Source organism: Schistocerca americana, chromosome 1 (assembly GCF_021461395.2).
Source record: "Schistocerca americana isolate TAMUIC-IGC-003095 chromosome 1, iqSchAmer2.1, whole genome shotgun sequence".
In the NCBI taxonomy this organism is placed as follows: domain Eukaryota; kingdom Metazoa; phylum Arthropoda; class Insecta; order Orthoptera; family Acrididae; genus Schistocerca; species Schistocerca americana.
The window spans coordinates 1,250,274,376-1,250,396,271 of record NC_060119.1 but is presented as its reverse complement, the minus strand read 5'-3'; the positions used below and the strand labels follow the sequence as shown (position 1 = coordinate 1,250,396,271).

Below are 121,896 nucleotides of genomic sequence, written 5' to 3'. Positions count from 1 at the left end.
TTGTGGCATAGATTGTGTTCCTTTATCTGCACTAGGGCCGTGACCATCACTGATAAACGCTGCGCGCTGCAATTAGGACTCGGGCTGTTGTTTTTCTCGTCGATCGACATGGTACGTACCAGCCTCCATATCGCTCGCAGATAACATGTGACAGTTGGGCTGAGAGATAGGAAGGATAGAGGCTGAGGCTGATTTGTGACTCGGAAGCAACACGTGGTGGTTGCCTGCTTCACAACCATGTGGCCTCAGCCGACGCTGCAGTTCAACTACGTGTAACTGCAACGCTAAGTGAGGTAAACAAACAGACTAGTGAAATACCTTAGTTTCCGATTCGTCAGTTATTCTTTAAAGCGAGATAGTAACCTATTCGCGTTTATTTCAGTTTGTAAGTTGCTGTGTGTTATTACTTTTAGTACTGATCGATCTTTTATCGGCAGCGTTATCGTTAGGAAAAAAGACGTAATTCAGCTAGCGTAGAAATGTTGTTGGGTTTTGTAATGATACTGTTGTTGTTGTTGTAGTCTTCAGTCCTGAGACTGGTTTGATGCAGCTCTCCAAGCTACTCTATCCTGTGCAAGCTTCTTCATCTCCCAGTACCTACTGCAGCCTACATCCATCTGAATCTGTTTACTGTATTCATTCATCTCTTGGTCTCCCTCTACGATTTTTACCCTCCACGCTGCCCTCCAATACTAAATTAGTGATCCCTTGATGCCTCAGAACATGTCCTACCAACCGATCCCTTCTTCTAGTCACGTTGTGCCACAAACTTCTCTTCTCCCCAATCCTATTCAATACCTCCTCATTAGTTATGTGATCTACCCATCTAATCTTCATCATTCTTCTGTAGCACCACATTTCGAAACCTTCTATTCTCTTCTTGTCTAAACTATTTATCGTCCATCTTTCACTTCCATACGTGGCTACACTCATACAAATACTTTCAGAAACGATTTCCTAACACTTAAATCAATACTCGGTGTTAACAAATTTCTCTTCTTCAGAAACGCTTTCCTTGTCATTGCCAGTCTACATTTTATATCCTCTCTACTTCGACCATCATCGGTTATTTTACTCCCTAAATAGCAAAACTCCTTTACTACTTTAAGTGTCTCATTTCCTAATCTAATTACCTCAGCATCACCTGACGTTATTCGACTACATTCCATTATCCTCGTTTTCCTTTTGTTGATGTTCATCTTATACCCTCCTTTCAAGGCACTGTCCATTCCGTTCAACTGCTCTTCCAAGTCCTTTGCTATCTCTGACAGAATTACAATGTCATCGGCGAACCTTAAAGTTTTTATTTCTTCTCCATGGATTTTAATACCTACTCCGAATTTTTCTTTTGTTTCCTTCACTGCTTGCTCAATATACAGATTGAATAACATCGGGGAGAGGCTACAACCCTGTCTCACTCCCTTCCCAACCACTGCTTCCCTTTCATGCCCCTCGACTCTTGTAACTAACATTTGGTTTCTGTACAAATTGTAAATAGGCTTTCGCTCCCTGCATTTTACCCCTGCCACCTTCAGAATTTGAAAGAGAGTATTCCAGTCAACATTGTCAAAAGCTTTCTGTATGGAAAAATATATTGGTAGCTAAAGCAGTAGTAAAATATTTCGGCTGCTGAATCCTTTTAGCCGTTAAGGATTGCGGTGCCTGTATTTAACATTTCTCATTGGTCTCCTGGGAAGGGCCTATTACTAGTGGTCATTTATTCCTTGCGATCTGAAAATGGAAGGAAGGAAAACTGGCTTTCAGCGTACCACTGACGACGAGTTTTTTTTAGCAACAGAGCACAAGCTTGGACTGGAAAGGAAATTGGCGGCGTCGTTTTCAAAGGGACCATTTCGAGATTTAGGGAAGCCAAAGGAGACTATCATCTGAAGGCAGTGTGGTACCACGGCTTCACCACGTTCAGTGATAAGGTGTTAGATGTGTTCATGTATGTGTAGCTCGTGCAGTTTAGTGCTGTATTAATGTTATGGATGACAGTTTGGAAATGAATAGAACAGAGACGTATAGTCAGCCTCAAGAGTATTCGTACCATCCGACGGACGGGTCAGTCGACTGTGTTTTATTGTTTTTCGCCGCTACGTAATTTAAGGCAATCTAGCTGAGTAATTTATAGCTGCTGCCTGGTCATGTCTTGGGCATTTGCACTCGACGGCATCTCAGTTCGTGTGTGGCTGTGATCGACAGCACCTCAAAAATCACCATCACCGTGTCCGGCCAGTGGTTCCATCTCATTGCAGTATTATACACTTATGGAAATCAAGAAAAAAGGAAGCGGAAGTTTCTAAAATTAACACTTTAATTTTTCCTCTCTGGTAAATTTATTTCAAAGCTTTTCTGCCCAATATCGGGTACCGTCCGGTGCTTCTATGTCAAGCCGTAGGTCGTCAAGGGCACGTCTCTTGCCGCAATTTGGACGTTGTAGAAGATGTTCAATTCCTTGGACTTCACCACAGTAGCATTTGTTGTCTGCTTCGTCTTTGAGACCCCTTTTATACAGATTTGTTTTGACTGGCGCTACACCCGCTCTTACGCGATTCAGCGTTCTCCAAACCTTCCAGCTTGATGTATTGCCGCTAGCCAGGAAAGTCCTTCGGGGTCACGTTTGGCTCAGTACTAAGGAATCTCTTGCGGGATTTACGTCTGCGAGGTCCGCATGAAGCACCTTGTAGGGGGTTACGCTCATCCAAAGCCTGTTAAGATCCCATTTCTCGGGAACTGGTAGGCGTATCATGTTCCGATTGACGTCAAATGCTAAGGGGTGCGATCCTTTGGCGAAGTACAACATTTAAGCTTCTAAGTCAATGCAACCTAAAGATACGCCCATTTATGTCACATATTTTGATACCTACACACTCACTCAGCAAAATCTGAAGGGTACTTCCCGTTGACGTTGAATCATGAAATTTGACAAGAAGCAAGGTTTCACAGTACAGATATAGGAAAATTAACACAACATTCATCACCTGTCGGAAGCATAATAGAAAAATATTACTGGAAGGAAACATAAAACGTAGGCTGTAATCATGTTTTAATAACTGCATAAAAATATTTTATTAAATCTTCTCTCTCTGACATATACAAACTGAAGGCTCTTGCTCGCTTCTTTTTGTACCCCCGCCCCATTCTCAGAAACTACTGTAGTAGTTTTGATACGTTCTCGAAATTCAAGAGACCTGCATTTTGCCATCATCGAATCGATAACAGCCAGGAATTGTGATTCTCGATTCCCTGTATAGATGAACTGTCTGTATACAATTCGCGAGTCCCACTCGCACCTGGCCAATATTTTTGTTATCTGGGATCTCCGTTCCACGTGGTCAGACTTGGTTTGCTTTGATTGATCCTTTGTTTATGTGGCTATTTTTTTCGGTACTCTAAATAAGAGTCGAGAGGCATGAAAGGGAAGCAGTGATTGAGAAGGGAGTAAGACAGGGTTGTAGCCTATCCCCGGTGTTATTTAATCTGTATATTGAGCAAGCGGCAAAGGAAGCAAAAGAAAAACTTGGAGTAGCAATTAAAATGCACGGAGAAGAAATAAAAACTTTGAGGTTTGCCGATGACATTGTAATTCTGTCAGAGACAGCAAAGGACTTGGAAGAGCAGTTGAATGGAATGGACAGTGTCTTGAAAGGAGGATATAAGATGAACATCAACAAAAGCAAAACGAGGATAATGGAATGTTGTCAAATTAAATCGGGTGATGCTGAGGGGGATTAGATTAGGAGCCGAGACACTTAAAGTAGTAAATGAGTTTTGGTATTTGGGGAGCAAAAGAACTGATGAAGGCCGAAGTAGAGAGGATATAAAATATAGACTGCCTACGGCAAGGAAAGCGTTTCCGAAGAAGAGAAGTTTGTTAACATCAAGTATAGATTTAAGTGTCAGGAAGTCTTTTCTGAAAGTATTTGTACGGAGTGTAGCCATGTTTGGAAGAGAAACATGGACGATAAATAGTGTTGACAAGAAGAGAACAGAAGCTTTCGAAATGTGGTGCTACAGAAGAATGATGAAGATTAGATGGGTAGATGGCGTAACTAATGAGGAGGTACTGAACAGAATTGGGGAAAAGAGTAATTTGTGGCACAACTTGACTAGAAGAAGGGATCGGTTGGTAGGACATTTCCTGAGGCATCGGGGGGCACCAATTTCGTATTGGAGGGAAGTGTGGAGGGTAAAAATCGTAAAGGGAGACCAAGAGACGAATACACTAAGCAGATTCAGAGGGATGTACTGGCATAACATGTTAACAACGATTATTTGAAGACTCGCTAGCTATAGCTTATATGTTATGCAAGATACATGTTTATGCATAGGCATCAGTTGTCGAGAACTGCTCATCCCTCACCTTCACAACCGAGCCCCCACCACTAATTTGCCTCCTCTCCTATCGCGCCGTCTGCGCAGGTGCGTATCCTAAAATAAGTTATTCCCCTCAGTCGTCAGTTGATCGTAATTGCTGCCTACGCCGTAGTCTTCTTATACTGCTCTGCTACCGGTGTCTGTCGTATTAGTGTCATCTATGAAGTCTGTTGTGCTCTGAGCATATTGTGGCCTGCATCCTTGTGTTTGTCGATATTCGTCATGTGTGGCTTTATATATTTTGTCTACGATTTCATTTGTGATGTTGTATGACAAACGGTCGATACACATTCTGTGCTCAGGGGCTCGACTTTCGGTACATGAATAGCTCTCTGGTTTCTTTATTGGCAGTACGTGTATGCTCGTCGTGAATTCATGCAAATGGTGGTAACTCACAGGGTTTTCTCATAGTCCTCTTTTAGTGTGTCATATATTTCAGTACACACAATTTGTACGGCATTTGAAAGGGGAAAAGATCTAAATGCACGTTTGTACGATTCAACAAGTCTCTCCTTGCAGAGGCCCTATACAGTATTCCCACATATGCCACATTCAACATTCATTGTAATATTCGGAGTGTTCACCAGTCGACAAGACCCGTGATCAGAGTCCTGTACTGTACTCTGTTAAAAGTGCAAAGCTGCCCTGATCCAGAAGATTGGTTTGGACATAGCGGTGCTTTTCAAGACATGGTCCTACTGGAGGTGCGACCTTTGAACTGGATCGTCCACCCAGTTAACAGTGGGACTTGGAGTTCAACGTGGACTCACATCCGCGGTCCAGTCTGGTATTTGTGACATACGCTGCCTCACTATACATGCTCGACATTCCCTGCTAATTCAATTTGTTATGAATCTCATGCACGTTAGCAATACTCGAAAATAGCTTGCTTAAGCAGCCAATTTCGTAGGCAGACTATTGTTTCCTAACAGCTTACTAATCATCAAAGCCTTCTGTGTTCCGCTCCACTTCAGTTGCCGCGCATTCTATCTTCTGCGTAATATATTTGTATGGAATTTGGAATTTGTACCGCGCTCTTGAATCCTGTTGTGAAGACAACATGTTTGTGTGGCAAATAGCATAAATTATTTTTTTTTACATAATGGCGGGAGTAATGATCACACCGCCAACCTTCAAGTCAGAGCGAAATCATGTGAAGAACTAATGAGATTTTTTTGCAGATTTCTTCCGATAACAGTCGAAGAGAGCCGCGTCACCTGCGAAAAATCTGAGATTGCAGCCAACGTCATTCACCACGTGTACGGCCCAGTGGGAATAACAACGATGTTATCACTCATCTCTGAGGCACACCCAGTATCACATTTTTGTCAGTTGATGAGTCTCCACCAAGTTAATGAACCTGTCAAGTTGGCCGCATTACAGCCATAAACCAGGCAACTTATCACTCTCGACCTAGTCACTGAACTTAAAGCTTTTCTAAAAAGGGAAATGTAGCAGTTTATCTCGATCTGTGAGTGAGAGTAATATTTGTGAAAAGCACCAGTTTCTTATAATCGGAAACAGTAGCGGTTCTAGGACATTTTTCGACATCAGAGCCATATCATTCGCTCCCCACCCTCCCTCGTTGTCCCGCACACATTAGTTGCTTTTCCTTAAAAATAAATATAAATCTAGTGATCATAGAAATGTTTTTTTCTTTTAATATGAGTTCAAAGTAGACATTCCTTTGTGTCACAGATAAATCTCTTCATCTTATTCCACTGCTTAAATATTAAAAAAGAAGAAACAATTCATTCCCATTTTGAGTAATCCGACAGCTCTACAAAAGCTTTTAGTGAAAGCAGAAAGCAACTGTATTGGTCTAGCTCTAATAAAAATGTGCTGTGTATTAAACTGAGAGGAGAAAATGAGAATATAAAATCCTATTTATTTCTTAGTTTGGCAACAGAACATTTTAATTCTATAACGTACAATTTATTTTACTTTCACCAAAGAGGGACAAAAAGTACGTAAATATATCTAGGTGCTTCGTAAAAATATCGCAGAGTTGTAGCGGCAGAGTCAGACGCAACACGCTATAGTTCCTAACAGACAGAACGCGCAATGTCATTCTAACGGAGAGAAAACTACAGACGGAAAAGTAATTTCCGGAGCACCCCAGGGAAGTGTTAGAGGGCCATTACTGTTCACAATATATATAAATATCTTGGCGAATAACGAAGGAAGTTCGAAAAGTTGAGAAAGAATGTGTTTACTTTGTGTAGGAACTTAAGTGGAGTCAGAACAAGTGTTCACTACGAACTAAGGAATCGAAGGTCTTCCATTGTGACTGAAGATGAAGACCGCCAATTGACAGTGGATGAAATTTCTGTGATTTTTCCACAATCTCCAGAACTCTCTTTTACGAGACACTCACAGAACCGCTAGGATAACGGAAACTGCGCGCACGATGGATCCCAAAACAGCTCACAGGGCAGCACAAGAAAAATCGAGTCAGTAGCGCCCGCGAATTTCTTGAGCGACTTGAACTGGAAGGCGAGGATTTTCTGAGCTCTGTTGTGACTGGAAATGGACGTGGGTGGCTTATTACACACCTGAGACAAAAAGACAGTACTCGCAGTGGCGTCACACCAATTCCCCATCAGCCAAAAAATTCAAAGCCGTAATTTCGCGCAAAAAATCTTGACCACAGTGTTTTGGGACCGAAAAGGTATCATTTTGGCCGAATTTCTGCTTCAGGGGAAGGCCATCAATGCACAACGATTCTGTAAAACCCTAAAAAAACTGAAAAGCGGCTTTCAATACAAAAGGAGGGAAACGCTGTCGGGAGCAGTGTGCTTGTTGCACAGCAACGGCCGTCCTCACACAGCCGTAGCCACTAAGCTCTTTGGCTCATTTGGTTGGGATGTTCTGAGCCACTCTCCTATTCCCCTGATTTGGCGTCTTCGGATTATCGTCTTTTCACTTCCCTGTGTGGAATTAAATTTCCAGCCACCGAGCAGATGCACAAAGATGTTCTGAGTTGGGAAGGGGCTGACAGGAGAGTTGTTCGAGGAGAGCATAAAAAAGGTTGTGCCATGGCCCACCACATGCACTGAACGCGATGGGATTGTGTGGAAAAATAGTCAGCAAGTGTGTCAACAATATCCTGTATTTTTTCAACTACACATTTTTTTCAAAAAATGTAAAAACCTAGTACACCTACTTTGTGAACGTGTCTCGTATTGTTATACAGTTACGTCATAGCAGTAGAAAATTTTAGCAAAATGCAAGAAGACCTGCAGAGGAACGGCGCTTGGTGCAACGCAAACAAATTTAGCATATTGCGTATATAGCTGGAAAGACTCGTTACGAGTTGTCCAAAAATCACTGGAAGCAGCCACATACATCTGGGAGTACGCGTACGGAGCGATTGAAAGTGGAACGAGTAGATAGAAATTAGTCGTAGGAAAGGCAGATGCCAGCCTGAGATTCATCGGACGAATCGTAGTTCGCCCAAAAAGGAGGCAGCTTATGAACCTTTGTTCGATTCCTGCTCGAATATTGCTTATTAGTATGGGATCCTGACCAGTCAGAATTAATAGAGGAAACGGAGAAGATCCAAAGAAGAACAGCGCATTTCGTCACAAGGTTCGATTAGTAAGCGTGAAAGCGTCACGGACATGCTCAGCCAGCTCCAGTAGCGGATTCTACAAAAGAAGCGTTGTGCATCACGGAGTAATTTACTTTTAAAATGTCGAGGTCGTACCTTCCTACAAGCGTCAGTCAATGTACTGCTTGCCCCTATGGTTATACCGCGGACAGACCGTGACGGTAGAATCAGAGGAATTTGACGTCACACGGAGGCCTACCAACAATCATTTAGCTGCGCAAAATTCGCAATTGGAACGGGAAATGAGGAAAATCACCACTTTAGCCAGTTTAAACAAATAAGTCCTAAATGACACCATAAGTTTCATTTATGCATAATTTTGAACCATTGGAGGAAAGCTTTGATAGTAAACAGATTTCGGTGATTATAACAGGAAACCCTCTTTGGAAACAAATGTTACAGATATCCAACCATACGCATTCTACGTGTTTAATGACCATGTGTCAGCCGGGTGCTAGAAAATTAAACATTTGGAATCACAGATATTTCAGAGGTGCTCTGAACTGTTCTATGACCCAACACAATCCGAAAGTGAAACGGAAGGCGACATGTAGTAGTCGTTGTCTTAAGTCCGAAGACTGGTTTGATGCCGCTCTCATGCTAATCTATCCTGTATTTACTTCTTCACCTCTGCATAAGTCCCACAACCTATATTATTTCGAACTTTCCAACCGTATTCGAGCGTTGGCTTCCCTCTACAATGTTTACCCCCTCCGTTCACATTTCCTTCCTTCCAAACTGACAATTTCTAGATCTCTCAAGATGTGTCATATCACGACCCATCCCATCGTTATTCAGGGTGTGCCATAAATTACTCTTTTCGCCCAGTTCGATTCAGTACCACCTCGTTGGTTACTCCACCTACCCATCTAATCTCTAGCATTCTTCTAGAGCACCACATTTTAAAAGCTTCTGTTGTCTGAAATGCTTATCGTCCATGTTCCACTTTCGTACAAGACTACGCTCCAAACAAATACATTTAGAAAAGAGCTCCTAACTTTTAAATTGATATTGAATGTTAAACTCCTCTTTTTCAGAAACTTTTTTCTTGCTATTGCAAGTCGGCATTTTATGTCCTCTCGACGTCGACCATCATCAAATGGTTCAAATGGCTGTAAGCGCTATGGGACTTAACATCTGAGGTCATCAGTCCCCTAAACTTAGAACTACTTAAACCTAACTAACCTAAGGACATCACACACATCCATGACCGAGGCAGGATTCTAACCTGCGATCGTAGCCCAGAACTACTTAAACCTAACTAACCTAAGGACATCACACACATCCATGCCCGAGACAGGAATCGAACCTGCGACCGTAGCAGCAGCGCTGTTCCGGACTGAAGCACCTAGGACCGCTCGGCTACAACGGCCGGCTTTCTACCATCATCAATTATTTTGTTGCCCAAATAGCAAGACTTTTAGTGTGCCGTTTTCTAATCTGATCCCAACAACATCGCGTGGTTTACTTCGAGGAGCAGACGTAACTAAAAACTATCAGAAGCTACGTAATTGATACAAACTGTTCGAGTGGGCTGCATTGCCTCCCGCTGGTCGAACCATGTACTGATGTTCCTTTGGATCGTAATCGTGAGCCTCTGGGAGTTCATTTTGTCGCTGAAAATAAACTTTCTTTTAAACGACACATCATCCAACTTGCAACTATCTTGAGAAACACACACGTCAGTGAAAGTCCAATAACGAGCAGGAGCTATTAAGTCCAGACCTCCAGAGAGGTAAAACACAGGACATAGAAACTATAACCAGTGAACAGACTAATACCGATCAATAGCAAACGACTGAAAATTTTTTAAAAAAAGCGTCGGATCCAATATTTGGATAATGAAACGACTGAATACGCGGTAAAGTATGTAATTAAAGTTGCAACAGTGTCGGGTTAGAGTTTCAGTAAATATACAAATTCGTGTCGTTCGAATTGTCACAGTCTTGCTTGCCTCACGAGGATGAATAAAGGAGCTCACTCTAGACCAGTGGTTACCAACCCGAGGGGTGATTACCCCCTGTGGGGTAAAATGAAATTTTCTGAGGGGTGAGAACGAAAAGATTCGGAAAATTTAGAAATTTGTGGCAAGGTCTTATGAGACCAAACTGCCGAGGTCATCGGTCCCTAAGCCTACATATTACTTAATGTAACTTCAACTAACTTACGCTAAGGACAACATACACACTCCCATGCCCGGACGAGGGGAGCCGCAAGAAACCGTGACAGTGCGCCTCGGACCACGCGGCTAAACGATTCGGCTCTGTTTCAGACACGAGCCGAAATTATTTTCGAAACATCATTACTATTGTCATAATTTTGTAAGACTCTAATATTGATTGTATAAGTTATCAATAATCACTTTTTCTCAATTAGAAGCATTACTGTGATGGAGGTTATTGGTTCCTCACATCGTCTGCCCACTACACGCATACGTTGTGCTTTGTCCCGAACATCGCTGATGATAAATGTGAGACATATGTGTAACAACTACTAAATATCTAACGAAAATATCTTTTCCAAGTTGTAATAGTACCTGCAGTAGTCCAGAAATTGCTTGATTACTCGCTCCGAAATCCGAAACAGGAAAATGAATTAATGGCAGCACGTCACAGCAGCAAATACTGTACATCAGTGCTACTATAGTGGTGTATACATTATTGTTATTATTACCATACTGTTAGTGGCTGTAGTCAGACAGAAAGCATTAACAGCCGGAAGTCTTCAAATTTCTGCCAGTTCAGAAGCAAAGACTGCAGCAACCAAGTGATATACGAACAGCAGGTATGGTGCACATATTTCAAATTGTTTGACTTTAAATGGGGTTGCAGCGTGCGTGTCAAGCAAGTGCCGCAGTAGAGAGGAGTAATGCAGGGGAAGCGTTTCATAACAGGGGTCTACTCTAGAATTCTTATCTGAGAAGGAGTTGTGAGTAGCACTTGCGATTCACGACCAATTTCTTCGCATTCTTATCTGAGAAGGAGTTGTGAGTAGCACTTGCGATGCACCATGAATTCCTTCGTCATTCATTCTGACACACACACACAAAATATCATTCATCTTTCATCATTTTAAAAATAAGCTTTCCAAGGAAAGTCTTTCACTCTACAGTGTAGTTAGGTGCGAGAGTGGGGGAGGGGCTGGCAACAGCCAGCAGGGGGAATGGGGGGGGGGGGATGCAGCTAATGTCTGATTGCACCCAGAGGTAATGATCTAACAAAGGTTGGGAATTACTGCTCTACACCCTAGAAAGAACAGTGGTCGTCGAAGTGCGATTCGCGGGTCGTATGCGGCCCGAATCAAAATGTGCGTGCAGCCCACTATTGTCAGCCGTTGTTTATAATAATATATTTCTAGCAAGTAACAGCGGAATCTGGACACTTGAACTAAAATTAAGAGCTTCTTAATAGTGTATTTTTCTCGCTCAATAACAAATAAAGCTAATCAGAGAGACATAATAAAATACTACTGGTATTGCTTAGTTGTAATCGACGTTGCTGAATTCGGCCGTGGGCTGAGCCAAGTTCGCCGCTCACTTCAGGGCCAAAGTGATATGCAGCGCGGCCACTGCGGGTTCAGTTGAAGTGAGGGAGTGAATGTTTTGTTGTTTGTCTTACACCGCTGATAACTCATGAGCGTGTTCATCTAGCACCGATCAGCTGCTGCACTACAAATGTCAGAAGGAAGTAATTGGGCTTCGTGAATGCGCATTACAGAGACGGTCATCTTCTGATGTGGTACATGTTTTTACCAAGTAAGATATCAAGTCAAGGCTGTTATCATACAGCGCACGAGTAAAAGAAATACGAAATTCGAAACATTTAGTAAACATTTGCGACCGTGTCTCATACTGCAGTTGCTGTTACTAATTCATATACCTTACTGATTTGTGTAGGTTACCAATTAATAGTGAAATCAGTAGGGTAAGATGTGGTAAACTGGCCAGGACGGGAAAAGTGACCATGGCATGTTTTTTTCCCGTGAACAGCACTGCTGCCTCCCGAAGAATGGTCGGACTGGTTCTAAGTATCTCTCCACTGTTCTCAGAGAGATAGAGGAAGCATATTCCGTTAGTTTTAGTAAAAAGTTTTTTTCATTTTTTTGAGTCATTTGATCTTAGCTAAGTCATTTATCTTATTCTTGTTAACCTCACTTGTATGGAGAGTAATTTTTTATAATGTAGATGTTTAAATAACGTCTTTTGACCTACAAATGTAGATGAGTATTTATTTCAGTTTGATAGTTTCTTCTGTGGATCACTAACGCCGACGTGGCGTCCGGCAGGGAAGAGTGGCCAAGTTGGTCATCCCAATAAGAGTTAGTTACTTAGAAAAACTACGCGTAACACAACAGATAAAACCAACTTCTAAACCCTTTTATATACAAAGCTGTGACCGCCATTCTACCCCTTTGTGACAATTCTGAATTAATTAAGTTATTTAAAACCGTCTCTGTGCTTTGCGACAATTTAGAATTAATTAAGCTGTGTTATGTAAAACCGGCTCTGTTCCATTTGACCCAATACGAAAGTCCGATTGATAACAGTATGCTGCCGCCGCCGCTTGGAAATATTTCAGATATTAGGGCGTGAAGATGCCTAGAAAAAGTGCCTGGAAATCAGAAAAGCAAACGCGATGACGGTGACCACAGTACCCGCTTAGGTACGGGAAAATGGTCACTATGTAAGCTTCCAGAAAAGTGCATTTAGTTCCAATAAATCATTTTCTTTTTCACTTAAAACATTTGTGTGATACCGTATGATATTCAAAATGTGTGTGTGGTAAGCCGTCAATAGCCACGGTTTCGTGAAAATTGAATTTCTCTTTGAGTGGCCACTTTAACCCCACTCCCCCCCCCCCCCCCTTCCTATGTAAATTAAACTAAATACCTTGGAATCACAACTACGAACAACTTAATTGGAAAGAAAACATCGAAAATGTGGTGGGGATGGCAAACGGAAGACTGCGTTTATTGGCAGAACGCTTTTGTCTACACTACGCTTGTCCGTTCTCTTTCGGAGTACTGCTGCGCGGTTCTCACCAAATTTCAATCACCAATTTTCTCCTCCGAATGCGAAAATATTTTGTTGATGCCGACCTACGTAGGCAGAAACGAGCATCATAATAAAATAAGGGAAATCAGAGCTCGCACGGAAAGGTATAGGTGTGCTGTTCGAGAGTAGAATAATAGTGAATTATTATGAAGATGGCTCGATGAACCCTCTGCCAAGCACTTGCGTCTGATTCGCAGAGTATCGATGTAGATGCTGATCTAGGTGTTGCCCTACAGTGACAGTGTTGGCCCTTTAGCAAAAAGTTTGACGACCACTGTTCGCCGGGATGGTTCTTTTGAAGGGCGTGGCCGAGCTCCGATTTCCTACCCCATCCTCGACACAGCTTGAGCTTTTGCTCCGCCTCCAGTGACCAAGATCTCGACAGGACGTTAAACCCTAAGCTTCTTTCCTTCTTTCAAAGCGATGTGCGGGAATATTCTTCTGTCCCCAAATATCACTCCATAAAGACTGTGAAGAAATCAGACTAGTAACATCTACAAAGCGGCATTCGTGTAAGCAATAATTCTTTCCTGCCCTATCCGTGAACTGCACGGAGCACATCACAATGCCCCGTTTTTTAATAAAAAGAAAATGTACTGCCATGTACTACATAGTGATCGCTTGCGTGTGCATGCACACGTATTATTATCGAAGGTAACGTCGAAGGCTTTGGCACCGGGGCAACATAAATTGAGGAGCGCCGGAACAAAAACGGATAAATCCGCATTTGCTGTTAATACAGAAAGTAACAAATAGTGATCTCTAAATGGCTCCACAAGCTATAAAAATAAGAAACACACCATAAAACACTTGCGTTGTGCTGAAAATTATTTTGTGGCAGCATGTATTACTCTCGTATCTCCCCCCTACAGCTCAGACACGTGAATACAGCAAAAGTGGATATATCGAGTTTTGTTACGGCGCTCCTCAATTATTTGCTCTGTCTAAAGCAGGACCTGTTGTTTTCTTGTCTTGTGTGGGTGGTTGCATTACGTCCTTGTTTCCCACGTTTAACTGCGCCTGACACGAATATTTCAATAAACTTACTTCGTTTGAGAATTTTAGCCAGTGAGACCAACGTTTGACAATGGTTACTATGTGCATCGTCAGTTTGTGAAATGTGGAAGCGTCACGTCAGTTAAGAGCCGGTTAATTCCAGGTCCGTTAAATACTTCTCACTTCCAGAACTGACAATTGGCATTGGCTGCCCAGACAATGAGCACTTTATGTAGTCACCAGTCGCATACGGTATATGCGTTTAGCTGAGGCAACGGGCGAGTGCGGTCGACTGGTGTTTGCCTGTTTACATCTGGCAGTGAGTAGAGTAAGGGTGTGCGAAGCGAACTGAATCACTGCAAGCTGTGCCATCAAATACTGGGCGTTAGGACGGATCAGAAAATGGCTTGTACATTGTCTTGGGTATGTATATACTGTTAGAATAATACGAAAAGTTGTGCCTGCTAGTAAAGTGTATTAAATTGTTGAGAAAACACAAAAACTATGTGATGTAGTCATTCCGTTTATGGCCGTTGAATTTGCGGTTGCATTTCGACATTTTGTCATTTTCAAACATGCTATAAGCAGACAAATTACAATAAATATTTCCACCCGCCGTATAATACGTAAAGGCTGTTGTGGATCCAGCACTCATCTAAATGTTGAATTCTGGTACAAGACGTTTTCGTCTGTGGCCTTTATTCGTTCGCATGAAGCGACAGTGATTAAATTAGCTAAATATAAATTTTTAGTCATGTAGGAAATAATGAATATTTCAGATCATATGCTAGACAAAAAAGGAAGAACATGAAAATATGAATTTTGTGAAACTGTAAACTCGACTGCAGAAGCCTGTGTAGAAGATCTTTGTAGCAGTGTTCAATTGACGAAAAGTCTGATTGCGTGATTAAGAAATTTGTAGAAGAGATTCTTCCGAATACGAGTTAAAAATGCATACAATGGCTGGGAACCGAACTATTTTTCTTTCAAAATCGGAAATTAATTTTACCTCAATTACGTACAAATTTAAAAGATTGTAATGTAGAAGAGACTCGTTAAATTACAAAATGTGTTAAAGTAATGCAGTTGAGACGCACTGAATTTGTGCGAAATCAGTTGCATAGTTCACACATACGTAACTCGAGATACCAAACTTAGTGATCATTCACAACCTCCAGCATTAAAAAGAGCAGCAAATTGTGCCGTGTTCAGCGCTGTCGTGTCAACCGCCCCACAAAAGTTGTTTTTTGACAGTGTGCGCGGTTTTAAATGCTGCTACAATATTCATAACATGGTGCAAGGCGGACGGAACGTTGACAAGAGTTTCTTGAGGAATTAAAAAAAACTGCAGATGTTTGTGAGGCGGTAGTAGTATAGCAATATAGATGCAAGAAATAAGCACTTTTTAATTTTTTTTAACGAATTTTTAATGGTTTTGTTTGGCGTACAGAGATAAGAAGTCCTTCGACCTTCTGTATTTGTTTTATTTCCATTTATCGGAAATTAAATCTGAAAACCGAAGTATCGACATTTAATGGAAGTTAATTCAGTGAACACACTTGCTTCATTGCTATTAGTGTTAAAAAATGTCCAATCTATATCTAAGCCCTCTGAAATGAAGAGCAAAGTGTAGGCTTTTTTTTACAGCTCTAACAGTTGCTGCGTGCTTCATTACTTATATATCTGTTGTATTTATTAGATGAGGTGCACCATGTTCTTTATTCTTCAAATTTTATGTGAATTTCTTAAGCTTACAGGCTATCTTTTATGCTACATAGATAAATTAATAATGTTTACGTTAACATCTTTTGCTATACCACGATGTTTTCCCTCAGTGTACTATACACCACGTTGAAGGTGCCTGGAACCATTTTAATTGATAATTATGGAGATACAACAGCACAGAATTTGAGGTCCTCTTAATTTCTGCCACTAACTAGAAATCGTAGTGTAGCTAATAGTCTCTCCTTGCAGCTTACAGCCTCTCGTGACTGTTTTCTTAATCTTGAGAATTGTTTGATGTTCAGCAATGTCAAAATGATTATTTCATCCATTCTTAGGTAATAACAGAAATCGGCTCCCAGCTATTTAAGTAACAGAACGTGGGTTAATTTCTTCTCTTGCTTTATCCACTTCTTTACCCACAGTTTACTCCTTTTTTTATCATGTTACCAGTAAGACAGCCAAGGCAAGCCCTCTTCTGTTTGTGTGTGGAATCTAAACAACAAACTTGCTAGTAACCAGATCACAAACGAACATGCTAGTCGGTATGTCGGGCGGGCAGGACCCCCCCCCCCCCCTACCTATATACACATTTATAGATGTCTCATGCTTTTTTTCTTTGGAAATTACATTTTGCACCTGTACATTTACCGTTTCCCAGAACTCTCGAATCAGATTATTAGTCTTGTAAGGTCACATTTTTTTCACATTCATCAATAAGCCCTGAGCGTGCTAGCTATGTAGTTTTGTTTGTCCAGTGGCAGCATTCACCGTAATGTTAAATTCAATAAGTAAATTGGCAGGCTGTTCTTGGGTGGTGACCATTTACTGCATATCTTCTCCAGCTGTTCTATTACATTGTCCAGGCTCTTCTTGTAGCGTGATCATAAGTTTTTGAATCACGTAGCACAGCTTCCACAACTAGTTTAAGTTAATCAAATTTTTTTATTCAGTAATGGACTTAGCTCCTTTATTTTTTTATTTTTGTCACTTTTTTTTAATGCTGAACGGTGTATACAGTTTTATTATTGCGCCCTAATTTTCTCCTTATTAAAATACAGTATTTTTTCCGGCAAATGTCTTTTCTATATAAGAAAGGTCATTCGGAGCGTTAAGATGACGTTTGGTGTATTAGCTTTAAATTTTGCTGGTGCAAGTTTAGGTAATTAAATTCATTTGCTGTGGCCGAGCTGTTCTAGGCGCTTCAGTCCGGAACCACGCGGCTGCTACGGTCGCAGGTTCGAATCCTGGCTCGGGCATGGATGTGTGTGATATCCTCAGGTTAGTGAGGTGTAAGTAGTTCTGAGTCTAGGGGACTGATGACCTCCGATGAGAAGTCCCATAGTGCTTAGGGCGATTTGAACTATTTTTGAAATTTCATTTCGCCATTCTGCTTATGGTTTGGGTTATATGTCCTGCAGTAACAGCAGCCGGTTTTACAGTTTTGTTACACTAACATATTTTGATCTATTTGATTTTTTTCCCTTCTCCATACGTCAAGGAAAGCTAAAAATGGTATGCCTTATCCCGGAATAAATATTATGAGACGTGGGACAATGTGACGGTTCTTGTATTCAGAGGTGTAACTGTAATTGAGTGCTGATTTTTACTGAGTAATAACCTTATCACTGTGCATGTTGTTACTAAATTCTGAAGAACCTTGAACTATGGCTCTTTGGCTTCATTTGCGCTGAAGTGCTAAACATTGGTCGTTTCATGATACCCATAAACTCTTTGCCGGTCAGGAACGGGGTAATGTATTACAGATTTCTTCGGAAAAAAAAATTAGCAGCCTTATGTCTAAAATATACCTATAAAATTCTTAAGCTTTTGAATTTATTGAAGATTCGGACTGGCTTTGATTTTTATTCCTCTACTAATAACATAATATGCGGCGCCTGAGCGTAGGACCATTCTGGAACCCTTAAGCACCGAAATTATAAACATATATGAAAAAGGAAAGGGGATGAAAAAAATTACGCCCAACGTGGGGCTCGAACCCACGACCCTGAGATTAAGAGTCTCATGCTCTACCGACTGAGCTAGCCGGGCGGTTGCATTATCTAGGTTACTGTTTGTAGTAAATCTACACAGAGGGTCCTTTGTTGGTCTTGGTTCCGTCAATGTTTCGGTGAAAGTATGCTGTGTAGCTGTCAAGTTTGCTTTGTACGCTACGAACTGTAGTAAAGACAGTGCGTAGTGGTTTTCAATGCAAACTCGGTAAATTTGGTATTTTATTTGGCCTCTTTCAAATACCCATTTTGGCACCATCTGGCGGTGCTAGTTGTAACGAACGTGCTACTTGCAAGTCTGCAAGACAATAACGTAGGTGTTTATTCCTAAAACTTAAATCTGTTAAATGACATGTGTTTATCTTGTTTGTTTTATAAGTGCCTTGTGCTTTTCCATGCGAACGAAAGTGTATTTAATATGGACAGTTTAATGAATGGCTAATTTTCATGACCTGCCTTTTTTGTATGTATGCAAGAGCAAGCGATTTCCGAGAAGACCGGTATATGCTAACTTTTTTTTACTTTTCAGATAATGGCTAGCACAGACACGACGGAAACCCCTTCTTCTGACGCGGGGGATGCTCAAGGATTGCGTTAGTAAGTACATTTATTGTTTTATCATCAGAGGTTGTGTCAGTAAGCACTTACCATTCCATTATATTAGGCAGTACTTTTTTCAGGGCAACACAAACATCATACACACAGTTTGTGTTATGAGCGCTAATTACTCGTGCATGGCATGTTGTGCAGCAGTCTTCGTTAAGAGTAAAGATAGGCTGACAGTAACAGTTCTAAAATCAACTCCCCCTCCTTCCTTTCACCTTATTGTTCCCTTTCTCCCTTTGCTATCTGCACTATTTCAGTCACTCCCCCCCCCCCCCCCCCCCCCCCCCCACACACACACACACCATAATTAAAAGTGGGAATCAAAAATTTGAAACAAATTGGTTATGTTACTTTAGCGTCTTTATCATCCTTTTGTAATGATTACAAAGATTAAGTGCTGAATAGTAGGATAGAGTGCAATATTTATTATGTAGTTAGACTTCCAACAAATGTAGTAATGAGTGTCATGAAAATGGTGCTATGAAACAGCAGCTACAATGTCCTTTGGTCAAGGGTGACACATCACAAATGAAACAAATAGCCATGTAGAAACAGGAGAGTGGCAGATCATAGCACACAAACCCTCACCAAATGACACCACAGCACTTGATAAATATTATTATTATTATTATTATTATTATTATTATTATTATTGTAAACACTACACTGCCATGTATGTATAGATCAGTCCATGCCAAATCAAGCAAAGGTTTGGACAACATGGTGTGTGATGTGTATTTGTTTAGTTGTATTTACTCATTGAATACACTAAAAGTACAAAATTTCATATGTTCTTGATGCATAGGAGTTGCTCGTTGTACTAAAACAGCCGTGTCTTTAACATCAGGACCATTGATACTAGGAAGCTGAAACTGATGACACAGTAAAAGTCTTGGTTTAAGCTGTACTTGATAAGGAACACAATGCTGTAACATTTGCTTGATTTTTCTAGAGAGAGAGAGAGTCAAAACTGAGTGCAGAGAGAATGAGAGTTCTGGAGATATAAAATGTAGAAAATTGTGTTACTAAAATCTGTGTTCTTCATTGTGACTGTGGCTTGATGCTTACTGAGAATTGAATTAAATCCTATAGTATGTTCCTGAGGGCTAAGACGAATATTCAGTACGAGTCATTGGCTTTGACCAGTGACATAATATGGGTGTTGTCATGTCACTTTGTGATGTGCGTTTTCACAGTCTGGTTATTAGTTGGCCAACTAATGTGAAAGCAAAAACCATGATTGTTGTGACACTGATTTGTAGGTTAGTCAGAGGTCCGAGTTAGGTTGGAAATCTGGATGTGAGTGGTGAAGCCAACAAAATGCAAAAGTAAAACATACGGTTGTAGTGACAGGCTGATCTGTAGCTTAGCTGGTTTGAAAAAAATCATCATTGATAATTACGTTGTAATCGCTACGGCATTTACGTGTATGTCCTGTATTTCCTTTGTCACTGGCCAAACCTGGTGAGTAGTGTAGAATATTCCTCTTTATCCGTACCTCATAAGTAATAAAAGCTTGTATAGAAACAACTGCTTAGGTGCGACTTTAATGAATGTTGTTCGCATTTTTATAATTTTGAGCAGTCATTTTGTGATAAAGAGGAGGGGAGGAGAAAGAAGCTGCATGAAGCACTAACTTAAGTTTAAGACTTATGGTTCATCCTTTCTTAGGATACATTCAACTACCACGTTTTAGATTTCAGGATTTAGATGATTAAAAAGTACAGTGAAGTGGAGATCACTTTTTTTGAATGGCTTGCAGTCATGGTACGCCACACGGTGTAATTTCAACCTGGAATTTAGACATTTGGAATCATTGTTTTCTGTATGATTTTTTAATTGTTCTGAATTGGGGTTATAACCTTACTTCATTTTGTTAGTGTTTATTTGTTGCACATAATTCAAAATGGATGCCAGTAATGGTTTATTGAATGAAACTGTAGTTGTCAAGACTTCATTTTCAAATGGCCTTTGTAAGTGTTGTCTAGCAGCAAGCCTCATAATGGGGCACCGCAAGTCCATTGCAAATGCATCTACTTTTTGCCATTCTGCACCAATATCATCATCTTATTAAGTGTGTGTTGAGAATTCTTTTTCAGCTGCCATCACAAAAGAACAACCTATTTTCAATGTCAGATAACTCGATCTTTGATATTGAGATCAGCTATGACTGGAAAAGCATTTAGTGCAACTACATAATCTTCCTAGCTCTGGAAAATCCAGGATATAAAAACAATAATATTATGAAAAGTAGAGTGCTACTCACCACATAGGTGGCACAATGAAAAGATTGGTAAATGATAAGCTTCTGGACAAGAGCCCGTATTTGGAAATAGAAATTCAGACATTAAGAGTTTTATTTTATCCTCATTGTAATACACTACAAAAGGATGCAATGAGACTTCACTGGTGTTAAATCCAGTCTAGTCGACAAGTATGGGGTCTCTAGGAAACCTGAGTTCTCAGACCACTGGACAACATTAAACCAAATCTTATTGAGAGTTTTATTACAAGAAAGTAAATGACAATACTTAACTTTTGACAGTTACACAGATGTGTCTCAAGCAAAGGGTGACATGCAAAATAAGTGATGTTATTCAGTATAAACAACTCCCAAGTCCATGTTGCATAGATGGTACAAGCAAAGTAAATAGTGTTGAAGGTTTTTTTCACATGTTGTTATTTCTACAGCTTCTTTAATTGTAGAGCCCCTGTACGTGGGAGCCTGGGACAAAAGTTTTGTTTCTCTAACAGTATTTTATGTTTGTGAGGCTTTGCTCAGCAACTGCGGATTTCTCCAGCTACCTTCAACCATGACCATAAACCATCCAGCGATGTGTGGAAGCGAGCTCTTGATGCAGAGAAGAGCTGTTGACATTCAGTGCAATATTTACGCGATGATGGGAATGGTGGCACCACCAGAAGAGACATTGACACTATCTGCAACAGCATGACATAACAACCAACCAATCAGAAGCCGTCCTTGAGCTATATAAGGCCACCACAGCAGCGATTTTGACAGTCAGTTGCTCCCGACGATGATGCTGGTGGAAATCGTCGAAAGCGTCAGGTTTTACCGTGTATTTACGCCGCAAGAAGTCCGAGAATATTTTATACAACCATTGTGAAAGACTTTAATCTTCTTCTGATAGGTTCTTTTAGGAGCAAGGAAAAACCACAGAACTACTCTGGTAATTTTTCATTACCTTGTTGCAATTACTTATCAAAAGAACTTATTGGTTCTTATCATGAAAGAGACAGATAATATGCACCAGATCTGATGGTAAATGTAAACATACTGTTTTATAAGACTTGGTAAAGAAATGTGATTTGTGAACATGTACTTCAACTTTTAATATTTTAGCAGTAGTAGTACAGATAACAAGTTGTGACACAAATCTTACTGGTTTAACTTACAAGGAGACCAAATGGCAATTGGATTTTTGTAATTTTTTGTATGTATTGTATATGAAGTTCAGAACTCAAATATCAGTGACACAAAGCAACCAGATGCAACTCCAAAAAATACTCAATAAAACCAACCAAAGTTTCGCGGGCAGCCTTAATTCACTAAAGTTTGGACAACTTTTAGGTGGGCTGCATGGCTCAGTCAGTAGCATTCAAAATTAGTTATCATTAGTACAAGTTTCATGGTGGTCATTTTTTTCATTTGTTTTGTTCAGTTTGAATACCTATGTCATTTAAGTATATAAGTCATCAAATATACGATAATTATCATTTTTATGAAAAATGCATGTCCTCTTATTTGTATTGCACAGCTACTCCCAAAAGTCAGCATACTGTAACTCTTCATAAAGTGAACAAGTAAAGGCAACTACCATCAACTAATAGTAACAGGACATACTGTAAATTTTGTAGAAGTGCTGTTGACTGCCTTCACACTTGGGCATTATAGTATCATGTTTCCCCTCAACTAATGTCCATTTTTCATGAAAAATAATTAATTAGCATATATTTGATGAATTTTGTATTTAAATGGTGTAGGTATTTGAACTGATGAAAAAAAAAATGATTACAATGATACCTGAATCAGTGAACCAGTAGTATTACCAGTCTCAAACACAACTGGCTGAGCATTGCGGCTCGTCGCAACTTCGTCCCAACTTTAGTGACTTAAGCCTGCTTGGAAAATTTAAAAGTCAATTTTCTCAAGAATTTTGTAGTTACACCGAACTGGTTTAGTGGATTATGTACCAAACAAACCTTAGTGAACCCTGCAGTGCTTTGCAGTTGCTAAATATGAGTAGTGTTCAATAAGTAATATATTCTTTTTTCTGAAAGCAAGTTAATTTTATTCAGGATTCTAATAAATCATATTATTTCCCACTCTGTTGGCTACTGGCTATAAAACCTTATGTTTCAACATAATCTCTGTTTAATGTGGCCGCCTTATACCACCTTACTGGGACATCCTGTATGCTTGCATGGTACCACTCTAATGGTCAGTGTTGGAGTCAGTGTCTTGCTGCATCAACAACCTCCCCACCCACATACTACTAACCTGTGGACTGCATCCTTCATTGGGCCAAGTGGACGGAAGTCAGATGAAGCGAGGTCCGGGCTGTAGAGTGGATGAGGAAGTACAGTCCAGTGAAGTTTTGTGATCTTCTCTCGGGTGCACAGACTTGAGTCAGACCTTGTGTTATCACGGAGAAGGAGAAGGTAATTTGCATTTTTATCGCAATAAAGAAACTGAAGTCATTTCTTTAAATTTCCTAGGGGTACCACAATACACTTAAGATTCTACCCTTGCACCATGAGGGAGGACTTCAAACAGAATGACCTCTTCAGAGTCGCAGAAGACTGTTGTCGTGGCTGTACCTGCTTAGGGTGCAGCTTTGAACATTTTCTTCAGTGGAGAGATGGTGTAGTGCCACTTAAAGGATTGCCGTTTTGTTTCCGGTTCAAAGCGATGTTTCATTGCCTGTGACGATGTTTGACCAAAAATTGTCACGATCAGCCTTGTAACATGCAAGCAATTGTGCGCAGATGGTCCTCTGTAACTCATAATGGTCTTCTGTTAGGCAACAAGGATCCCAGTGGACACGCACTTCTGGGTACCCCAGCTGGTGGAAGTGTATGTCAGCACTGATGAGAGAAAAGTCCAGTTGTGCAGCGAGAAGTTTGATTATAATTCGTTGATCATTTCAAGTGTCCACACAATCCAGCATTGCAGGATTCACAGCTGTGTGGGGTTGACTGGCACACGGGAGATCGAACAGGTTTGCACAACCTCGTTGCAATGACAGATGCCTCAACGAACAACACACCGTGCTTTTGTTCATTGCCGGGTCTCCGTAGACATCCTGCAAGCACCTGTGAATATCTGCGATGCTCTGATTTTTTGCCAAAAGAAACTCGGTGACAATTCTCAGGTGCTATTTTGATGGCTAAGTACAGCTCCACCACTTATTGAAGCTTCGTGAAACTAGAGAGTCTGAAGCAAGAACATTCCACCTTGTCCCACAATAAATTCCACATTTTTTTTCAATCAAAATTGGCTGGAAAAAATGTGTTGTTTTACTTCTTATATGCCCCTTGTATGTATGGGAATTGGATAGACTTCCTTCTGGCCCCTCTGTCCATCCCTCTTCCACCTCCCCCCTCCCCATCTTTCCACTTTCCTCCTCCTCCTCCCCCTCCACCCCCACTCGCTGTCTATCACCTCCTCCACATACCCTTGCTGGCCACCAACACCTCCAGGTCCCCCTTCCCTGTATATCACCACCTCGCTCATCTCTCTTTGACCTTACATTTATTGTTATTGCAAATTCAGATTTTGTAATAGTATTCTAATAACAAGCCAATGAGTCATAAACACAACTTTCTTGTTTTTTATGAAAACCAACTGTGAAGAAGAAAACGAAACAGCACATTGCTTTGTATACATTTTGTTTAAAATATATATGATGGGGGAGAGAATATTTGGGAGAACCAATTTGACTAATTGCTCTGTTATCATAGTTAAAACTGACTGCAAGAAAAGAAAAGAAAGAGAAGAAGAAGAAAATGAACTGCACGTTTTTGTAGCTGACTATAGCACAGGATTTTCTTTCTCAGTTAGTTTTAACCAAAAAAAAAAGTGTGTCGATTTCTGTCTGAACATTCTTTAGAATATCATGCAAAAATTGGAAGTTTATTGGTAAAGAACTTTGAGATTTTTCATGTACGTCTATGTCCACATGGCTACCCTGCAAATTGTACTGACCGAGGTGGACTGGACTGGATTCGTATGCGGGAGGATGAAAGTTCAAATTCGCATGTGGCCATCCTGATGTAGGTTTTTTGTGATTTCCCCTAAATTGCTTCAGGCCAAAGGCAGGATGGATCCTTTGAAAGGGCATGGTCGATTTCCTTCCCTAATCTGATGGGACCGATGACTTCGCTGTTTGGTCCCCTCCCCCAAATCAACCAACCAACCTACCGTGCGAATCAAACTTAAGCCCTGGCAGAGAAGTCCTGAACCACCTTCACAAAAATTATCTGTTATTCCACTCTCAAACAGTGCATGGAAAAAAAAACCTGTATCTTTCTGCGTGAGTTCTGATTTCCCTTATTTTATTACGATGATAGTTTTTCCGTATGTAGGTCGTCGTCAACAAAATATTTTCACATTCGGAGGAGAATGTTGGTGTTAAAATTTTGTTAGAAGGTCTTGCAAGAAAGGCAAGAAATGCCTTTGTTTTAATTATGTCCACCTCAAATCCTATATCATGTCCGTATACTCTCTCCCCTATTTCTGGATGATACAAAACGTGCTGCCCTTCTTTGAACTTTTTTGATGTACTCCGTTAACCCTCTCTGGTTAGGATCCACACTGCTCAGCAGTACTCAAAGTACTCCAGAAGAGTATGGGCAAGCATATTGTAGGCAGTCCTTTCAGTAAATCTGTTGTATCTTCTGAGTGTTCTGCCAGTAAAACAGTCTTTAGTTCTCCTTCCCAACAACATTTGCTGTGTGTATTTTCCCATTAAAGTTGTTCGTGATTGTAATTGCTAGCTATGTAGTAGAATTTACAGCCCTTGGGCTTGATTGATTTGTCGTGTAACCAAAGTTTAATGGATTCGTTTTAGCACTCATGTGGATGCTTCACACTTTCCCTTATTTTGGGTCAATTGCCAATTTTTGCACCATAGTGGTATTGTTTCTAAATCATTTTCCAATTTGTTTTAATCTTCTGATGACTTTACTAGATGATAAATGACAGCATCATCTGCAAACAGCCTAAGATGGCTGCTCAGATTGTCTCCCAAATCGTTTATATAGATAAGGAACAGCAAAGGCCCTTTAACGCTACCTTGTAGAATGCCAGAAATCGCTTCTGTTTTACTCGATGACTTTCCATCAATTGCTACAAACTGTGTCATCTTTGATAGTAAATCGTGAATCCAGTTACATAACTGAGATGATATTTCATAAGCATGCAATTTAATTACAAGCCACTTGTGAGGTACAGTGTCAAAAGCCTTCTGGAAATCCAGAAATACCTAATCAATTTGAAATCCATTGTCCATAGCACTCAACACTTCGTGTGAGTAAAGAGCTAGTTGTGTTTCACAAGAAAGATGTTTTCTAAATCTGTGTTGATTTCGAGGTAATTGATAATGTTCAAACACAACATACATTCCAAAATCCTGCTGCACATCGATGTCAATGATATGGGCCTTTAATTTAGAGGATCACTCCTGTTTGCTTTCTTAAATGTTGGTGTTACATTGTCAACTTTCCTGCCTTTGGGGACGGATCTTTTGTCGAGTGAACAGTTGTTACATGATTGTTAAGTATGGAGCTATTGCGTCAGCATACTCTGGAAGGAACCTAATTCATATACAGTCTGGATTGATAGACTCGCTTTTATTAAGAGATTTAAGTTTTTTCACTACTCTGAGGATATTTACTTCTAAGTTACTCAAGACACTTGTCGTTGTATAAAGTACTACAGATTACAAAAATCAGATTGCCGTGTGGTCTCCTTGTTAGCCCATATTTAGTGAAAACTGGTAATAACGATACAAAAATTTAAGTTGTGAACTGCACTAAAACCAAATAAATGGTCAACCATTGAAATTACTCTGGATCTTTGCGAAAGGCAAAGGTCCCGAGTTCGAGTCTCGGTCGGGCACACAGTTTTAATCTGCCAGGAAGTTTCATATCAGCGCACACTCCACTGCAGAGTGAAAATCTCATTCTGGAAACTCTGGATCTTGTCTAAAACAGTACTATATAAAATGTATTATGTTTTTCCACAAATTGTTGGCAACACACACACACACACACACACACACACACACACACACACACACACACATTACTCAAGAGCTTACGGTATTTATCTGACTGACATCTTTATTCCACCTTAACTGTATTTTGTTTTGCTGCCCATCATTGCTCTGTGTTTGTATCTGTTGGTGCTCCTTAACAATTATTTTGCAGTGCAGGGAGAAGTTCTTTGTTGTTAAACATATAATTAGCAATATTTTTTAAATCTTGTCATAACAAGTTGTGTACATTTTTTCGTGTTTAATGCTACTTTATTTTTCACAGCAATGGTTCTCCAGCATTATTTGCAAGAATGCCAGCAGAAATTGACGCAGTGTATTATAGCATGTCTCACAAGAAAAGAGGGCTTGCGGTGATTTTCAATCATGAAAATTTTGATATTCAAAGTTTGAAGGCACGTGCAGGAACCAAAGTAGACCGTAACAACCTCAGCGAGTCTCTCTCGAAACTTGGATTTGAGGTCAAAGTATATGATGATCTCACATACAAGTCTGTGAAAGAAATTGTTGAAGAAGGTGAGTTGAAATTGAATTTGTAAGATTGTGAATAATTAAGATTTTATGTTTTTGACATTGGTTGGTTCTCAGAAAAATGGTATCTTAAAATCTATCCCATTTATTTCAGCAGTAAAAGAAAATAGACGAGAACCCATTTCTTTACTAGCAGAATGAATTGTCTTACAAAGAAACATACAAAATAAATTAATTTTATTTATCTTACTGCTCCATGTTGTAGAGCTTTCTCATATTTCATTTATTTTGTGGCTGTCGGACTTAAGTATGGGAGCTATACAGAGAGAACATGCTTCTCTACTAAATGAACTGAAAGCTGATGGAGGCTCTGTAATTGTGCAGGGTGTGTGCAGTTGAGTGATATGGGACCCCTGATACGTCTAGGTATGGCCCCTGACAGGTGACACACAGGTGACACATATGTAAGCATCCTGTCTGATCACCAGCATCCATTAATGTCCATTGTGCATTCTGATGGACTTGGCAATTCCAACAGGACAACGTGTCACTCTGCATGTTCAGAATTTCTACAGAGTGGCTCCAGGAACATTCTTCAGAGTTTAAACACTTCCGCTGGCCATGAAACTCCCCTGACATGAACATTATTGAGCATATCTGGGAACCTTGGAATGTGCTGGTCAGAAGAGATCTACACACCCTCGTACTCTTAGGGATTTATGGACAGCTTTACAGGATTCTGGGTGTCAGTTTCCTCCAGCACTACTTCAGTCAATTTCATGCTACGTCATTTTGCGGCACTTTTGCATGTTCACGGAGGCCCTACATGATATTAGGCAGGTGTACCAGCTTTTTTTTTTCTTATGTGTAATTCTAAGTTGCATTCTTCTGGAAGAATAGGACACTCTGGCAGTCTGTTGATGGCCCCACAAGTATAATCTGTAACTACTGTGTACGTGGTACAATGCAAGGGTATATCTACCTACATCTACATGTATACTCCGCAAGCCACCCAACGGTGTGTGGCGGAGGGCACTTTACGTGCCACTGTCATTACCTCCCTTTTCTGTTCTGATATACTGTGTTGTCTTCATTTTCTCAAGTGGTATTAAACACTGGAAAGTTTTCCCAGATGTTCATTGTGTTCTTGCCAGGTGAGGTTGATGTCATTAAAAAGCAAGAAGGTTCACATCACCTACAGCATCCAATCACCCAGTTTCTGAGACTACGTATTATATACTATTTATTTTTATCTTGTTTATTGTGAAACACTTTGGTCTTTCGAACAATAAATTTGCCCTGTGAATTACTTGAGTAGCATCTTTTGTGCTAGATAATAAGTCAGTATCATCTGTGTTCTGTATGGTCCAAGCTCTCTAAAATCATGTGTAAATTGTTCTTCCATACATGTAGTGATTGCTTTTTCACCACCGGGCCAGCCCAGTCCAGGCACACAGCATTATCCGTGAGGCACTGCTATGGCTGCTGGCAGGCATGCGGCAGCAGGTGCAAGGCTCTGCTGTGGCAATCAGTGTGTTGGGCAATCAGTGTGTTGGGCAAGCACTGTAATGACAATCTACGCACACCCCAAGGGGTCTGCCGCCCTTTGGCAGGTTCGTGCTCGCCTACCAGGTGGCCCCAACCTTTTTGAAGCATCTTTTCCCACCCGTGCTGCATGTCTATCCTCTTGCTCTTCTTTTTCCCCTCACTTGGGGAACATGTCCAGGTGTTTTTGGAAATGTATTGTGCATTTTTGGTAGTCGGAATCAGAATACTCTCCACTGTTTCTCGTTCCTTTTTTCTTTGTTCACTTTCTCCTATCCTTCGTCCACTTTGATCGTTTGAGGTTCCTCTTTTCCTGTTTCCTCCCTGTGCGCTCCTGATGACCGGCTGACGTGTCTGATACACAACAGGTGACTGGGTAATGTGTAATTCCCAGCCCCATGTTGATAGGCAGGGTTTGCATGTACCCCTTGGTACAGGCCAGGCCCAAGGAGGGGGTGATTGCCTGAGCTGTTACCTTACCAATTTGCCATTTGGTCTCTGTGTCAGTCTGGAACCGCGCTGCTGCTATGGTCAGAGGTTCAAATCCTGCCTCGGGCATGGATGTGTGTGATGTCCTTAGGTTGGTTAGGTTTAAGTAGTTCTAAGTCTAGGGGACTGATGACCTCAGATGTTAAGTCCCATAGTGCTTAGAGCCATTTGAACCATTTGCACCTTAACACAGGAGCACCTACGTTCCTTTAGACTCCTTGCACATGCATTCCCATTTGGACTTATCCTTCTGCACTACCCAGCTTGCCCATCGTCTTGTAGGCCAACCTCCGACAGCTCTTTCGGACAAAGCTCCATTCCACAATTTCTGGCCTGACAGTAGCAGACGATGTCATCATGGACGCTACCGCTATCTCCATCTCCAACACCTTTGACCGTCATTTTGCGGAGATTTTGAGCTTCTCCCACTATCATAAATGAGCGGAGGAGGCTCGTGCAATACTCTTCTCATAATCATGAGTGCTATAATGCTGCCTGTACTATGAAGGAGCTAGATCGTGCTCTAACTTCATTTCGATCCTCCACCCAGGGGCCAGACAATGTTCACATTCAGATTTTGCAGCTCCTTTCTCTTGCGGGCAAGCACTTTCTGCTTCATACATACAACCGCATCTGGGCAGAGGGTGTTTTTCCAAGATGCTGGCGTGAAGCCACTGTCATACCCATACCTAAGCCCAGTAAGAACAAACAACTCCCTTCTAGCTGCCACCCCATTTCTCTCACCAGCCGTGTTTGCAAGGTGATGGAACATATGATTCATGCCTGGCAGGTATGGTGACTCTATAGTCTCAAAACTTACTAACCATTGCACAGTGTGGATTTTGAGTGTGCTGTTCTGCAGTTGACCATCTCGTGACTTTGTCCTCCTATGTCATGAGTGGTTTTCTGTGAAAATTCCAGACTGGCCGTGTTTTTCGATTTGGAGAAAGCCTACGACACCTGCTGGAGGACTAGTATCCTCTGTACTCTCTACATGTGGGACTTCTACAGCCACCTGCCCCATTTCCTTCAGGAATTTTTAAAACTCCGAGTTTTTTTGGTACGTGTGGGTTCTGTCGTGTTCAACACCTTTATCCACGAAAACAGTGTGCCTCAGGGTTCTGTCCTCAGCATTGTCCTCTCCTATTGCCATTAACCCACCAGGCCCCTACCCAGCCTCTCTGCTCAGGTGGGGCAACTGCCACTTACTATACAGTGCCAGCTTGTCATGGTGAGGGAGGCATGCAAGTTCCTCGCAGCTCTAGCTCCACTCGCACACCTTACTGTTGCTCATCCGCCTCTGGAGCACCTTTTTTCCAACTGCCCAGAAGCCACGATGCCTTTTTGTATCCACATGCAGCATGTCCTGGAGTCACTCAGTGTGAAGCCATCCAACTCCAAATCCAGGGTTTTAACCGTCTGCTGCCCTCGTTACTGTAATGACCCGGGAGTGATTGTAGGTTTGGTGCGGTACAGGAGAGACTGCACTCCTGCTTGCATTTTTAATGCAATATTTTGTGACATTTTATCTGAGCATCACAACTATGTATATGTTTTTACGGATGAGTCTAAGCAGGGGTCTCCAGTGGTTGCTCTGTCGTTTACCCGGATCATGTCCTCAAGGTCTTCCACGCAGAATTATATGCAATATTGCGGGCACTGGAACAGATGAGAAACTTTCACAGTGTTACGTTTCTCATCTGTTCAGATTCTCTGAGCCCCGTTTATACTCTCTCAACATTTGTACCCAGCAGATAAAGTAACCCAGAATACCCAGGATGTCCTCCTCCAACTACGACAACTGGGGAAGGAAATGTCTTTCTGCTGGTTACCTAGGCACATTGAAATTACGACGAATGAAAGGGCAGATCGAGCAGCCAAGGAGGCGTCTCATGATCCTCATATATTTCGGAGTGCTATCCCCCTGCATGTTCTCACCTCGCTGTTGAGGTACAAAGTGATGTGGCGATGGGAACACGAGTGGCTGGAAGTGAACGACAACAAGCTCTGTGTTGGACTATGGAAGCATAGTTTACTCTTCTGCTCGGCTGTCTATTCTTCGTCGTCTCGACTCTATCCACCACTGTGGATTACGTTTAGTGTCTGGAGCTTTTTTTCACCGGCCCTGTGGAAAGCCTTTATGCTGAGACTGCTGAACCTCCGCTGTCCAATCGGCGAGCAGTCCTTCTGAGTCGTTATGCTAGCCATCTGCCTTCCATGCCTGCTAATCCAGCCCATGACATTTTTTTCGACGCCTCCTTTGATGTAGGGTATGCAGGCCGCCCCTCCTCCCTACTACCACCGGGAGTCCGCTTTCGTCAACTGCTCCATTCTCTTTCCTTCCGCTTTCCTAAAACCTTCTTGACAACTTGGGGCACAGCACCACCTTGGCTCCGTCCCCAGACCTGCCTGCTCCGGGACCTTTGTCAATTTCCCAAGGATGGTACCCCTTCACTTGTTTATCGTCGGGCATTTGCTGCTCTGTGTGCACAAATGAAGGGAGCCACATTTATTTACACTGATGGCTCGAAAACATCGTTAGGTGTAGGGAGTGCCTATATTGTTGGCGACACCCCAAATCAATTTCGGCTTCCCGACCAGTGTTCGGTTTATACTGCGGAGCTTTACGCAGTTCTCCAGGCTGTCCACTACACTCGCCACCATCAGCGGATACAGTATGTTATCTGTTCAGATTCTCTCAGCTCTCTCTCCTCAGTCTCCAAGCTCTTTACCCTGTCCACCTTCTGGTCCACTGGATTCAGGACTGTCTGTGCTTGCTCCACCTGGGGGGCGTCTCGGTGGCGTTCCTCTGGCTCCCGGGACACGTTGGCATCTGTGGAAATGAGGCGGCCGATATAGCAGGGAAGGCTGAAGTCTCTCTTTTTCGGCCAGCTATTCAATCGATTCCCTTCACCGATCTATGGAGTGTTTTATGTCGTTGAGTTGTTCTTTCATGGCACGCACATTGGTCGACACTTCCCCATAATAAATTGCGGGACGTGAAAGCTCTTGCTTGTGCTTGGACCTCTTCCTCCTGAACGCGTCGTCGGGAGGAGGAAATTTTCACTAGACTCCGGATAGGGCACTGTCTTTTTAGCCATCGACATCTTTTAAGCGGCGATCCTCCCCCACTCTGTCCCCACTGCTCTCAGCTGTGGACGGTAAGACACCTTTTAATTGAGTGCCCCTATTTTTACCTCGTTACGCGCCCGTCTACAGCTGTCGCCTGATATATCGTCAATTTTAGCAGATGACACGCGCTCAGCCGATCGCGTTCTCGAGTTTATTAGTGCCAGCAAAATGACGTCAGTCATTTGAAGCTTTTTTTGGGGACCACTAACCCCTTTCTGTAGTGAATTTTTAAGCCTTCCTTCTGCTTTTAGTTTCTCCAATTTTTTGAGTTTCGTTCCCATTTCTGCTGCTTTCGATTTTTGGTTTTTACTGTTTCCTCAGTCGTGGACTGGGCGCTAATGACCATAGCAGTTTTGCACCCCCCCCAAAAAAAAAAAAAAAGCTCTGTGTCATCAAGCCCACAACTCAGCCATGGAATATTTCCTTCCACCCACGTCGACAGGGTGACGTCCTTACTCGTCTTTGCATAGGCCACAGCCCTATGACACATGGATTCTTACTCTAGCGACAGAATTCTCCAGTGTGTGGTACTTGGTGGCATGTAGATCGAGGTGCGCCGCATTTTATTGGATTGCATTTTATTTACCGACCAGTGGACTGCTGTGGATTTGCCAGCGGATCTGCCATCTATTTTAACCAATATTCAAATGACTGTGATTCAAGTTTAAAAGTTTTGTGAATTTTGACTGGCTTATCCTCGTATTTTGTAAATGGTCAGCCAAACAAATTTCCCTGTGCTTTTCTTTTAGCTCTTCTGTGTTTTGTTTTCTCTGTGTTTTAATTTCTTGATTAGCTGTCTTCTCTCCTAATTGGTTTTAGTGCATGTGACAGTGCATGCTTTTAGTTCCTCTCCACATTTATTTTAATAAGCCTAACGGTGCTGATGACATCGCTGTTGCCCCCCCCCCCCCCCCACACACACACACACACGTACGTATGCCATTAACCCTATAATGCCTGTCTACTGCTGGGCATCTCCAGCTCTATTTTCGTTAACGATTTTGCCGTCTATTGCAGTTCTCCACGGACTTGTGTCCTTGAGTAGTGTCTTCAGCAATGTCTCAATCGTCTTTACCTGTGGAGCATCTACATTCGCTTTCATTTATTTGAATTTCTGGTGGCGCAGTTGGTTTCTTCCACCATCATTACATCTTGAACCTGTTGCTCTTCCATTTGTTGGAACTATGAAATTCCTGGGGCTCATGCTCGATAGGAAACTTTCTTGGTCCTCCCATATGTCTTACCTGGCAGCCTGCTGTACGCGGTCCTTCAGTGTCCTACATGTCCTCGGTGTTACTTCCTGGGGAGCAGATCAAACCATCCTCCTCCGTTTGTATTGGTCCCTTGTCCGTTCGAAACTGGGCTATGGGTGTTCCGTTTGTGCATCTGCACGCCTGTCCCTCTTACTCCATCTCAATACTATCCACCATTGTTGCATCCATTTGGGCAATGGCGGCTTTTACACTTTTCTGTAAGCAGAAGCTGCTGAACTACCGCTATCCTAACTCTGTGACTTTCTCCTCAGCAGATATACATGCCATTTGTCTGTCATGCATGGCCACCCTTCCTATGCCTCCTTCTTTGATGACTCCTTTGATCGGCAGTATGGGGCGCGTCCCTCTTGTCTGTTATGTCTTGGAATTCGCTCGTGGCTCTTCCTTCGGAAACTTAACTTCTGCTACCTACAACTTTCCTGATGGGTGTAAACCCTTCACCACCTTGGCTTCATGTTGACATCCTGTGCTCACCTTGGCCTTCAGTCGCTTCCCAAGGACACTACTCCAGCGTCGCTCTATCACCTTTAGTTTCACAACCTTTGCACGGAACTTTGCAATAGTACCTCTGCATACGCTTATGGTTGTCGGATTGACTGTGGCGTTGGGTGTGCCTTCATCATTGGCAACAACGTTTTTCGGTGTCAGCTTCCGGAACATTTACAGCAGAGCTGTTTTTCCTGTTCAGGCCATGCAGTACGTCTGGCGACACAGGCTCTTCAATTTAATCATCTGCACCAACTCTCTGTATCCTTCAAAGCCTTGTGTGCTGTACACCATCCATCCCCTAATGCAACAGGTCCAGGGAAGCTGCCACTGTGATGTTTATGTGGGTTGATGGTCATGCCAGTCTGAAGGAAATGAGCCCGCTGATGCTGCTAAGGCTGCAGTCCTTGTACCTCAGCCCTCTAGTTCTTATGTTTACTCCAATGATCTCTGTGTTGCCACCTGTCTGCAGGTGGCGTCACTTTGGCATCAACACTGGTCGTCTCTTCGTGGTAACAAGCCCCTCCCAGCAGCTTGGATGACCTTCTCTGGGCCCTCTCACTGTAAGGAGATCATCTTAGCTAGGTTGTGTATTGGTCACTGTCTTTTTAACCATTGCCATTTGTTAAGTGGTGCTACCGGAGCACTTTCTACTCATTGCGCTCAACCTTTGATGGTTCACCATTTCCTGATGGAATGCCCTTTTTTTAACCACTTATGTTCTCGTTTGTGTTTGACGTCCGAGTTATTGGTTGTTACAGCGAATGACGAATGGGCTGTAGACCGCGTTTTACTTTTTATCAATCATAGCAATAAGGCGAAGACCATGTAGTTTTTAGTTAATGACCTTCTTTTCTCTATAGTGTATGTTATGGTCCTTTCTCAGAGTCCCTGTTTTTAGCTTTTTTTTCCTTCCGTCGATTCAGATTAACGTGTAGTTGTTTTTAATTCCTCTCTTTGTTTTCATGTTCTACAGTTTCTGACGTGGCTGCATAAGACCCTAGTTGTTTTTGCACTCTAAAACAAAACAGACACAGTCCACACAGATGGAGCCAACCATAGGGAATAAGTTGGTTGTGACTTTGGTTTCCCAGGCAACATCCTGAGCATTTGTGTACTGTCACAACCAGCACATTCAGTCAAAGTAACGTAAAATCCTGATGGCTCTCAAGCTGATGAGCCTATATACACTTATCTGGTCTGACTTGCAGAACCCTTTATGGAGTGTAAAGGGAAGGTACCCAGCAGAGAATGTTGTCTAAAGCATCCAGGATATCCTGTTCTCTCTCTAGAATCAAGGTACAGTGTGCGAAAAATGCCATGGCCAATAGTTGCCATGGTCAGCTGGGTAAGTGTGGGGAGAATGGCAGTGGTTGTGTTGGGGTGTGGAGTGGGGGTTGGGGGGGGGGGGTCGCTCAGAGCGCTGTAGTGGAAATGCCATCTCAAACTGAAGCCTACACTCATATTTTTACTAAATATTAAGTGGGTCCCTCCATGCCCACTTTTGCATGGTGACCATTCAAAAAGATTTGTCACATCTTCTTTGGTTAGTATCTAAAAGGAATTCTGCAGAAAATGCAGTGACTTATTTTTGTGTAGTTTATTAACCATTTGTAACTTTCAGAGGAAAGTCAAGAGTGGGGAATTTCGAGTAAAACCTACACATTTCTCTCGTTAAATGTTAAAATTTGCTTCTTTCGACAAAACTCAGCAGAATTTTAGACAGTCTCACCTCACTAACATGCTGTGCAGATGCAATTATGAGAGAATTCTGAAACTGTGGTTTATTAAGTGATGAAGTGAGGAAAAGTAAGGTCAGCATCTTACGAAAAAGCGCGTCCTCAGTACGAAATAAATGTATAATGACCTCACTTATGTTGTTCCAAAATCCATAGCATTTCTTTCACCAGCTGTTGATGTCCCTTAAAAATTACGTTCTTTTATTGGAAAGTCTGTAGTCTGTAATCAGTGGAATAACACGGTAGATAATGAGGTTTTACATAATAACTGCACAGCAAAAAACTCTCCTCTTTGTGTGCTGTCACTTGCCAAAATCTAATTTTGGTATTTCAACCATTTATGAAACATGGAGAATGTTACAGATATTTCGCTCTGGCCTTATCGCTGGCGCGGTGCGATCACAAATGAATTCACTATGTCAGATCAGTTTTCTCAAGATTGGTGACCGTTGGAGATGTCCAACCAAATCTAAAGAAAAATTCAATATGTTAGCTAAATTTCACATATTACATGTTATGTAATATGCACCAGAAGCAAACTCATAGTGACCCCTATTTTTCATTGCGAACATTTTCGAATTTTGTAAAATGTCTTACTTTCAAGTAAATATCCCAATAACTATGACCTGTCCTGTAAGCCAAGGCTTCCTCTTCCATTATGCTGCACTCCAAAATGCCATTATGACAATGTGCCATATTTAAACTAAATGTTGTCTTAGTGCAGATAAGAGGGCATTAAATGGTTTGCCTGGAGACATGCCATCTGCCTGAAGCAGAAATTGGATGAGAGTAGAAAGCGTCTTTTTATGGGGAATCAGAGTCAGAACTGTCACCGCGCGCGCGCGCCCACACACACACACACACACACACACACACACACACACACACACACACACACACTAGTAATAAATTTGCTAAGTTTTGGGATGGATGTTTTTAAAGATTACTACAGCAGAATTTTTACAGGCTGGTGAAAAACTGCTTTATTTAAAGTGAAAACATAAGGTTAATGTTAATAAAGTAAGTTAATATGTATTACAAAATAAAATATGATTATGTGTGTATTGTCTTATTCATAGCTGTCATTTTTCAGCAGCTGTAGTATATATTTAAAATAAAATTGTCTTCTAACGCACAGATAATTATTTTTTATTTCACTTTACCAGTTGCAAGAAATTAATTTGTGTTGGTTTAGCAGGTGTAATTACCTTCACAGAAACATAATTCCATAGCATTTCCAAAACTGTAAATATTGTGTGTGGTTATTGTAAGCGCAGATTGACAGATTGATAATTTACAGTAAATGAATTGCACCAGACGATCTGTGCTTACAGTAATCACATAGAATATGCGTGATTTTGGGCACATTGTGGCATTATGTTCCTGTGAGATGATATTGACATGTGATAAACCAATACTAATCTTCTGAAGATGATTAATTTGTTGAAACCAGTAAAGGGAAATAAAAATGTCAGCGCAACTGATGACAATCTTATTCTGAGATTATATGTTTACTGATTTTAATGAACTGAACACAAGCGTAACATGCGGCAGTGTACTGGTCAGTCACATACGAGGTCTGTCTAAAAAGTATCCGACCTTTGGCCAGAAAAAATATTTCGAATGCCTGACGAGATTGGGGTCCTACTCCCCTTCAAAGTAGGCCCCTTGTGCTTCCACACACTTAGCCCACCGATCCTTTCACTGCAGAAAACACCTCTGGAAGTCTTATTTTGGGATGATGTTCAGATCCATCATCGTGTTCCTCATTATCTCTTCTCTACTCTCAAAACGTGATCCTTTCAATGGCGTCTTCAATTTTGGAAACAACCAGAGGTCACAAGGAGCCATGTCTGGAGGTTAGGGAGGTTGGCGAACGGCTGTAATTCCATGTTTGGCCCAGAAATTTTGTATCAAGTGGGATGAGTGTGTGAGGGCATTGTCGTGATGTGGTTGCCAGTTTTTCGCTGCCCATGTGTCTGGTCTTTTGGGCCGAACTGCATCACAGAGTTGCCGGAGAACATCTTGTTAGTACTCCTTTGGTACTGTTTGTCCTTCTGGTGTGTATTCTTGATGCACAGTTCCATGGACATCAAAGAAGACAGTTAGCATGACCTTGATTTTGCTTGGCATCTGCCACACTTTCTTCGCCCTTGGAGGCTTGGGATGCTTCCATTGCAACGACTGTCTTTTTGTTTTTGGGTCATACCCGTACACCCATGACTTATCTCCAGTTATCAGTGTTCAGAAACCCAGGATCAGTGATGTTGGTGTCCAGAAGGACCTGTGCAATGTCAAAATGGAGGTCTTTTTGTTATGGCAACAACAACTTGGGCACGAATTTCGCAGCCACTCAGTGCATGTTCAAATCATCACGCAAAATTGTGTGTGCAGAATCTTTACTAACTCCGACCTCTTGGGCAATCTCTCGCACCGTCAAACGACAGCTGCACTCCGAGCAGTTTGGGGCCTGCCAGAACACTGATCACTCTCCGCTGATGTGTGACCATTTTTGAATAAGTTGAACCATTCCTTAATTTGTTTTACACCCATTGCAGCTTCTCCAAACATCTACTGAATCTTATGAATTGTTTCGCTTTGAGAATCACCAAGCTTTTGACAAAATTTGATGCAGAATCTTTGCTCAACACGTTCAGCGATCTTCAAAGAATCGGTTATCCGACGAACACATTGTGTAGCACCACACTCAGCGACCGACAGGCAGCGACTGACATGCTGGAAGGTGGGGACAAAATTCATGCATGCGCATAAAGGTCTCTTCTTTACTGTGAACCATAGTGCTGCGCTGTCTCTATTTTGTGCGGGAAAATCAAAGGTCGAATTCTACTTAGACTGACCTCATAAGTCTGGAGTTCCATTATAACATAACCTTATACTAGCACAGCAGTAAATCTTTTTAGATCAGTGTAATGAATTTTAGTTTTTAAATAGTTATAATTGCTAATAATGTCAAAATGTGACTGATTTTTGTTTCCATATCCAGCTGCACGCTATGACCATAATGAATGTGACTGCTTCGTCATGGCTGTGCTGTCACATGGAGAGATGGGCGTTTTGTATGCCAAGGACACAGCATACAAGCCTGAGTTTCTCTGGACACATTTCACTGCGGATAGGTGTCCCAGCTTAGCTGGAAAACCAAAATTATTCTTCATTCAGGTATGTCTTGACAAACAGGCATGTAATGTAGCTAGTACCAAATTATCAATACTATAGCCTAATAGTCCTGTCAACTGCTGTTTTTACCTGACTCTTGATGGGCACTTATCATTGGAGACTACAGTTTTGTCTTCAGTTCTATAGGCATAAGATTCTATATTTGTTCTGTGGACATCGGAGCTTGCTTCCAGCATTGTTGGTTACACTGCAAGTATTTGTATTGTGAGACAATTCTAATTGGTGTCAGATCAATATAATTGTCATATTTAAACTGGTGTGTACACCTCCATGTATTCCCTTCTGACTGAAAATCAGAGTTAGCATCCCTTGGTGGCACAAAAAATGGTGAGACCTCATTATCATGCACAACCAATCTTGGATGTATGATTCTCATGTGAAAAAATGTTACTGTGTATCGTATAGCAGAGATGTTGTCACCACATTATCCACCCCCTCCTCTGAGTTCTCTTATCTTAAATTGTGTAGTGTACATTATTTATGAAGTACACATTGACTGCTTTTTAAAATTAATGTATTTTAATTATCTTCCTTGGCAGATTGATGTACCATTTTAATTCCTGCCTCCCCCCCCCCCCCTCTCTCTCTCTCTCTCTCACACACACACACACACACACACACACACACACACACACACACACACACACAAGGACTCTTGTCATCTCTGGGTACTGAGACCTAACCTCTTTTAAATGTGCCTGTCTTGTGCTCAGCATGTCCTCTGTCATAAAATGATTAGATCTATACTTCAGAAAGCAGTACACTCTTGTATCTGTGACTGATAATAATTTAGGAAGTCTTGGTCAGTATAGTGTTTTTGTAAAGAACTGAGGTATTTAAGACTATGGGATGACTTTCTGGCACTGGCAGTTATACTTTTATTTCCCTTAGCTGCTGTTGCTGAAGTGAAGTGTTCACTTTTGGAAGTGTCTTACCTAGAAATTAATTCGAATAATGTGAAGAATTTAGAAAATTTGCTATGTATTATTTCCTACGTACATTACATCCATTAAAAAGTTAATATTTTTAGATCTAGAGAAGGTTCTTTTATAGGCCTGCAGTTTTGTAAGATTTCCAGCCTGCTTTTAATGTTGTGATTGCCAGTAATGATCTCAGAGTACAAATTCCATTACCATGATAAAGCTAACCTTTAATGGAACCCTACTCGTATTTAGTATACTGAGTGCACAACTTTAATCCTACTCATGGTTCAGTAGTATTGCAACAGCAGACTTAAGTTCTGTTGACAGGCACATGAATAAGACTGTAAACATTCACTAAGCTTTCGGACTATGTCCTGCTCCAGAGTTAGCTAGCACACATTGTATTAGTACTGCAACTCGACTGGAATGAGAGATTGTATTGGGTGTAATGGGTGAGGGGAGGGGAGGAGAGGGGAGGGGAGAGTGACTGATGGCCAGGAGGGTAGGGCATCAAGTGTGTGGGGATGGAATGGGACATTGATGAGTTTGCTTTGGTACAGGTTGGCGAAGTTGGGTGTGGTGCACAATTATGTGAAGTGATAGACTTGTATGGGGAGATGGAACCCAGGAGGACTTTGGATGCAGGATAAGTGAAGTGGGCATGGAGATTGGTTGGCGGGGATTTAGGTCAGGAAGATAGTGAGATTGAGAATTTGATGTGAAGGCAATGACAGACCATGTGGTTCAGAGAGGGGGAGAATCCAGATGGCACAGGTTGTGAAACAGCCGTTGAAGTAAAGCATGTTGTGCTAAGTAGCATATTTTGCCACTGGGTGGTTGAGTCTACTCTCAGGCACATCTAGTTGTTGGTCACATCCACAGAAAAGGCAACACACGACATGAGTGCTTTCACAGGGGGCCGTGGCTCTGACAATATTGAATATGCCTGTGATGGGACTGGAACAGTATGTGGGGTGGGGTGGGGGGGGGGGGGGGGTAATTGAAAAGATCTTGCACTTGTCTTCAAAGGGATATGACCTTCGTGGCAAGAGGTTTTAAGTAACTGTGGTATAAAAATATGTAGCGGTTCCACCTGGTTTTATTTCTTCGGTTGTTTTACTGTGTTGCTACACTGGCTGAAAAATGGGGTTTGTAATTTGGACACTAACTAAACTGTAAATAATGTAGCCGACAGGTACTTATTTGCGTTTCACTGTAGTTCACTTTCACTTCGTTCAACCCCTCAATAATACACAGGTATATGGCGAGTGCACTATTGTTTAAACTTTCCATAAGCCCCATTAATAGTTAGCAGGCGAACATCCACATACTGCTACAATATTTTTCTGTTGAACATCTATGAGCAGTAAAAACATAATCACGTAGTTCACAGACTTCAAATAAATTGAACAGTCACTGTCATTGCTTTAACACACGGCTTATTGGAGTAACACATATTTTACTGTTGTTGTGGTGGTGGTGGTGGTGGTGGTCTTCAGTACTGAGACTGGTTTGATGCAGCTCTCCATGCTACTCTATCCTGTGCAAGCTTATTCATCTCCCAGTACATACTGCAACCTACATCCTTCTGAATCTGCTTAGTGTATTCATGGTCTCCCTTTACAATTTGTGCCCTCCACGCTGCCCTCCAATACTAAATTGGTGATCCCTTGATGCTTCAGAACATGTCCTACCATTCGATCCCTTCTTCTAGTCAAAGTGTGCCACAAATTTCTCTTCTCTCTAGTTCTATTCAATACCTCCTCATTAGTTATGTGATCTACCTATCTAATCTTCAGCATTCTTCTGTAGCACAACATTTCAAAAGCTTCTATTCTCTTCTTTTCCAAACTGTTTATCGTCCATGTTTCACTTTCATACATGGCCACACTCCATACAAATACTTTCAGTAACGACTTCCTGACACTTAAATCTATACTCAATGTTAACAAATTTTTCTTCTTCAGAAAAGCTTTCCTTCCCATTGTCAGTCTACATTTTATATCTTCTCTACTTCGACCATCATCAGTTATTTTGCTCCCCAAATAGCAAAACTCCTTTATTACTTTAAGTGTCTCATTTCCTAATCTAATTCCCTCAGCATCACCCGACTTAACTTGACTACATTCCATTATCCTCATTTTGCTTTTGTTGATGTTCATTTTATATCCTCCTTTCAAGACACTATCCATTCCGTTCAACTGCTCTTCTAAGTCCTTTGCTGTCTCTGACTGAAATACAATGTCATCGGCGAACCTTAAAGTTTTTATTTCTTCTCCATGGATTTTAATACCTACTCCAAATTTTTCTTTTGTTTCCTTCACTGCTTGCTCAATATACAGATTGAATAACTCAGACTAAGAGCAGCCGACCAGTTGCAAAGGATAAAGTAATCTTTACCTAGGTTTCAATAGATATAAATCTATCTTCTTCAGAAGACGGCAGTATTATAACAACATGAAGTGATATGTCCTTATCGTTTAGGCAAACATCTGCATAGTTACATTAATCATGTAAAATATAGCCCTGAAAACAGGGTTTGTCAGACAAATAAAATAGGTACATAGAAGTTGCAGAGCGCTCTGCAACTTCTATGTACCTATTTTATTTGTCTGACAAACCCTGTTTTCAGGGCTATATTTTACATGATTAATGTAACTATGCAGATGTTTGCCTAAACGATAAGGACATATCACTTCATGTTGTTATAATACTGCCGTCTTCTGAAGAAGATAGATTTATATCTATTGAAACCTAGGTAAAGATTACTTTATCCTTTGCAACTGGTCGGCTGCTCTTAGTCTGATTTACGTGGAACCGTTGCTGTAGCGCAGCTATGTTTAAAGTACTTAAAGATTGAATAACATCGGGGAGAGGCTACAACCCTGTCTCACTCCCTTCCCAACCACTGCTTCCCTTTCATGCCCCTCAACTCTTATAACTGCCATTTGGTTTCTATACAAATTGTAAATAGCCTTTCGCTCTCTGTATTTTACCCCTGCCACCTTCAGAATTTGAAAGAGAGTATTCCAGTCAACATTGTCAAAAGCTTTCTCTAAGTCTACAAATGCTAGAAATGTAGGTTTACCTTTCCTTAATCTTCCTTCTAAGATAAGCCATAGGGTCAGTATTGCCTTACGTGTTCCAATATTTCTACGGAATCCAAACTGATCTTCCCCGAGGTCGGCTTCTACCAGTTTTTCATTTCGTCTGTAAGGAATTCGCGTGAGTAGTTTGTAGCCGTGACTTATTAAACTGATAGTTCGGTAATTTTCACATCTGTCAACACATGCTTTCTTTTGGATTGGAATTATTATATTTTTCTTGAAGTCTGAGGGTATTTCACCTGACTCATACATCTTGCTCACCAGATGGTAGAGTTTTGCCAGGACTGGCTCTTCCAAGGGAGCCGGCCGGAGTGGCCGTGAGGTTCTAGGCTCAACAGTCTGGAACCGGGCGACCGCTACGGTTGCGGGTTCGAATCCTGCCTCAGGCATGGATGTGTGTGATGTCCTTAGGTTAGTTAGGTTTAATTAGCTATAAGTTCTAGGCGACTGATGACCTCAGAATTTAAGTCGCATAGTGCTCAGAGCCATTTGAACCATTTTTTTTTTCTTCCAAGGCCATCAGTAGTTCTATTGGAATGTTGTCTACTCCCGGGGCCTTGTTTCGACTCAAGTCTTCCAGTGCTCTGTCAAACTCTTCACGCAGTATTGTATCTCCCATTTCATCTTCATCTACATCCTCTTCCATTTCCAAAATATTGTCCTCAAGTACATCGCCCTTGTATAGACCCTCTATATACTCCTTCCACCTTTCTGCTTTCCCTTCTTTGCTTAGAACTGGGTTTCCATCTGAGCTCTTGATATTCATACTACAAGTGGCTCTCTTTACTCCCAAGGTCTCTTTAATTTTCCTGTAGGAAGTATCTATCTTACCCCTAGTGAGATAAGCCTCAACGTCCTTACATTTTTCCTCTAGCCCTCCCTGCGTAGCCATTTTGCACTTCCTATCACTCTCACTTTTGAGATGTTTGTATTCCTTTTTTCCTGCTTCATTTACTGGATTTTTATATTTTCTCCTTTCATCAATTAAATTCAATATTTCTTCTGTTTCCCATGATTTCTACTAGCCCTCGTCTTTTTACCTACTTGATCCTCTGCTGCCTTCACTACTTCATCCCTCAGAGCTATCCATTCTTCTTCTTCTGTATTTCTTTCCCCCATTCCTGTCAATTGTTCCCTTATGCTCTCCCTGAAACTCTGTACAACCTCTGGTTTAGTCAGTTTATCCATGTGCCACCTCCTTAAATCCCCACCTGTTTGCAGTTTCTTCAGTTTTAATCTACAGTTCATAACCTATAGATTGTGGTCAGAGTCCACATCTGTCCCTGGAAATGTCTTAGAATTTAAAACCTGGTTCCAAAATTTCTGTCTTACCATTATATAATCTATCTGATACCTTCTAGTATCTCCAGCATTCTTCCATGTATACAACCTTCTTTTATGATTCTTGAACCAAGTGTTAGCTATGATTAAGTTATGCTCTGTGCAAAATTCTACCATGTGGCTTCCTCTTTCATTTCTTACCCCCAATCCATACTCACCTACTATGTTTCCTTCTCTCCCTTTTCCTACTCTTGAATTCCAGTCACCTATGACTATTAAATTTTCATCTCCCTTCACTACCTGAATAATTTCTTTTATCTCATCATACATTTCATCAATTTCTTCATCTGCAGAGCTAGTTGGCATATAAACTTGTACTACCGTAGTTGATGTGGGCTTCGTATCTATCTTGGCCACAATAATGTGTTCACTATGCTGTTTGTAGTAGCTTACCCGTACTCCTATTTTTTTATTCATTATTAAACCTACTCCTGCATTACCCCTATTTGATTTTGTATTTATAACCCTGTACTCACCTGACCAAAAGTCTTGTTCCTCCTGCCACCGAACTTCACTAAATTCCACTATATCTAACTTTAAACTATCAATTTCCCTTTTTAAATTTTCTAACCTACCTGCCCGATTAAGGGATCTGACATTCCACGCTCCGATCCATAGAACGCCAGGTTTCTTTCTCCTGATAACGACATCCTCTTGAGTAGTCCCTGCCAGGAGATCCGAATGGGGGACTATTTTACCTCCGGAATATTTTACCCACGAGGACGCCATCATCGTTTAACCAAACAGTAAAGCTGCATGCTCTTGGGAAAAATTACGGCTGTAGTTTCCCCTTGCTTTCAGCCGTTCGCAGTACCAGCACAGCAAGGCAATTTAGGTTAGTGTTACAAGGCCAGATCAGTCAATCATCCAGACTGTTGCCCCTGCAACTACTGCAAAGGCTGCTGCCCCTCTTCAGGAACCACACTTTCGTCTGGCCTCTCAACAGACACCCCTCCATTGTGGCTGCACCTACGGTACGGCCATCTGTATCGCTGAGGCACGCAAGCCTCCCCACCAACGGCAAGGTCCATGGTTCAAGGGGAGAAAAATATAGAGATGTGGTATTGTAATGTTTTGTGGTGTAGAGCAAACTTCTGCATGTTCCACCCCCCCTCCCCCCTTATTGTGTTTATGAGAGAAATGCTAGATAAATTTGCAAGTGCATTGAAGCTGCCAGTAAGTGATGTATTTGTTCTATGTTCATCTTCAGATAAAATTTATATAAGACAGTGTGATTAATTTCCTCCAGTTTTTGAGGTCCTCAAACCCTTGTGTGTATCTAAGTACTTCTGCATGAGACGGTTTCCTACATTATATAACTTTTGTATTCTAGTTTCCCAAAAGATGAACAGTGTGTCAAAATATAGCTCCACAAAATAAAAAGAAAGAATTTCGTCCCTACAAAATATTTTAAAGTGCACTCTAAACACTTAGCTGCAGAATGCTTTGATAGTGATGCATTGGCACCCAATACACAGTGTGTTTGTAAGATAACTAATTGGAACAAAGATTTGACAATATGAATTAGTGCAATAGAAAACCTAAAAAAATATTATTGGCTGTCAAATAAATAAAGCAGGTCGTGTAAATTGCTTATTTACAGTAACAATTTCATTGCTACGAATGCGTCCCCCCCCCCCTTCCCCACGATGCTTCGGCGCCCAATACAATGTCATTGTGAAGTAATTAATTCGACAGCATGAATAAATGTAATAGAAAACCTAAAAAGGTATTGTTGGCTGTCACTCCTTTTCCTGCACCAGAAAAAAACGTTAGTAAAGTGGCACTGAGCTATGATACTGTGGAGGAAAAGCACAATACTCATGCTCTTCACAGCTTTAAAACTATTTTAGTTCCAGATATAAAATTGTTAAAATGTCCATAAAATGTGTATACAAAGTTTCAGGATACTTCCGAAGGTGATCTATCTGTTCTAGCAAATTAATAACACTCAAAATACGCTAAGCATTATACGGACTAAAATGTGCCATCCCAATACCACGTCACTTGAGCAACAGGAGATGTTACACAAAGATTTCTCGTTTTGCTCATCCAAATGCTCACTCCATAGAGAGATTTATACTCTATCAGGCTGATGCACAGAGCGATCTTAGTTGTAGTGGGGAGGTGGGTAGTTTCCACGTGACCTGTGTTTAAGTTTAGTGATTTTGGTGTTTCCTCTTCGTTTACCGTATTTACTCGAATCTAAGCCGCACTCAAATCTAAACCGCACCTGAAAAATGAGACTCGAAATCAAGGAAAAAAAATTTAACGAATCTAAGCCATTGCTATGCGTCAGGCACTCCGTCCGTATTTATACGGGTACCCTTCCTTTTTCACGTGCTTCGTCTGGTTTGAATTGATTGCTTATTTTTCTTTGATATGATAAGTGCCGTTCTCTTTGTTATAGGTGTTTACGTCACTCTAAGCTAAAAATGTATTACTATACTGTGTCAAGCTTGTTTGTTGCATTCTGTGTTTACGGCCTGTCGCCGCTCGCGCATGGCTTGCTTTTGTGCACACTACCGCCGCTTACAATTAAAAGAAAAAAAGAGAGAGGAATCGTCTCATTAGCGAAACAATGGCAAGAGACTGCTATTTGTTGTTACTTACACTGCTGCTTTCTTTGATAATGATCAACAAGAATCAAATAATAGAATGCGTATGATAGATGATGTTCTGAACGAGAGTTTAGCGAAAAATTTTCTCCGTTTGAAAATCTTTGCAGACGCCTCTTTAGTACATTACATTCTGCATAGAAATTAGTCATCTTAGATTTAAAAATCTAGTCAATTGCCGTGCTCCATTTCTGAATGTATCACTATTAGGCACAAGAATAATACGAATATAAACATGACATGATATGTATATTCTTCCGCGTTTGCTGTTGTCTCACTCTAGTTTCGTTGTTAATTAGGCAGACTGGTTAAATGAGATAGCAGCAAACACGAAAGAATACATGGCAAAATGTTTATATTCGTATTATTCTTATTGTGAAGAGAATATTGCATGTGATTCACAATTCATATAAGTTCCTATTAACAACCATCTCTTCTCACAGGTAAGAAAAAATTCAGAACATAAGAGTTGGCCATATTGACAAACATCCCAAACAGTCTCGCCAGTCGGATTTTCGTAGTACATTGAAATGTTGCTAAATTCGAAGATGAACTATACTTAATTTGTATTTACTTCGTTGGATAATGTATGAAAATACAGTGGTCGAAACTCGGGGCGGAGAAAAAAAGCTCGTCTTCCACAATTTTTTTTTTTTTAAATGACGCAGAGGTTTTGGCGCCAGTATTTATCTTTGTGCCTGCAAAGCATGCCTGTGTAGCACTACATATATTCGACAGCAGAAGTTAGTTGTGGCGGCACCTACCAACATTTTTCAGTTGTGGCGGCACCTACCAACATTTTTCAGAACTTCCGCTTACTTTGCACTCGATTCTAAGCCGCAGGAGGTTTTTTGGATTACAAAAACCAGAAAAAAAGTGCGGCTTAGATTCGAGTAAATACGGTATTGCTCTCATGTCAAGTGGAAACAAAACGGATTTCTGTGGCCGGGAGCTATCAAGTGAATTAATATACATCCACATAATTACGGAAGGCTGAAATATGTTATTAGTTTCAGATTTTATTTTATTTCCACCCTTCTGAGCACATGAACGGGCACAGACGAACTGTCTGCCTAGTTGGTGTCCAATACCCAGTAGCGGAGCATGCCCTCCAGCATAATTCTAGGGACCTAGGAACCTGCTACACCGTACGTGCCATTTGGCTTCTCCCACCCAACACCAGTCCCTTGGAACTGCGGAGATGGGAACTTGCACTCTAACACATCCTTTCATCTCGCCATCCCCCTGGACTGAACCTACGTTAACCAACCTCACTCCCATTTACTCTTCAGTCATCTCCTCTTTCCCTTTCCTCTTTAGCCATTCACGCATCTTTTCATCGTACATATTTTCGTTTATCTTTATACTATATACCTCTTTACTTCTGTATCCATCCTCTTCGGTTTGAAGCTGGCACAGTACTTACAGTAGAATATCTTTGGCTTCCCTCTGACACCCATGCCTCCATCTTTGCTACCCTCCCTGTTTACCTTTCTCCTGTTGCTTCATAACCTGGGTTGTGAGTAACTGAATCCGCTTTCCCTTCTTTCTCTTTTTCCCCCCTCTCCTCCCTGACGAAGGAACAAAGTTCTGAAAGCCAGGATAAAAATTTTATGTTCTGTTTTTTGTGTATCTATCGGCTGTACTGAGCTGAGGTAAGTACTGACCAGCCCCTCTATCTCTTTGTTAGTATTTGCAACACTATATTAATTTAAACCATTAACTTTTTCTATTTGTGCGTTGGCGCTACTTAAGTGATGTTGCTATTGGCTGACACATCGCATGTCCTATGCTCTGAATATCTGCTGTCATCGGCTGACGAGATCATGTGACATGATCTATGACTGGCTTATAAAAGTACTTTCGTAATCGAATTTAAGCAACGTAGATGTTGCTGCACATCAAAGATTGTTCCAAATCATGTTTTTGTCCCCAAGTTTCGCTTTCTAATGTGCCGGGAAATTCTATGATGGTGTATAAAACTATAACCATTCAAAGGATTGATAAGTTCTACAATTCCAAGGAAAAGTATACTGTCACTTAGCACAGAAAAGGTGTATTTTCACCAGGAGAAAGTTTATTTTTAACCAGAAAATCCGGGAAAAATCTGGGAATTTTTTTCCATGTCTGCGTATACACCCTGTTGTTGTGCTTTCCTGAACATACAAAAAAGTTTGAATGTGCTACTCTTTTACTGTGTTTCAGGCATGCCAGGGTGACAAGTTGGATGGTGGGATTACACTGAGAACGGAAACAGATGGTGCCCCACTTTCATATAGGATTCCAACGCAAGCAGACTTCCTGATAGCATATTCGACAGTTCCAGGTAAATCATAATATTTTTGTAAGTGCAGCCTTAAGACCAGTATTGTACAAAATAGTAAAACCTGGACCGATATGTCAGAATTTATTTCAAGCTATAACTGTAATAAAATATGAACTGGATAGATTCCTGGTCATCACGTACAGGAGGATTAATCAAATGAAACTGTATAAACATTTTCAAGTCTCAAACATATGCCTACTTACTTACAGGAGGCACTGAATGGTTGACTGTGAAAATCAGCTTTCAGACAAAGTTCTTCATCAGATACACACACACACACACACACACACACACAATTTACATACACAAGCTTTTGGAGGCAGTGGTTCCTCCTCCTGGCAGAATGGTTGAAGGGCAAAGGAGGAGGGGTGAAAGAAAAGTCTGGAGAAGTTTAGGAAAAGGGGTAGAAGTCACCCGGAACCCGGGGTAAGGGGAGACTTAAACGGGATGAGAAGGAAAGACTGAAGGAATCAGTCTTTTATTCTCATCCTGTCTAGTAAGTTTCCTCTGACCCGGGGTTCTGGATGACTTTTCCAAACTCTACCCCTTTTAAACCTGTTCAGACCATCTCCTTCACCCGTTTGTCTTCAACCCTTCTGCTAGAGAAAGGAGCCACTGGCTCTGAAAGATTGCATACGTAAGAACTGCATTGTATGTTTGTTCTCCTTCCGACGGTTAGTGGGTAGACTTTTTTATCTATCCAATTACATTATATTGTCAAAAACTGATAATCTTTGTTGTTATAATCTTTACAGGGATATTGTAAACATGAAAAGTGATATCACACTTATTGTGGGCAGTGCACTAACAAATCGTGTGAAGTACCATAGTTAAGAGCTTGAACCAGCCACTAATTCAGCAGCATAGCAGAAGGGCCTCCATGGGGTAAACTAATCTTTGACTCAATCCATAAGGTTTGTTTGGGAGGCAGCAGTTTTTTACAAGAGTGGGACATGGCTGAAATCTAGCTACGTTGTTGCTCTGTCTGTATATCAAAGAAGAAGTAAATAAAAGGAAGGAGAAGTTTGGAAAGAGAACTAAAGTTTCGGAAGAAGAAATAAAAGCTTTGACATCTGGCGATGACAGAATAATTCTACCAGAGACGAAAAGGAGTCTGAGAATCAGTGGAATGGAGTGGATAGCATCTTGAAAACTGATTACAAGATGAATTAGTTTCTTCAATAAAAATAAAATGCGAGTAATGCAGAGTAGTTAAATTAAATTGGGCAATGCTGAGCAAATTGTTGGGTGGGCAGAGAGAAGAATGAAATACTGAATTTTGTCATTGTAAATCATTACACCATGGAGGATCATAATACAGTTAATTATTTCAGTTACTGTGCAGGCGACAGAGTGGCAGATGGTTAGATAAGCAGTTGCAGAATAGAAAATCACCAGTATAAAGGCAACTAGACCAATGAGATACATGTGAGGTTCTACAGATATTGTGCCAAAGAACTCACTCCCATTCATAACTCTACCATTTGGTCTGCTTTAATGATACATGCCACCTCTTGCCTATTCACCTCAAGGATTTAATTGTGTACCTCCTACTGCTTGTAATTTTTAGGAAATGGGCAATGAAAGGTTCAACTGCCAACAGTTAATAGTGGATCACTGTCTGTATGATTTAATATTCTGAACGTATTCCTCATTCCAGACCAATTTAACTCTTCAGTTTTGGCAATGTTCCATATGCCACACTTCACACTGAAGCTATAAGGCTGTCAGAATGTGGCACAAATAATTAGCCTGAACACATTAGTGAGTGTGACTAATCAATGCAGACTCAGTTTCGCAACTGGACTGTTACCACTGCTGTGCTCAATAACATAAGAAAACAGCACGAGTAAGACCAAATATATCTACATAGCAAAAGTAATCAGGTTATGGTTAAAATTTACACACAAGATATATTATACTTAAAGGTTCATTACATAAGTGGTAACAATATGTTCAGAAATGACGAACAAACATTAGAAGGTGTCAGAGAGAAATTCGTGACACATATAAATAAATACATGTTTGTACATAAATAATTCCTGTGAACTTTGAGCATCTGGACATGAAAATGTTCAATGTCCCACTATTTTATTTTAATCACTCACAGCTTTTGCAGGTCCTAAGCTTTGTACAGAGCTTGACTGTCATTTACTTCATCACACGCAAGTGAAGTATTGTGTTGTTGTGCTGCCTTTCCCCCCCCCCCCCTCCCCCCCCCCCCTCCCCACCACCCCTCATGCCTCACCTTCTTGCATACACTATACCGTAAGTGTCATGGCATCCCTCACTGGCACCTCATGAACAGCAGAGGAGAAAGAGGCCATAATATTTGGCAGTACAATTCTCTGTGCCCATTCCATTAAACATATTAATTGTTGTCATCTGTATTATAGTTTGAAACAGTTCGTTGATGTAATTTTATATACACTAATGAATTTCTACACAAGTCAAAGTTGTGAAAGACATTATGAATTATCACTCGACTGTAAACATGAAATTTCTTTCTCTTCGCTTTACAATCATTTTTTTCCCCTCTTTCTGTTTCCAAAATTTTATACATTTCTCTTATCTTTCTTCTTCCCACATTTTTTCGATCCACTGTTCTACCTCAAATTCTTCTTTACGACTGCTGTTAAGTTCAGATTGCTATCCTCATCATACTTGTGACGGTTTAGTAAATAACATACCTTGTTATGTCAATCCTGGGACTGATACTCAATTGAGAATGTTGTTTCTAACTCTGCAGGTGATGTAAAATTTTCCATGCTGAACATTCCCTGTGTGTAGCCACTAAAAATACGTTTGCTATACACAAATGCTGATTCATTTGAAATCCTTGAACATGAAACATTAAATTGTCCATTGGGAACGAGATGGAAAGAGCTCAGCATTGCCATTATGTTTACCCTTGACGAATTTATCCAGTTAGTTGTCATTAATTTCAAGATCAGAAGCATGTCCTTGGTTCAATAGACAGATTTCTTGTTGCTGTGAGATTGAAACTGAACTCGAGCAAACTTGGCTTCTTCCTCTGTTTACTGTCCTGACAAGGGAACTGTCTAGTCCTACGAATCAAAACCTGCTCTGAAAATTTTTATTCAGGAAGAATAGAGCAAAAGAAATGCAGTGGCAGAATTTTTGCTGCTAAGACACACTGCAAGTATACCGGGTGATCAAAAAGTCAGTATAAATTTGAAAACTGAATAAATCACGGAATAATGTAGGCAGAGAGGTACATATTGACACACATTTTTATCCATCTATCTACATTATTCCTTGGTTTATTAAGTTTTCAAATTTATACTGACTTTTTGATCACCCGGTATTTAATAAAATGTTGAAATTTGCTAAATTATAGCTCGCTTGGCAGATGGATAAATGTGCACCCCTGCCGTAGCTGAAGCAGATAGCTGGCACATATCCTTGGTATAAACAGATAACAAGCCACAATGTGAAAGGAATTTGCAAAGCAAATTTCAGTTTCTGCTGATCCTCTTACACAATTGTTTAGCTACTATTTGTTCTAATTTGCAACTCATTTAACATCCATAATAATTAGCAGTTTTGTTTTCAGTATCGCTAAGTGTTAACAATGGAGACAAAACTGAATTAATTTTCTTCATGTTTTGTTTGTATTTGCTTGCTAATAGCATCTGTCTTTGTGCAGATTCGAGTTTCACAATAATGGGAAATCCAATTAATGTGCATTTTCAACTTCTCGTGGCGTAATGAATAATCCATTAAATTTCGGGCATGCAGCCGCGCAAATTAATGTTTGCAAACTTGCAAAGATGAAATATAGAGAATGTGGTATGCAATCAAAAGCATCTACTTCACTGAATTGTTACTTCTTAGTTAATTTCTGGGAATTCATTCAAATTATGTCGATATTTTGTTAGAAATAGTGTAAACAGTAGAAGAATCAGGAAGTAACTGAAGATCCATGAACTGACTTTAGAAAGATGATTATTGTGCTAGCTATAGCCCAGAACAAAATTGCATTTCCTTCCTAGCCCAAAGAAAAGGTGTACAATAATAGCTTTTAGTGACAAAGGAAATGCTGTACATTTATAGTGAAACGATTGAGAGAGAAAGCACTTGAAGTTAAGCAGTGTGCAAAGCTTGCTTGCAGTTAAGCAGTGTGCAAAGCTGGTTCATAAAAATCTTGAAGTTAACTGTATAAATGTAAGAAAGAGTTACACAAAGTATGAAATATGTGCTAAAATGAAATTCGCAAATGTGTGAAAGAAAAAGCATTCGAATGATTTAAAACTGTTCATTTCAGTCAGTTCAGCATTAATGAGGGAGATATAAGAGACTAGGCCCTCTGAATTACATGAAAGATAAACTATGCTGGCTTACAGGCTTCTGCAACCTGGCTAAACAGATTCAGTGAATGATGAAGATGTGCTGAAAAATAAGGCCTTCAAATTTGTTATGTGAAAACTCTTAAAGCTTTCTAAATAAAACAACTATTATTTAACAGTCTGTGTCTTTATTCTTCACATCTGCAAATTTGCAGCCCTCTGCAGCTATAAGGCTCTGAATTGTAAAGTGTAATATAATGATGTCAGTGTGTGAGAAATGGCATGCTGTAGTCGAGGTTAGAGTTCAAAGACTTCATCCACACACACGAACACACACAGATCCCTCTCCTCCTGCATGACAATGTCACACCACACAAAAACACTGCAACATCCACAACAATCTGATGCCTTGAATTCATAGTTACCGATCATCGTCATCCATGTAGTCCCGACTTTTCATCTGTTTCCAGAACTTAAGTACTTTAGAGGACTTCACTTTGGTAGTGATGAAGTGGTGCAACAAAGTCAGTGATGGTATCAACAAACTGGTCACTTGTTGGGAGAAATGGTCATAGCCAGGGTGACTTGGTTATGACATAAATACGTAGACATGAAGAATAAAGATGTAGAACTTCAATAACCTTTATTTAAAACTTTGGAGGCATTATTTTCAGCATGCCCTCGTATTTGGTACAGGAATTGGCGAAATTACAAAGTTTTTAGAGGACATGTCCTGTGTGCAAACTGCACTTTATCATTTCGAGCAAAAAAAAAAAAAAAAAGATGCTTCTGCAGTCAATGAATGCTATTACACATTTGAATACAATGATGCTGGTGATAAGTATCAGTGGGTTCCTATTTCTGCAGTTTTATATGTCTTCAAGAACCTCTAGGCAAATCAGCACCAAAAATTTAAAAAAGAGAACTGTTTTGTTGCTGAAATCTTGTAATCGAATTAGTAAAATCTGGAAAAATGAGAGAGAATAATTTTTAAAGTTATGCCCGAAGTGTCTTCATACCAGATGCAGAAACTAGTATTGTTTCAGCCTTGGACTCTTGATCTGGATGTTCGTTAGTTTCATGTTCCATGGATCATTTTGCATGGCAAATCTTACAGTAATAGAAATTCTTCTATGGAGTAGGAGGGGTTGTCAAGGAGAAATTTTTTTCTGGTTGTTTTCAAATTTTACCTTGCTGTCAGTCAGACATTTAATATAGGGCATAAGTGGTAAAAATGTTAGTCGCAAAATTTTACACCTCTTTTTGTTCTAAAGACGACCTTAATGTGGTGTAATGAATGTCATTTTTTCCTCTGGTATTGTAATTATGTAAATCATTGTTCTTCTTTGAAGTGCAATGAATTATTTACAATGAACTTCATGAGGGAATAAATAAATTGGAAAGTCAAAATGCCCAACTCCTTAAACAGACATCTACAAGATGATCATGTGCGAGCACCACATATTATTCTTAAAGCATGTTTTCGAGGAATGAAGACTTTCTTTCTTTAAGATGAGTTACCCCAGAACATAATTCCATAGGACATTATTGAATGAGAATATGCAAAATATGTTAACTTACTGATTTCTCTTTCCCCAAGATTTGCAGGGATTCAAGTGCAGATGTGGCTAAATTACCTACTGGGTTATTCTAAATGATGGACCCATTAAAAAAAAAAAAAAAAAAAGGTATGTATTCAAGTACAAATCCAAAATGAACAAACTTTATACAAGTGAAAAGAGAAAGTTTCAAAGTTTTTGGTGGGGAGACGGTGATGGTTTCATAAGCGGCCGGTAGAGTTCGCGCGGCAATAGGGCTGCCATTCTGTTTCACTGTCAGTTGTCAGTGAGATGGCAACTGTGGAGCCCAAGGTTTTCTGCATTCTTGTTAGCGAAAAGCGAGTTGCAAATTGCAGTGCAGTGGGCATTTCGTTCCAAATTCGGTATGTAACCACCAGCATTAGCCGTTGGTTTAAGCAATTTAAACAGACTGGGAGTGTGTGCAAAGGAGAAAGCACAGGCCGACCTCATGTATCAGCAGATGATATCTGACGGATTCAAGAAAGCTTTGTGCGCAGTCCCAGTAAGTCTACCAATAGAGCCAGTCAAGAACTTGGAATACTCCATCCAACTGTATCGAAAGTTATGAGATGACATTTGCTGGACAAGCCCTACCGATTACAAATTGTGCAGACTCTCAACCCGAATGACAAAGAGAAGTGTCTCGCATTTTATGGTTATGTGCTAGCAAAGATGGAGGACGACGCATTTCTACAGCATGTAATTTGTAGCGGCGAAGCGATGTTCCATCTTGGTGGAAAAGTCAACAAGTACAATGTTCGCATATGGCGTTTGGAAAATCCACATTCACCATTGCAACATGAAAGAGACTCACCGAAGATCAACGTGTTCTGTGCCGTATCCCATACAAAGGTTTATGGACCATTTCTCTTTGCAGAAAGAACTGTAACGGGAATCACCTACTTGGAACAATGGCTGTTCCGTCAAATTATGGAAGATTCCCAGGACTTGTATTTTCCAACAGGATGGAGCTCCACCCCATTGGCACCGTGATGTATGAGGGGCTTTGTGAATGATTCCCTTCGTCAGCACTGGATCGGTCACAGGGGACTTGAGGAGGACCTGGCTCCTCACTTCTGGCCACCGAGATCACCTGATCTCACACCCTGCGACTATTTCTAATGGATTATGTGAAGGAAGCTGGTTACGTCCCGCCCCTACCAACTACTCTGAACAATCTGAGGAACATGATCACTGTTGCCATGCACTCAGTAACAGCAGATGCGCTTTCGCGTGTGTGGGATGAGTTTGGCTACCGTGTCAATGTTTGACGTGCAGCCAACTGTGGCCACATTTACCATTTATAAAATTTATCACATTTCTGTTAAATAATTATTTAAACTAATCAATTACAAATTATTAAGTTGATATCAAACATTATGAAAAACTTTGAAACTTCCTCTTTTCATTGGTATAAAGCTTGTTCAGTTTGGATTTGTAATTGAGAATAACTATGAAGTTTTGAAAATGGATCCATCATTTAGAATAACCTTGTCTTTAGGAGGATGATGAATACACAGATTATGTAATTCTGAGTACACCCGGAACATATTGTCATTCATCCAATTGATAAGGAAGTTTTTATATGTTATAGCGCATTCCAGAAACTTGTTGGACTGTATAGTTTCTGATAGCTCTTTGTCATTTCAGGTTTATCAGTGGAACAGTATTGTTAAAATTCAGTCATTTTTGCAGTCAACTTGCATCAACATGCTTTACGAATCTGATCAGGTGTGCCTGCTAAGCAGCAAAATATGCAGAACAATGGCCACAATCATTTCTTACTCCAATAAAATTAGTAAATACTGTGAAGTGCCCAAATGCATTATTCTTCCCTTTATCTGGTGTGCCCTGTGGAAGGAAATGGTTTATTTTCGTCATCTAATAGATACGATCTATTTGCGCAACAACTACAGGGAATAAACAAGGAATTGTTCCAGATATATAACATTCAAGAATTATAACAGCTGTGCTACAGGAAATTTTTATAAAATACATAATGTCAAGTATTGAAAGTTCCGATAGGTGGAAGTAGTCTGTAATGAAACAACATACTTCTTGATTTTCCTTCTTCATCTAGTCTCTTATGTAACAATTACACCTGCAGCAGTTTAGCTGCATATATGAACTGGAAGTTATTCAAAAAATTAACAATTTGAGACATTTTTGGAATGGTTTATGCTCAAAACTTGCACATTCTCTTGTCAGTGATGATTCAAGCGCTAGGCAGAAAGGGCTGTACAAACTGCAGTTATAAGCGATTCTTCATGCAGCACATGTCTGCTTGTGTCTGTGTATGTGTGGATGGATACGTGTGAGTGTGCGAGTGTATACCTGTCCTTTTTTCCCCTAAGGTAAGTCTTTCCGCTCCCGGGATTGGAATGACTCCTTACCCTCTCCCTTAAAACCCATATCCTTTCGTCTTTCCCTCTCCTTCCCTCTTTCCTGATGAAGCAACCGTTTGTTGCGAAAGCTTGAATTTTGTGTGTATGTTTGTGTTTGTTTGTGCGTCTATCGACGTGCCAGCACTTTCGTTTGGTAAGTCACATCATCTTTGTTTTTAGATATATTTTTCCCATATGGAATGTTTCCCTCTATTATATTCATATATAGAGCAACAGTACCTCCATTATGACAGCTGCCACCCATTCCACATCAAACGGTCTCTTCCCTACAACCTAGGTCTTCGTGGCAAACGAATCTGCTCCAGTCCGGAATCCCTGAACCATTACACCAACAACCTGACAACAGCTTTCGCATCCCGCAACTACCCTCCCGACCTGGTACAGAAGCAAATAACCAGAGCCACTTCCTCATCCTCTCAAACCCAGAACCTCCCACAGAAGAAACACAAAAGTGCCCCACTTGTGACAGGATACTTTCCGGGACTGGATCAGACTCTGAAGTGGCTCTTCAGCAGGGATACGACTTCCTCAAATCCTGCCCTGAAATGAGATCTATCCTTCATGAAATCCTCCCCACTCCACCAAGAGTGTCTTTCCGCCATCCACCTAACCTTCGTAACCTCTTAGTTCATCCCTATGAAATCCCCAAACCACCTTCCCTACCCTCTGGCTCCTACCCTTGTAACCGCCCCCGGTGTAAAACCTGTCCCATGCACCCTCCCACCACCACCTACTCCAGTCCTGTAACCCGGAAGGTGTACACGATCCAAGGCAGAGCCACGTGTGAAAGCACCGACGTGATTTACCAACTGACCTGCCTACACTGTGACGCATTCTATGTGGGAATGACCAGCAACAAACTGTCCATTCGCATGAATGGACACAGGCAGACAGTGTTTGTTGGTAATGCGGACCACCCTGTGGCTAAACATGCTTTGGTGCACGGCCAGCACATCTTGGCACAGTGTTACACCGTCCGGGTTATCTGGATACTTCCCACTAACACCAACCTATCCGAACTCCGGAGATGGGAACTTGCTCTTCAATATATCCTCTCTTCCCGTTATCCACCAGGCCTCAAATATCCGCTAATTTCAAGTTGCCGCCACTCCTACCTCACCTGTCATTCAACAGTATCTTTGCCTCTGCACTTCCGTCTCGACTGACATCTCTGCCCAAACTCTTTGTCTTTAAATATGTCTGCTTGTGTCTGTATATGTGTGGATGGATATGTGTGTGTGTGCGAGTGTATACCCGTCCTTTTTTCCCCCCTAAGGTAAGTCTTTCCACTCCCAGGATTGGAATGACTCCTTACCCTCTCCCTTAAAACCCACATCCTTTCGTCTTTCCCTCTCCTTCCCTCTTTCCTGATGAGGCAACAGTTTGTTGCGAAAGCTTGAATTTTGTGTGTATGTTTGTGTTTGTTTGTGTGTCTGTCGACCTGCCAACACTTTCATTTGGTAAGTCACATCATCTTTGTTTTTTATATATATATATAAATAGAGGGAAACATTCCACGTGGGAAATGAAATCCTCCCCACTCCGCCAAGAGTGTCTTTCCGCCGTCCACCTAACCTTCGTAACCTGTTAATTCATCCCTATGAAATCCCCAAACCACCTTCCCTACCCTCTGGCTCCTATCCTTGTAACCGCCCCCGGTGCAAAACCTGTCCCATGCGCCCTCCCACCACCACCTACTCCAGTCCTGTAACCCGGAAGGTGTACACGATCAAAGGCAGAGCCACGTGTGAAAGCACCCACGTGATTTACCAACTGACCTGCCTACACTGTGATGCATTCTATGTGGGAATGACCAGCAACAAACTGTCCATTCGCATGAATGGACACAGGCAGACAGTGTTTGTTGGTAATGAGGATCACCCTGTGGCTAAACATGCCTTGGTGCACAGCCAGCACATCTTGGCACAGTGTTACACCGTCCGGGTTATCTGGATACTTCCCACCAACACCAACCTATCCGAACTCCGGAGATGGGAACTTGCCCTTCAGTATATCCTCTCTTCTCGTTATCCGCCAGGCCTCAATCTCCGCTAATTTCAAGTTGCCGCCACTCATACCTCACCTGTCTTTCAACAACTTCTTTGCCTCTACAGTTCCGCCTCGACTGACATCTCTGCCCAAACTCTTTTGTCTTTAAATATGTCTGCTTGTGTCTGTATGTGTGGATGGATATGTGTGTGTGTGCGAGTATATACCTGTCCTTTCCCACTAAGGTAAGTCTTTCCGCTCCCGGGATTGGAATGACTCCTTACCCTCTTCCTTAAAACCCACATCCTTTCATCTTTCCCTCTCCTTCCCTCTTTCCTGATGAGGCAACCGTTGGTTGCGAAAGCTAGAATTTTGTGTGTATGTTTGTGTGTCTTTCGACCTGCCAGCACTTTCGTATGGTAAGTCTTTAAAAACAAAGATGGTGTGACTTACCATACGGAAGTGCTGGCAGGTCGATAGAAACACAAACAAACACATACATTCCCTAAGCCTGTTTTACCAATCCGTGAATAGTTGTTGCAAGTTGTTATAAATATCAATCACATTTTTGTTCAACCCCTTGTTCATATCAGCTCTCAATTTTTGATTATCTGCTTTCAGTTCTTGACCCAACCGATGATTGTTTCATTGTTCAACTTTTGCTCATGATCATCTAGTTTTTTGTACTTTTTTAAAATTATTAACACATCCTCCCTTCATAAATTATCAACATGATTGTTGTCAGTCACTCTGTACAGATTCAGTGTGTACATTCAGTTGCTTCTACAGTTTGAATGCTGTCAATTAGTTCCAATTGATTAATAACATCGATATCAAAGCTATTTCAATGGCCACTGTCATCCTCATTAACGCAGTGGAAGTTCTCACTTTCTCTAGCCATTATTGTTAAAATACGTACACTGCACACACAATTTTGTGATCTGAATAATCATTCATTGTCTGTATCTTCTTTCTTGGCCAGTGTTACTTGAAAACTTCAGGTTACACTAAAATTTAAAATTCATTCAACATGTTTGGAGGCTGACCTGACTCTGGGATCCGAAGATTGTTGCAGGATGCAATGTAGGTCTGTCTGGATTCTGTTTATAACATGACTGACTAGTGTACTCTAATGACAGGCAATATTTATCACTTCTTCAACTCAATGATCTAATTATATACTTTCTTTTGCTGGTAATTCTTAGGAAGTGAACAATGAAGGGTTCGATTGATATCGGTTAACAGTGGATCACTGACACTGTGATTTATTACTGAACTCATTATTCATTTCAAACCAATTTAGCTACACTCAGGTTTAACAATGTCCTATATACCTAGCATGACATAAACCAATTTATACTAAAACCTTAAGGCTAACATTATATGGTATCAATACATTGGTGAATGCAGCCGACCAATTCCGCTTCACAGTTATTATTGTGCACTCATTACTGCAACGCTACGTCAATTTCATATGTGAAGCAACAATCAGTGTTTCAGAAAGCATTGTCAGTGGACAAAGATTACTTTTAAATGTCACAATGCTAAATGAATTTTAGTTGCAGCAATATAACACTTACTCAGTGGTGAAGCAATAAACTTTCATAAAGGCCAAATTATGTAACCAGTATTTCAACATTCGAGGATACGTGATCTCCACACTGTCTGGCAGTAGTTTATCATAGATCACTGAAGCAACAAAGGTTACCTAGCAATTTGAAAAGTAATTCCCATTTCCGAGAAGGTTTGTCAGATGGATCAGCATAATTATAGGTCGATATTTCTTAGGTCAGTCTGTTGTGTAAGTTTATAGAGCATTTTTCATGGTCAAACATGATGATGTTTTTTGAGAATAAATTTTTTTTCTCTATAAAAATAAAATGGATCCTGCCGAAAGATATCTTAAAGTACTTAAATCTTAAAAAAATGCTGCTCATCTGTGAGACACAGGGTGCCACAGACAAAGGTGCTAGAGTTGATGCGGTGTTCCTTGACTTCTGGGAAACATCTGATACAGTGCAGCACTGTTGTTTAGTGAACAAAATACGCGCTTACCAATTATTGGAGAAAATTTGTGGTTGGATACAGGACTTCCTTGCAGACAGAACTCAAATGACATACTTAATAGAAGAGTCAACAAATATGAACACGCAGATACACTTCACGGGTTTGAACTGGATCATATTGTGCAAATCTCACAGTATTTCATCGATGCCACTGATTGACAACTTCAGGTGGTGGTAAATGCTGCTGTCACTGCTGCAAGATGAGACTGATGATAATCATGTAGCGACATCGAAATTTATCAGGCCAGGAGCATGCAATATGCGTGCGTGGGAAGATGCTTGCAGTTAGTGGAAAACAACACTCCTAGTGCTCCCTGCTGGGAGCTGCAGTAAGGCCTTTCGAGTGTGCACTGCAGGCAATAACTGTGCTGCTGGACACTCCTGTGGTTAAAAACCGAATTAAATCTCAACAGTACATTGTGCTGAGTCATTAATTGGAATTTCTTGTTTACCCTGTTTTGATTTAATGGCAGCCAGGCTGTGCTTAGTTGAAAACCTGCATCCCTGTTGACAAGATTGTCCGCCGTGCCAATATTTATGGCCTCCTTAACAACACAGTCCCAGAAAATTTATGTCTTTTCATAAAACATGCAATGCCCCATGTCCAGACAATGCCCTGCTACTGCTGATCAGTCAGGTTGCCCCAGGTGTGTATGATTGGCATGGGATCTTAATACATGTTAAGTTTCCTAAGACAAGTCTCGTCTTTGACCGAGCACAGCTAATTCCTCAATGTTACTAGTGGCTGAAAACCACACTTGACATAGTACCATTTGAGGATTCTTTCTATTCTTGAAGACATACCGCTAAAATAGGGTTAGAATGCCCTTGCAGTGGGTGGCTCTGCATTTTTATGTACATCCCCACTTTCAGTTTGCTTAGAATAGAATGCGTCGCATTTCTACCAGAATAGCCATTATGTTGGAATACCATTGTTAGGTGTTATAGCTCAGCAAGTAGACTGTCGGCATCTGAGATCACATGGGCTCCATGCACCAAAGAATGTAAGACACTATTGCATTATGCAGAATGAAGGCAACTTTTGTCCCGCAAATATAGCTCGATGTGTGTGTGTTTGCTTTAGACACTATGTTCCAGTGTACCATCAGCTTTCCTTCTGACCATAACATCCAGGAATGGTAAAATGCCTTCTTTTTCCACCTCATTGTGAACTGTGTTTTCGAATGCTGTAGGTTCAGATGCTGGAGACACACACATGTGGGGCCACACCACAAATGTATCGCCTACATACCGCCAGAAGCAGGAATGTAACTTGCTTGCTGTAGAAGTTTTTCCTCAAAGTCTTCCATAAAACTGTTGGCCAGCACGAGGGACAGAGGACTTCCCATGGCAACACCATCCACTTGTACAAATACTGTTCATTGAATCAGAAATAAGTTGAGGTAAGTACTTGTTTAAACAATGCCACAATATCATTCTCAAACTGGCTGCTGGTAAGCTCTGACAAGTCCTGCAGGGGTACTTTCGTAAATAAAGATGGAATGCCAAAGCTAACCAAAAGACCCGACAGTTTTAGCTTAATCGTCTTCGGACTGATGACCATAGCATTCTGGTCCCTTCAATCCCACAAACCAACCAACCTTCATCGTCTTCAGGCATCGTATGAGGTACTCTGAATTTTGGATATGGTGGTCACGCTTGCCTATGAGAGGTCCCAACAGCTTAGTAAGATGATTGGCCAGAAAATAGGAGCATCAGTGTTGCTTACTATTGGGTGAAGAGGATACCCATCCTTGTGTGTCTTCCATAGGCTGTACAGTCTTGGGGGAACTGCAGCCTGTTGGTGTAAGCTCTAAATGACTTTAGAAGGAATAGAACTTTGAGATGATCTAAAGTTTTTTATTGGATCTTGCCAGTCGGATCCTCTCTCAATAGGATCGTTGAGCAGCACCTATATCTTGCTATTTTCCCCTTGTCAGCGCAAAAAATGACGACATCTTTGTCCGCTAGCAAGTCCTGCAGAGCTTACCTTTCTGCTGACCTGATGTCAGACTTTCTTGATGGGGCTTGTGTTAAAATTTGGCAGATGTCCCACCTATCTCATCTCTTCTGCAACCTCACTGGGAAGCTACAACTGACAGATCTTCTGGTTATCATTGACATAGTATCTGTATTTACAGAAGTAACCTTGCAGGACTCATTGGAGCATACCAGCAGCCAGTTTGGGAACGACATTGTGACGTTGTTTAAACATGTGCTTACCTCTCCTTATTTCGTACTGCATGACCAGTATTTTGTACAAGGCGATGGTGTCGCCATGGGAAGTCCTCTTTCTCCCGTGGTGGCCAACTGTTTTATGGAAGACTTTGAGGAAAAAGCATTGCAGTCAGAAGTCTCAAATCTTCCGGCTTATGGCGGCATGTAGACAATATATTTGTGGTGTGACCCCACGGAACAGAGACATTAGCTGTGTTTCTTTGGCACCTGAACTCGCTGCATCTGAATATACAGTTCACAATGAAAGTGGAGAAAGATGTCATGTTTCCATTCCTGGATGCCACGGTCAGAAGGAAAGCTGATGATACACTAGGTATATAGTGTCTATTGCAAAGCAACTCTCACGGAACTATATTTGCAGCCCGCTAGATGTCATCATCCTGCACAATGCGCTAGTGTATTATGGACTGTGGTTTGTATTGCATATTAGGTCTCAGATGCCGAGACTCGATCTGGTGAGCTACAACACCTATCAATGGTTGTTGTTGTTGTTGTGGTCTTCAGTCCTGAGACTGGTTTGATGCAGCTCTCCATGCTACTCTATCCTGTGCAAGCTTTTTCATCTCCCAGTACCTACTGCAACCTACATCCTTCTGAATCTGCTTAGTGTATCCATCTCTTGGTCTCCCTCTACGATTTTTACCCTCCACGCTGCCCTCCAATACTAAATTGGTGATCCCTTGATGCCTCAGAACATGTCCTACCAACCGATCCCTTCTTCTGGTCAAGTTGTGCCACAAACTTCTCTTCTCCCCAATCCTGTTCAATACTTCCTCATTAGTTATGTGATCTACCCATCTAATCTTCAGCATTCTTCTGTAGCACCACATTTCAAAAGCTTCTATTCTCTTCTTGTCCAAACTATTTATCGTCCATGTTTCACTTCCATACATGGCTACACTCCATACGAATACTTTCAGAAATGACTTCCTGACACTTAAATCAATACTGGATGTTAACAAACTTCTCTTCTTCAGAAACGCTTTCCTTGCCATTGCCAGCCTACATTTTATATCCTCTCTACTTCGACCATCATCAGTTATTTTGCTCCCCAAATAGCAAAACTCCTTTACTACTTTAAGTGCCTCATTTCCTAATCTAATTCCCTCAGCATCACCCGACTTAATTCGACTACATTCCATTATCCTCATTTTGCTTTTGTTGATGTTCATCTTATATCCTCCTTTCAAGACACTGTCCATTCCGTTCAACTGCTCTTCCAAGTCCTTTGCTGTCTCTGACAGAATTACAATGTCATCGGTGAACCTCAAAGTTTTTATTTCTTCTCCATGAATTTTAATACCTACTCCTAATTTTTCTTTTGTTTTCTTTACTGCTTGCTCAATATACAGATTGAACAACATCGGGGAGAGGCTACAACCCTGTCTTACTCCCTTCCCAACCACTGCTTCCCTTTCATGTCCCTCGACTCTAATAACTGCCATCTGGTTTCTGTACAAATTGTAAATAGCCTTTCGCTCCCTGTATTTTACCCCTGCCACCTTTAGAATTTGAAAGAGAGTATTCCAGTCAACATTGTCAAAAGCTTTCTCTAAGTCTACAAATGCTAGAAACGTAGGTTTGCCTTTCCTTAATCTTTCTTCTAAGATAAGTCGTAAGGTCAGTATTGCCTCACGTGTTCCAGTGTTTCTACGGAATCCAAACTGATCTTCCCCGAGGTTGGCTTCTACTAGTTTTTCCATTCGTCTGTAAAGAATTCGTGTTAGTATTTTGCAGCTGTGACTTATTAAGCTGATAGTTCGGTAATTTTCACATCTGTCAACACCTGCTTTCTTTGGGATTGGAATTATTATATTCTTCTTGAAGTCTGAGGGTATTTCGCCTGTTTCATACATCTTGCTCACCAGATGGTAGAGTTTTGTCAGGACTGGCTCTCCCACGGCCGTCAGTAGTTCCAATGGAATATTGTCTACTCCGGGGGCCTTGTTTCGACTCAGGTCTTTCAGTGCTCTGTCAAACTCTTCACGCAGTATCATATCTCCCATTTCATCTTCATCTACATCCTCTTCCATTTCCATAATATTGTCCTCAAGTACATCGCCCTTGTATAGACCCGCTATATACTCCTTCCACCTTTCTGCTTTCCCTTCTTTGCTTAGAACTGGGTTTCCATCTGAGCTCTTGATATTCATACAAGTCGTTCTCTTATCTCCAAAGGTCTCTTTAATTTTCCTGTAGGCGGTATCTATCTTACCCCTAGTGAGATAGGCCTCTACATCCTTACATTTGTCCTCTAGCCATCCCTGCTTAGCCATTTTGCACTTCCTGTCGATCTCATTTTTGAGACGTTTGTATTCCTTTTTGCCTGTTTCACTTACTGCATTTTTATATTTTCTCCTTTCATCAATTAAATTCAGTATTTCTTCTGTTACCCAAGGATTTCTACTAGCCCTCGTCTTTTTACCTACCTGATCCTCTGCTGCCTTCACTACTTCATCCCTCAAAGCTACCCATTCTTCTTCTACTGTATTTCTTTCCCCCATTCCTGTCAATTGCTCCCTTATGCTCTCCCTGAATCTCTGTACAACCTCTGGTTCTTTTAGTTTATCCAGGTCCCATCTCCTTAAATTCCCACCTTTTTGCAGTTTCTTCAGTTTTAATCTACAGGTCATAACCAATAGATTGTGGTCAGAGTCCACATCTGCCCCTGGAAATGTCTTACAATTTAAAACCTGGTTCCTAAATCTCTGTCTTACCATTATATAATCTATCTGATACCTTTTAGTATCTCCAGGGTTCTTCCATGTATACAACCTTCTTTCATGATTCTTAAACCAAGTGTTAGTTATGATTATGTTGTGCTCTGTGCAAAATTCTACAAGGCGGCTTCCTCTTTCATTTCTGTCCCCCAATCCATATTCACCTACTATGTTTCCTTCTCTCCCTTTTCCTACACTCGAATTCCAGTCACCCATGACTATTAAATTTTCGTCTCCCTTCACAATCTGAATAATTTCTTTTATTTCATCATACATTTCTTCAATTTCTTCGTCATCTGCAGAGCTAGTTGGCATATAAACTTGTACTACTGTAGTAGGTGTGGGCTTCGTATCTATCTTGGCCACAATAATGCGTTCACTATGCTGTTTGTAGTAGCTTACCCGCATTCCTATTTTCCTATTCATTATTAAACCTACTCCTGCATTACCCCTATTTGATTTTGTGTTTATAACCCTGTAGTCACCTGACCAGAAGTCTTGTTCCTCCTGCCACCGAACTTCACTAATTCCCACTATATCTAACTTCAACATATCCATTTCCCTTTTTAAATTTTCTAACCTACCTGCCCGATTAAGGGATCTGACATTCCACGCTCCGATCCGTAGAACGCCAGTTTTCTTTCTCCTGATAACGACATCCTCTTGAGTAGTCCCCGCCCGGAGATCCGAATGGGGGACTATTTTACCTCCGGAATATTTTACCCAAGAGGACGCCATCATCATGTAATCATACAGTAAAGCTGCATGCCCTCGGGAAAAATTACGGCTGTAGTTTCCCCTTGCTTTCAGCCGTTCGCAGTACCAGCACAGCAAGGCCGTTTTGGTTATTGTTACAAGGCCAGATCAGTCAATCATCCAGACTGTTGCCCTTGCAACTACTGAAAAGGCTGCTGCCCCTCTTCAGGAACCACACGTTTGTCTGGCCTCTCAACAGATACCCCTCCGTTGTGGTTGCACCTACGGTACGGCTATCTTTATCGCTGAGGCACACAAGCCTCCCCACCAACGGCAAGGTCCATGGTTCATGGTATTACAACATAATGGCTGTTCTAATAGACGGATACGGCATGAATTCCATTCTAAGCAAATTCAAAGTGGGGATGTAAATGAAGATCTGGAGGCATCCACTGCAATGGTGGTGTTGCCCATTTTGGTTGCATATCTTGAAGACTAGAAAGAATCCTCAAAAGGCATGACATAAAGTGTGTTTTTCAGCCACCAGCAAAATTGAGGAATTAATTGTGCTCGGTCAAAGACGAGACTGACCGTAGGAAATGTGGCGTGTGTAACATCACATGCCAATGTGGAAAATCTTATATTGGGCAGACATAATGAACTGTGCAAGAACATTGTGTCAAACACTATCGTCATACACAAGTGGGGCAATCCGATAAATTAGAGGTGGCGGAGCATTGCTTGGACACAGGGCATTGAATGTTTTATGAAGAGACTGAAATTTTATCCATAGTGTCATGTCTCTCGGACTGTTGTTAAGGAGGCCATACATATCTATATGACGGACAGTTATATCAACAGGGATGCAGGATTTCAGTTAAGCGGTGCCTGGAATCCAGCACTGGCTGCCATTAAATCAGTACAGGGAAAACAAGAACTTCTGATTCATGACTAAATGCAACACACTGCTGAGATTTAATTCAGCTTTTTACCACAGGATTGTGTGGCAGCAGCACAGTCTTTGCCCACAGCACACATGGAAAAGGACTTTCTGCGCCTCCCAGCAGGGAGCAGTAGAGCACGCTTTTCCGTAACTGCGAACATCATCCGACGCACTCATATTGCCTACTCGTGGTTTGATACATTTCGACACTGCCACACCATTATTAGCAGTTACATCTTGAAGCAGTGGCAGCAGCAACTATCACCACCTGCAGATGTTGAGCAGTTGAACCGATGAGATGTTTTGGGATTTACATAATACGATATGACGGCAAACACGAGAAGTGCTTTTGCAGCAGACCCATCAGGAAGGCCCAGAAAATACGAACATAGTTTCTGGAGTATTCCAAAGGACTCTCGTAGGTTCACTACTATTTACAATTTACATTAACAGTCTGGTCGAAAAAGTTTGATTTTCTGTAAGAGGATTCACGGATAATGCTGTTGGCTGTAAGACAGTTGCAGTACCGGGAGACTGTAATAACATTCACAAAGTCCTGCTGAGGATTGACTGTTGGTGCAGGGCTGGGAGCAGACCCTGAATGTAAATAAATGTAGTGTGTTGTGCATAAATAGACAGTGCGTTCCACTACAGGTTGATACGTCATTGGTCACCGAATCACCAGAAACGGTAACTACTGTAAAATACTCAGGAGTAACCACCTGACGTAACCCGCAGTGAAATGACCACATTAAATGGAAAAGCAAATGTCAGCCTCAGAGTCATTGGGAGGATCTTTCTAGAAATGTATATCACAAATGAAAGAAATAGATTGCTAAACATTTGTTTGGCAGGTTATTCAGTATTGTCAGACAGTCTTGGACACTTCCCAATTTGGAATAATCGTAGACATTGAGAACAATTGAAGAAGAGTGGTACATTTCATTACAGGATTACTTGGCATGAAATTGTAACAGAGAATCACGAACTCCAATTGCAGATGTTGCTAGAGTGACACTGTGCATTTTGCACTGTGGATAGATTAAGAGTTTTGCTCCATATGCAAATGGAGTGAGATGTTATGACAAAGTTCATCATACAGTGATGTGTTTGGAGTATATAAGTAAACATAGATATCTGAAGATGAATTGTAACCAAATTGATCAAGATTGCTTACCACTCAAGAGTTCCAAAAACAGTACATCAAAAACATTCTGTAGATCATAATAGCGAACCATATTTTTCAAGCTGTATTCGGAGAATTTTTGTTCTGTAATGTTTCACTTTCAGTGCCATTGAGCAAAGTTAGGTCTCCACCATGAATGCACTGCTGTTGCCACAGTTGTGAAGACCAGGCTCCTGCTTGTGGGTCTCTGAAACCTTATACAAGCCCCATTTGCAGTAGCTTTCGTAATACTGTTGTGCTAGACAGTATTGTTTTGCTCCTCGGTTTATTTGAACAATAGGGTGATGCACTGGACCTTCCAGGTGGCCATTATGCTCCATTTATAAGACGTTTAAGGGAGAAGAGAAAGTGTTATGCTTTCAGAGGGAGGGGGACAGGAAACAGGGGGAGGGGGGCTGGAGAGAGGGCAGGTGAGGCCCAAGTTAGTCTAGGAGAGCTGATGCTGATGGAGATTAGAGGGGCAAAAGTAATGTTTGAGTATTTAGCAGTAGTAGTTTGTGGTTGGCCGCGATTTGGAAGTGGCTGGCCATGTAGCTACACAGCTGACAAGTTGTCATAACCACATAGAATGTAGCAGAGCTGGGGCGATGATCTGGCTGCTTTCACTGGTGGCTGTACTTTCTGTAGGACAGGAAATGGCTGTGATTAGACTCCAGCAGGAGGCAGAGGAGGTGGTGGGTGAGGGGGGTGTAAGGACAGGTGCTGGACCTTGATAATCCTTAAGGGAATAACCTGTCACATAAAGGGGAAAATAGTGAAAGGATTACCCAACTTCTAAAAGTAGTACTGTATTGAACTGTCGTCTTTGAATAAAATTAGTAACTACTAACTGGCTTGGGGTTGCAGTCATGGTTGCTTATGTAAACCATCAATGCAATCAGTTTTATGTATTATTACAAGCTGTACTTTCTGTAATTTACAGTGGAGGAAAACTTGTACAAAATGATTTATGCATGATAGTATACTCAGCACAAAAGATAGTCTTCATGTACAATTTAGTAAAATATGAAGTGAAGTGTTCAAATGTTTAATAACAAGATGTGAATTATCATTAAGTTGTTCCAAAAAAAATAAAAGTTTTGTGCTAAACAATAATAATATCTGTTATGAACCTCTACCCTTTTTGACCATCAAGAATTGCATTTTTTCAAAACTGTGCTGAACCAGTAATATTGAATATGTTGTCAGTCATTATGTGATTAAACACTGGTCTCTTTAATCTAGGATACTACTCATGGCGCAACACTACCTACGGCTCATGGTTCATGCAGGCCCTCTGCTGGGAACTCCAGAGTCGAGGAACGAAACTTGATATTCTGACACTGTTGACATTTGTGTGTCAGCGTGTTGCAATAGACTTCGAATCCAATACACCTAATAATGAGGTTATGCATAGGCAGAAGCAAATACCGTGCATCACAACAATGCTGACAAGATTGTTGCGTTTTGAGGAGAAGAAGTAATATAGCTTTAGTTATAGAATTTGTGTTTGTAAAAAAAAAATTTTTTTTGTGATGCAGCAAATGCTGTAACAGTTCCAGGTTTGATGATGTGTAAGAAGTTGCACATTAAAAAGTGCAAACTGTCAGTTTCATTATTTTGAGAATAGAGGGAATTTTTGCCAGTATATTTTTTATACAATAGCCCCCTTTTTTTTTTTTTAAAAAAAAAAAAAAAAGAAATTGTAAAAACATGAATTTACAAATTGGCTACAATAGTTTTTATGGTAAGGAAATATTGTTGGTGTTAACCCTTACCAGAGTACTTTAAATTTGAGCCTTTTTTCTGTGGAAAGTATTTCATCCATGCATCTCCTCGTTTGTTTATCACATTAGTGAAACTTTCATGCTTCTATCACAATATTTGGTACTTTTCCTATGAAACAAAGAAAATGTACTGGATAGTATGGAAAGAAACAGGACATGAAAAAATGTTACAGTATTGCATATTCTGGAGCTCGAAGATTTCATAATCTTATTGACTACTGTAAAAGTTCCTGCAGTTTGTCATTTTTGTTCCAATTACCTGTGTTGGAATGTTGATAATTAGAATACAGACTGCCTCATTCAGCAACACACACTTTTAGTTGTGATTTATGCTCTGTAAAATGCTCAAACTTTGAAATGTATGTGTATTTATTGGTACTGGTTGTGACGTATCACGTAATTCACTAAACATGTTCCCAGTAGTGTTTGTATGCTGTTCTCGATCATATTTAGTTTATCTCCTTTTAATAGAATTGTGTGTGAACAAAAAAACTTTTGTTTCAAACACACAGCTAATTGTTTTCTCACTTTTTTGTTTTTAGTAATACCATTCACAACTAACTGGTTTATTTTAAGTAATATGATACAATGTGATATAAAAGTACAAAAAATACAGTTGTGGTGCCTTTGGAAATATCTATAGAACAGTGTGTTTGTATATTTATTTTTTCATACTTAACTAAATAAAAACTGTGAATAAATTATTGTGCATACTTTTTAACTCTATTTTAATAGATTTCTAGTGCTTAATGTCCATTCCACTTCAGTAATCAGTCTTGATTGTAACATTTAGTAAGCTATTTATAATGCTTCAGACTGTAAAAGAAATGTATTTATTTGAAAAGAAATTATTTCTTTAACTGAAAATGGATGATCCTTGTCAAAATTGCCATTAAACTTGACTTGAAATGGTAATTTACCAAGTGTTGTTGCTGCAGTACCTGTCAAGAGACATATGGAAATGGAATAGAACATTGCGACTACTGTTAATAGGTACACTCTACAGTAGTTTTCAGAGTATATGAAAGGTAACATAGATATCTGAAGATGAATTGTAACAAAATTAATAGAGACTGCCTGTCTCATAAAGTTCCATAAAATACTGCAAAAACATTCTCTAGAGCGTAGTAGTGAAGCAATTTTTCCAGTAATGGTTGCAGAATTTTGTTATGTTTCACAATTGACACCATTTCAATGCCATTGAGCAAAGTTTGGTCTTTGTTACCAATGCACTTTTGTTGGCACAGGTGCAGAGTCCACACAAATCTTTCAAACCTTATCCAAGCCTCATTTGCAGCTAGTTTCACAGTACTATTGTGGTAGGTGATGTCCTGTTGCATCCCTGATTAATTTGGATGATAGGCTGACACACTGGACCATACAGGTGGCAATGAGGCACCATCTTACTAGGGCTTTGTCTTAGATATCAATGGGATGTGTAACTCTGTAGCTTTTACAAGTTATTCATCAGCCCATTTAATGTACACACCCATCATAGAGGCCTATAAACTGTTCCGACCATCATTTCTGAAGAAATACTGTCATTCCTATAAACAAGTGCCATAACAGACATTTCCCTGGTGGTAACAAGAGGCTAAATGAAGCGTCTGATGAGGCCTACCTCTAGATTGAGTCTTCCAACAGTCACATGTAGTCTTGACCATTGAATGTGTATATAGTGTAAAAATAATCATGTGTATATAGTGTAAAAATAATCATCTTGTGGTGCAGTTCTTCTTGTTGTCTCTGTGCTTGCTAAGAAAATGGGATGAGAAGTTCCGCCTTATGCAAGACACCTTTTTTCTTTTGTTTCACCCATACGTGTTTCAGCACTTTTGTGCTATCATCAGTGGCTTCTGTTTTTATTTTTAACTGTAAATTTGTTGTCAACATATTAACATTTTCGTCGTTTACAACAGTATGTAAAAGTTGCATTTATAACTTAATTGGCAAAAAGTAACATGCCTTACATTATATTATTGTCCTCTTGTTTTGGTAGCTGTTATGCTACACAATATACAACATGTCATCTGCAAACAGCAAAACGTAATTTATTTTCTATTTGTTATGTATTTACAAACGGAAATGAGACTGTATCACGTTTTCTTTCTGTAACTTACAGTTTTGAAGTTGTGGTACGTTTTCCTGTTTTGTTGACGAAGTAAATGGGCTTACTTCTTTGCCTTTGAGTAATCGAAAAACTGCATTACCACACGAACACAGGCAAAGAAGTAAGCCCATTTACTTCGTCAACAAAACAGGAAAACGTACCACAACTTCAAAACTGTAAGTTACAGAAAGAAAACGTGATACAGTCTCATTTCCTTTTGTAAATACATAACAAATAGAAAATAAATTACGTTTTGCTGTTTGCAGATGACATGTTGTATATTGTGTAGCATAACAGCTACCAAAACAAGAGGACAATAATATAATGTAAGGTATGTTACTTTTCGCCAATTAAGTTATAAATGTAACTTTTACATAATGTTGTAAACGACGAAAATGTTAATATGTTAACAACAAATTTACAGTTAAAAATAAAAATAGAAGCCACTGATGATAGCACAAAAGTGCTGAAACATGTATGGGTGAAACAAAAGAAAAACGGTGTCTTGCATAAGGCAGAACTTCTCAACCCATAATGTAAAAAGTTGCATGTATGGAAGTTTTAGTTAAATGTATAAAACAGTCTGTTATTTTACAAGATGGAGACTATGATAAGCTGATGACCATCCCCTTTTACGGTTCCCATGAATCATTTCATTTGTCCCAGACATCTGTGAGCAAAATGCATGTAGTCAAATTTCCACTGCTTTACAAACATATATGTCCTGTGCACATTGTGTGATGTGTGTCATAGAGCTACATGCTGTATGTGCCGTATCTATAAGATAGTGATAATAAACAAAATGAAGAAAGGCAAAGACTAATGCAATAATAAACAAAATGAGAAAGGCAGAGACTCGAGCAGCTCTGTTTTGTTGGAAGGCTGATACACTCACAGAACAGCACAAAAAAAAAAAAAAAAAAAAAAAAAAAAAAAAAAAATCACTAGCTTCCAAAAACACTGCTGCACAGTCACGATTTGTTGGTGTTTCTTGAAAAACAGCTCAACCACAGCAGTTGAAGAAGCTGTAAGCAGCCTGCACTGCCTATGCATTAGCATGCCAGCTGCAGCAACGGGGCTGGTTACACATTGCGAAGTAGGGCACTCAGAGCACCGCAATCTTGACGATTCAGTGAAAGTCTGTGCTTCTGCAGGACAGGCCTAGTGGTTTCTACACCATTGAGCCACGGATTTATTATTACATATGTATGTGCAAGCAGTATGTTAGCACAACAAATGACCTTCTAACCATCAATTATAGTAGTCTGGCAGCACGTACTAAGAGGATTGTGCTGGTTGTTGGTGTGATATGGCTCAGCAAGTAGCCACTATGCGTCTGATGCTGATCCAGCTACTAAGTCGACCTCCCAAAGCTTGGCACCTTCCTACTCTGGGCTGCACCCAGGCTCGCTTCAACAGTAGCTCGACTCCTGCTGTGTGTGTGTGTGTGTGTGTGTGTGTGTGTGTGTGTGTGGGTGTACGGCCAGTGTAGGAGATCGCTCCCCACACCATGATGCCGGGTGTTGGCCCTGTGTGCCTCGGTCATATGCAGTCCTGATTGTGGCGCTCACCTGCACGGCGCCAAACACGCATACGACCATCATTGGCACCAAGGCAGAAGCGACTCTCATCGCTGAAGACGACACGTCTCCATTCGTCCCTCCATTCACGCCTGTCGCGACACCACTGGAGGCGGGCTGCACGATGTGAGGGCGTGAGCGGAAGACGGCCTAACGGTGTGCAGGACCGTAGCCCAGCTTCATGAGACGGTTGCGAATGGTCCTCGCCGATACCCCAGGAGCAACAGTGTCCCTAATTTGCTGGGAAGTGGCGGTGCGGTCCCCTACGGCACTGCGTAGGATCCTACGGTCTTGGCGTGCATCTGTGCGTCGCTGCGGTCCGGTCCCAGGTCGACGGGCACGTGCACCTTCCGCCGACCACTGGCGACAACATCGATGTACTGTGAAGACCTCACGCCCCACGTGTTGAGCAATTCGGCGGTACGTCCACCCGGCCTCCCGCATGCCCACTATACGCCCTCGCTCAAAGTCCGTCAACTGCACATACGGTCCACGTCCACGCTGTCGCGGCATGCTACCAGTGTTAAAGACTGCGATGGAGCTCCGTATGCCACGGCAAACTGGCTAACACTGACGGCGGCGGTGCACAAATGCTGCGCAGCTAGCGCCATTCGACGGCCAACACCGCGGTTCCTGGTGTGTCCGCTGTGCCGTGCGTGTGATCATTGCTTGTACAGCCCTCTCGCAGTGTCCGGAGCAAGTATGGTGGGTCTGACACACCGGTGTCAATGTGTTCTTTTTTCCATTTCCGGGAGTGTATTTTCTTTGGGCTGTATTGATACACAGGTGTCATAGCCACACACCAAGTAAATACTTGGGCAGAGACAGATACAGTGAGTGCAGGCTCCAGTAATTACTCTGTTTCCAAAGATTGCATCTAAAAGTCATAGGGACTGATGTACAGTATGAGCAGTAGTGTTGTCTTGTTGGAAAAATGAATGACTGATCTCATTTTCATTCACCAGGACAATAAATGGAAAAATTATCTGGGAACAATAGACATCTGAAGTGACGGTAGTATCACAGAAGATTGGTCCTATAATTCGTGCTCGCACTATGGCAACCCACAGTCAGATTTTTCTCTGCTTACAATGGCATCTCTCTTAAGGCGTGTAGATTTTCTGATGATCAGATACGTGAATTTTGGGAATTAATGTAGCCAGATAAGTGAAACCGAGCATCATCAGTGACAAAAGTTTGATCTGAAACAGCATCTCAGTGTCGGTTAACAAATCGCTGAAAACATTCGTTTCACATGGTCTATACAACAAAATTGTTGGTCAGTGTTAATATTGTATGGATACGTTACCAGTTCTTTGGTTACAGTCTTGTGTGCTGTCAAATGAGAGACTTTAGCCTCTTGCGATAATCTCCTCACTGATTTTGTTTGACTCCGCAACATAGTGTCTGAAATGTTGCCTAGCTTCTGTTCTGTCAAAATTGTGGGCCTACCAGTTCATGGTTGCCCAGAATTAGCAAATTAAATCACGTACATTGTCTTGATGTTTATACCTCAAAGCAGGAAAACACAATCTAAATTGCCACCTCACATGCTCCATAAAGTTTCCTCCTGCATGGAAAACTTCTTCCACTTAAAATAGTAAGCATTCTCACTACACTCATCTTATACAAGAACTATACAGCATTATTGTATAGTAACTAGCTGTTCCCAATCACATGCAACACTAGCACCACTACCCTATAACAGCAGGTCCATGTAACACGCACAGGCGAGACTTGAATGTATGCCCCCCACAAAGCGACACACGAGGCTCACTGCTGCAGAGACACCTCGCCGATGCACGGTATATTACTGGTCATCATTTGAGATTGGTTCTTAAAACTTGTTAAGTAAACTTCCTCAAGATAGCTTGCGTCTATCTTAGCATCAGCCAATTTGGTTTCTCCAGTATATCTGCGACACTTTCCCATGTGTAAAACATACCTGTGATAATTGGTGCTGCCCTTCTCTGTATTTGTTACATGTCCTCTGCTAGTCCTATTTTGCACTAGGCCCACACAGATCAGTAGTATTCTAGGATGGGCCAAAAAAAGTGATTTGTAACCAGTCCCCTTTATAGAATGATAACTTTTCCCTACTATTCTACCAGTGAACTGAAGATTGCTACCTGCTTTACCTGCGACTGACCCTATGTGATCATTCCACTTCATATCCCCAGAAAGTGTTACATCCAGGTATTTTTGCAAGTTGACTGTGTAATATCCTAGGATCTGAGACACTGCTAGTGTACGATGTTTTATTTCATATCTGTTTAGGAACCAGATCAGCTGATTGGTTCAAGAAGCACTCTATTGTTTTAACAGTAAATTCTCAAATATGGTTATGTACCACATTCCACCTGCAAGAGTGATTTCATTGGTTACTGGAGAACTAAACCGAAGGAAAAAAAGCAGAGATGGATGATGTGCATTGTTAGGGTATGCGATCGAGAATAGGCATGTACAAACCTTAAACGGAATGGTAACTCATTGTTGTCTGCTATTGAACACAATTTTTTTTTACTTTGATATTGTGATGATTGTGTTAAAAGTATTGAACAGAAGAGGCTGTAAAAGGATACACAGTGTTGAAAAGGTATTTAAACAAGTTTCATGTTATAAACAGTACACTTCCAAGAGTGAACATATAAGTACAAGGCTTCTGTAGGACCTTTGGACATTTGGTTTGTGACTGGTACATCAGGAGGTGTTTTTACCGATAATTGGAGTAATCTACTGTCCTATTACACCCATCAAACCAAATGATAACTGAATTGCCCTGGATCAGTTTCCAAAGCATCTGCAGAAAGTCCTGAAAATTACCAGAAATTTACAGCTGACTGGTGGAGATCTGCAGCTGCTCCTATACAATCTGTGTGTCAAGCACCATTAATTACTGCTTAAAATTCTTGGCAGGGAGTATTGTAATCAGAAGCATTCAAGACAGTAAAGAGAATCTTTATTTTCTCTAAATAGATAACAAATTTAGCCCAACAGAACTTTAATGAGAACCTTCTCTGTCATGAAATAATTTAATTTCAAGGAGGTTGCATATTAGTTAACTTCAAAATAGCTTGCTTCAGTTGATTATTTCCTTCAGGTATAGGAGCAATAAAGCAAGTAATAGTTAATTATTTATCTAATCCACAATTATTTATCTAATCCACGGCCACATTTGAATTAACATTAAAGATAATAATATAGCAGATTCCAATTGTAACCTGCTGATATTGTCGTCTTAGTATCCTAATTTTTTTCATTTTGTGAAATGCACAGTTTTACGTTTCTGAACAGTTAAAGCAAGTTGCCAAGCTTTGCATCCCCTTGAAATCTTACGAAGATCTGACTGAACATTTGTCCTGCCTTTTTCACACAACTTCATTTAGACAACTGCATCATCTATGAAAAATACGAGATTACTGTTGTCTGCAAGTTCACTAATAAAGAATATGAACAGCAATATTCCCAACACGCTTCCATGGAACAGACCCATAGTTACTTCATCTGTCGATGACTCTCCACGCAAGATGTCCTGTGTCCTCCCAACCAAGAAATCTTGTGTAGTCACAAATTTCGCTTGATACCCCAAATAATCATTCTTTCACTAATAATTGTAACTGTAGTATTGAGTCAAATGTTTTGCGGAAATTAAGAAATACTGCATCTGTCTGACTGCCTTGATCTAAGACTTTCAGGGTATTGTGAGAAAAGTGCAAGTTGGGTTTCATATGATCAATACTTTGGAACCCATCTGGCTGGCATGGAGGAGATAATTCTACATGATTGTAACATGCACTTTATTCCAACTATTGGGTACATTTTATTTTATTTCTTCTTTTGTTGTTGTTGTTGTTGTTGTTATTATTATTATTATTATTATTATTATTATTATTATTATTTTAGAGAGCTATGATAGATTATGGTTTAAAGTGGGTCTAACTGAGCAGCAAATGTGGTATAGAATCTTATAGGGATTACATTGGGCTCTGGGTCTTTGTTCTATTTTAGCAATTTCAGCTGTTTCTCAACACCCTTGACACTATATGAATCATCTTCTTAGAGGCATCAGAACAAAATTGGGGCAGTACTTGGATTTTCATTTTTAAAGGAACATTTAAACGTGCAGTTCAGCATTTCTGCTTTTGCTTTGTTACCCTCAGTTTTAGGCCCTTTCTTGCCCATGAATGTCTGGTCGCTAGCTTTGATGCCACTAACAGCCTTTACGTTTGACCAGAATATTGGGGGAAATCCTTTGATTGTAACCTGCTCTGTTATTGATTGAAGGCTTAATTCATTGCCCTCTTGACAGCCAAATGTTTTTCCTTTCAATGTATCCCATGTTTAGCCCCTATGCAGTTTTACACTTATTATGCGTTGGTCTCTGTTTCTTTAGAAGTTTATACCATGGAAGGACTCTTCCATCGAGAACTATTGTATTAGGTACAGTCAGCAAAGCTCAACAGTTTGCATGGAAAATTAAGTCCAGTATCAGGCATTCTAGGCATATACAACCATGTTGCAAATTGTGGCAGGTTTAGTTATTGTGGCAATATATTATCATGACAGGGAGATGTGCTATGCATAACATTGGAAATTAATACCGATGAAACATCGTACTCGGAAGTACTGGATGTTTCAGTATGGCAAAATATGTAGTGATTTGACTAACAGCACTAGATGGAGCCCGAAGGAGGTGTTCAGCATCGCTGTGCACGTAGCTCCATGGTCCAAGTGTCTGGTTGTCACTTGTTGAATCAAAGTTTGGTTCTGCCATCTGACAAATATATATTTTTTCTCTTTTTTTCCCCTCAAATTAATGTAAATGGACTGATAAATAAGCTACTCACCAAGCAGCGGCTGGAGAAGACACACAACCAAAAAAGTTTCACTTTTACAAGCTTTTGGTGCAAGTGGCTCCTTTCTCTGCCAGGAGGAGGAGCTATTGGGTCCGAAAGCCTGTAAAAGTGAAACCTTTTTGTGTGTTTGTGTTCTCACACCACCGCTTGTTGAATAGATTTTTTAATCTATCCATTTACATGTATCAGTCTTACATCAAATTTTTATCTTTTATGAAGCTTGTGTTTCAAATATAGAATAATTAACTGGAACAAAAGAAACTGACCATGATATATTTTTTCAGATTATGAACTTAGCTGTAAACTTCAAGGTCTGTAGCAATCTGTTTGCCCTTTTATTCAGGAACACAATCACTCTCAGTTTCGAAAACAATCTAGTCCAAATTAGATTACTGAATAGAGAGTTTTGTCTGTATACATAAAACTATTCACAGAAGTAGCAGACGTAACAGGAAAGCACGTGCACCAGAAAAAAAAATCATTAAGATGAAAGTTATTAAGAGAGAGGAAATCTTTAACAATTATCTTATAAATTTTGGTCTCGAAGAAATATTACAAATATGCTGCTAAATATATAAGTTCAGCTATTCATTGTAATTGGTCTGAATAAGGAATTTAAATTCTGTCACACAATTTTTATTAAAATCTGATTGGATGCGTATAATGATCTAAGAGAGAAGCAGGTTCGAAATTGCATGACCCTCCATTTGACAGGAGAAGCACAGAATATGGTTTTTTTAAGAGAAGTTATGATTTGTTTCTGCCCAGTTTCAAGAAAAATAGAACTCAATAATTTTGTTGAAATTACAGATCCTAGCTGATGGAATGCCCTATGCTTTGACTTATTGCAATTAGAATTTAATATGAGAAAATGATTATTTATGTTACAATCTGACATTGTTTTTAATTTATCCAAATAGTACTATCAGTACTAAAATGATTTTAAATATAGGGGAAAGATGCCTATTATGGGAGAGTTCACTAATGTTAGAGAGTTCAGTCATGCTCAGTCCTGTTGGGAAGTATCAGAACTTGCTTCTTGCAGCACCTGAGACATAGAGCAGTGACAATAAGACGATAATGATTTGTTAGTACATGGTAGGCATCACATCACATTGGTGTGATAAGAGACATTAGGGTCTACATTGTCTGTTTATCGCTCCATTCCACGTATAAAATGTAGCCTCTTGTGTGGAATTTGTGGGAATGTTTATAATGCATTATCCGCAAGAAATAGAAACATAGGTCAATTAGTTACCTCATTTTTTATTACAGTTATGTAGAGCAGCATACTAGAGAGCAGTAATAATGGAAAATGCTATAAATGGCCTCTGGAAAATGGGGCTTTCCCCATGTAACGGGCATATACTTAGAGAAAATGACTTTGCAGTATATCAGAAGTTTGACATATAAGTTGCAAACAGCGGAGGAAGTGTGAGTTTAAGTGGTATCCAACCAGCTCCCACAACCGGCAAGCAACATCAACAGCCACCAACTGTAGTAAAAATCAGAATATGCTGAACCTGTTAAGTAGCTAAAATCATTTCCCCAAAGGGAACTTTTGAATCAGTTCAGAGAGAAGAAAGCTGTAGCACAATCAAGGGAGAGAGAAACGAAAGTTTGGTTCTGGAAAAAGGAAAAACACAAGAAACATAATCTTCCAGTCATTTGCAGTCTGATACACATTTTAGAATGCTTCAGATGTGCAATCTGAAGAAGACACTGAATGCATATTCTACAGTGGTCATACGTTAGAAGACTAATATTAAAAAAATGGGCACATTTCATGGAATACTATCCCGGGGCTGCCGAAGAATGTCAAATTCTGTAGTTCTTTTGGGCAGAAAATGTTGGATGGTTGGTAAGAAAGCGAATATTTTTTTAGGGTTTACCCGTTCTTGTATTGGTTGATATTAAGCATTTTCTTTGACTGTCTCATATTAGGACACAATTCTTATTTTGAGTCAAATTGACTTGTTTGTGCTTTTTTTGACTTTAACATTTATATTAAGTTTTAAGTAGCACAAATACAGTAAATAAAATTTATAATGATTTCACGTAGATTTCCAATTGGAAACACATACAGTTATATAAAATTCTGTTACATAAAATAGATAATATGGATGAGGAAAGTTTCAAATAAGGGATGAGGCTAAGTATGAGATCCACCTATCATTGGCTTCAATTACCTGCCTCACTGGATGAGGCTTGGAGACTGTCAGCCCCTGGAACTATGTTTCGTCTTTGAGACTCTTCTATGTGTAAAATATTAAGTCCCGCAGTTGGCCATGGGTGTGGGGTCAGTGTTGGCCAATGCTAGTTCATGTGATGCTTCATTTTGGATCACGAATTTTCAGTGGGTTAAGGTCTAGTGCTTGAACAGGTCAGTCAGTCAGGTCAATGTCAGTTTGTTGCAAAAATCATTGCTGAACAGTTCAACTCGTGTGAACTGATGAGTGGTTCTGCTGAAACTGGGTCACTCATTTGGGATAGTGCGTTCTCACACTCAGCACCACAATATGTTTCATGACATGTGCATAGTGTTCTGTGGTGAGAAATTCGGTGAAGTGACCCTGCCCCATCTGATGATATCTACCACCAGCACGAGACTATAGTTTTGCCAACACAAAAATGTTGCACCACATTTTGTTGGCCATAGCCTGTAGACCTTCATTGGATGCTCATTCACTGAGTTGTGTATTGCCTCACCTGAAAAGATGACATGGTGGCAGTCACAGTCTACATTCAATTCAGTGGAGGCAAGCATGTAAAGTTTGTGAAAGTCATTGGGGGCCTCTTGGCAGCCCTATATGGGCTAAGGCCAGCATCCTGTAAGTGGCTGCTAACGGTTTTCTAGCATCCAGGGAAATTGGTCTCATCCTTGAGTTGGATTGCGTTTAAAAATGAATGTTCCATGTAGGTGTCAGTTAACATATTGTCTTGCATTGATACTTTTCCTAAGCCAGTTACTTCTGTCTCCGCGACTCCTTTATCGTTTCTGAGCACTACGAACTCAAGATCCGAACCCGGCTGCCAATTCACATGCAGTGAAACCATCATACTGGTCTTGTGCCAGGACGCTGTCTCCCGTGGCCTGTGTACATGCTGCCACTAAATGACTGACTGTCGTATACCCATCTGTGGTACAGTGTGTTATCACACTTGGCATATGAGGCATGTTTCTAAAGTTCTGCCCTCCGTTAAATGAAACTGAAGAAAATTATTTATTTTACAAAATACCTTTACAGGCCTTCAATATAATCTCCTTTCTTGCTTATGATAGCTTCCCAGCATTTTGGCAACTTCTGTATTCCCGATAGGGCACCTATATAGAATGAGATTTTCACTGTGCAGTGGAGTGTGCGCTGATATGAAACTTCCTGGCACATTAAAACTGTGTAACGGACTGACACTTAAACTCGGGACCTTTGCCTTTCACGGGCAAACTGAGCTACCCAAGCACGACTCATGACCCATCCTCACAGTTTGGTAGGTAGGAGATGAGGTACTAACAGAATTGAAGCTGGGAGGATGGGTTGTGAGTCGTGCTTGGGTAGCTCAGTTGGTAGAGCACTTGCCCATGAAAGGCAAAGGTCCCAAGATCGGGGTCTCGGTCCAGCAGACAGTTTTAATCTGCCAGGAAGTTCAATACCAATGCACACTCCACTGCAGAGTGAAAATCTTATAATGGAAACATCCTCCAGGCTGTGGCTAAGCCATGTCTCCGCAATATTGTTTCTTCAAGGAGTGCTAGTTCTGCAAGGTTTGCAGAAGAGCTTCTGTGAAGTTTGGAAGGTAGGAGACAAGGTACTGGCACAATTGACGCTGTGAGAACTGGTTGTGAGTCATGTTTGGGTAGCTCAGTTGGTAGAGCACTTGCCCGGGAAAGACGAAGGTCCCAAGTTAGAGTCTCGGTCTGGCACACAGCTTTAATCTGCCAGGAAGTTTCAGGGCATCTTCATCATTGAGCTGCCTGGTTACTTGGGTCGCATTGTAAACTACTAAAACAACTAAACTGTCAATGTTTCAAGTATCTTGCTGCGGTATGAAGCACCCTGAAGAGGAATGCAGCAAGTCAGTCAAAATGTTGGCAGTTTAGTCGTTTTAGTAGTTTACAATTATGCGACCCAATACTCAAAATTATTTTATGCAAAATATCACTCCTTCATTGATGAATTTTTGTGCATGAAACATTCTGCAGAAGCAGCCTGTTAGTACGCACCTACAGACATGCCCTGGGGCAATCTTATCTGTAGCTATGACTCCATTCATGTCATATGCAAAGATCATCATCAGTTTCATCTTTGATTGTTGGCAACAGAATTTTTTTCAGGTGTGGAGAGTCAGAACTCTTCCATTGTGAAAAATGAGGCTGCAGTTCTGGCTCAAAATCTAGTATACAGGCTGCATCAAATGCAGCAATGTTTTCAGGAAGTGTTCTCCTTTTGCTCGATAACAGTGAAGCAGTTCATCTGTGATTATTTTACGACCTGCTTTGTGCTGTTCACTGAGACCATATGGAACCCATCTGGCAGCAAATTTTCTCATTTTTAATTTTTCAGTTACGATTCTGTAAACCAAACTGACAGACGTTGTGGCATCATATGCAATTTTGTCACATGTTTTCTCAATCGTCTCTCAAATTGTCATTAACAATAACCGGAGAGGTGTAATCTGTTGCAGCTGATGATCTTGCACTTCTTGTTTTGTCTTCAGTGCTTACCTGGTCTTCACGGAAATGAGCAAACCACTGATACTGTGCTACAATCCACTACACTATTCCCATACATCTCACTCAAAGTGTTATATATTTCCATTATGTTCTTCCCATGTAGGGATTTAATTTTGATGTAGGAATGCTGATCAATACATGTAATCTGACTTGCCTCAGTTTCAGCTTCCATTTTAAAAGTAAATCACTCATGACATACCCATGCAAACCTGCAACAAGCATGCAACTGCCATGAGCTCACAACTGACATGTATTTCAACATTATTAAGCCATAGTAATGGTCACCCAAGGGCAGTGTGCAAGAGTTTTGAACTGACTCTTGTGTCTCGGCTATATTCATGTTATGCCTGCAACATATCAATAAATAATACAATGTAAAAAAAAGCTGACAATACAATGAAAAAAAAGCTGTGTCTAGGGGATGCAAACACTAATTACTTCAGTGGAATTCAAGAGTGTGATATATATCAGAGAGAGAGAGTTATCTACATACACTTGGAATAAACTTCTGATAATGTTGTATGAGTGCACTAGCAGTTTTTTTGTAGACAATGCAAACCTAATTACATTTTTGTCTGTGTCCTGCACCATTGTCTTAAAACCCAAATATATAACATAGAAATTTTCCTCAAACACTTATTTAGTAGACAGATTCATTGGAGATGGGAAAAGACTGGACAATATGTAAAATAAGTGGATAAAATCACATAGGATAATGATGCAGGCTAAACCTGATGTTTAAAGTTCAAACCAAATGATGTTTATTAATTAAATTTTACACACACATAAGAATGTTGGCCTCTTACAGATTTGTGGATATAGTTAAAAACAATTAAACAATGATTAATTTATGCAGTTTAAGCAGAACATCAAATATATGTGGAAAGATATTCTACTACACTGTAATTCACGAAATCAGTAGCAAACATTCAAAGTTCAAAAGTGCAGTTCCCCACTATCAATGATGAAGTAAATTAAAGTCCTTTACCATCAAAAACCATTGTGAAGACATACAACTAGTCTGCCACCCATCTACTTAACCATGAACTGCAGTGAATAATCACATTTGACAGCTGCCAGAAATCCCATAAACAAAATTAAAGTTCTACTAAGTCCACAAAAGTTTTAAAGTATCTACCTCATGTGTGGCTCCTGGGTGCCATAGCCTCTTCACAAAAACACTCACCATCACCAACAAAACGCTCACCAACAAAAGACCTTGTATGCACAGCCTGCACTTGAATATTGTCTGTGGTATCATTCATTACTGAACCGAACTTGGTTACTTCAACAGTGACCATCTTTCAGCGTTAAGGATAATTACATACATATGCAATACACTAGAACAGAGAATAAATTGGTATGACTATTTAATGACATCTCATTAAAATATTGACACGTAAGTTATTAACAAGTTCTGGAATGCCATTCTACATCCAGCCTTGCAATGTGTTCAGACTTACAGAACATTACAAATACTTGTCAAATAAGATTTTTCATCCATTAGGAATATTATTTAAGGATATGGGAAACGCATACTGTATTCATATTACATGTAACTGTGGAGAATTTTTAGTAAAGACAAAATATGCATATCAGTTTTGTAAACTTGCCTACAATTGTTTAAACAATGGAAATTCCTATATGGAATAATATGTAAAATAAAGGAAAGGTATCCTTTCATCTATAGCTGACTGGTGTGTGGTGTATAGAAACATGCAATAGAAAACAGTATTTAGACTAGCATTTGAGCTTTTGCTCTTTCTCTAGTAGAAGTACACACGGTGACACAGACTCTCTAATGCAAATGACGACAGCCACGGCAAGACTGACTGCTAATTATTAATGACATTTGCTTGGTCAAGTGGAAGTGGGCATGGCATTGGGAAGGACTTATGATGCAAAGAGGTGATAGTGGGATAGTGTGACGCAGTCTTTCGACAAATGACTCCGGGGCTGCACAACACTATGAAGGGAGTCAGAGGGTAGAGCACACAAGAGGTACAGAGAAGGAGACGGTTAAGGCAAAGCAAGACAGTGGAAAACAGGTTAGCTCAGGTTGAGGCCAGGGGTTGAGAGAGTGAAGGATATGCTGCAGAAATCATTCCCATCTGCGTCATTCAGACAAACAAGTGCTGGAACAGAGTATCCAAACAGCTCGTGTAGTGAAGCAGGTGTTGATGAGTTTCATATCAGTGCACACTCTGCTGTAGAGTGAAAATTTCATTCCAGCTGGTGATGATTGTATTGTGATGCACAACATGTCTGGCAGTGGAGTGGTAAACATTTCCTGTTCTGTTACCACCAATCTCCTTGTTGGTCACTGTAGATGTGACATTCTCATATACCAACATCCCCCATGCCCGTGGCTTTGTGACCGTGGAACACTACCTTTCCCATTGTTGTCCTGACACCAAACCCCCAGCTCTTCTGTAATCTCTTAGCCAACCACATCCTAATCCTCAATTATACCTTTTTCGATGGCCAAGACTATAAACAAATCTTTGGTACTGCCATGGGTACTAGCAGGGCACCATCATATGCCTACTTAATTTTGGACCATCTGAAGGAATTCTCCCTAGCCAGTCAGCACCCAAAACCCCTTCTTTAATTCAGATCTGTTGATGAAATTTTTATGGTCTGGACTCATGGCAGGGAGAGCCTTTGCTCTTTTCTCCATAACCTCAACACCTACTCCCAAGTCCACTTCATCTAGCCCTTATAACAGTGAGCCACCTTCCTGAATGTCGATCTCCACCTCACAGATGGCTCTACAAATATGTCTGTTGATATCAAGCACACCAACCACCAGCAGTACCTCTGCTATAGCAGCTGGTATCTGTTTGTGACCAGGCAAGCTAGAATCTCTTTACTTCCTCTCTTGTTTTGCCATCTGCCTCATTTTTTTCATTTTTGACTAATTACTATTAACATACATGAGTATAATCGGCATTTTCATAAAAGATAAAGGTTGGCCCTCAGTTTTAAAGAATATAGCACCAGATCTAATTTTGTGCTTAGATTTGTGTATGTCTTCAATTTCCCAATTTATTTTGTCTATTCCTAGTTAATATCTTTTGTTATAGGGTACAATCAGCGATTGTTCCATGACTTAGGTTCTATTGTTGACTTATAAACAAATAAAAATCTGTGCTAATTATAAACATTTGGGAGATGAAACAATAGTATCCTTTAAGTATTTATTTGGCTTTATTAGGAAACATTTTAGCAAAACCGGCTCTTAATTAATTCGAAAATAATTATCAGATTTGTCAAAAGTATTGTTTGTATAACTATATCTGTTAATTTCATCATTTAAACAAATAATTCGGCCTAAGCCTTATGGTAGAAGAAACCATTAAAAAGAAGGAGTTTTTCTATATATTCAGTTAATTGAATGAGCTACATTTTAATTGTAATTTCTGTAAATTAAACATCGAACAATGTATAGTTTCAGTACCTATTATTGTGAGGATATATAAAGACACCGTTTTTGGCCCTGAGACAGTCAGTTCACAGCCGATTTTCAGACAAGAAACCTGTATTGGTTAGATCAACAGTAATGCATCAACTTAACCATGAAATAAATGCAACACAAATAGGCCATGTGTTAAAACAGAGACAGTGTCTGTTCAATAGTGTCACATGTACCATATTATTCTGCAAGAACTGTGTGGTTATGTTTTTACTGCACATAGATGTTCAACGGTAAACTATTGTAGCAGTATGCTGACATATGCCTGCAAACTATTAATGAGGCTTATCAAAAATTAACCAATAGTGAGCTGGCCATATTAACTGTATATTATTGGGGGGTTGTGAACAGTGAAAGTAAAGAACTGTGCAACTGTTGGCGACATCATCTACAGTAGTCAGTGTTGAACTTCCACCGCCTCATCTTTCAGGCAGTATAGCAACACAGTATATCAACACTGAGGACTATCAACGAAGAAATAAAGCACATATGGTGCCCATCCAGGTGAGGACTAATATATTTGGGCACTATAAATTAGGAATCGCGAACTTTGAACAGTGAACTCAAGAACGGTTTACAGTGGAGAGATTTTAACAAAGGAAGTGGAACAGCCAATCAGCGCATGGGTTTCAGGGCCACAGTATGCCTCTCTTCACCTGTACCCCCCCTCTCCTTTCCTTCCCTTTTTTGGTACCCCCACTTTCCCGCTCTCTACTTCTTATATGACCTACCCAACCTTAAATTTAATGAAAGACAGGTAATGTTGAATTATGTATGTTTTCAATTTTCCTTTGAGTTCGTAGGATTACCATTTTGTTACTTTATTGGATAGATGCTTGTTGAATACTTCCACACCAGAGTACAAAATTCTGCTCTGAACCCTAGACAAGGAGGGAAAGTCTGCATGAAAATTATTTTTGTTTCTTTTATTGTGATTTTGTAGATCAATTAAGTTGAAAATTCTTTTTATTATCAGCCACTTAGAAACCGTTAGGAAGTACACATACTATTTTTTTTACATATGCATATGTTTGTTCAGTTTCCAACACTATGCAAAACCAGGTAATACTGGTTGTGTTGTAAGTCAGTCTGTGATTAAACACTGGTTTCTTTAATCTAGGGTACTGTTCATCGACCATCACTACCCATGGCTCGCTGTTCGTGAAGGCTCTCTGCTCGGAGCTGCGAAGTCGAGGAACTAAACTTGATATCCTGACACTTTTGACATTTGTGTGTCAGCGTGTTGTGATTGACTTCGAATCCATTACACCTAATAACAATATTATGCATGGGCAGAAGGAAGTGCCATGCATCACATCATTGCTGACAAGATTATTGTGTTTTGAGGAGAAGAAGTAAGATAACATTAGTTATAGAATTCGTATGTGCTAAAATTTTGTTGTCTTGTACTTATGGCTGTAACAGCTCCAGGTCTGATAGTTTGTAAGAAAAGGCACATTCAGAAGTGCAAAATGCCATTTTATTTATTTTGAGACTAGAGGAATTTCGGCCAATATATTTTGATATGGTAGCTTTCTTTTTAAAAAAATTTGTAAAAGTTGCAATTTTACATATTGGCCAAAACAGTTTTGTAATGCAAAGGAAGTATTTGTGGCATTACAGTTAGCAGAGTAATGTACGTTTGAGCCTTTTTCTGTGGAAAGTATTTAATCCACATATTTTCTCTTTTGTTTACCAGTTCACTGAAACTATCACGCTTGTTTTGTAATATTTGTTGCTTTCCAATGAAGTAATGAAAATGTACTGGGTAATATGAAAAGAAACAAGCTATGCAAATATGTTACAGTTTTGGGTACTCTGGAACTTGAAGATTTTTTATTATCTTATTGACCAGTGTAAATGTTCCTGCAGTTTGTCATTTTGTTCCCTAATTGTTTGTGTTGGAATGTAGATTATTGTAATATAAACTACACATGCAGAAAACACTTGTAGTTGCGATTTATGCTCTCTAACGTACTCAAACTCTCAAATGTTAATGTTGTTCTTGATGGTTGTAACAAATCAGACCTTTTCACAGTAGCATTTGTGTGCAGTTCTTGATCACATTTAATTTCTTATTTCCTTGTAATAGCACTCTCTGGAAACAAAAAACATTTGCTCCAACATATAATTAATCTTATTTCTCAATTTTCATTTTCAGTAATACCACATACAGTTAGCTTTGGATCATGCAATATAATACAATAAAACTTTGGATCATGTGATAAGATGCACTGTGATGTAAAAGTACAAAAAATACAGTTGTAGTGCCTTTGGAAACATCTGTAGAATAGAGTGTCTGAGTATTTACTTTTTCATAGTTAACTGCAAAGGAACTGCAAATAAATAATTATACATACTTTTTAACTCACTTGTAGAGCTTAGTGTCCATTCCAGTTGAATAACCTTTTAAGAGTGAAACATTTAATGTGTGGTTTATAAGTATTTAAAGACTGTAGCTGGGAAATTGTATAAATTTCAAAAGAAAATGTGTTCCTTTGACTGGAGATGTATGATCCTTATCTAAATTGGCTTTCTACTGACTTTTAAATGATACTGTACTGATAGTTGGTATTTTTGCTGCAGTATCTGTCATGAATAGCAATTATTATCTCTCTGAGATAAACTGCATGATGGTAAATAATTTACTTTTCTTTGAAATAAGTAAAACTATAGGCTAAATGCAGTGGTTTTTGAAACATTCCATGTCATATCTGAAAGTTCTTTTGTATTGTGTAGGAAGTGGAATATCCTGTATAGTTGATTTATTCTTCACATGTTGTATATTTGATTAATACCATGTCTGAACTTTTTTTTAAATTAAGGTGAGAACTGCATATTTTACTTGTAATCATATATTTCTTGTGATGTACTTATTGTAAAAAAAAGTATTGTAAAGACAATGTATGTAATTTTGATTGAAATTATAATTTAGTATGTCAGAATTTGGTTCAATTTCATAAATAAATTATTTCAAAACTGTAGTTCTTGTCTACTGGAATACTACCAGAATGCCTACTGTTCTGTTATGTCCATGCATTTGTTGTTCACAGTAACCACATCAACCAATACTAAGAATTCCCACAGTTGCCAACTGCATTATGATAGATGATGACTTGGTCCTTAATTTGTCTTAGCCATTTGTGACACTGTATGTGGTGAAGAAACCTCAGAAGTTTTTAGATCCTATTTTATTTTTTATTTTTGTTGTTAGCACAGAATTAGTGTATGTGTTAAAAAAAAAAAAAAAAAAAAAAAAAAAAAAAAAAAAACAGACATATACCTGCAGCTTTGCTTCTGTGTCAGTAATTGCACCTAGATACAGACCACAGTTTTGAATGGGACATAGTATTTACTTATGCTATGGAATCACAGATAAGTGTTTGCATGTATCACTGGGAATTTATTAGCCAGCTTTTTCATGATGCTTTTCAGTTGCCAGTTAGCCACACACATGGGAATTTTTTTTTGTCAGCACTGTTGTATCATTGTCTTACCTTTCATTGTATGAAATGGTATGTGTAGACAATGAGTGACCATATTAGACTTACAGAAATACTCATTTATGTGCAAGACACAGCATGAAGATTATAAAAAAACGGAGAGAATTGTGCAAGTAGTAATAGTGCTGGTTCCGCTAAAAAGGTGAACAGAACAGAACAAAAACAGAAACCATCTGTTGATAAGTGCTGTTAATAAATATTTTAGTAATTCTTTTCCTAACACATTGTTAATAAGCATGAACAAAAGTACTCTTCATTAACAGATGATTTAGTTATAATAGTTGAAATAATTGAGATGGACAGAAATGGTTATGCTTTTGCTGTTATTTATTTCTTTCTGTTCCTGTATGCAGGAAAGGTTCCATTGTGCATGAGTCAGTTATGAAAACTATAGCTGTTTTTTTTCTTGGAGTGTGAAGTGTATAACATGCTTGAATAATAAAATCAATTTCCTCCAGACTCAAATCAATTTTTTGGCATTTTTAAGTAAAATACCAAATGCTTGTTTCCTTATAACATTTTACTCACGATAGCCTTGGTGGCATATTGCTCTTAGATCTGTTGCTGCTTCTGCTGTTGTGATCAGTCTGAAGACTAATAGAGTGCTTCCAGGTGTTTAGCTGCATTGTTGTTTCCATTTACTACACAATATTTCGAGGATCGCCCCACCTATCTTCTTCAGATTTTGCTGTTTTCTGTACTCGCTGCCTGGACTCTAGCTAGCCTTGTTGGAGTCTAGGTAGTGAATGCGAATAACAGTAAAACTGGGAGCACCTGAAGAAGACCACTAGATCAGTCATCAGAATATTGTGCAGAAAATGGAAATAACAACTCAGCAGAATACTTGGAAGCACACTAGTTATCAACCACACTGAGAAAACCTGAGAGATTGTAGTCTGAAGACTGGATTGATGCAGCTGTCCACAGTAGTCTATACTGCATTCATCCATTTGCACATGCTTACTATAGCCAAGCCCTGCTCTCCCTCTGAAAATATCACCTCAAATAACCCCTCCATTACCAAAATAACTATTCATTTATGCCTAAGGATGTATCATCAACCTGTTCCACTTTTTATCAAGTTGTGCCATAAATCTCTTTTCTCCCACATTCGATTCAGTACCTTCTCATTTGTTACCTGATCTACCCATTTAATCTTAAGCATTCTTTATACAGCAGCAGATTTCAATTGTGTTTGTTCTGTTCTTGTCTGAAATGCTTATAGTCCATGTTTCACTTATGTACGAGGCTACATTCCTGACAAATACCTTCAAGAAGAACTTCATAACATTTACATTTATATTTAAATGATTAATGGAAAATCTCATATAAAGATGTGAAACAAATACTAACAAAGAGATAGAGGGGCTGGCCAGTACTTACCTCAGCTCAGTACAGTCGATAGATACACAAAAAAAACAGAACCGAAAATTTACATTCCTAGCTTTCGGAACAAATGTTCCTTCATCGTGGAGGAGAGAGGGGAAAGAAAGGGAAGAAGGGAAAGTAGGTTCAGTCACTCACAACCCAGGTTATGAAGCAACAGGGAAAGGAAAACAGGGAGGGTAGCAAGGATAGAGGCATGGTTGTCAGAGGGAAGCCAAAGATATTCTACTGCAAGTACTGTGCCAGCTTCAAACCAAAGAGGATGCATACAGAAGTAAAGAGGTATATAGTGTAAAGATAAACACAACAAAGTAGAATGAACCCGCAGACTCCCTTCCTACATCAAACACACAAACCACTTCCTAGAACGCCTCAAATCCATTCCCACTCCTCTCCCACCTGAAACCTTTCTTGTCACCATAGATGCTACATCCCTTTACACAAACATCCCACATACCCATGGTCTCTCTGCCCTTGAGCACTACCTCTCCTAACGCCCACCCGAAGATCTTCCAAAAACCTCATTCCTTATCACACTTACAAACTTCATCCTCACCCATAATTACTTCACTTTTGAAGGCCAGACCTACAAACAAATCAGGGGAACAGCCATGGGAACCAGGATGGCTCCGTCCTATGCCAACCTCTTCATGGACCGCATGGAGGAGGCTTTCCTGAAGACCCAACAGCTGCTTCCCCTGGCCTGGTATAGGTTTATAGATGACATCTTTGTGGTCTGGACTCACGGTGAAGAAACAATCCTTAATTTCCTCCATAACCTCAACTCCTTTTCGAATCTGAATTTCACCTGGTCCTTCTCCAAAACCCAAGCCACCTTACTGGATGTTGACCTTCATCTTGTTGAAGCTCGCATCCACACCTCTGTCCATATCAAACCCACAAACAAACAACAGTACCTTCACTTTGATAGCTGCCATCCATTCCACATCAAACGCTCCCTTCCCTACAGCCTAGGTATTCGTGGCAAACGTATCTGCTCCAGTGACTAATCCCTCAACAATTACACCAATAACCTGACCAGTGCTTTCCTCTCCCGCAACTATCCTGCAGACCTCGTCCACAAACAGATCTCCCGAGCAATACATTCCTCCCCGTCCAACAACAATGTTCCTACCCCCAGACCACACAGAAGCATCCCCCTTGTCACCCAATATTATCCTGGCCTCGAAAACATCAACAAATTACTACGCCAGGGATATGATTTTCTCAAGTCAACCCCTGAAATGAGATCATCCCTTGACAAAATTCTCCCCACACCACCCAGAGTTGCTTTTCGTCGCCCCCCTAACCTCCGTAATATCCTTGTTAAACCCTACAATATTCCCGGACTACCTTCTCTACCCAGCGGTTCCTACACCTGTAACCGACCCCGCTGCAAAACCTGCCCCATGCATCCCCCCACAACCACCTACTCCAGCCCCGCTACTGGTAAAACATACACAATTCAAGGCAGGGCCACATGTGAAACTACACATGTCATTTATCAACTGACATGCCTTCACTGCACAGCCTTTTACATCGGTATGACAACAACTAAACTGGCTGAGCGCATGAACGGACACAGACGAACTGTCCGCTTAGGAGATGTCCAATACCCAGTAGCGGAGCATGCCCTCCAGCATAATTCTAGGGACCTAGGAACCTGCTACACCGTATGTGCCATTTGGCTTCTCCCACCCAACACCAGTCCCTCTGAACTGCGGAGATGGGAACTTGCACTCCAACACATCCTTTCATCCCGCCATCCCCCTGGACTGAACCTATGTTAAACAACCTCACTCCCATTTACTCTTCAGTCTTCTCCTCTTTCCCTTTCCTCTTTAGCCATTCACGCATCTTTTCATCCTACATAGTTGTGTTTATCTTTATACTATATACCTCTTTACTTCTGTATGCATCCTCTTTGGTTTGAAGCTGGCACAGTACTTACAGTAGAATATCTTTGGCTTCCCTCTGACAACCATGCCTCCAACCTTACTACCCTCCCTGTTTTCCTTTCCCTGTTGCTTCATAACCCGGAGTGGGAGTAACTGAATCTACTTTCCCTTCTTCCCTTTCTTTCCCCTCTCTCCTCCCTGATGAAGGAACATTTGTTCCGAAAGCTAGGAACGTAAATTTTCAGTTCTGTTTTTTTTGTGTATCTATCGGCTGTACTGAGCTGAGGTAGGTACTGGCCAGCCCCTCTATCTCTTTGTTAGTATTTGTTTCACATTTATATTTAATGTTAACATATTTCATTTTTTCAGAGAAGCTTCAGTTGCTGTTGACATCAGTTACTTTGCCGCCCAAATAGTTAAATTGTCTACGCCTTTCAGTGTCTCATTTCCTAATCTAATTCCCTTAGCATAATGCGAATTAATTTGACTTCTCACTATTATTCTTGTTTTACTTTTATTGTTGTTTTTTGCTTATGTCTCTTCAAGACACTATCCAATCTATTAATGTAATGCTTTGGTTTTCAAATCTCATCAGATGCAGTCCCCAACAATCAGTCTTTCCTTCTTATCCCATCTGGTAAGTCTCCCCTGACCTGTGGATCTGTGTGACTTTCCCAAAATCTACCCCTTTCCTAGACCTCTCCAGTTCTTTTCCTTCACCCCTATTCCTTCCCCTACAACCCTTCTGCATGAAGAAGGAGCTGCAGGCTCCGAACTCTTGCCTAATATGACTTTCTTTTATGTGTGTGTTCTGCTGCTGCGTAACTGGATAGATAAAAAATCTACTCACCAATCAGCGGCAGGAGATTACACACATAAAAGAAGGTTAGACTTATGGTAGCTTCTGGAGCCAGTGACTCGTTCTTCTGGCATAAGGGCTGAAGGAGAAGAAAGGGGGGTGAAGCAAAAGGACTGGAGAGGTTTAGCAAAATGGTTAGATTTTGCAAAAGTCACCCAGAACTGTGGGTCAGGGGAGACTTACCACACAGGATAAGGAGGAAAGACTGATTGTTGGCAATTTGAAAACCTGACAGCTTAAAAGTGGAAGACAGGGTAATATGCAAGGAAGAGATTACTGCTAAAACATTGTGCATGAGTTAATAACAGTGGAAAGTTAAGTAAACTGAATGTAACAGAGGTGGGAGTTGCTTTGCAACAGGATATTGTGTGTTGCCCCCCCCATGAACCATGGACCTTGCCGTTGGTGGGGAGGCTTGCGTGCCTCAGCGATACAGATAGCCGTACCATAGGTGCAACCACAACGGAGGGGTATCTGTTGAGAGGCCAGACGAAAGTGTGGTTCCTGAAGAGGGGCAGCAGCCTTTTCAGTAGTTGCAGGGGCAACAGTCTGGATGATTGACTGATCTGGCCTTGTAACACTAACCAAAATGGCCTTGCTGTGCTGGTACTGCGAACGGTTGAAAGCAAGGGGAAACTACAGCCGTAATTTTTCCCGAGGGCATGCAGCTTTACTGTATGGTTAATGATGATGGCGTCCTCTTGGGTAAAATATTCTGGAGGTAAAATAGTCCCCCATTCGGATCTCCGGGCGGGGACTACTCAAGAGGACGTCGTTATCAGGAGAAAGAAAACTGGCGTTCTACGGATCGGAGCGTGGAATGTCAGATCCCTTAATCGGGCAGGTAGGTTAGAAAATTTAAAAAGGGAAATGGATAGGTTAAAGTTAGATATAGTGGGAATTAGTGAAGTTCGGTGGCAGGAGGAACAAGACTTTTGGTCAGGCGAATACAGGGTTATAAATACAAAGTCAAATAGGGGTAATGCAGGAGTAGGTTTAATAATGAATAAAAAATAGGAATACGGGTAAGCTACTACAAACAGCATAGTGAACGCATTATTGTGGCCAAGATAGACACGAAACCCATGCCTACTACAGTAGTACAAGTTTATATGCTAACTAGCTCTGCAGATGACGAAGAAATTGAAGAAATGTATGATGAAATAAAAGAAATTATTCAGATAGTGAAGGGAGACGAAAATTTAATAGTCATGGGTGACTGGAATTCGATAGCAGGAAAAGGGAGAGAAGGAAACGTAGTAGGTGAATATGGATTGGGGGTAACAAATGAAAGACGAAGCCGCCTGGTAGAATTTTGTGCAGAGCGTAACTTAATCATAGCTAACACTTGGTTCAAGAATCATGAAAGAATGTTGTATACATGGAAGAATCCTGAGGATACTAAAAGGTATCAGATAGATTATATAATGGTAAGACAGAGATTTAGGAGCCAGGTTATAAATTGTAAGACATTTCCAGGGGCAGATGTGGACTCTGACCACAATCTATTGGTTATGAATTGTAGATTAAAACTGAAGAAACTGCAAAAAGGTGGGAATTTAAGGAGATGGGACCTGGATAAACTGACTAAACCAGAGATTGTACAGAGTTTCAGGGAGAGTGTAAGGGAACAAATGGCAGGAATGGGGGAAAGAAATACAGTAGAAGAAGAATGGGTAGCTTTGAGGGATGAAGTAGTGAAGGCAGTAGAGGATCAAGTAGGTAAAAAGACGAGGGCTAGTAGAAATACTTGGGTAACAGAAGAAATATTGGATTTAATTGACTAAAGGAGAAAATATAAAAATGCAGTAAATGAAGCAGGCAAAAAGGAATACAAACGTCTCAAAAGTGAGATTGACAGGAAGTGCAAAACGGCTAAGCAGGGATGGCTAGAGGATAAATGTAAGGATGTAGAGGCTTATCTAACTAGGGGTACGATAGATACTGCCTACAGGAAAATTAAAGAGACCTTTGGAGAAAGGAGAACCACTTGTATGAATATCAAGAGCTCAGATGGAAACCCATTTCTAAGCAAAGAAGGGAAAGCAGAAAGGTGGAAGGAGTATACAGAGGGTCTATACAAGGGCTATGTACTTGAGGACAATATTATGGAAATGGAAGAGGATGGGAGATATGATACTGCGTGAAGAGTTCGACAGAGCACTGAAAGATCTGAGTCGAAACAAGGCCCCGGGAGTAGACAACATTCCATTAGAACTACTGACGGCCTTGGGAGACCCAGTCCTGACAAAACTCTACCATCTGGTGAGCAAGATGTATGAGACAGGGGAAATACCCTCAGACTTCAAGAAGAATATAATAATCCCGATCTTGAAGAAAGCAGGTGTTGACAGATGTGAAAATTACCAAACTATCAATTTAATAATTTAAGGCTGCAAAATACTAATGCAAATTCTTTACAGACAAATGGAAAAACAAATACAAGTCGACCTCGGGGAAGATCAGTTTGGATTCCGTAGAAATATTGGAATACGTAAGGCAATACTGACCCTATGGCTTATCTTAGAAGGAAGATTAAGGAAAGGTAAACCTACATTTATAGCATTTGTAGACTTAGAGAAAGCTTTTGACAATGTTGACTGGAATACTCTCTTTCAAATTCTGAAGGTGGCAGGGGTAAAATACAGGGAGCGAAAGGCTATTTACAATTTGTATAGAAACCAAATGGCAGTTATAAGAGTTGAGGGGCATGAAAGGGAAGCAGTGGTTGGGAAGGGAGTGAGACAGGGTTGTAGCCTCTCCCCGATGTTATTCAATCTGTATATTGAGCAAGCAGTGAAGGAAACAAAAGAAAAATTCGGAGTAGGTATTAAAATCCATGGAGAAGAAATAAAAACTTTGAGGTTCGCCGATGACATTGTATTTCAGTCAGAGACAGCAAAGGACTTAGAAGAGCAGTTGAACGGAATGGATAGTGTCTTGAAAGGAGGATATAAAATGAACATCAACAAAAGCAAAATGAGGATAATGGAATGTAGTCAAGTTAAGTCGGGTGATGCTGAGGGAATTAGATTAGGAAATGAGACACTTAAAGTAATAAAGGAGTTTTGCTATTTGGGGAGCAAAATAACTGATGATGGTCGAAGTAGAGAGGATATAAAATGTAGACTGGCAATGGCAAGGAAAGCGTTTCTGAAGAAGAGAAATTTGTTAACATCGAGTATTGATTTAAGTGTTAGGAAGTCGTTTCTGAAAGTATTTGTATGGAGTGTAGCCATGTATGGAAGTGAAACAATGACGATAAGTATTTTAGACAAGAAGAGAATAGAAGCTTTCAAAATGTGGTGCTACAGAAGAATGCTGAAGATTAGATTGGTAGATCACATAACTAATGAGGAGGTGTTGAATAGGATTGGGGAGAAGAGACGTTTGTGGCACAACTTGACTAGTAGAAGGGATCGGTTGGTAGGACATGTTCTGAGGCATCAAGGGATCACCAATTTAGTATTGGAGGGCAGTGTGGAGGGTAAAAATCATAGAGGGAGACCAAGAGATGAATACACCAAGCAGATTCAGAAGGATGTAGGTTGCAGTAGGTACTGGGAGATGAAGAAGCTTGCACAGGATAGAGTAGCATGGAGAGTTGCATCAAACCAGTCTCAGGACTGAAGACCTCAACAACAACAACATTGTGTGTTGCCGGTATACACTCTCTGCCCATGTTCATTCATCCTAACTGATAACTTGGTGGCAGTCATGCCAATTTAAAAGGCCAAAAAGCATTTACATGCTGTTGTTGTTGTTGTTGTGGCCTTCAGTCTAGAGACTGGTTTAATGCAGCTCTCCATGCTACTCTATCCTTTACCGCTTGCTCAATTTATAGGTTGAATAACACTGGGGATAGGCTACAACCCTGTCTCATTCCCTTCCCAACCACTGCTTACCTTTCCTGCCCCTCGACTCTTATAACCACCACCCGGTTTATGTACAAATTGTAAATAGCCTTTTGCTCCCTGTATTTGGCCCCTGCTATCTCAGAAGTTGAAAGAGAGTAATCCAGTCAACATTGTCAAAATCTTTCTCTAAGTCTACAAATGCCAGAAACATAGGTTTGCCTTTCCTTAATCTATCTTCTAAGATAAATCGTAGGGTCAGTATTGCTTCATGTGTTCCAACATTTCTACAGAATCCAAACTGCTCTTCCCCAAGGCTGGCTTCAACCAGTTTTTCCATTCGTCCGTGAAGAATTCATGTTAGTATATTGCAGCCGTGACTTATTAAACTGATAGTTCAGCAATTTTCACACCTGTCAATACTTGCTTTCTATGGGAATGGAATTATTACATTCTTCTTGAAGTCTGCAGGTATTTTTCCTGTCTCATACATCTTACTCACCAGATGGTACAATTTTGTCAGGACTGGCTCTCCCAAGGCCGTCAGTAGTTCTAATGGAATGTTGTCTACTCCCGGGGCCCTGTTTCGACTTAGATCTTTCAGTGCTCTGTCAAACTCTTCACGCAGTATCATATCTCCCATTTCATCTTCATCTACATCCTCTTCCCTTTCCATAATATTGTCCTCAAGTACATCACACTTGTATAGACCCTCTATATACTCCTTCCACCTTTCTGCTTTCCCTTCTTTGCTTAGAACTGGGTTTCCATCTGAGCTCTTAATATTCATACAGGTGGTTCTCTTTCTCCAAAGGTCACTTTAATTTTCCTGTAGACAATATCTATCTTCCGCTAGTGATATATACTTCTACATCCTTACATTTATCCTCTAGCCATCCCTGCTTAGCCGTTTTTCACTTCCTGTCAATCTCATTTTTGAGACATTTGTATTACTTTTTGCCTGCTTCATTTACTGCATCTTTATATTTTCTCCTTTCATCAATTAAATTAAATATCTATTCTGTTACCCAAGGATTTCTACTAGCCCTTGTCTTTTTACCTACTTGATCCTCTGCTGCCTTCACTATCTCATCCCTCGAAGCTACCCATTCTTCTTCTACTGTATTTCTTTGGTCGGAGTCCACATCTACCCCTGGAAATGTCTTACAATTTAAAACCTGGTTCCTATACCTCTGTCTTACCATTATATAATCTATCTGATACCTTTCAGTATCTCCAGGCCTCTTCCATGTATAGAACCTTCTTTCATGATTCTTAAACCAAGTGTTAGCTACGATTAAGTTATGCTCTGTGCAGAATTCTACCAGGCAGCTTCCTCTTTCATTCTGTGCCCCCATTCCATATTCAGCTACTATTTTTCCTTCTCTTCCTTTTCCTACTATCAAATTGCAGTCCCCCACGACTATTAAATTTTTGTCTCCCTTCATTAACTGATTAACTTTTTTTTTCTCATCATACATTTCTTCAATCTCTTTGTCATCTGTGGAGGTAGTTGGCATATATACTTTTACTACTGTGATAGGTGTGGGCTTCATGTTTTTCTTCGCTGCAATGATGCATTCACGATGCTGTTCATACTAGCTTACCCACACTCCTATTTTTTTATTCATTATTAAACCTACTCCTTCATTACCCCTATTTGATTTTGTATTTATAACCCTGTATTCACCTGACCAAAAGTCTTGTTCCTCCTGCCACCCAATTTCACTAATTCCCACTATATATAACTTTAACCTATCCATTTCCCTTTTTAAATTTTCTAACTTACCTGTCCGATTAAGCGATGTGACATTCCACACTCCGACCCGTAGAACGCCAGTTGTTTTTCTCCTGATAACAACGTCCTCCTGAGTAGTCCCCGCCTGGTGATCCAAATGGGGGACTATTTTACCTCTGGAATATTTTACCAAAGAGGATGCCATCATCATTTAACCATATAGTAAAGCTGCATGCTCTCAGAAAAAATTATGGCTGTAGTTTCCCCTTGCTTTCAGCTGTTTACATAACAGCTGGTATATGACATGTCGTTTCACAGGTGGCTCTCCCTTTGATAGTATATGTTTTAACAGTTACAGGGCTGGTATAGGTGGTGGTAGGAGGGTGCATAGGCCAAGTCTTGCAGTGGGACCGGTCACAGGGGTAGGTGTCATAGGGTAGGAAGATGGGTGCAGAAGGAACATAGGGTTTGGCAAGGATGTTGTGGAAATTGGGAGGGGGACAAAAACCTATTTTAGGTGTGGTGGGCAAAATCTCAGACAGAATGGATCTTATTTAAGGACATGATTGTAGGAAGTCATGCTGATTAATACATTCAAGGCCAGGATAATATTGAGTGACAAGTGGTATGCTCCAAAGTTGTTTTCTGGAGGGATCAGCAGTACCAGGTTTGGATGTGATGACCCAGGAGATCCACTTTTGAACAAGGCTGGTGGGGTAATTACACCCAGTGAAAGCTGAAGCGAGAATGTTGGTGTATTTCTGGTGTAAGACTTGCCCTATGCACACTCCTAACACCACCTATACCAGCCCTGTAACTGACAAAACATATACTATCACAGGGAGAGCCACCTGTGAACAACACATCCTGTAGCAGCTGTTCGGCATGACAACCACCAAGTCATCAATTAGGATGAATAGTCATAGGCAGAGTGTGTATACCAGCAACGCATAATATCCTGTTGCAGAGCCTGCTCTACAACTTGACATGACATGACCTCGTTGCCTGTTTCACCACATGCACCATCTAAACTTTTCCCCCAGAAATCAGTTTCTCAGTACTCCGCAGGTGGGAACCAGCACTACAAAAGTCCTTGGTTCTTACCACCCACCTGTTTTCTTCCGTATCAGCATTTCTTTACATTAACTACTCCTTTCTTTACTCTGATTTAGTTTTCTGCATCTTTCATTCTCTGACCTGTCTATTTTTTTGCTGTCTGCTTCCCCCCCTGTGCTATGTACAATGCACTTAACTTTCACTTATGTTTTAGTAGTAATCTCTATCTTGCAACTGTCTTCCGACTTTAAGCTCTCAGGTTTTCAAATCTCATCTGATGCAGTCCCCAGCAACCAGTCTTTTCTTCTCATCCTGTCTGGTCAGTCTCCCCTGATTCGCAGTTCTGCGTGACTTTTGCAAAATCTACCCCTTTTCCTAAACCTCTCCAGTCCTTTTCTTTCACCCCTCTTCCTTTTCCTCCAGCCTTTCTGCCAGGAGGAGGAGCCACTGGATCCGAAAGCTTCTGTAAGTATAACCTCCTTTTATGTGTGTATTCTCCTGCCACCACATGGTGAGTAGTTTTTTTTATCTCTACAATTACATTATATTGTCAAAAATTGATTATTTCTATTGTTATGTCCAATCTGTAACAAAAAACGCTGGAACTATCCCACCTACAATTACGCTACTGGCCATTAAAATTGCTACACCAAGAAGAAATGCAGTTGACAAACGGGTATTCATTGGACAAATATATTATACTAGAACTGACATGTGATTACATTTTCATGCAATTTGGGTACATAGGTCCTGAGAAATCAGTACCCAGAACAACCACCTCTAGCCGTAATAATGGCCTTGATACGCCTGGGCATTGAGTCAAACAGAGCTTGGATGGTGTGTACCGGTACAGCTGCCCATGCAGCTTCAACACGATACCACAGTTCATCAAGAGTAGTGACTGGCACATTGTGATGAGCCAGTTGCTCGGCCACCATTGACCAGACGTTTTCAATTGGTGAGAGATTTGGAGAATGTGCTCGCCAGGGCAGCAGTCGAACATTTTCGTATCCAGAAAGGCCTGCGGATTAGATGCCTGTCATTGCAACTGCTAGTGATACGAGGCTGTTGGGATCCAGCATGGCGTTCCGTATTACCCTCCTGAACCCACCAATTCCATATTCAGCTAACAGTCATTGGATCTCGACCAACGCGAGCAGCAATGTCGTGATACGATAAACCAAAATTGCGATAGGCTACAGTCTGACCTTTATCAAAGTCGGAAACGTGATGGTACGCATTTCTCCTCCTTACACGAGGCATCACAACAGCGTTTCACCAGGCAACGTCGGTCAACTGCTGTTTGTGTATGAGAAATTGATGGAAACTTTCCTCATGTCAGCATGTTGTAGGTGTCGCCGGCGGCGCCAACCTTGTGTGAATGCTCTGAAAAGCTAATCATGTGCATATCACAGCACTTCTTCCTGTCGGTTAAATTTCGTGTCTGTAGCACGTCATCTTCATGGTGTAGCAATTTTAATGGCCAGTAGTGTAATATTTTTTTCTTTCCCTTATTTTTAATTTGAAACTACAGTTGGAATCATGAATGACAGCAGTTGAGTTCAGGCTTGGTCTGTGCACCTACATCACACATACTCTGACAGCCAATGAACCTTCAGTAGTGTTCTGAGCACTCTGCTCTGTGTGGTATAGCTAATGAGTGCATTAAACGTGACTGTAGCGAGTTGTCATCACTGATGATGGCAGTAAGTGATAAATTCTGCATAAGCAAGTGAGAGACATCATTTTCAAGATATATGCTTTCTTCAAATGGAAAGCATGCGCATGTGTGTACTGCTACTGTGCTTAGAATTGTCAACAATGCCATTCCCGTCCATGGCTTGACATGCGGGAACTGCCATGATTCATGGGTCGCACTATAGTTATCCACATCTTATATCTGCAATGCATGCCCCAATCCGTCAAAATGTTATTCAGACCAGATTTCATGCAGATTAATTATTCAGATGATAATTTTCAGTATAGTGATTACACTGATGTGTTTAGTTTTAACAAAAACCATATCGATTAACAGTAACAAATAACTGAAATTGCCACAATTGCATGCAGTTGTATATTTTGATTGTGCTAATCAGCAGTTATGGCAGTATTAATGCATATCATTAAAAAGCTATGACTCCAGACGTAACAGTAAGGTATTTCAATTTTCTGAAAATTAGTTAACTCAGCAGATAATAAGTACTGAAGAATAGTAGAAAAGTATTGTTGTATTTCAGGCCTTTAAGTCTATTTAATTCCTAACTTAACATCATATTTGGGTTACCCTAATTTTTCTGGACTGAATGATACTCTTCTTAACCGTTAAGCCAATAACTAGGCATCTGCATAGATTATCATTACTGTAAATATGGCAGTTGTACTTCTAAATAGGTAATTCCCAGCATAAACATGAAAAAATAATTCTGTAACCTTTTGTGTTTTGTTAACTAGCCACTTATTACATTAATCAAATTATTGCCTGAACATATAGCGTATCCACTCCAGTAAATTTCAGACATGCAGTTTTATAAACAATTTCCAAAACCCCAGAGTATTCATACAGAAATTTTTATATAGCCCTCTCCACCCAAAAATCTTCAGTCCTGAGTGACCTAGCACATGAGCAACAGCTACACAGCTGGCCATCCAAGATGCAACACCAAGAGGGTCTGGAGATATAACAGCCAGGTTGATTTGAGAGATAACACGTTGCACAAAGATCACACGATCGAAAATACGACCCCATGTGAAGTGTGACAATGATGAAATCATACCACCATTGCTGGATATAACCGCTGCTACACACCTTGGTAGTGAATCAAAGAAGCTCTGGATGTGTTGTTGAGGTATAGCAGTCTGTGCAGCTTCCACATATTGCCAAAGTTGATCTGATGTAGCAACACGTGTTGTAACCCGAGCCAGTTGTTCCACAGTCATCGACCAGACATTTTCAATAAGTGAGAGATCGGGAAACCAGGCAGGCCAAGGCAGCAATGCAATCTGGTGGGCAGTGAAGAAGCCTTGAATGTTGTGTGCCATGTGTGCTGGCGCATAATCCTGTTGCAATGTGGCCGTCAGCTAGCCCCAAAGGCATGGGAGGACAACAGGCTCCAACAAGGTGGGTGCAGTTGGTCCCATCAGTTCGTCGTTCCCTCCTGCATCCAGCAATTACAGATCTACATCACAGTTGCTTGGTTCCATCTGACATGATCATGATTTCTCTGAAGGATAATCTGCAATGTCTATAGACAAGTATTCTTCCTTGATGGAGGTCCAAAATGTGCTTGGAAGACACTTGCTGTCTTCTACAATGCGTATTGAAGCTGCTTATGTAAAACAACTGCACAAAACAACAATTCCAGTACCTCCACACGGTCATCTGTTCCCCTTCATATAATGCTTGCAGTCACATATGTTGAACTGCTTATCATGTTCATCTCTCATTGCTGCAAACACTTGCTGCTTCAGGATGCTGCATTTTGGGTGGTCAGCAGTGTATGTAGGGAGTCTGCATATAGCAATCATTGTGCCAACATCTATATGTCGGTTCCTGCAATTATGTAGTATAGTTTATACCTAGATAGTATTCTCTTAACACATCAGTGTAAGTTTGTGCTCATCCCGATCAAGTTCTGTGATGAAAAACAATTTACATGTCTGTGTCATTTCTCTTGTTAACAATTTTCATGTCAAATAACAACATGAACTTCACTGTTTGCTGCAAACAAAAACTATGTTTACCGGACTGCACTTCGTAAATGTGTAGTTTGACCTGTACTGCCCTGAATGTCTATGGTGAAGCAACTCAGTAGGTAACATCTGAGACGTCATAGCAACAAACAAGCCTGAACTTTTTGAATCAGATAAGGTAGACGAGGGCCTCAAGTAGAAAAATATTTTCTTTAGCAAAAGTGACAGAATACAAATTGCTGAGTAGGTAAGTTTTCAGAAGCTAATATTCAGGGCTGAGGACTAATTTATAGAGCACAGATGGACAGATTCAAAGACCTGCATTCAATACACCCTAGACAAGCATATTCTGGGCTAGCTTTTAGGAGATGAGAAAGACCCACTATGGTTTAATAGCCATGTTAGAAAATAGCTACATAAACAAAGACAGCTTTCTCACAGATTTAAAAGAAATCAAAACCCATTTGACAAAACCTGAATGAAGTGAAAATAAGCATAAGGGGAGCAACGAGAAAAGTGTACAGCGACTTAGGAAATTTTCTCAACTGATCTGACGAAAAACCCTAAGAAGTTTTGCTGTTACATAAAATCAGTAGCAAGCAGTGTAAAATCACCTTCTCAGTCATTGTGTGACCATATTAGACAGAAATAAGGTCAAATGGGGTAAATACAATAGAGAGACTAAATTCATAACAAAAAATATAATTTTGTGTGGGAAAAAGGTTTGGCACTATGTGAGCATAGGGCTCATGGGCCAATTGACATAGATAAATTCTCTTAAGATGAGGAAAAAACCCTTGGAAATCATTTGCAAACTGCGAAGAAAAATCCGTTTTACACAAGTCACATTATTCAGTTTTAAATACTTGAAACCTGTGGTTCTTTGATACAAAGAAACATTATAGAACGAGTAAAGAAATCTATATATTTCTTTGTTTTGATATGAGACAATAGCTGTTGCTACTATCAAGCAAATGTCTTTCTGTTTTAGATATTTTGATGAGGAGCATCTTACAATTAGTGAACATTTTTTTTGTGTTTCATTGTGATTACTTGTACAGCCACCCAAAATATTTCAGAGGCAATTTTATTGGACAGTCTAGGTCTTGACCTAAAGAATCTTAGAGGCCAAGTCCATGATGGTGCTCATGCTATGAATGGATGGTTAAAAGGGACACAAGCATGTATTGTTGAGCATCTGTATAAAGCCATTTATGTGCATTTTATCTCGTACTTTAAATCTTGTGATCTCAGCACCTTACCAAGTCCAAGATATTAGAAATTGTTTTGGGGTCATTGAAAAGATCTGTTCATTTCTTCATACTGCAAAGGGGCAAGAACTTTTTTAAAGAAGGTTGAAGAATTTTGCCTCAAGTCAAAAAAATTACATTAAAGAACTATGCCCCACAAGTTGGGTAGAGAGGCATGATTCTTTAATGATTTTTCTCGAGCTTCTTGGTGCTGTCTATGAACTTTTGAAGGAAATTTATCACTGAACTGACTGCGATGTGTTGACCAGTGCTAATGGATTAATTAATTCCATTCTGACTGAAATTTGTGGTTCCTCTTTATGGAGCGAATTTTTATTTAATAACACTATTTTATTAAGCAGATACCTGAAAAAAGATGATATGGATTTGTCTGTTACATTAAAACATTCCCAGAGGGTTGAAGAGCAATTGCTAGATATAAGAGAACATGGAGATGATCATTTTGACAATTTTTTTCTAAAGTAAATATAATATGTGAGAAATGTGAGGTGTCAGTAAGTATTCTGAAGACAAATAAATGACAAGTCATTCATTACATCGTGGATATTACTGATCCTGAGGCACATTATCAAATTTCTATCTTTATGCCATTTTTTGATTGCGATATTGCAGAAATAAGGAGTAGGTTGTTAGTGCATAAAAATATTCTGTCTTTTTTTCTTGTTTTCTACCTGTCTCAGGAAACCTCAATGATTTTGATGTGTTGGTAAAGGTGTATGAAGATGACCTTCTTCAGGATGGAGCTTTCAGCGCTGAACATTTACATGGTGAACATTTGTTATGGGAAAGGAGAATGAGTGAATTTGCAGCCACTGAATAATCAGTTATGCAAACATTAAATAGGTATGAGAAAGAGATGTTTCCAAACATACATGAGCTTGTAAGAAAATCTGCAGTAATACGTGTCACCACAGCAATTTCAGAGAGGAGCTACTGCACTTTAAGGAGATTAAAGACATACACTGAGGTGACAAAAGTCATGGGATACCGCCTAATATTGTATTGGACCTACTTTTGTCTGGTGTAGTGCAGCAACTTGATGTGGCATGGATTTAACAAATCATTGGAAGTTCCCTGGAGAAATACTGAGCCATACTGCTTCTATAGCTGTCCATAATTGCAAAAGTGTTGCCAGTGCGGGATTTTGTGCATGAACTGATCTCTTGGTTATGCCCCATATATGTTCAATGGGTGACCAAATCATTCGCTTGAATTATCTAAAATGTTCTTCAAACCAATCGTGAACAATTGTGGCCCTCTGATGTGGCACATTGTCATCCATAAAAAATTACATCATTGTTTGTGAACACGAAGTCTCGAATGGTTGCAAATAGCCTCCAAGTAGCTAAACATAACCATTTCCAGCCAATGAACGGTTCAGTGGGACCAGAATACCCAGTCTATTGCACATAGACACAGCCCACACCATTATGGAGCCATCACAAACTTGCCCAGAGCTTGTGGACAACTTGGATTCATGGCTTCATGGGGTCTGTGCCCCACTCGAGCCCTACTATTAGCTCTTACCAACTGAAATTGGGATTTATCTAATGAGACCATGGTTTTCCAGTAGTCTAGATTCAACCGATATGGCCAGGAGAGGCACTGCAGGTGATATCATCTGTTGGCAAAGGCACTCGCATCAGTTGCTCCTTCCATAGCCCATTATCACCACATTTCACCATACTGTCCTAATGGGAACATTCATCGTACATCCCATGTTTCTTTCTGCAGTTATTTCATGCAGTGTTACTTGTTGTTAGCGCTGAAAACTCTATGCAAACGCCACTGCTATCGGTCATTAGGGGAAGGCCATGGGCCACTGCATTGTCTTTGACAAGAGATAATGCCTGAAATTTGGTATTGTCAGCACTCTCAACATTGTTGATCTTGGAATATTGAATTACCTAATTATTTCTGAAATGAAATGTCCCATGTATCTAGCTCTAACTACCATTCCACATTTAGAGCCTGTTAATATCTGTTGTGTGATTTGAACAGTTCTCGGGTATCCGACCGGGTAGCGTCGTAATTTCTCCACAATATTTTGGCAGACGTACACGCTGCCATCTTCAGGTGGTTCCTGGCGAATGCTGTGCTGTTCCTCTTGGCGCCCTATGTATACTAGCCATTACCCCCTCCACCGTTCCTCTCCTGGTGTCTTTGGTGCGGGCGGTGCGACGGCTACTGGAGGTGGTGGGGGAAGCAGTGCCTGGGTCTGAACTGGGGTCTGCAGTCTCCCTGCTGCCACCGTCGGGGGCGGTCCTCGATCTCTGGGACCCCATCTTTCTTTCCAGGCTGAGTGCAGGGTTCCAAGCCTGACTAAGTTGAAGGCCACTGTCTTTATTAATTAGATCGTCCTGTAGTCAGATTTTGATGGCCTCTTTAGTAATGCAGTCCCAGAAGTAGGAGTATTGACGGAGTATTTTTGTTTTTTCATAGTCCATAGTACGGCCAATCTTTATAGAATGGTCAGCGACAGCTGATTTAGTGGCCTGGAGTAATTTGGTATGGCACTTATGTTTGCGGCACCTCTCTTCTACAGTGCGGACTGTCTCCCCAATGTCTGATTTTCTGCACGGACAGGGAATTTGATAAACGCCTAGTTTTTGATGGCCTAGGTCATCTTTCACTGAACCCAGTAGAGTCAAGGTTTTTGCAGGGGGTTGGAATACACATTTCACATTGTGTTTCCCCAGGATTCTACCGATTTTTCTTAAGGTGTTTCTGACAAACAGAATGCACGCCAATGACTTGTGTTCTTCTGTTTCTTCTTCTTGTTCTTTTGGCACAGTCTGTCTGAGTGCGTGTCTTATTTACTTCTGGTTGTACCCATTTTTCCAAAATGTTGTCTCGAGGTGCTGCAGTTCTGCTGGAAGGCTCTCCTGATCACTGATCGATCGTGCCCTGTGAACAAATGTGCGCAAAACGCCTTCACGCTGGAAGTTGTGGTGGCAACTGAAGGCACAAATTTGGGTACAAATCAGTGCGTGTAGGTGTTCTGTATACACTGTGTCCCAGCTTGCCGTCAGGTTTCCGTTTCACCAGGACATCAAGAAATGGTAGGGCACCATCCTGCTCCACCTCCATCATGAACTGTATGTTGGGGTGCAGCGAGTTGAGGTGTTCAAGAAATTCATTTAAGCTGTCCCGTCCATGTGGCCAAACAACAAACATGTCATCCAAGTAGCAGAAGAAACAAGTTGGTTTTTGTTTGGCTTGTTCTAGTGCCTTCTCCTCGAAATTCTCCATAAAAAAGTTGGCTACAACCAGTGAAAGCGGGCATTCCATGGCGACACCATCTGTCTGTTCATAATAATTTCCATCGAACAGGAAGTATGTTGAGGTAAGCATGAACTCGAAGAGTCTTGTTAGGTTGTTGTCGAATTTCTTGCTTATCAGATCGATGGAGTCTTTCAGTGGTACCCTAGTGAAGTGGGATACTACATTGAAGCTCACTAACAAGTCACTATCCTGGAGCCGAACTTCTTGTATACATTGCACAAAGTGGATGAAATTGCGGATGTGGTGTTCGCATTTTCCCACAAATGGACTAAGGAGACCCATCAGGTGTTGGGCCAGTTCATAGGTTGCTGCTCCTATGTTGCTGACTATTGGACACATAGGTGTCCCTTCCTTGTGGACCTTTGATAGCTCATACAGTCATGGCGGTGCAGCCAGTCGCGGTCGAAGTTTCTTGACAGTTTTTCCATCAAAGGTACTGCGAAAAAGTTCAATGGTTCTTCTTTGAAGGCAACTTGTCGGGTCTCCTTCTATCCTTCTGTACGCTGCATCATCAAGAAGTTCATACATTTTTCTCTTATATTCTGAGTGCAAGAGCAGTACTGTAGCATTGCCTTTGTCAGCAGGCAAGACCACCAAGGATCGCTGTGTAACTCACGGATGGCCCCTCTCTCCTCCTTTGAGATGTTCTGTTTCAGTGGTGTGGCCCTGGTGAGTAGCACGGCATGTTTCACAACGTATTTCTTCTGCTTCATTGGCTGGCAGAGTGTAGGTGGCTTGCTCCACACTGCTTATAATGTCCACAATCGGCAGAGATGTCGGGGTCGGGGCGAAGTTGAGTTCTTTCTCAAGCACCAACATTGCTGTGTCATTGATTGTTCTTCCTGTAAGGTTGATGACAGTACGCTTAGGTAGTTCTTGTGTAGTCTTCTGTCATGCTACAAGGCATTCAGACTTCGATGTCTGGTTACTTGTAGCTTTTCTTCGTACGCCGTCTGCTTGTGTCCAGGTGGCAGTGTCAGCCCATTCCCATGATATGGGAGATAGAACTGAAGATATCCTGAGGAGTACATCTAGCAGTTTCTTTGAAGTGTCATGCGGGCAGTGTTGAGTATAGTGAATTCTCTTTCTTACCAGCGCTAAGCTGGCTCGTCTCATGATGCGCCTGGCCGCTGCAGTCCTTATGTGGTGAGTTATCTTGGTGAAAGGCGGCATGACAGTACCGTCTCAGCATCTAAGCAGAAACGCAAGTGAGCACAGCAGTCACTCCTTCTTGTTCCGCAACTTGTCCAGCATCTTCATCTGTTGAAGCATTTCCTACCCGTAGAGGTATTTGATATGCGATCTGAAGTTTTCCCGGCATATTTCCAATTTGAACAGTTTGGGGGGATCCGACTGGGTAGCGTCGTCATTTCTCCACAGTATTTTGGCAGACGTACACGCTGTCAACTTCAGGTGGTTTGTGACAAATGCTGTGCTGTTCCTCTCGGCGCCCTATATATAGTAGCCGTTACCCCCTCCACCATGCTGCGAACACAAGCGCCATACCGAATTACGCCAGGCCACTAAATCAGCCATGGCTGACCATTGTATAAAGATTGGCCATACTATGGACTATGAAAAAACAAAAATACCCTGTCAATCCTCCTACTTCTGGGACTGCGTTACTAAAGAGGCCATCAAAATCTGACTACAGGACGATTTAATTAATAAAGACAGCGGCCTTCAACTTAGCCAGGCTTGGAACCCTGCACTCAGCCTGGAGAGAAAGATGCAGTCCCAGAAATCGAGGACCACCCCTGACGTCGGCAGTAGAGAGACTGCAGTCCCCAGTTCAGACCCAGGCGCCACTTCCCCTACCACCTCCAGTACCAGCCGCGCCGGGCCGCACCGAAGACACCAGGAGAGGAATGGTGGAGGGGGTAATGCCTAGTATATATTGGGTGCCGAGAGGAATAGCACAGCATTCATCAGGAACCACCTGAAGATGGCAGTGTGTACGTCTGCCAAAATATTGTGGAGAAATTTCGACGCTACCTGGTCACATACCCAAGAACTGTTCAAATTGGAAATATGCCGCGAAAACTTCAGATCGCATATCTGTTGTGTGGCTGCAATCACGATGGAAAGCTTTTCACATGAATTGTCTGAGTACAAATGAGAGCTCAAACAAAGCACTGCCCTTTTATATCTTGAGTACACAATAGCACTGCCATCTGTTGATTTGCATATCACTGTCCCATGATTTTGTCACCTCAGTGTATTTGAAAAATACTATGGGACAAGACAGTGCCCTGGCACTCATGAATGTGTATTTTATTTTGATGTAAATGTTGAAGTGCTGGATATATTTGCCCAAAAGAACTGCTGTGTCAATACTTTTTTATATTTGTTAAATTCAGTTTTTGATGTCACTATTTAGCTGTACTGACACTGTAATTCACTGTAATAACCACTAATAAACATTTTGTACAGATTTCAACATCTACTTTTCAGTCTCTTTAAAATATCATTTAGATTTTTCCATGTACCCCAAGCACTTGTGATGACAGATGATGTCAGTGTGACTACCATGACCCTGCTATTGATGCCAGTATTGCCAAAGTGCCAATTTGCTGGTATGCTGTTTTATCTCATTTACTGTTTAAAATTTGATAAATGATGCGTATTGATACTAAAAATTTCAGTATGTGTGTACATCAGTAGTTATTGAATTTTGAGCATCACTTCAGTATAGTGTTGAAAATTAGTAATTCTGCTACTACATTTACGTGTGCTATCGTGCTGTGTAATATATGTTTACATGCTGTTATTTCACAGTTTCTGTATTGCGTCATTATTTAACATATATAATCTTTGTAATAACTAGTAATCAAATATTATGCAGAACAGTCTTGACCACATAAAAACACACTTTTATTTTTAAGTGGTCACTGGTTTTGACCCAAAGTGGATCACCTTCAGACCATACTCAGTAATTTAGAGTCCAACAGAGGGAAACATGTAATGTCATTAACATTATGTTAAACATAAATTATACAATGTTATACCCAGTAATGATGTATGGAGCCGATGGCACAGAGCAGGAACTGTTGACACCACCCACTGATGTTGACCACTATGTGATGCTGCCATGGAGTTACATAGCAGAAGCCCTGCCCCTTGCCTGTCACCATACATTATCTTTAGTCAATGATATACAACGTATGTGATACATGTCATACGGCATGAATATGACCTTAATACTACACTAGGCATTATTGTAAGTTATATCTAAGTAATAACCTATATGTTGTGCAGTTAAAATTTTACATAATGTAAATGAGCAGCCAATGCTTAGGCTACTACACTGCCCTCTGAAGGACTTTGTGTGCACCAAAGATATGCTGTAGGATGCTGCTGGTTACCTAGTGATGTGGACACTTTACTGATATTTATCAAGGATGCTACGCTGCTGCCATACTTCATATGGTTTAGCTACCTATGATCTTCTAGTTTGTGTTGGTTGCAAATCATTCTTCGGCACCGACTGCCAAGTCTTCAGACAGATCAAAAAAGTATCTTTCTGTGAAGTCTATTTGTTCACTGAGTAATACTTAATAATCTTTTTTGTGCTGTATGAAAATGTCAATTTCTTCTACTGTATTTAGCAGTAGACCTTTCGGGGCATTGTGTAAAACTTTGAAATTATCTTCAATAGCTCTGTAAGAATGTTTGTTCTGCATTACATGCTGTCCAAAAAAAGGTATTCTGCCATCTGTGCCTAATGTGTGTTTGCAAAATTTGCTTGCTGCTTTTAAATGTTTCTACAGGCTGGTCCATTGATAGTGACCAGGCCAAATATCTCACGAAATAAGTGTCAAACGAAAAAACTACAAAGAACGAAACTTGTCTAGCTCGAAGGGGGAAACCAGATGGCACTATGGTTGGTTCGCTAGATGGCGCTGCCATAGGTCAAACGGATATCAACTGCATTTTTTTAAATAGGAACCCCCATTTTTATTACATATTCGTGCAGTACATAAAGAAATATGAATGTTTTAGTTGGACCACTTTTTTTGCTTTGTGATAGATGGCACTGTCATAGTCACAAACATATGGCTCACAATTTTAGACAAACAGTTGGTAACAGGTAGGTTTTTTAAATTAAAATACAGAACGTAGGTACATTTGAACATTTTGTTTCGGTTGTTCCAATGTGATACATGTACATTTGTGAACATATCATTTCTGAGAATGCATGCTGTTACAGTGTGATTACCTGTAAATAACACATTAATGCAATAAATGCCTCAAAATGATGTCCGCCAACCTCAGTGCATTTGGCAATACTGCCCAGTAAGCAGGAGACCCAGGTTTGAATCCTGATCCAGCAAACAATTTTCAACTTTCCCCATTGATTTGAATCAATGCTACTCACAGCCAATGTCTGTAATTCCTTTGTGTCTTAACTCATGACTATTTACTTTTCTGCACTATAGCCTTGATTGTGAAAAGCAGGTCACTGAGCATTTTTCTTGCATATCACGGTTCTTCATATAGAGATAGTTTGCACTATGTTCTATTATTCAGACTTGTTTGGTCACACTAGAAGTGTCTGTGCCATCTAACCACTGTGGTTTATTGTGGTACATTGTTGTCATACACTTCTACTAAAATAACAGTGTTGATCCCATTCAAATGCAGAAATCAAATTACAATATGATACGACACTTTATCAATGGGCTGTTTCATTTTGTTTTGACTCCCCTAGCAGTATGCTATGGCATCGGGGCATAAGGATTCCAAAGCATACCACAACTGCAGAGGTGTACTTGCAAACAATAAAAAAATAAATTACATAACTTCATTTTTTTAAAGAGATTATTGAAACTTTGACAACACCTCTTATGTGCCAGTTCTATATCTGCTCGCTCTATTAATCCCAAGTCTAACCCATACTTTTTATATGTGTAGCTATGAAGTAAAGATTAACTGAATTCTCTGTTAGAGCTTGGCAGAACATGACAATAACAACAACAATAATGTTCTGCAACTGTTACTTACTTATTCACTAACCAGTTTCCTGCATCATAAGTAAAATCTGATAATGGTATAAGCCAGAAATGGATAGTTAATAAATAAATAAATAACAGTCGCAAAACATTGAGGAAGTGTTTCTTTTTTCATTATTATCAAAATATGAAGGCTGTGGTACATTTTAAATGGCAAACTCTTGAAGTGACAATTTTTAGGGTAAAGTGGAGACAGTCTATATGTACATTAACTAACCAGTTTCTGTTATCCAGTATGGCAGGAAAGGTCATACAAACAAAGGGGTATGATGACAATTTCAGGGAGAGTTTAGCATCTGGAGCCTTTTTCTGGATCACCCAGGCTGAGAAAGGACAAGAAGTTGGAGAGGAACATACTGCACAGTTTTCTTCCAGATCCTGCTTCACAAAAGTGCTCAGTAGCCAAGTGTCTAGTACAAAGAGTCCTGAAATGCATGAGCACATTTGTGCTCTGGACAAGGTAAACATTTCTGACATTTTTTCATAATGAAACTTTCATCTGAAGCTGCATGGCAGCAACTCAGTGACAGAATATGCTGATGGAGGTGCAAGAACCCACTCATTCGGAACTGCAGTAGTGTTAGAACTCTTTTTGGTATTTATTTACTTACATTACTTTTTGCATGTAATCACTTGAGGGGCAAGTTCGGGTTAGTTACACCAAACAACCCCCATTTAGCAGTAGTTCATTTATTCACCCAAACACAAGCTAGGCTCACAAAGAACTGACATGGCAGAACAAGCCAAAGATAATCTTAGCTTAGTTCAAAGATGGATGCATCGATGTTGGTGTCAATTTCATTCGTGCCACATAGCCCTGAGGTGGATGCATGGGTGAGATACACCAAACAACACCTTATAATCAGGAGTTCATTTATTTACCTCTTCACACAAGTAAGGCTTACAGAGAAGTGGATGGCGGATCTACACAAAGATAATGTTTTGTTAGGTTCAAAGATGATGCTCAGATTGATACTGGTGTCGATCTCATCGGCACCACATAGCCCCCCCCCCCCTTGCACCTCCAGTACAGAGTACTCCTGAGAGGTTGGGGGGGGGGGGGGGGTGACTATGGCGTCGGCAGGGGTGGTCTGCGGGAGCTGAACCATGGTCAGCTTGACAGTGTCTTCGGGGAGCTGTGTTGGTAGATGACGTGAAGGAAGGTCCGGCCACCGAACCTGGAAGTCATTGAAGCTCACCGGGCATCATACTAGGTGTGCTGGTCGTGTGGCAGTTTGCGGGAGGAACAGAGTGACGACGACAATGTCTCTGGTGGGCGTGGCGAACACACGAAGCATGTCCGGGTCGACGTCGGGCGAGAGGGGAACACATGGCGGAGGTTGTGTCATGAGCACCGTATGAAGGGAAACATACGACGAACAGTGTGTCATCGCGTAGTATTATAGAGATGTCGTGGATTATGTCCGGGGGGACAGGCACAAACACCTCGAGCGCAGGCACGTTTAAGATTGGGGGGGGGGGGGGGGAGGCGTGAGAAACCTCGACAGGGCTAGGCAGGCGATGGGGGGAGGTTGAAGGGACCGGAGAAGGTCCCGGCGGCGAGGGCATGATCGTAGGTAAGCTCGACGTGGGGAGCATGTGATCACTCGACGGAGTGGGTGAGACTGGAGTAGGGGGCGAGGTAGGAGAAGAGCTTGATGATTGGAGCTGGAAGTCACTCGACTGAGTGAGTAAGTCCAATGTGGAGGGAGTGGTCGGAGTGTTGTGAGCCACGACAGTGAGTGGTATGGTCATGGCCTGAAGGGGGTTAGAAGCGGGCTCGACATGAGCAGGCTTAAGTCTGTTGAGAGAGACTGTAACAGCTGAATCTTTTATCTGGATGTCATAGATGTTGGCTGAGTGCCAGAGAACTCGGTATGGGCTGGTATATGGGGGTTAGAGGGGAGCACGGACAGTGTCATCTCAGAGCATGACGTACTCGCAATTGTTCAGAGATTTCGGGATGTGAACCTTAGGGCGGGAATGGCTGGCGGGTGGAGGGATGTGGAGGTTGATTAAGTCTGACGTGGTCCATGAAGGAAGGTAAGTCAGACTGAGGGAGAGAAGCGGAAGGGCTCACAAGTTCGCCAGGGAGAACAATGTTCTGGCCGTATACGAACTCGGCTATTGTGCCTTTGAGGGGGGGGGACAGCCTCGACCCAGCGAGTTGTTCGGTCGATAGATGAGAGAACATAACGAAAGCCATTAGAGGGGGGGAGAGGGCCAACAATGTCTGTCAATGTGAATATGCTGGAAACGCCCAGGAGGGATCGAAGAAAAGGTGCTGAGGGGGGGGGGGGTGAAGTGTGCTTGTGTACTTTGCATCATTGGCACGTGACGCAGGAGCGTGCCCATTGCTGGCAGTCCTTCTTGGCATTTCTCCACACAAAGCACTCCGCTACAAGGCGGGTGGATGCACGAACTCTGGGGTGGGCTAAATTATGCAATGCGGTGAAGACAGCTCGACGGAGCATTGTTGGGATGAGTGGGCGTAACGTGCCCGCGCTGTCGTCGCACTGGATGCCACCAGAAATGCCAGGGAAGGTGGTGCGGATGAAGTGTAGTGAAGAGGTAGAGTCTGAAATCAGGTTTTGTGTGTCCTCGTCAGCGGGTTGGAGGTTAGGAAGGTCAGAGAGGTCTAACAGCGAATGAGCGGCGTCGACTCGTGAAAGGAAATTAGCGACTATATTGTCAGCACCCTTTGTGTGTCTGACATCGGTGGTGAACTGAGATGTCAAGTCCATGTATCTGAAACGGCGAGGAGGCGGGCCAGCTGGCGGGTTTGAAATGGCCGCAGCCAGGGGTTTGTGGCCCGTTAAAACATAGAAATGGCGTCCCCCAATGTCAGTCTTAAAATGCTTGATCGCTTCGTAGACCATGAGCAACTCCCTATCAAACGCGGAATATTTCCGTTGTGCATTGGTGAGCTTGTGCGAGAAGAACTGCAGAGGCGAAGTTTGGCCGTCGACTGTCTGGCTAAGGACAGCACCAATGGCGGTATCGCTCATGTCTGTGGTGATGAAAAGCTGCGCATTGGGATGAGGATGCGCGATGCTGCAGGCCTCGACAAGAAGACTTTTGAGGACAGTGAAAAAGTCAGTCATAGCAGGGGTCCATGGAACGGGCTGAGATTCAGAAGTGTGGGTGCCTGCCAAGGCGTCCGTCAGTGGAGCCTGAATCTCCACAGTCTGAGGTAGATGACGGCGATAATAATTAACCGTCCCCAGAAAGCGCTGGAGCACATCGAAAGACGCAGGTCTGGGTGGGTTTAGTATTGTTTGTACTTTGTCAGGGGGCGGTGAAATACCGTTGGCAGAGACCCGAAAACCAAGAAAAGGGACAGCAGGTTGATGTAGCTGCAATTTGTCCTGGTTGGTCTCAATGTCTGCTGCTGCGAGAGTGTCCATAACAGTTTGCACATGTCGAATGTTGTCCTCGACAGAGGAGCTGAACACAATAATGTCATCAAGATATGCAAAGCAGAATTTTAGACCGAATAGCACTTCGTTGATGAAGCGTTGCCAGGTCTGGGTTGCGTTTTTTAGCCCGAAGGGCATGAATCTAAACTGAAATAACCCGACTGGGGTGGTGATTGCTGTCTTCTCCATGTCTTCAGGAGCCATGGGGATCTGGTGGTAGGCCCGTTTGCAATCAATGACAGAGAACGTGGTCGCAGCTGCGAGGGAACTGGTAAAATCGGCAATTTTGGGAATGGGGTAGGTGTCCGTAATTGTTCATGTGTTTAGTCGACGGTAGTCTCTGCACATTCGCCAGGACCCGTCTTTCTTGCGTGTCATATGAGTGGGCATAGATCAGCTGCTGGCAGAGGGTTTGATGACGCCAGAGCTTAGAAGTTCAGAAATCTGATTTTTAAGGTCGGAGAGGCGCTCAGGACAAAGTTGACGTGCTTTACTGGAGATTGGGGGACTTGGCGTGAGACGAAGCTTGTGAACCGTGCCGTTGGTGACGATGGAAATGCTGCCAGCGGCATGGGAGGCGGTTTGTTTATAATGTGAGGTGGGCCGGGGGGGGGGGGGGGGGGGGGGGGGTTGCTTGACAGAGCACAGGGGAAGTGAGTCTTGGACGGATGGTGAAACACGGTGTTCTGCACTAGGTCCGGTGAAAGTTTGTGGTGTCACAAGAAGTCAACGCCTAGTATAGATTTGTCAATTTCGCACACTAAAAAGAGTGAGATGACGTGGGAAGTTGAACCCAAGCATTGTAGTTTAGTTGAATTCACGGCCTGCAGTGAAGTATGATGAGGGCGGATGTTCGATGATGCTAAGGACGTAGGCAGCAGCGAAACATCGGCGCCTGTGTCCACTAGGAAAAGGTATCCTGACGAAATGTCTTTAATGTAAAGTCGTCCGCAATTATCCGGCCTATCCTGGACAGAATGGGGCACTGGGAGGCGCCTGTCATGTTGTGCGCAGGAGGTGGCACCCGGACCTACCTGTGATTGGCGTTTGGGAAGCAGCAGGGTGGTCTGCAGTTCCGTGCCGCCTCACCAAACCGTGTGTGGAAGTAACAGTATGGGTAGTGCGGTTGCATTTCCTGTGGAAAGTTCGTTGCCAGTGGCGGTGGCCGAGGTTCGGGGCTGCAGCAGGTTCGGTTGCAGGAGGGGGCATGACTGTGGGCAGAGCCGGTGACATCCCAGTTGCTTGTTTACTGCTTCCCGGAGTGAGCGGAAGTCGGTACAGTGCGGCCCCGGCTGCGGGACAAAGAACCTGAACCTGAGACTTGCCAGGTAGGCAGTGCCTGGCGAAATAAAGCAGTGATGCACCATGTAGCTTGTCAGCAATCGTCATTCTTTGCTCGACAGGTTCGGGAGACTTCTGAGCCACAGGAAAGCGGATGTGAGGAGATAGTTTATCTGACCAGATGGTGAGGAGAGCTGTGTCAGAGAGTAGATCGGCACTGACCAGGGCACATAGCTGTCTCCAGAGCTGGGAAGGTTTGTTGTTGCCAAGTTGCTCGACGTTGAGCACTTGCCTCAGTTGAGCATGCAAGCGGACATCGAACTGTCTTTTTTGCTAGAGTGTATCGGGTAGATGAGTCCGGGGCGTCGACCAGGTCAGCAATCAAGTCCTCCTGGTCGTGCAGGTGTGTGATGAGGCACAGAAACCTGGTTGGCTCGTTGAGTTTGTAATGGTCGAACACTTCGTCCACAATTTTGAACCAGGTTGTAGCTCTGTTAGGATGAAATGGTGGCAGCATCGGTAAGTGTTGTAGAATGTTCGGAAGTACAGACTGAGTTGAGTTCATCGGGGCACTGCCTGAAATGAGCTGTTGTTGCTGTAGTATTCCAGGAGAGTGTGCCTCCAGAGGATGTGGCTACGACAGCTGTTCGGGAGGCAGCGTGAAGGTGATGCGTTGTGGTTGAATGCGATCCGTCATGACGCGGAAGGCCGATGCGGGTGAGACACCGTAATGTGTCGATTGCAGTTGCGGAAGCTCAACATGTTGCGGGTGTGTTCAGATTGAGGTGTCGTGGAAGACCAACGTGGATGAGGCACCGAGATGTGCTGAGAACGGTAGCGGAAGCTCGACTGGAGCCGGCGTGGGGGCGATAGGTGGGAAAAAGTGTAAAGTTTGAGAACGCGTGTTATTCCATGGAAAGCTCGATGTATAATCAGAGACGGGGCCACCTGTGTTGCAGGGAGGCTGTGGAGATGCAGGCTGTCCAGAAGCACAGTGTGGGAAATGATGTCAAACGTGGGACGGAATGTGTGAATGTTCACAGTTCATAGTCACTCCACTCAAAACGGTGTGCGGATAAGGTGAATGTCGTGGCATAAAACACTGAGGCGTAGCAGTGGGACGGAGGTGGAGGTCAGGCACAGATAACAAGTTATTGTTCCTGTTGCAGGCCGAGGTATCGAAGTAGGAAGGCATTTGCTGATGCTGAACTGAGGCAGACACGGGCGTGGTCGGATGCTGAGGAGGTTGACTTGTGAACGAAGCAGTTCCGGCCACGTGGCAGGTATCCGCGCGGTACTGCACGGATTGCGGTGTGGCAAATCGTTGTCCTGGCAGTGATAGGTTGTCCAACGAAGCATTTGCAGAAATCGGCATTGATCCCGCACTGCACGGAGATCCGTAAGAGGTAACTGCACAGTCAATGAGGGCGGGCACATGTGGTGGGAAAAAAGCATTTGATAGCCGGAGTCATGCACACTCCTAACCTCATTTATTGTTGCAGGCTCAAAATATTCGGTGAAATTGGCATAATTGTCGAGTAGGAGGCATCATGTTGCAGTCCTGGTGAGTGTACACCGCCCTCAATATGATGCATGTCGATCACAAATTGCGGCGTTAGGCGTTGGGCCGAAGTCATTGTTCGAATGCTGTGTCGAAGTAA

General features: G+C 41.1%; 1 protein-coding gene and 1 non-coding gene across 5 annotated transcripts; one reads left to right on the top strand and one right to left on the bottom strand.

The window, feature by feature from the left end:
* The first annotated feature begins 208 nt into the window (after positions 1-208).
* LOC124620074 (caspase-1-like) lies at positions 209-90,967 on the top strand. 4 transcript variants are annotated; one of them, XM_047146753.1, is made up of 6 exons: positions 209-293; positions 18,306-18,373; positions 26,948-27,198; positions 38,823-38,998; positions 49,211-49,331; positions 70,689-71,935. In XM_047146753.1, the coding sequence occupies exons 2-6, from the start codon at positions 18,309-18,311 to the stop codon at positions 70,925-70,927; spliced, it is 852 nt and encodes a 283-aa protein (XP_047002709.1). In that variant the 5' UTR covers positions 209-293; positions 18,306-18,308; the 3' UTR covers positions 70,928-71,935. The 4 variants fall into 4 exon arrangements, with proteins under 4 accessions (XP_047002709.1, XP_047002721.1, XP_047002700.1 ...); XM_047146765.1 differs by lacking the exons at positions 209-293; positions 70,689-71,935 and adding exons at positions 17,897-18,089; positions 89,104-90,967; XM_047146744.1 differs by lacking the exon at positions 209-293 and adding an exon at positions 17,927-18,089.
* Trnak-cuu lies at positions 17,744-17,816 on the bottom strand. The gene has a single exon. It is a non-coding gene; the product is annotated as a tRNA-Lys (tRNA).
* Positions 90,968-121,896: the final 30,929 nt, after the last annotated feature.

What these genes read in the sequence shown, in the direction of transcription:
- LOC124620074 (XM_047146765.1), top strand. Translation starts at nt 18,309, where the DNA reads ATGGCTAGCACAGACACGACGGAAACCCCTTCTTCTGACGCGGGGGAT. An exon ending in GATGCTCAAGGATTGCGTTA is followed by an intron (nt 18,374 to 26,947) that starts GTAAGTACATTT and finishes TATTTTTCACAG; the next exon opens with CAATGGTTCTCCAGCATTAT. An exon ending in AGCATATTCGACAGTTCCAG is followed by an intron (nt 49,332 to 89,103) that starts GTAAATCATAAT and finishes TCTTTAATCTAG; the next exon opens with GGTACTGTTCATCGACCATC.